Genomic DNA, 135,726 nt, shown 5'->3' on the forward strand with positions numbered 1-135,726 from the left:
TATCCCACCTGCACCTGATCTGTCCAGATTATGTGATCAGGAACTGGCAGTCACAAAAGTGTGGTGTGTGTTGTGCCATGTTTGCCACCAGGGAGCTTTTGGCAGGGAGGTTTCACTCCATGGCCTTGATGCTTACAAAAGGCTTAGTCTGAAAAAGAGGTCTTAAAACCACGATCCACCCCCAGGTGGACAGCTGCTCTGTCCACACAGCAGTTTGAGCTGTGACTGTGGACTGCCAAGTCATTTTGAAAGATGAAAGGGCTGGAATGGAGCTCGGCCTCCTCTGCCCTCAACTCTAGGATGTGTCTCTCCCTCTTCCCAAACACATCCTGGCCTCACCAGGCCATTTTTGTTCCAGAGAATTGCAAATCAACTGCCTCAAAGAGGAGAAAGCAGTGCCCTGACAGACCCAGGACCCTGACAGAGCTGCTCAATGGGCATCTACAAATGGTGTTGGCACAACATTGCAGAACAAGCCTGTTTTTTCCAAGATCAACCAGGTGTCAGTGCTTTACTATCAGAAACTGGATTTTTGTTTCCAGCACCGATAGTCTGGACCAGAACGATATGTTTTAAGAGCCAGTTGGACAAACATCTGACCAAAGGGGTACAAGCTGGCTGGCCCTGTTGCAGGATTAGATAACCTCCTGATAGCTGAATAACAGCACCTCTCTAACTTTCTGTGATTCTAATATGTGACCAAGTCAGAGTGCAGTTTCCAGTCACACAGATCATTGTGCTACCAGACTAGTAACAACACAAACTTTTTTTCCAACACTGAAATCTTGCTTATATGTCATGTGTAGCAGGAACTTGATATGGCACAAGCATGATTCATGCCATGTCCATGTAACAGCAAGCATGACTCTATAAGCACCTTTCTCCATGTCACCATAAAAGGCAAAATTACCTCTAGGGATGCAAATGCAGGGCATCAACTGGGCCCCAACTCTTCCATGAACCAAGCAAATCAGGGATCTTTTAAGCAACTGGGCCCACATTATGTGAAGATGTCAGCAAGACAGCCCCATCCTTTGGGATGACTGAAGCCAGAAACCAGGAAGAATCAGAACAGAACAGCACAGTCCCAGGCTAGCTAGGATAAATTACCCACCTTGTGGCATCCCCCCCAGCTCTGCTCTCCTTGGCTGTCCTGTGCCCAGTAACTTGCTGGCTGAGTAGCCATCCGTCTCCAGTGGGCCAGTGCCACACGTTTAAGTCAGAACATTATTCTCCAGTTCTAGGAAATTGGATTAAGGGTCAGAAAATACTCACTGTTATTTACCTTTGATTAAAACCAGCCCTCCTCCCTCCTGGGCCAGAGAGACCAATGTTGCTGCTATTTACTCTGCTGCCAAACCTGGAGTTCAATCCCTGCCCTGCGGCAGTCAATAAAAGTCAGCGCAGAGGTGGGGGTGTGCAGCAAGCAGGGCTGAGTGGGTGGGAGTGATTTTCCAGGCCACCATGTCCAGTTTGTTTCTTTTGCAGTTAGACTCTGGCTCAACAAGGACAGGGGTGCTCAAACTGCCCGCCTCTGTGGCTCATAGGGCTGAGGAATCCAGCCAGGGTGATACCAAGCAAGCCCTGTTTGCCCCCATGCTCATCTCTGGTTCTTTCCCCTCAACAAATCCCCACTTCCACACAGCTTCCTTTTTTGTTTATGTCCTTCTTTTTCTCTCTTCCTTCAGCCTCCCCTCCCTGCCACGACCTCCCTGCCTCCCCCTTCTGCCTCTTCCTCTCTTTTGCTCCCACTCCTTCCCACCCCCTTCCCCCCCATCCCTTTCTCATTCCTCTCATTCTCCTCCTTCCCTCTCCCCCCCTCTCCAAGCCGCTATTCCAGGACAATAGAGCAGATGGCAGGCTGTTTGTTTTATATGTCCCTTTGGAAAAATCAGCTCAGCTGTTGAATCTGCGACTTTTGCTAAAAACAGACACCGTCCAATACAGCTGAATGCCAGGGAGAAAGGAGAGGGTGTGGGGGGGCCCTGCTCTCCCTACCAGCTGCACTGAGACTCTGTCTGTCTGCACCCTACACCATGCCTTTGGAAAACAAGCCTGTCTGAGAGCCCAGAGAAGAGCTTCTCCCCTGCAGACAAAACACTGTGGCAAGCAGAGAGCTTGGCCAGTTTCTACAATCAGCTTCACTCCCGCCAAAGCTGATGGTGATGTGGGAAAGGTGGGGCAGTGTGGAAGGGGCAGACTCTTGCCAGCACTTTGATCCTGCTCACTGCCCCAGCCTGCTGCTTCTCCCAGTGTTCGTGGAAGCTGAGTTACGTGGGGCAGAAGATGTAGCACAGAGTAGAAGCTGATGCTCTTTGCCAGCCCCATATCTCCTCCTAGGCTACTGGGAGAGCCATGAGTGAGAAACCAGCAGCCAGCAACAAGTGTGTGGAGAGGGGAAGACAGTCCTTGCCTTTTTCCTTATGGCTTTCCCCCCCCCTTTTTTTTTTTAACCCCTAAGTGACAAGGTACTGGTCATCAGGCCACCATTCATTATTTGCCAGCACAGCCATGAAAAGAATGTAGATTTTTTCTCTGGTTCTTTCTTATTCAAACCACTTGCTTCATCCCTTACCTCTCCCTTCACATGTGCTTATATCAAACATCTTTCAGAACTTCATGGTATTTCTGGGTGGAAAGGAAACTGTTCCTGAACTCTGCCCCTCCCTGGTCCAAAAAGCATCTTCTTCTCCCTGCTTAGACATGACAATACTGTCTCATCGATCCTGTAAGCCCTCTGCTCCTTCCTCACCCTATCTCTGCTTGTAAGTAATTCAGAATAGGCACTCTGTCCAGCACAAAGTACAAGCTTGCCTTGGCTCAGAACCAGGGCTGCTGGATTCTCTGCCAGTGCAATTGCTGGATATTTCATGGCATATCCTCCATCTGATACAACGTGGCCAAAGGCACCAGCTGCAGATTCTCTCTGTGCCCCGCTTCTGGGGGTGGGATGGGGAAAGCAGGGTTTCAGAATAGCAGCATCTCTCCCCATCCAAATGCCCTGTTTCATCGCATTTCTTTTTCCTACAGTGCTAAAATCAACACTGTTTTGTTTTCAAGCAGTGGCAGAAGGGTCAGGGCCAGCAAATCCTGTTTAATTTGTTCGTAAAGTTCACTATGGATCAGATGCAGCTCCCAACAAAACCAAGAGAGGTTTAACTGAGGCACAGTCAGCTGTAAAATCGGAAGAGGCTCCTTAGCCTTGCAAAATCCTGGAAGGCAATTTAAACACAAGAGATAGGCAAGGAGCCTATTCTTGGGGTCTGTAGTTAATCACTTACAGTTCAAACAGGGAGAGAGATAAGTTCCCAGCTTTCTTGCAGTCCAAGCTGGATCAAACAGGAAGAGAAAAAAAATTCAAGCTGTCAAGGAACAGCCTTAAGAGGCAATGCCATCTGAGCATCAACAGCTCAGTTCAGCACTCCTTTAACCTCACAGGTATTAGGCAGAAAAGTCTACTTTCAGCTGAAAAATTCAGCTGGTGAGAACAAGCACAGTTACTTGAACATGTATGATGCTGCTCTTCTTCCTGGCCTTGCTTATGTCTATGGCAACACTTGCATCCTCTTCAGTGGAGCCACATGATGAGCACTACTTGGCAGAGGAGAAAGTTCCAGTTAGTCTGAGATTCCATCTTGGGCACCAACTGCTAGCAGGTTCCTCGAGGAAAAACATAAGGATAGTCCATGCGTCCCTGTGACCATGCACCTACTGAAAGGAGTAGTCACCCACCCTCCTTCAGCTTTGCATCCATCCCAGAAGTGTGTAGTGCCAGCTGTCAAGTTGGGTTTTTCAGAGATTGAAGACAAAAGAAATTTAACAAATTAATTGAAAGAGCTGCTGATCGCAGTCAGAACTGCCTGAAAAGCCTGCATTGTAAGCAAGGGCAGAAAAAGTAAATTAAGAAGCTAAATCTGTTGTAAGCAAGTGACTATAACACTGATGAAAAGCCACTGACTTATCTGGAGTGTTATTAAAAAAAGAAGTTCAGGGCCAACTGAACTGATCTCACCTCTTCCAAGGTGAACTCTGTCTCACAAGCTGGGATCCTCGGTGGCATTGGTGAGCTGCAGTTGCCCTGATAGCAAAAAAAATTCCAAAGCTGCAGGGCCAGCCAGGCAACACCCCTTTCCTGCTCTTGCTGGGCAGCCCCCAAACAGCACTTTCAATGCACTGCTAAAATTCCCATGCTCCTCCAAGGCCTCACTTGATGGTTTCTTTCCTTCCAATCTCCTTTCTTCCTGTTCCTATTTCTCATCCTTTAACTTCTGTCTGATAAACTGCTCATCTTTTGAAGGCTGCTTCCTTAGCAAGAAGCCTGGGGAGAGAGCTGAAGTCTGCAGTCTGGGTACAAGTTGGGCAAATTCCACAGTGGCTCAGGAATCTGTTTTTCTGCAGCAGCACAACTGTTAAGAAGAGTTGGCACCAGAGACAGAACCATTGTCTAGTGTTGCTATTCTTCTCTCTCCCCTTAAAGTCTTTAGCAACAACTGCAGTTTCCCACCTATTTCAACTAACTTCTCTTTCCCCCTAAAGAAAGGATAGTCATTAGCATTTTTTTGCACTGTCAAATAGGGCTTTTCTTATAAAAATTCTTCATGCTAAAGGGAAAGTGAAGAAAAGATACTGTTAACATGAAAGCCTTACTTAATATTTTACATTTCAAATACTGTAACTGCTTTTTTTTCCCCCTCCTTCTCCTTTTTCTGAATTTTCAGTATACAGTTTAAACATCATTAATAGTGTTGGTTGCTATGGTGTTGGGCAGGCAGAGGTGGCTGTACTTGAAACCTTGAACTATACTTAATGTTGTACAACAGCGGGGTTATGCCAACACCCTTGACTTTGACCCCATTTTTCCCAGTAAAATATAAAGACCATGTCTCCATTCCTTTTCATTCTTGGGAGAGGAGGGTTTTGGTTTTTTTTTCCCTGCAATGAGAAAAGGAAGTGTAAGCTAAAGAAAGGTAGAGATATTAAAAAAAAAAAATACAAATTTAATAGACCCAGCGGAACCTTTCCAAAATCTTCTTTACATCAAGAGAAAGAGAACAAAAAAAGACAGCCCCCTGAAAAATTTTACATGAGATTGTTTCTCATTTTCCCAAGCAGCTAAACATTTTAATAAACTAGGAAAATGAGACTGTAAAACCACAACATCTGACAGCAAGCCCCAGGGGCAGGAACCATTCCTGAAACTAATTTTAACTCATGTTTTAACGTTGATCAGATTTCATGTGGTGAATGTCCCATTAAGCTGTCTCTCTGTTCTTAGAGAAAACCTGGTTTCTTTTGTCGACTCAGAAGCTATTTTCTTTCCAGCGTATTGTCGTCATAGGCATAGCAGGACTTTTCTGTCATTCATTTCTCTACGGCCGAAGAGAAGCCCTGCCCCAGACATCTTCTCATCTGTTCTGTTTCCTTGTGAGACAAGATATTTTCCACAAAAGTGGCACTTAACTGCTCCAGCAACGAATCCCAGTCTTAAACAGGTCCCCATGCAGCCACTCAAGGATTCAACCCATTAAATATTTGATCTTCAGCCATGCAAAAAGCACCAGGTCAATTCAGACCAGCTGAAGCCAGGATCCAAAGCAAGCTTTCAGTTTCTCTGCTTTGCTTTTACCCCAGGAAGTGAAGCTGTTGTAGCAGTTTCCTCACATGAATCGCATTTTGCTTTGATTGTCACCGGGACATCTACAGAAAGGACCAGCTTTTTAACTCAAAAGTCTCTGTTAACAACACACGAAAATCTGAATGGGAAAACTGATATATCCAAGTAGTGTAGGTTTCTCTTGAAGACTCATTCCTTCTCACAAAACCGTATTTCATCTTCTGGTTGTGTTCAAACCCAATCACTAGTCCTGTAGGACAGGACTTCTTGGTGCTGCATCCCTCTTTCAATAGCTGTGTCTCTGTTTTGTGCCACATGGATTCTTGGCTGGCATAGCATTGTGAGCCAAGGGCTTTCCACAACTCAAGGAATTGTCACTGGCATCAGCTCACTCCTGTGCCTGCTCGGGAAGAACTTCTACTTCAAAGGCTTCTTGTGCAACAGAAGAAAGTAAGGCTGTTTGCTGCTACACAAGCTGACTAAATGCTAGTAAGAATGACCACATCGGAAAACAGCTCTACAGGCTCCTGCCTTCTGTTTCATCCGAAAATTAAAGTGCTTGTTCCTTTCTAGATCCCCCTTTGCAGAGGTGGAAGGTCTTTCTGACGCCTTTCCTTTAAACTTTGTGTGCACTGTGTAGGAGATGCTGGTGCTTGGGGGTGGAAGGAGGTGACAGAGTGGCCAGTTTTCAAAACAGCAAAGCCACAGTGACAGTTGCCTTTGGCTCTTCCAGCCCACCAGCAGTAGGCTTAGTCACATCAGCAACATCAAAGCTGAGCAGCTCTTTAGAGAAAGGGCATTTGTCCTTTCATCTGGAGATTACAGGATCTCTCACAGATCCTAGCAGTCTGTTTTGAAATGCTCTTTAAAGAAAAATACCTGTTTGTGGCACCACCTGCCATTTAAAAGAGCTTCTTTGCCTTCCAGCTTTCCCTGCAAAACCCTCCCCCAGCCACTTAAATGTGGGTACAAGGACCAAATGATGCCAAAGTTCATTCCCCAGCAAGGACCATTGCCCAGCTTTCACACCGGGCACTGAATTGAGAAAAGGACCCTTCACAAACATGCCAGAAAGCTTGTAACCTATTTGGATCCACTGTTGGACCAAAACAGTGGGTCCCCCTGTTGCGCTCAGCAGGGAGAGCAGGAAGGCAGAAAGCTGCTATTAGCATCTGGAGGAAAGACCTACAGAAATAAAAAACTCTTTGCCTCGCTGTTTCCATTCCTTCATGACTTGATTTTTTTAGTTGGAGACAGAAAAGATTATAAAGCTGTAACCTCTAATCCACTCCTGAGAGCTCCTTCTCTATCTCTTCCTTTCTCTTCTCTTTCAGCCAGTTCTAATCCTTTATGTCTCTTCTCACAGATGGGAGCTGGAGTCTAATCTCAGACGACAGGTTGGTAATTAGAGCAAGAGATTATCCTGACCCCACATCAAGAAGGTAAAAGGAGAGGAATAATGCAGCACCATGCAAGATCAAACCTTCAACATTCAATGTGGGAACCATCCCCATCTCGCTCAGTTTCCTCCTGGCTCCGTTACCCCATGCCCTCTCTTTTGTCCCAGCAGAGCAGGGGATTCCTGATTCTTTGTACTTCCTGCCCATCTCTCCTCTGTTGAGCAAGGACTATGCTTTTCCAGGATTCATTCAGCACAGAAATGGTCACATTTTCCATTTCTAGACTTTGACTATGCAGAGACTGAGCAGGTCTGTGGTTGCAACGTGTGGGCAGTAGGAAAAGCACAGATATGGAGGAAGAGGCCCTGCTCAGAGAGTCTGGAGCCACAATATGCTGCCACCCACCAGGAGCTGGGCCCTAGGTATACACACACAGACCCCTTCTAGTCCAGCAAGATGCAGCCAGGGCACAGAGCAGCAGCACCAAGTCCTCATCTCTACCCAGATGCCCAGCAGTCACTATCCAATCCTCTCACTGCTCGGAAGGCATACTGCTCCCATTCCTTGCACATATCACAGCACAGATGAGCACCTCCTTCATGTGTCCAGCCCATCTTATCCATCTTTGGATCAGACCTTGTCTCTTGTCCTGTGCCACCAGTATTGAGCGAGGACCAAGAAAGCCGTCACAGAGCCCCAAGACCACCACAGTGGAGGTGAAATTTGGAGCACCAAGCTTCTTCAGTGTCCCACTCCCTACAGGTGAACAGGTGTTCCCTGGATCTGCTGTAGCTGAGGCTCAGGCATCACCAGCCAACAGCCTGCAGGCACCAGGAAGTGTCTGGATAAAGGTGGCAATGGAGTGATCGAAACCTGCTGGGGAGAAAGCAAAGTAAGGTCACAGGACAGTTTTTACACCAGTATACAGCTAGAAGATGGAAGACCTCTTCCTCATGCCCCATTCCATATCAGGTACCCACCCTGCACCACAGAGCTCAGGACTGCTTGTTCACCCCAAGGTGTCTTTTCTCAGCAAAGCCTCCCTCTGATACCCAAATCCAGCTTTAACCCATGGAGCCCAGGCCCACAGCTCACCCTGATCTCGGGCAGGGAGATGGGCACTGCACCAGCCCCTGCTACATGGTTCTGTTGATGCTCTTTTCATCACCTAGCTGCTTCCCACCCCTGCTATCTCCAGCCGGGATCTTCCTGCTCATGCTCTGCAAATAACAACTTTAGGTTTGTTCACTCAAAGAGGAGAAGATAAATCAAAGAACAGTTTTGTTTGCAGTCAGCCTGAAGTGAACCTTTTTCTTTTTTCCCTTAAGTTTTCTCAGAAAGCATAAAATGAAAAAACAAGCAGAATTTCTTTTCCTGAGTTTAAAAGAACATTTCTTTTCCTGTCCCTGAAGTAAAAGGTTAGCTTGTTCAGCCTCAAAATGGGGGGAAAAAACAGCAATATTTTTGGCTTATGCATTGTCCAAATAAAATGTTTTGAATGCTTTGTTTATTCCCACTCACCCAAAAAGGTTTGCAAAGTTTATAAGCATTTCACAAGCTTAATGTGCCCCTCACCCAATAAGCCATGTGACTGTAAGGTTTCTGTCCCTCCTCTAGCCCTCCTGAATCCTGTTGGGCTGCCTCCCCCTCCCAGCCTGTTGTCTGAGGGCGCACACAGCAGCAACACCAGAGCACCCATGTCCCATACCTTGAGGGATCCTCCTGGGACGAGAAGGGGCCGCTGAGCTCAATGACATTGAGTTTGTTCTCAAACACACCATAGCTGAGAGTGACCTACAAAGTAGTGGTGAGAAAGGAGTAGAAAGAATGATATGAGTTCAGGAGCAAGAAATTTGCTGTGGATGACAAAAACTCCCATTCTAGTTCTTTCTCTGCTGGCTGATCCTCTGTCCTCCACATCTCTCCCTACTTCCTTCCCATGATGGTCCACCCTACCAGTCCTCTGCCCACGAGTCCTTTGCAAGGCAGACACAGCGCCATGTCAAAGGCCCTTTCCCAATCAATCATCATTTCTGCTTGTCCTTGTGCCACATTCTCCCAGGGATGCCCTCAATCCTCCCATCACTCCCCATACATGTGCTCTCCACCACTGATCCCAGGGCACTGTGACTGGCAACTGCGCTGCAGGCAACATCTGCTCCGTATTTCAAAGAAGCACTTGTCAGGAAAGCCTCCCTGGAAGAGCAGATGATTGATTCAATGCACATCATTGTCATCAGTGGAACAACATGCCTGTAAGCTCCCCTCCACTTCTCCTTCCTCACACACCTCCCTCTTGATTCCTTTCCCCTCCTCACCTGCTGCATGAGCTGAGAGGTGGGGATGAGCTGCAGGTTCTCCAGGTGGGAGTGGAAGAGGGTATTGGGAATCAGCTGCCCACCGACTTTGCACTCGATGATGTAACCCACAGTGCAGTCATCTGGCAGGCGGATGAGCTCGGAAGTGCTCAGGAAGTTCCTGCCACTGGAAGAGAATAGGGCTGCATGGATTAGAAAAAGGGTAGGGGCAGGTGTAGGCATCCACTTGGGCAGGAGATTACTGAAAACCAGAGTAAATCCTGTAACTAGGCAAGAAATCCCTGAGTTCCACCTGCAAATACTCAGTAATGGGCTCACTCTTTCACCATTTCCAGCCATGGTGTCCCTGATACATAATCCAGGTCCTTGGTAAGCTGATGCAGTGAGCTGACAGACTTCACTGAGTCACTTCTCCACGTGTTTGGTGAAGTACACTGAGGCCCTGGGGGGTCAGACAAGCCACCATAGGAGAAACAATGGGAGCACATGGCTAGGTCCAGGGGGAAGAAAAAACAGCAGGACATGCAGCTTGGATAAGCCATCTACTGTAATGTAACACCACAAACTTGGCCACCTTTTGATGACAGACTAAACCCAATTTTAAGACTTCTGGAATTGGGATTATTTACACAGTATGAAGTGCTATCTACTACAACAACAAATGCGTTTTAAGCATTTTAAAAACAGCAGTGGCAGATTTTATGCCAGGTTAAGCATTGTCTATCTGTGCCACTTTCGCTTTACACTAGATCACCTTCATCCTCTTGACTGGGTCTACCATAAAATACCTCTCATGTGTCTTGGCTAAAGCAGCCACCTGGTGTGGATCAGATCTGTCCTTCTGGGTATGCTCAGATCTGGTTAAGGCTGGCATAGCCAATGCCTACCAGTGTACGTGCCTGTGGTATAACCTAGGGCATCATGGAATACATCATCTTGTTCTAGGCTGGGATAACACAACGTTGGGATCTACCTCTGTTCTCCATGCATCAAGCCAAGGAAATGACAGTGAACACCTGAGAAGCCAAAGAGGGTTTGGGGTGAAGGAACAGAAAATTAGCTGAGGAGGGAGGTACAGAAATCTGGGAAGAGGCAGATGAAGGGAAGATGAGATAGACAGATGGGAAAAGAGTCAGACAAAGCTGAAAGGGATGGGAAGGAATGTGGGGAGTAAACAAGAGCCTTAAGAAGATGGGGAGAGAGGAGTGCATCATCCTGTGACAATGTTTACTGATGTGTCTGCTCTTGCCAGTCTTCAATCAGTTGGCAGACCCACCCAGTACATCCTTCCTCCAGTTTCACATCTTGCAGACATGTAGCACGTGGCACTCTGCACCTTTGCAGACACCACATGCACAAATCCACGTCTGACACTGCCAGGAATTAATGTGCAGCCATGCTGCTCATCCCCAAAGGCTCCCACACTCCCCAGCTCACCTGGCCCAGGGCACCATCTTCCTAGCCAGCTTGCGGCTGATGCAGAACCCAGCCCCTCCCGTGGCAAACCAGAAGTGCACGGATTTCTGGAGAGAAACACCAGAGAAAATCAATGGCAGAGGCTCAGACGATACCATACTCCCAGAGATGGAAATGCTGGACCCCTGGCTTTGATATCAAGACAAATACAGCTCTATTGTCACCCCAGCTCCCTGACCACTGCCCAGGACTTGCTAGCAGTACAGCATGGATTTTCACTTCCTCATAAACAGAAAAGTGAGCTGCTCCTGCTGGCAGCAACAAGAGGGTGCCTAAGGCAGGCTTATGTCCTGTCAGACACATACCCAAAGGCAGAGCAGCAATGTGGGACTCTGCCCCTTGGATGATCAAATTTAGTCAACACCTACAGTCATGTTCAGACAAGATGCCAAGTTTTCAGCTGTTGTCATTGCTCTTGGGACCTGTCTCTCCTTGCAATACCGTGCTGGTTTTGGCTGGGTAGAATTAATTTTTTTCACAGTGGCTGGTGTGGGACTGTGTTTTGGATTTGTGCTGAATACAGCATTGATGATATAGAGATGTTTTTGTTATTGTTAAGCAGGGTTTACACACAGCCAAGGCCTTTTTTACTTTACTACTGCCACATTGGTGGGGAAACTGGGGGTGCAAGGGAGGTTGTGAGGAGACACTGCCAGGACTGGTGACCCCAACTGACCAAAGGGATATTCCAGACTATATGACATCATGCTTAGTATATAAAGTGTGGGGAAAAGGAGGAAGGGGGGGGCACATTTGGAGCAACGGTATTTGTCTTCTCAAGTCACCATTACATGTGATGGGGCCCTGCTCTCCTGGAGGTGGCTAAACACCTGCCTGCCCATGGGAAGCAGTGATTTAATTCCTTGTTCAATTTGCTTGTGTTCATAGCTTTTGCTTTCCCTGTCTTTATCTCAACCCACCAGTTTTCTACCTTCTGCCCTTTCGATTCTCTCCCCACTCCCTCTGGTGGGAGAGTGAGTGAGCTGCTGGCTGGTGTTAAACCACAACAAATGTGAGCCAGAACACCAAAACAACCCGCTGCCCCCACACCACCACCACCACCACCACAGGCTGTACCGTCTGGTTGTTTGGCAGTGTTTCGGAGGCCCAGATGGGTCGGTTCAGGCTAGGTTTGCCCAGGTAAACATCCCATGTCTCCGCATAGGAGGACAAGAGCTTCAGGAGAGCCCGAGGGTTCAGGTAGTTGTCATCATCCAAGTGGCAAAACCAGCTGAGGCAGACAGGAAGACACAAGAAGTTTGCAGTAAGGAGGGCGCCTCTTGCTCTTGGGGGTCCCCCCACAGCAGCCCTGCCTCACCTCAGGCCACTGGCCAGGAAGGCATCGAACTCTGCAGCCATCTTGCAGGACAGGGCCTGGTGGCTGTGCTCAGCAGAGCAGTTGGTGAAGATCACATGGCCACCTGCCAGAGAAGGGAAAGCTCAGAGCCAGTCCACTTTGCACAGTCACAGGGAGGACATCTGAGCAGGAGGGAACGGGTTTGTTCACAGACAGTCTCCTCATGGCCCTCCAAAAGGCATCCAAGCCCATGGTGACATGGGTTCCACTCCTTCCCCTAACAGGAGATGAAATCTGGACAAAGCCAAGCAACTTGGCCAAGACTAGGATGTCTGCCATCCACACTTCCACCCTGCCCACTGCCAACCATGATGCAGAGGTTGAGGGGCTCTGTCATGTGCTGCTTCTACCCATGGATGCTTTAGAGCAGACAGCACCTTGCTCCAGTTGGTTGCATACCCTGGGGTAAGCCAACTACACCAAATCATCACCACCACAGGACAGGGCAAGGGGCGTTTCAATGGGCAGTGCTAGTGCAGAACAGCCAGTCCTCACACCAGACCCCCTCTCAGGGCCAGGGCAGTTCAGGGGCTGAAGGTGGAGTAGAAAGGTGGCGTCATAGGACAGGTCATTACCCATTCTCCTTTTCAAGGCACCATCTTCTTCATCAGTGAAGATGTAGGTCTGGGGAAAGAAAGAGAAGAGATTACTCTCAGAAATGGAGCTGGTGCTGTTCCTGGCTGCCCACTTCTTCTTTCCACAGCTGGACACGCTCAACGTGGTTACCCCACTCCATCCTCTGCTGCTGTACCCACTCCCAGGCAGCAGATGAACAGAAGGATGGCTGTGCTCCCCCTTCCTGCAGGGCACAACCATCAGCACTTGTGTGGCTTCATTTTCACCCCCATCCCACTGCCTTGGGAACAGGGAACCCATGACACTGAGTGAGGAGGTGTGGTAGTCCTGGATTAGATGTCAGTGGTAGAAAAATTAAAGCATTGTGATTAAATGATGCTTGGGTTAAAAGAACATCTGCTTGTGTGTGAAGTGTGCACTGCCCCCTGCCACTTTCTGCCCCCTCCTCCTCCTCTTCCTCCACTCCCAGGCTTCTCTAATCCCCCTTGCTGCCATTATGAGGCACATCTCCCCCTCTTCAGAGCCAGGCGAGGATCAGGGCTGGTGGAGAAAAGCTTTCCTCAGGCAGAAAATGAGCTTTCATGAAATGAAATAGGAGTCGTGAGCCGTAAACAGTCTCCCCACCAGCTGCCACAGGCTGGTTAAACACAGCACCTGCGCAGGCACAAAGGGAACAAGGCAGGCAGACAACAACTCCAGGAGCCAGCACTGCTCCCAAAAGCTCTGACAGGGGGACATGAGTCTCTACATCTCCCCACACCCAGCCAGCACTTGGGAAGTGTATCCCTATCTAGAGTACACAGCAGGAGAAATGTTGCGTACATGAAAACAAGGCAATGAAGGACCCTCAGAGATCACCTGGCTCAAGCAGAGACAGCAGGATGGTTCCATGATCTCAGATGGATGAGCTACAGCGCTTGGTGCATTACCCTCCAACAGCTGAGGAGCATGCACACATTCCTACCCTGCCCCACCAGTAAAGTCTCTTTATTAAAACCACTTTCAAGGGGGTCATTTGACAAGAGCCAATTAACTAAGTCTCAGGTAAAGAAACTGCTCTGGGTCAGAGGATCATATCACAGTCTTTAGACAAGGCAAGAATTGTCAGTAGCATGGGATTTCCCTTGCCAGTATGTCAGAGTTAGAAATTTCCACTATGGTGAATATTTTCATCTTAAGAAAAACAAAATCTGAAACCATTGAAACTTTCTGATTAAAAAAAAAAAAACAAAAAAAAACCCTGAGAAATATTGCTGCAGGAAATTACTTGCTTACAGATACAAAACCAACTAGATATCATGTCTAACAAATGTCACGTTTGATTGACTTAAAATACCAATCTGCATATTTTCCAAATTTTCTACTTGTAAAAATATTCTGAGGTTCCCAGTTTTCTCTTGATGCAAGATGGGATTCTTTTTTTTTTTTTTCCAGACATTCAATATGTTTCTGTGGAACTCAAGGATGAAAGTACACTGTCAACACATGCAACATTAGACTGTCCAAAATAACTGGAAAAAGGGAAATATGGGTGTGGGGACTAGGCAAGTCTGATTTTTCTGGCACTTTCAAACTCTGATCTCCATGGCACACCTGGCTGTGCTCAAGAAATGCAAAAGAAGACCACAATAGCACATGCAGCTGCCTCCATCCTCGTCTCTCCATCCCTCACACCCCTGAGGGTGGGAAACCTGGAACAGCAGTTGCTGCCAGAGATGAAGCACAGAAAGTATCCCTCCATTCTGGAATGGAGAAGATCTCTGTGTACGAAAGGATTTCTGCTGGACGGTGGTGCAAGCAGAGATACGGAGACACTGTGTCAAACAGCTTTTTCTGGCACCTCTTCATGAACATAAGAGCCCAGGCAATGGATAAACTCTAGACTTTGAGACCTCCTCACGCTGAATTGGACAAATATCCTGGAAATAAAAAATTAGGAAAAGGGAATAAAGATGTGGAACCTGACAATCCAGGGCCATGTTCATGGCCTACAGTCCCAGGGTATCCTTTCTGTGTGAAGAAACCCTCTCCAAAATGCAAATACATCAGCAGGATTACTGTTGTGTCCTGCACAGAGAACAGATTCCAAATCCATGGTGTGTTCACATCAATGAAAATCTGAAAACCAGTTCAGGATGGGCCATTCAAAGATTTTGTTTCAATTGGTTGGGTGTGTGGGCTTCTAAAAGGAGGGGAAGTGCTACATATAGTTCATGTTACCAAACCACACCAGAAAGCTGGACTTATCTCCATCAAAAGTACTGGGGCCAGGAGTGTAAGTCACTCCAAGATTCTGCCCAGCTAAACAATCATCAGAACCCACACTTCGATTTAGATTAAACTTTGGCTGAGGAAAAGGCCTTTCACTAAAATGACTTCCACAACAGTCTCCAGTGGGAAGTTTGCCATGGATCAGTTCTCAAGAGGAAGAGCGTGGTCCAGCAAAGAGTGCCCCTCTCGCACTTCCCCATCTCTCACCAGCTGCATGTCTTCAGATTAAACAGAGCATTTTCAGAGACAGTCTCCCTCTCTCTTATTCTCCACCCCAACAGAGTCCAACACAGAGGATTTTTAATTTGGCTCCCATACAGTCCGTCCTTCCCATCAAAACCACAGCTGTTCCTGCCTCCTGATACAGTCACCTAAGCCTGACCTGAGAGGTCTGTGTTGCTTCCTCCAGGAGGAAACCATGCAGGTATCCAGCTCTGAAGCCAGGCTTGGCATCAGCAACATAGCCAGCTGCTAAAATTTCCCTGCTGGCCACTGGTGGAGAAAGACTCACTGAATTGGTCTCCAGCTATGATTAAGGGCAAGTGAGAGAGTAAGATGCTGGATCAGCCCTAGGAGAAGGCAGCCTCTGCACATCAGGACTTCTGAGACCTGAATTTCTCTGGGACTGGCTCCTAAAGCCTATGTCTCTCCGAAAGGACTCAGTAATAGGAGGTCTGGTGCACTATTCCTGTCCCAACAACAATTAAATGTCCTTTGCAAATTGAAAGCTGTCTTTTTTTTTTTTTTTTGTTAAGTGAGGTTTTCCATATTGTCAAATTTTCAAAAGCTAACCCTTTCCTGTAAACTTAAAAAACCCTTTAAGCAGGATATTTAAAAAAGTTTTTGACTTTCACATACTTCTCTTTACCTCCCTTTCTGTCCCATTCCCCTTCCCTCAAAGTCATTTCATTTAAAAAAGCAGAAGAAAAACAACAAAAATTGTGGAAGGAGGAGGAAAATACCGAGTTTGCAACAAAAGCTGATAAGACTGAAAAAAAACTCTGTTTAAAAATGAGTGACACTCCCATTCTACCCTTTCCTACCTAATTTCTGCTCAGTCTGTGTAGCTTTCCAGAGGCTGGCAGCAGCATAGAAATTTCAAAACCTCTTCCAAGGTTTGGACATCACTTGTGTGCCAGAGGGGATCAGATGAATCTGGGGAGCTAGTATCTAATTCCTGTCATCAGCCGAATGGCCAGGCACTGATTTCTCAAACAAAGGAGGGATAGGTGAATTTCTCTTTAAAAACCCACTGGGAAGGCCCCACAAGCAATATCCTATATGCCAGTGCAGCCATGTGGTTGGGTTTGGTTTCTCCAAGGAGCTTCTGGCTGGAGCCACCCGGAGAGGAGAAGCACATCCGGAGGAGGAAGCAGGGCATCTCAGATGCTGAGAGGAACACACAGCCAGGAGAGGAAGTGTGCTCAAAATAGGACATGGCTTCCTGTGACAACCGCAGCAGACCAGACAGTTGCAGCACCATGAAGTGGAAAACCACCCTTACCCAGAAAACCCTGCATTGCTTCAGGCGCTTTCCTACCCAGTACCTCTGCTCCCGTCCCACTTCCCCCTTTGGGCCTGAATTTGCCTTATAGGAACCCATCACACAGAGGCAGAGGCAAAAAAAAAAAATCACCTTCAGGGCAGCCACGGGATTTCTTCTTTCTTGAGGAGCAGCTCTGCAAGGGAGGGAGAAAAGCACTGGAGCTCTGGGGAGTACTCCTGCCCACCAGTAAGCCACTCTGCACAGCACCACTAATATGGTGCCCCACATCAGTTTCTCTAGCAAGATGGAAACTCTCCAAACTGTTTTAACAAAGGATGGAAACATTTGGCTCCCAGTTAAAAAAAGGAAAAAAATTAAAAATCAAAAATACACCTGCATCACTTCAAGATCATGCACATAAAAGCATCTGCCCAAGAAAGGAAAGTATGTATTGTGCTGACATGTTGGGGGGTGAACAGCGCTAACTACAGGACTTCCTCCAGGAGCCTGCCTGCCTTGTTCCCTTGCCCACTGCACTGCACCTTTCCAGGGCAATAGGTGTCCAGGCACAGTGTAGACATCCTGACAAAGGGCCAGGGAAGCCTGTCAGCTCCAAACCCAACAAACTCATGGCACTAGGAGGTAGAAAGCCAGTATTTCATACAGACACAGGACGGTCTGTGCATCTTCACCAGCCTTTCCTATGATGCAGTTATCGGTGAAACGTTTTGCTGGGTATCATCTCCCTTTGAATGTGAAGTGAGAAATAGAGAAAATGAGGCAAAGTACTACAGTGTCCAGCTTCCCCTTCCTCTGGCTTTTATCCCTTTGCCCTGCCACCCCATCCCTGCCCCATTACTAACACCTTCTCTCCAGTCAGAATCCAGAAACTCACCTGTTGGCTGGCCTGGGATATCCACGTGTCCAGGAGCAGCTCCATCCTGCTCTGGTGAAACCTCTTGGTTGTCTTCACAGCTATGAAAATGTCCCCAAGTGTCAGGCTTCCCTCAGTCCTGTATGCCTCTGGAGAATGGAGTTTGAGGTCCTTCTGCCCCCTGCCACCAGCTCCCTCTGGACTCCCTTCGCTCTGTTGCTCTGGCTTCTCCAACACCCCCTCCCCGATCCCTGGGTACTGGGCTGCTTCCCGAGCCCCACGGTGCCGCATGGAGAGGAGAGCCACACTAACAAGGAAGACCGCGGCTCCAGAGACACCATGGATGAGCCGACGGCCCATCGCTCCCAAATCGATCCCGCCGCAGCCAGTATCCTATTGAACAAGGACGAACTCTGCCTGTACCTCCACGTGATGCTGTCTGCTCTTCTCGAAGCCTCGGAAGGGGCAGGATTAGTCAAGAGCAAGGTCTGAACAGGATGTGGTCAAGGAACAGGGTGGGCAAAGACCAGGAAGCCAGAGTCAGCAGAGCTGAAGGATCCCGGTAAAGCAGGGGGGATTTACACAGACTACGGAGGGCTCAATAACCCAGCGAGGCGGGGACACACGACTGGAAAATACTCCGAGGAGAAAGCACGTGGCTGGCACAGCTTGCCAGGAGGAAAGCGAGCATCCCTGCTCCCGACGGAGAGGCTGGGTGTTGAGGGGGCGGCAAAGGAGATCAGAGCCGTCAGTGGGAAGCCTGGACCGAAGCCATCAGTTGCCCAGACGACACCAGCCCACAGAGGCGAGCCAGCGGCTCCGGCAGCCGGCGGGCGCAGGGCGGCGGGGTCACGGTGCAGCGGGACTGCCTCCCCACCTGCTCCCGCCCCAGCTCTCGCTCCCTGCCAGCCCCGGGCCCGCCTCCGGGCACGGGGCGGGGCGCCGGCCCGGGGGAGGAAGGGGGGAGAAGGGGGGAGCCTGTGTCTGACAGTGGGTTTTCCTCACCAGGGTATCCCCGCTTTGGGACACCTTCAAGGTTACAAACGGCAGATCTGGGAGGACAAACCTGTTGCTTGACTGATTTCCCCGCTTCTCTGTGACAGTTCAGCCCGATCTCTGCAGCCCTGCTCATCCTAGTGCTCTAGAGAGAGGAGGGGACGGTGACTTTGATGTGGGCTATGGTGAAGTTACGGTGCAGGGTCCTGTGTGGTTCTTGGGAAGAACGATTTTTCCCCAGGAATTCCCTGAGCCCCAAACTTTTCCTATGGACACAGATCTGAATTTCTGCCCCTGCCTTTTGGCCCCAGCTTGCCTCCCAAAACAGGATCGTGGGTTCCCTGCTGTCCGTCCCACCATCACACCCCAGAGTCTCAAGCTGGGGTGTGACCCCTACTTCTGATAGCCATCTCCCAAAACCATGACTCTGCTCTGGAAGGTCCCTTTTCCCCTGCCTCCAGCCCTGCAACCCCACCCTCTGTCCCATCTCACGTCGCCACTAGGATGTCCGAAGACATTCTGCTGCCCAGATGGCTGCAGAATCAGTGACACTCACAGGAAGACGTACACCAGCAATCAAAAGTATGAGGAAGGGCCTACTGCCTTCCTTTCAGTTGTAGAATCACAGAATGATTGGGTTGGAAGGAACTTTAAAGATCATCCAGTTGCAAGCCCATTGCCATGGGCAGGGGCACCTTCCACTAGACCAGGTTGCTCAGAGCCCCATGGAACCTGGCCTTGAACACTTCTGGAGGAGCACGGGAGGCAGTGGAGGGGGGGAGAGAGGGTACAGTGTCACTGCTGAGTTTATAGCCCACCCAGGTCCTTGCCCCCTGCAGCAGGGCTGAGGTCAGCAACTTGTCCCTTGTGGCTTTCATGCTGTCCAAGATGTAGCTTCCCTTTCCCTGGGCAAGGAAAGGGGATGTCTTCTCTTTGGAAAAACCTCAGAGACCGGCAGGCACAGCAGCAAAGTGGCACCTCCAGCTCCTTCCTCACCCCCTTCCTTCACCACTGGTCTCCCCTGAGCCACCTTCACTTCCAGCCCTCTAGTTTCCAGCAAGGGATAGGGATATCAGAGACCCTCAAAAGGTGTGCAAGCCCCTCCCAAGGACAAAGACCACCATGGAAGGGAAATTTAGGGGTCAGCACCACAGATTGCTGCATGCTTTTGCTGGTTTAGTTAGATATGGGGTAGGTGACGATGCAGTCCCCTTCACACTACCTGTAGGCCACTTTACAGAGGAGCCAGAGGGACACAGAGAGACAACCAGCCCAGGAGGGAGGATGATATCCATACCCCCACCTCAGCTTCCCTGCGCAGCAAGCATGGGGACAGCAGGATGGTAGTGCTCTACATAAGCTGCCGAAATCAGAGCGCCTCCTCAGGGACCTACAAGCTGTGGGCATCCAATCTCAGCATACCAAAAAAATAAAAATAAAAAGTAATAAGTTGGGGCCCAGGAGAATTGGTGAGGGTGTGGAATGGCTCCATGTGGAAAAGGACACTCCGCCCCATGCACATGTCAGATCATGGGACCTTAGAAAGGAGGGGCAGAGCAGCCTGCAAAGGTCCCTCTGCTCCACACTCCGACTGTGTTTCCAGCCACAGACACTTCCCAGGCACACAGGGAAGACCTCCCTGCAGGGCTAAACCCATGTGCTCCATTTCTCCACATCTCAGACACACTTTCACCCTGCCCCTGTCCCTGGCTACAACTTTTTGCTTTTGTAAGGAAGAAACCACTGAATCCACTTTTCTACCCTCCGCCCCTGTATTTCTCTAAGTCTCAAAGACTCCTGCCTTCCCCTGAAGCAAGAACATCTCCAGAGCATCTCCCATATCCCTTTGGAGAGTCCCTGCAGGTTTTATTTTTAGATCCCTTTGAATACTGATGCTTTCTTACAGTGATTTAGGGCACGGGGGAGTCATTCACCTTCAGGCCTTACATTACTGCAGGGATGTGAACTTGGTGTGACTGGGATTGCTCACACGGCGGGCCAATGCTCCTGAACCAGAAATTAACCTCCATGAGTGCTCCAGCCACAGGCCAGCAGCCTCAGGCATCTGTAAAGGAAGCTTCTATAGCTCCAAGGCATCCTGCAGCACCTCCCAGCTCTGTCTTCAGAGATCATTTGGGAGGTTCAAGTGGAGCACAGACACGGCTCCTTAGTGATGGCCCCAGAAGACATTACAAATACAATTCAAAGCTACCTCATATAGAGCATGGTGCCAGGAAACTCTGCTGGGGCAGGGGCCCACTGTGGACAGGGCTGGTGACATCCCAGGGTGACACAGGTGCCACCTCGACAATCCCCTCCCTGGAGGGAGACATCTTGCTCTCGGTGACTCTTTACAGCAGTTTGCACAAAGCTGTTACAGCTTTGTACAGGTAATTGGTGCCCAGGGCTGCTAATTGCTTTGTGCCTGTTACCTAACCTGTGACTCATTCCTCCAAGCAGGCAGCCACTCGCCTAGGAGGTAAAAAGAAGGTGGGCTGGGGTGTGCAGGGAAGAGAGGGTCATTTATGTTTGCCCTGGAGCCCTCTGCCCCACTTCTCACCAATGTCCAGAAAAACTTAAGGCTGGATTTTGAAAGCCTCAGGGGAGAGAAGCTGGATAAAGAGTGAGCTTGGAAAAAGCCTGGGAGCAGGGGACACAGTGCTGCTGCTGCTTGGCTAGCTGGGCAGTGCCAGCCTGCCTCCCAGCAACCTCCCTTTGCCTTCCTTTCCCTGTGGCTGAGAGCACCGATGGCCCAGGGAAGTGCTGGGGAACATGATTCTTTGGGAAGGCACCAAGGGCTAATCTGGGAGCACAGGCTGACTACCCAAGGTGGAGGGGCCGCTTTTAACCTCCTTCAGCCTAGGCCATAGAGCTGGGGCTAGTTCCCAGTGCCAGCAGGGACACGAGGAAGTTTCAAGCCCTGAATCACAGTGCCTCACACATAGTGTTTTCTCTGAATACTCAAGAGCTGCTTTTCCCCAACAAAGATGCAAATTCAAATCTCCAAATCCATGACAGGGTGAATGGGAACTTGTTTTGGGACTTGTCTTCTCATCAGCTCAACAAGAATCCCACTTTGTTTGCCTGCAGGGCAAGCATCCTCCCCAGGGACTGGCTGTGCCGGGATGCTCAGGCTGCATCCCCTGGAGTGGATGCCACTTGGGAGCTTTCATCTGGAGCCCTGTGTATGCCAGTTTCCCCTTCCCTGAGAGAAGAGTTGCATGGCTCCAGGGCAGAGCGAGGACTTTGCTCTACATTTTAGTGACTGCAAGTTAAAATCTTCATTTTCTTTCCTCTCCCCTTCACTTTTGTCCTCATAAAAGACACAGGCAACTGGTTTAGAGCCTAAAATAACACCTCAAGGGACTCATGAAGATCAGCAAGTTAATCTTTGCTCAGAGCTTTACAAGTGCATGGCATCAGCAGAGCCAAACCACAGGGGCAAGGAGGACACAGAGAGGACCTGACTCTGCTGCTGGTTGCCCATCTTTTCCCACTGACCCCAGAATCAGCAGACTCTGCCTGACCTCATGCCCTATGAGCCCCAAGCCTCCCAGAGCCACAGACTTCATTTTCCTCTGGCATGCCTCAGGAAAGACTACCTACCACCACTCCTCCACAGCATGGCTATCCTGGCACCTCTTTCCTATGGCATCTGATAATGGTGGCTGCATAACAGGATTCAGAACCCCACAGCCTAAGTGAGCACTGCTGGGGCTGCCCAAAGCCTCCATCTTCCTCCTGCCAGAGTCTGAACCCACTCTTGGGTTCACCCATGTCAGGGTGAGAACCCCACCTTGCAGGGGCACTGTCCCCCTTTCTCCTATCAGCATGGCTGGGCCCAGTCTCCTTGTTGTCCTCCAGGAAAGTGAGGTAGCTGGCTTGTCACTCCACATTAACCAGGGCATGGAGGGATGCAAAGCTCTAGGTACCCCTGCCAGACACAATTCAAAACTCAAGTGAGTTTTTCCCTGACTTTCCTAAAGCACCCTGACCAACAGCAGTGCTGGGGAGAGGCAAGGGACTGAACACCAGGGGCCAAGTAGAAAAGGGAGGGGACCTAGTCTGTGGCACACTTAGCCTGTCCTCTCCCCACATTTCTTGCTGTCCGACAGCAGCAACAGCAGTGCTCCCTCCTTGCCTTGGAGGGCTGGGCAGTTGGGTCTCACCTAAAGGAGGAGAAAAATATCCCATCGTGCATCACCCATACCTTCCCAGTAACAACAAGCCCATAGCCTCCCACTCATTCCCATTATGAATGGTATTTAATTCTCCTTTACAGGCGGTTTGCCAATGAAAGGCTTCATTAATAATTTACAAGCAATGATAAGAACAGCTCCTATAAAATAAGGGTTTGTTGCAACCTTAGTGTCACTCCAGCTGCAGAGGGTCACAGGTGTATGAGCCATGCTCCCTGTGCCTTGAGACCAGAGGCGAGGTAGATGGGAAGAGAGGACCCAGGGCACACAGTGCCCCCAGGCATGGGAGATGGTGGTGATGGGCAAAGAGCTTGGAATGTGTGTGAGAAATGCTCCTATGCAGCCTGATCCCACACAGTTCCCCTACATTCCCTGTCTGTCAATCTGACCACGTACAAGGGCAGCCCAAGGTGACAGGGAACAGCCCACAGGGTTGGTTTCCACCACGATGGTGGAAGACATCTTTCCAATGAAATACCGAAAGCTCAGACGGGAGGCACTATATGTTACTTCCTGGCTCTTGGTGGCCCCTCAAGGGGATGAGAAAGGCTACCCTGGGAGGCCTTAGCTACCAGCACCCCCTCAGGGAGGAAGAACACACTACCTGGAGGGGCTTGGGAAGGCTGGGACCTCTGAGAGCAGCTCTTGGGGACAGTAGGTGACAGTAGCCACTCTGCTACCCGCCCCCACTCAGTCATCGCCCTCCTCAATCCACAGCGGGCGGGTTTGCTCCTGGAAGATGCATCCACGAACCACCTTGGGCAGCTCCTCGGAGTGGCTCCAGGCGTGGGGCTCCACTCGGGCCCAGGAGCACGGTAGGGTATGGAGAGCCTGCTCCACACCACGGCACACCTTCAGCACCTCCGAGTCCCGCTGGTCTGCCTTCCCCAGCAAGCTCCTACGGAAAACACAGGGGCAAACGTTACCCTTGGCATAGAGGGGTGGAGGCAGGAATGTGCTCGCACGTACAGAAAGCCAATTAATCCCCTCAGAGCACCAACCCCAGCAAACACATCCAGTGCTCTCGCCTGATCCTTGTTCTGTCTCTGAACAGAGACAAGGGCTTCTCTCTCCTCCCGTGATACCCTCCATTCATGCCACGCCGTCTTTCCTCACCTGAGTCCTCTAACGTTCTTCTCAGTGACCTCGACATGGATAACTATGGGGTATATTTCATGTTTAATTAGATCCCTCACACCCTCAATGCCCAGCTCTAGCAGGCAGTGTTTATTCTGGAAAGGAAATTGAATAGATTTACTGATTTAAATGGAGAAAAAATAACCCCAGCCCCTGACAGTTACATTAAATCAAATCCCATACTATGCAATATCATTGCTTTTCCAATACTAATTCCATTAAAAGTGAGATTTATGGACAGTGCCAATAGAAAAGGAGAGAATTAAAGAGCAGGGTCACCCACTCCATCACTGCCAATCCAACCCAAGAGCTCACTGGACCCCTCTCTCAGCCACAGCTCATCTTCACATTCCCCTTTGTTATTGCTGTCACCCACAGCCTCACATTTCTGCCCTGAGCAGAGCTGTTGCCACCTTGGTGAACATGAGGAATGTGAGAGCAGGGAGGTCACTTCTGAGTATGGCATGTCCCACTGCCTCCCCCACAAACCCCCATTTGCCATTTATTTTATCTGAGCTCATTGGAGATTCAGGCAAATGTCCATATCTGCTGCTCCACAACTCCACAGCACATCGACCTGAATCACTCTCCAAATTACACAGCCCCCAAGCAAGCAGCTCCTTCTCTATCACCACACCACTCTTCCTCTTCCCCCATTCAGCTGCCCCCTCCTCTCCTCCAGTCTGAATGAGGTGCCCCATCTTGGCCCTTTCTCCGCACACCAAAAGCCTCAGCACCTTCTCCATTGCCTCTCGGATCATGTGGATTCGACCACTCTCCCTCTGGTCCTGGGGGGCAGTTCTACACACAGGGTGCTCCTGAGTGTGGCTTGCACTGGGATCCCCTCCTGCCAGCTTCTCTGCAAACCAAGAGGAAATAGAGAGAGATGTCAGCCCTTTCTCCCTCTTGCACAGACTTTCCACCTCAGATCCCACACACTTGCTGCTGCACTGGTGCTTATCAAGTTCAGTGTTTATGGATTCTGGAGACCAAGTCTAATTACACAGCATCACACTTTGACATGGATCTCCTGCAGCTTTCTGGTAGGAAACAAGTGACATATCACAGCTGAAGACACCTTGTATGGCAAGAGCAGCACCTTGTGTTGTACCACAGCAGCTTAAGCTGGCTCACAGACATTATCCACACACTTCCCCACTGCCACGCTGTCACAACTCCTCCATACCAGAGTATGGCAGAAAAATATCTGGCCACTTTATCTTGCCAGAGAGGTTTTCTGCAGGGTTTGAATGCTACACAGGCTTATAGATGGCTCCTGTAAGTGAGCACCATGGCTGGGGAAGCAAGAGGAGTGGGGGTATGCTGGGAGAGTGGGAGAAAAATGAGGGAAGAGATGAATCTCCTTTTGCTGGTGGCAGTCTGCTCAGAGGCAGGACAGCAGACAGCAGCCAGTGCCAGCAAAGCAGCTGGAACAGAGAACTGGGGGCAGAGCTGGTTATACAGAGCTGCAGCATGGTCAAAGCAAGGACAACCAGATGCCCCTGGTAACTTCCAACAGAGGCTGACTCAACACACACACCCAGACCTGGCTTGGGAGCCACAGGGCCTGCATCCCAGTGTGGCTGAGGCAGGTGCCAGGCTTTACCTGCCCACCATGCTACTCTGGGCAGCTGCCCACACTGCCACAGAAATATGAGGAGGCATCATAAAAAGGCTTTTAGGAGCCGCTTGTTCCTAAGATGGAAATAAAGTAATATTTTTAGCAGAAGGCATGTTTGGAACTGGGTCCAGAGACATGTTCCAGTTATCCCAGGTTCCAGGCTGGCTGGGCATCCTCTGCCTGGTGGCACAGTACATCCCAGGTAGACCTGGATCCTGCAAAGCCATGTTTCCTTTGCAGGCAGCAGACTCTACTGGGAGATTGAAAGAAAATACAGGCAGCAAACAAAAGAGAAATGGCTTGAGGCTCATGGATTATTTTCCTTCCCTCACAGCAGGCAAAACTAGCAGGGAACAATGGAGTTTTTGCCCTCAGTGTAAATTCCCAATCACAGTAAAAGCTTGGAAGCAGGCCTCCGTGCATTGTGAGGGGGACCCTGCAGAGGGCTCAGCAGGACAGGATATATGGCCAAGTCACTCAGCTGAGAAGCCCGGCAGCCAAAATTTTCAGAGTCATCCCTCAGCAAGCCATAGATTTTTCACTACCTCCATCATTACCCCGCAAACAAATAAACCAACTCATTTTTCAGTACTGCAGTTGGCAAAGGGAGAACTCTAAACACTGGGAAAAGAGAGCACTGGAGAAGTGAGGAGGAAGGAGGAAAGAGGGAGTTGTCCTCTCTGAACATTCCCTATGGGAGAAATGCCCTTTCCCCAGCAGCCTCTTCAGCCATGTGTCAGCCTCACATGTATGGGCAGAAGGAAGAAGATAACAGCACTAAGGTTGGATCCTCCCATTCCTGGGCAGGAAGAGCTGGTATGAAGTCGACCTGCAGATCTCACATCAGCCAGGGCTTTCATCTCTGGGAAGAGCCACCCAGAGCAGCAAGGCAATGCTACACCACCATCTGCTGAAGGGAAAATAGAAGATCCCCATGCTTCAGGTGACCAGAAAGGAGGGCTGGGTTCCCTTTGGGCCAACGGGATAGGACACAGTTAAAAATAGCAGGGAATATCTTGCAGACACTCAGCCGAAAAAAGTGACCTGTCAACAAATATTACATGGGAAAACTGAGATTCCCACACTTACCCTCTGAAGAGAGATCTCATGGGCTTTCCAAGATTCCCATGAAACCATAACTCAATCTTCCAAGAAAAAAAAGAGCAGCTCTTCACTGAAATGAACTGAGCACCCACATATTGCTGCCTACCTGCTGGGCACACGTGGAAGTCCAGGCGAGAGGTGGGCAGGTCCAGCAGGTTCCTGATGAGCCGGGGTGCAATGCAGCTTGGGGACAGCACCACAGGACGGGGTGCCTTGACCACCACAGGGCGCACCAGGCTGTAAGGCTTCAGGTTCATGTCTGGGTCTGGAAGACAGCATTGAGGGAGAGAAAGCCAAAGGTGAGAACATAGGAGACCAGGCCAGCCTATAGACCATCCCATTGTTCTGTACCACCTCCTCATCCTGAATCATGGAGGCACCTACCAAACCAAACCATCTTATGTCCCAGGAGAGACCCTACCCTGGTGACAACACTCACTCATGGACAGATACCCTGGATGTAGACTCCCTGCCCATTTTCTGGGACTCCTTTGGGTTACACAGCAGTTTATTCTCCACAAAAAGTTGGATGACGAGGGTACAACTGGGTCTCCAAGGGTGACAGGGCAGGTACAGGGCTAACAGCTCACCTGAGCAGGGGTCCAGCCACAGCTGCTGGTGAGGCTGTTGTGGGCTCCCCTGTGGTTTGGATTTCACCAAGCGCAGTTGGCCCAAGGCCCGTTTCTTTAGCTAAGGAGAAAGTGAGGTCAGTTAGGCTGAGAGCACTCCCCTTTTCACACATATGCAGAACTGGCTGCAGAACATCCTCCGGCAAAAAGGATGGAGCACTCTTACAAAAAGCAAGGGATTGTGTCTGCCACCCATTAGGTTCAGTGTGGGAAGTGGGGAAGTGGTAGAAAAGCAGCCACAGAGCAGCAACACTGCCTGGCCTAAAAGCTTTGCTTGCTAAGCCATCGGCCACCTCTATACAAGTTGGTTCACCAAAAGAGGGGCGCAATTGTCTCTGAGGTGGCGCGATGGGCATAGGCACACACACACGGCCCTCATCACTGGCTTCTTTGGCTTACATTATTTCTGTGGCGTCTCTGTTGCCCAGGCATCTGGCTCTTCTTCTGGATCTTCAAAAGCTGATAAGCCCTAAAAAGACAGAGAGCTTGCACTCAAGGGACTCCAGAAGCCCCAGGGACCATAGCCTGCTGGGATCCTCTTCACCAATTCCACAGACCTGCTAAAGTATAGGCATATCAAAGCCCTCACTCAACCTCCCAGTCCCTCAAGGGCTCCCAAACACTACCACACTGGTTCCCGCACAAGACTTAGTCATCCTACACCATTGAGAGGCCAGTCTGCAGCCCCAGGACTGCTAGGGGATGGCCAGCACAGATAATTCGGGCAGGTACCCCCTGCCTCCCTCCTCACGCTGGTTACCTGCTGTAGTTGGGCACCGTGCCCTTGTCCAGGTCCCGCATGGTCAAGGGGTCAACGCGAGAGCAGTACCACTCCAGCCGGCCTTTGTGCATGGTGTCTGTGACGTGCAGGATCTCCCGACACTTCACGCACAGCGCATAAGGGTCAGATGGCTCCAGGAGGGACACGTTGGTGCGGACATAGAACGAGTCTCCAGAAAATTTCTTGCCTTCTTCCAGGGCTGCCCACAGAGGCTTGTATCCTGGAGCATAAAACACAGGTCACCACAGGTGGGGATGCAGTAGGTGACAGTCGCCAATAAGAAAGCCAAGTCCCCAGCACAGTTGTGATGCTCTGGATTGGGGCTGGTGTGCAGAGGAGGCAAACAGACAGAAGGTCTGTACCTCTGTCCCATAACTCAGAGGATGCACAAGTCACATCAGAGAGGGAAAGCTACTGGAGCTACAGCCAACCCCTGTGTCTGACATGGTGGCCTAGGACCAAACAGGAGAGGAGAAAGAATAACTGAGATTAATCTCCAGGTTTGAGTGGAGGGTCTAGAAAGGGAGGCAGAGAGTTCCGGTTCAAAGGTGACCCAGCTGCCAGCACCTTACCTTCTAGGTCAAGCTGAAAGATGAGACTAGACGGCTCATCCCAGTGCAGCAGGCTCAGGTAGGCAACCTCCCGTGTGCAGTTCTCTAGGGAAAGCACCTCTTCCTTCAGCGATGGCACCCTCAGCTAGCAAGGACCCAATGCTGTTAGACCTAAGGGCTGGAAAAGCATGCACCCCCCAGGCTCCCTCACCCATCAGGGTTACACAAAAGGTGTTACAGAGTGAAGCAGGTCTGGGAAAAACTGTACCTGAGGACAAGGCATACTCAGTCTGCCTCTGGCTCCCTCTTCTGCCTCTGAAATAACTGCTGCCAGCCATCACCCAGTCTGGATGGTGGGCTGCCATGAAAGGAAATGTGTGTGTGCATGAATGTGTGTGGGAGCAGGAGCACTGTCTTGTTTTCAGTTACAGGTGGAATATTAATTCAAGTAGTGCAGCTGTATTTCAAGTAGTGTCATTCTTGGCAAAACAAATGCCCTCCCCTCCTTCCAGGAGCTTTCTTCAGAGCAATTATTCTTTGTAACTCAGGAGGGTCACAAAGGCCTGAGAACTTGCTCCGGAATTGATTGGTTTGCACTGGGCATGTGCGGGATGCAAACTGCTCTGGAAAACTACAAGGTGACAGACAACTCGAGGGACACAAAGCCATCTTAATCGTGTGACTCCATTTTGTTTCTCCCTTCCCACAGCTCAAGGAAGAGTTTTAGAAGGTCTTGGCATTTTTACGTGCACAGGTACACTCAAGTGCCATGAGACCTGGGTGGGTGTTTGTGCTGTGTAAAGCTCTAGACAGGGAGCAGTCCTGGAAAATAAGAGAAATGGAGATGGACTTCAAGCTGGGTAGAGGTCATCTCGCACTGGGGATCACTCCACACTCCTTGCATTATCTCAGGTGCTTTGCAAACCCACAAAAGGAGCCCATTCCCAGACTCACCTCAATGAGCCGGCACCCTTCCCTGAGTCCTGTTTTTTCAACCCGTGAGCCTGGCTTGACCCACTGGACATAAATTCCTGTCCTGTTCCCTCCAAGGATGGAGATGTCTGCTCCAAGCCTCTTCTCCTGGGGTGAGGGGTTGCTGGGATGACCCACACTAGTGAGCTGTACCACCAGTGACCTGGCAAGGAGAAATGCCAAGTCTAGCAACTGAGGTTTACTGCCTTTTCTAAGAGCCAGTCCCCCATGCCTTGTGCCCAGCTACATGGTGTTCACTGCAGCACAAAGCTCGTGACTCACAGCATGCCCATCACCAGGGTACACAGCTTACAAAGCCCCACAGCCCCTTCTATCCCACCAGCCCCATCATCAAAGCCACGCTGGGCTCCCACATTCCTTCCCTACCCAGACAGATGCATGTCCATCCCAGAGCAACATCTCCACCCGTGCCATAACCAATAGGACAGTGCAAAAAATTGAAGTCCTGCTAGGAAGCAGGGATTACAGGATCTTCATTTCTCTCCTCTCCCAGTGAGAAAGGGTCTGCAACAGGAGGGGCAGAAAGGAAGGGTCTCCCAAACATGGCCCCTGGCACCACAAAATGCCCTGCCTCAAACACCACCACAGAGTGCCCAGCTCAGAGACCAGCAGTCACCTCCTGGTGACCTCCTTGCGGCTGGAGAGCGTGGACAAGCAGATCTCCGACTTCACCCTGGTGTAGGTGCTGCTGGAAGAAGAGGATAAGGCCCCCAGAAAGGTGCCAGGGAAACTGTAGCCTAGGAAAGAGCAAAAGGGAGAGGGAGCACTTTACCTGTACTAATGCTGCAGGGAGCTTGTGTTCTGGGGTGGGAAGGGTCTGCCATCCTCTCCTGACCATTTTCTAGCATCTGACTGGGAAACTGAGGCTACAGGGAGGCTTTGAATGGTCACTCTCAAGAAAAGGGTTTCCCATGTTTCCTGAGAACAAGAAAATCTCTATTCCTTTCATCAGCATTTTGGCCAGAAGGCAGAAGCAGCCAGGGCCACCTGGATGTGCCCAGAGATCAGCCACCAGCACCCACAACAGGACATGCCAGCATCAGGAGCTTCACTCCAGGAGACTTACAACCCATCACACAGGTAGTAGCAGATGAAGGGAATATCCAGTAACACCCCAGAGCAAAGGTAACTCTCTTCTCTTACCTACTCCCCTCAACAGCTCTCCATGAGTCAAACAGAGCTGATGCAAATAGCTACCTGCTCTGCAGAGGAAAAGCCAGCTTTTCCAGCTGCTGTGCCTGACAAGGCACAGGGGGATATGAGGGCCCATAGTACCATGCTACAGGTTCAGAGTCCTCGCAATTAGCTGTACAAACCAGAGGTGTGAGGGAGGGTCAGTTGTCCAACCCCTCTCCCCACAGCTCCCACTTCTTTTTACCTAAACCCATTGAGGAAAGCCTTGTACCTGTTGCATCTTCAATGCTGCTAAAGGAGCCACAGGATAAGCTACAAAGGAGATATAAAATGGATCTGTAAGGTAGCAGGTTTTCCAAAGCCTGTTTGTATCCCATTCTCAATCTTAGCTCCACAGAGTTCTCCACCACCTCCAAGCACCCCTGCAGCCACCACACAGCCAGCCAGCCTTTCCACTCAGTTCCTGTCCCAATCCTGCCAGCCAGCTCTCCCTGGACCCCACAAACTCCACAGAGGAGCCCCCAACAATCACCTTTTGTGGGGCATGCACCTCTCTTCCCACTGCCGACGGAGGATGGAGCCGATGCAGGGAGGGAAAGGGAAGGTGGAAAGGCGGTTGATATCCTTTTCACTGTCAGGAGTCGCATCCTTGGGCGGAGTGAGAGACATGCTTGCTAACATCGCCAACCAGCACCACTTCTCCCCTCCCTCAGGCCAGGGGAGCAAACAACTCCTTGGCTACCACAACCCTCTTTAGGATAATCCACATCCCTCCAAACTCCCAGGGGCACCTGTTTTCCCAAGTAGATAGCTCAGCTAGAGATCCATGACACTGCAGCCCATCTTTTTGCAAAGTACAAGCTACAGGAGCAGTAGCAGATGAAGAGACTACATTTAGCCGCCACACACAGAGGTGTGAGTAACCTGTGAGAATGCCCATTCAGGGTGCTCTGAGATGACAATTCAAGGAGTCAAAGGAAAGAACCTGACTCCCTTAAAAACAACACAGTGCTGCTACAAGATTCAAAAGGGTCTGGATTTCTCCTCCAGCATACGCAGATTAAACAGCATTTTAGGGAGGATAGCATATTACATGAGGCTGTTGGTTTCTAGGGTGTCATATGGGATGAAGCGTTTTCACACACTTTAGGGCAGCATTGGCCAGTTTGTTAGAGACTAAGAGCTTTGCATCTGAGATCTGCTCACACCTTATACACCACCCCGCGCCCAGTCTTCCACCGAGTCACAGCCCCACAATGAAGCCACTCCAATGCCTGTGCACCCTTCCTGATCAGTGTCTCCACTGGCCTCAACTGAGGGCCAGCCTCACATGGTCAAGCACTCACCATGCTCTGAATGGTTGGATCCCCTGGGAATGGGGTAACAGAAGTGCCCAGAGTATCCATGAGTCCATTCGTAGGGTTGTCTATGAGGCTCCAGGTGCTGCTGAGGTTGGAGCAGAGGGAGTAGGAAGAGCTGCACATCTGAGAGAGAAGGGACTCCATCATCCCATTTGCATCCCCCAGAAATCAGTCCTGACCCATTTGCCTTCCCTCTTTCCCCTTCCTTCTCGCCACCCTCACCTTGCTGAGGCTGCGGCCGCCTCGGCACCGCTGTAGCTGTGCCTGCAGTGTGCCATTCAGCCCTTCTGCCTGGCTCAGCTTGCTTAGCAGCTCATCCCGTTCCTCCTCCAGGGCCCGCACACGTCTGCGGTAATGGTCCTTCTCAATCAGGCTCTGAGAGTATTGCAGCTGCACCCCATCGCGGCTCTGGATGGCCTGCAAGGAGCCAAACTGAGAGCAAGAAAAGATACAGAACTGCATTGCTGATCCACACCTCCCACCCTCACATGGCTGGACAATGTCCACTGGGGAAGGAGAAGGTATCCAGAGCCCTGTGAGAAGCAATTTACCTGGTCCCTCTCTTTTTCGATCTCCTCCAGCTGCAGCAGCACTGTGTTCATACGATGCTTGTAGAGATCACAGTCCTTCTGAAGCGTCCGGTACTTCAGTTGCAGATCTTCCACCTCCTGGAGGTACTGGTAACAGCAAGCAACAAGCATTAGCTTTTCTGAAAGTGACTTCTTTACAGCCCCCTCCCTCCCCTCTCTTCCAGGCCCGGCTTGGTGCGCAGGGACAGAGGCAGTGATGAATGCTCTACCTTATCCCTCAGCTCTTCAGCCCACTGCAGCTCATTCTGCAGGGAGCTGAGTTTCTGACAGAGATCCTGCCGATCATCTTGGGCTTCCTTCCAGTCATGCTCCAGGATGTCCAGGAGGATCTGCTCAGAGCCTGGCACTGGGCCCTCACCAGGTTTCTAAAAGGCGAGAAGGTGCTGTCACTGCACCACAAGCACCAAGAGAGCAACAGACCAAGGGTAGTGACTGGCAGATTGGCACAACTGCCATCATCATCCTGCATCAATCTGCTGTGCACTCCAAAGTGACACTTGTGAGCATAATCAAGAATTACAGAGCTGGAAAAAAGCACCCATCACTACCCAGACGCAATGACAGCACCAGAGCCAAGCAATATCCTCAGGGCATGGGACAGGCCATGCCAAACCAATGGTTTCCCCATCTTTCCAGCAGCTATGTAAACTGCACTGGGGGTGGCCCAGGAAAGGAGGTGACCTGGAGCCTGCCCTGCCCTGGCAGGTACCTGCAACATGCCCTGCAGCTCCTGCAGCGATGCTGTGAGCCGCTGGTTCTCAGCCCACAGCTCAGACACGGTGTCAGGGTGGCCCTGCTCCTCTGCCTCTTGCTGGGGTAGTGCCGATGCCTGTTTCCGCAGCAGGCTGCACTCCTCCTCCAGGCTGGAGACTTTGCATTTCAGCTGGTCCACCTGCAACCCAGGGAAGAAGCAGTCTGACACACATGGCCCTGCACCTCTGCCTTATTAGGAGAGCGAAGCAGAGAAGGTGCTGAGAAGAAAACAGGTATGGAGGTGAGTAAGGCACAGGAGGCAACCACAGTAACCATGTGAAGGAGTATTCTACTGCTGGGACAAGGTTAGCAGCACAGCTGCACACAAAAGCTTCTCCCTCAGGGAAACAAGGAAGAAGCACTTGCATAAGCAGATTCAGGATCATCTCTTGGTGCAACAACTTTCTTGCTACCCTGGGGCATCCACAGTGCAGCTGGCCTTGACTGTGGGTGGACGTGGGACCTCTGGTGCACTGCCAGGGCCAGCAGCTGAGTATCTCCTAGATAGACTCCTAGACAGCTGGGAAACAAATTCATAGTAGAAAAATCCACTGGAGGCTATTTAGTGTAGGAGGCCACCTCAGACCTGTGAGGTGTTTGAGGTTCAAGCTACTGGAGGTTGCAGAGTACTACAGGGGCATCATAATTCCCTGGCCTGGTCTCAGACTCCTCCATGTCACAGGAGACAGTGGAGGTCAGAGACTTAAGAATAATAAAGGTCCTCCTAGACCTGTAATGACTTAAGATTGATCAGAGAACCAATTTCACAGGTAAGTAAGGCTTTGAGATGAAATGGAACAGGAGAAACCTATCAAAGCCACCGAGGAGCCCTGCCAAAATTGCCAAGGAGGGATTCGGGAATTGAATTACTTCTGTGAATCTGCCCAAAAAACCTACAATGACTTTTTGGGGACCAGACACTTCTGGACCCAAGAGTCAGGAGGGGAAGGCAAGTTGAGACACTGCTTTCAGGGGGATTTCTTCAGCCCAAAGTTACCTACAAGTGATTCACCTCCTGCTCCAAAGAGGCCCAGAGGAGCTGGCATTGGCAGGAATACCAGAAAAAAGGTAGGGGAAGATCCCGGCGCTGGCAGAACAGAATGAGGTATGAAGAGGAATCACAAGGCTGTGTGAGAAGTCCAGGCCCAGACTGGTAGGGGGAATGCCAGGAGGCAGCAGAGCACTTAAAAATATCAGCTATTAATAGGTTCAAGGTAGGGCTGTCCTTGCCCAGGCAGGAAATGGGTACATGTTTGCAGGAGGTGAGAGCTTGGCAGCTGGAGTGCAGTGTCACGAATTCCTTCAGCTATGCAGGGCATGAGTCTTACAAACGTCATGAGAGACATGAGGAGGTGGTGGGGAGTGGCAGGGGGAGTGGAGTCTGGGCCAAAAGGCTCCTAAGCTCAGCAAGGCGGGCTAGGCAGCTCCAGACAGTACACACGCACCCAGTGTGGGTGGCTGCACAGCCACCGGCCTCACTAGGGAGAGGAAAACACAAACCCTTGAAGGGGAAAAAGTAAATACACACAGCTTGACAGAGTGAGCTGCCTGCTGCCTGCCTGTGCTGCCCAGAGAACAGAGCAGGCAGCACAGGGCAGCAAGCACAGGCAGGAGCACACAGGACATCTTGCAGTGCCAGCAGTCAGGCTGAGCAACATGGGATGCCAGGGAAGCCATCCGCCCTGCTTCTGGCTCCTCTAGCTATGTACCTCCAACTATATCAGTTGGCAGGAGCTGGTGATGTATCTCCAGCTGCCCCCGAGCAGTGGTGAGCCTCCTGCACTGTGTCCATATCTCAGCCTCTCTGCAGGGCCCATTTCCATCAAGAGCAGAGCAGGATCCCCAACACGCGTCCTGTGTGCCATCAGCTTTCTTCATGCTTACAAGCCACCATGTGCAGATATCCATGTGCAACCTTCTGGGCCATCCGACCCACATCACATCCCGCTTCCCACCCTTGTGCTCCCCAGGATCCTACCAGCAGCTGCAGGTCCCTGCTCCGCAGCACGGCCACGTTCTTCTCCTCACAGAGCTGCGCATAGCGCATGGCCATCATGTAGTTCTCGTCCTTCAGCCTCAGCAGCTCCACACTGTTGGAGTCCCACTCCTCTCTCAGCCGCTGGCAACGCTCCTGCACCTTCAGGAGCTCCTTCAGCTGCTGCTCCAGACGGACCTGCTCTTGCTCCAATGCCTGGTTTTTCACCTGGAGCTGGTGTTCCTTCAGCAGGTGCTCTTTCCGTTGAGCCCTCACCTTCTTCACCTCCATCATCAGGAACTGAGTGAGCCCCTCAGGGCCTTCTTCATCTGGGGAGAGACAAAGGAGAACCTGTTCCTGGCCGCTGAAACAGAGGTAATCCCAAGAAATAGATTTGCCCAATGCTCTGTTTTCCACCAAGAGGTGACAAGTTCTCGTGAGGGTTTGCAGCCCTTGTTTTCCCCGGCTTACGGCACTACAGTCTATCACACCTGTATACTTGGCCCCCTCCCTGCCAGTTCCAGAGTACAGAACTGTCAGGATTCCTCACACACTGCCAGCATGAACCCTGTTTTTACAGAGGCATGTGAACTTGCACAAAATTTTCTGGCCCTTCCCATGCAAGCAGCAGCTGAAGGAAGAAGAGAGCACCTGCTCCTACCCAGGATCATAGAGCAGCGCTGGGCTGGTTCCCTCCCCGTGAGCCGTGTGTAGTGCTCTGGGTAGTAAAACTCCAAGGATTCCAGGAAGGCTTCATAACCTCGCTTTCCACGGCGCCGAAGGATATCCATCAGGTAACCTGGAAGAACAGATAAAGAGCTAGAATGAATTCCCTGCAAAACAGAGAGAACCCTGTGTGGCCCCACTTCATCATATGAAAATACCATCTCCATCAGTTCTACTTCCACCCACAAAAATAGGAATGGCTAGAGGAGAGAGAATGAGGTGATGGCACTGCCCTCTTCTGTGTGCATGCAGGGGGAGGCCCAGAGAGGATCAAGGGGACGCCCTGGGTACAGAGCACCTCAGAGAACAACAAAGCTGAGGGAGCAGTGCAGTGTGTGTAGCATCCACACTGTGTCAAAACCAGGTTAGCTCCCCCAAACCAGGCCCATCCAAGTGCAAGTTTGTGTCTTCTCCCACCTGTCTGGTTGCTCTTGCAAGGGAATCGGCATGAGTTCAGCACCTCCTCCTCATCCTGCTCATCTATGACGCGGCACTGGCGCAGGTACGGGGTGAGCTTGGCTGGGTTCAGGGAGCGGGTCAGCTGGTGCCGTGCACTCTCGATCTTCTCCCAGATGGTATCTTCTTCCTCCTCCTGCTCTGAGAGACTGCTGGCTTGGACAGGCACATTCTCCACAGCTAGAAGGATAAAAGGAAAGGATAAAATGATGAGGAATGATGGAGGAGCACAGCTGGAAGGCATGAGTAGGCACTGGAGAACATGAGTTGAGGTATGATCCTGCAAATGATCCATTAGTCTTGCAAATACATTACAAGACATTTCACATACAAATGGGTTCAGCAGGATCTTGAGTGTCCACCTAGAGCCTTAGATATGCAGAAGGCAAGTGGCACATAAGGGAGTTAGAAGCTATACAGTAGGAAGTCTAGAGAAGATATAATCCTTATCTCTCAAACATTCTTAAATCCTCCCAGTCATGACACACCTTCTCTTTTGCCCCATCCTTGAGAATGGTAAACTGTCAGGACCAAGAGTTTTCACAGCCTGGGACATGCTTTCTCACACCTGGGACAGGAAAGCATCCAGCAAATGAAACCCTGGCACTGTGCACCAAGCACTGGTGACGAAACAAGTTCTCAAGGGCACCATCCCACAGAGAAGCTTGGCTACAGGTACTGGAATCAGCAGGGAATCACGAGGATATCTTTTATCTATCTTTCACAGAGCTGTATGGAGCCCTGAAAATATGTAGCAACAAGGCAAGTACTATGCCAATCAAATAAAGCAAGAGAGAACTCCTCAAGTGAATGGGCCAAAACCTCTCAGAGCCACGGTGAACCTGCTCCATTAAGTCCTACAAGCTGTGATGGAGCAGGTATGCACAAGGTACCCTCTCTGCAGCTATGGATCAACTCAGTGTTACCTATTTTCACTAAAGAAATGAAGTCTGCTCCACAGGCCAGCACAAATCCTTTTAGCTGTCAAGGCAAAGCACAGCAAAGATCTCCGGAGACTTAGAAGCCGTTTCTCCTCCAACATGTGCACGGTTACCTGCTGCTCTGGTGCTGGCATTAAGTCCAGCTTTGGTAGTCCAGGCACACAAACATCCCCAGGGACAGGGCAGAGGTTCACATTCCAGGGGGAAGGAAACGTCCTAGCCTTTTTCCTTTTCTCTGGAAATTTGGGGGTGGAGTTCTGTTGGGTTTTTTTTCTTTCTTGTGGTGTAAATGATATCATGGTATTGCAGACAGACAGCACAACAAGGAGAGCTAAGAGAGCTGTGCAGAAGTTAATCCTCCAAATACAAACACAGGAGGCTTGGAGTCTGACAGATGGAAGATATCAGGAACAGAGAATTGTTGACACCACAGAAGATTCCCAAGTGTCTCATTTTCTGCACCAAAGAGTTTAGGAGCCTAAATACAAATATGGATTGCTTTAGGTTGAATAAAAATAGTGTTTCTTGCAGAAACTGAACTCTCATTTGAGACTCTTGCAACAAGTATGCTGGAGGAGGACGCAGCAGCAGGTCACAGAAGTTGAGCTGTTTCAAACACCACAGCAGATTTATCCCTTTAAGTGAAACTGTTTCTCCAAGAAACTCAAGCCGGCTGTGCAAGCCACGACCAGCTTCTGGGCAGGCAGGTTCGGCAGAGAGGGAAAGGGAGAGAGAGGGAGAGAAGGAGAGGGGAGGAGTGGGCAGAAGGTTCCAGAGCAGGTAGCCCCGCTCCCACCCGGAGCAGCCCCACTCCCGCAGCGGGCGGCGAGAGCACTTCCCTTTCGCCGGTCTGAAGGCGCTCTTCGAGAAATGCCGAGCCGGAGGCTGTTCCCGAGGGAAGTGGCCGGGGAAGAGGATAAGAAGCGCAGACATCCCCCACCACCACCGCCACTCCCGAGCCAGGGCGAAACTCACGTCCCGGGGCGATGCCGACGAGCAGCTGCCGCCTCCGCGGCAGAGGGGGCCCAGCGGGGCTCCGCCGCCCCCGGGACCCCGTTTGCGGACCGGGGCTCGCCCCTTACCTGCCATCGCCACTCCGGGGGCTGCTCCCCGCTCCGCTCCGAGCTGCCGCCTTGCCGCCCCAGCAGGTGTGTCTGAAGAGCCCTCCCCACCCCGCCGCAATTTCCCACCCTCTTTCCCTGCCTCCCTCCCTCTCTCTCTTTCCCTCCCCCGTCCAGCCGGCTGGAAAGAAGCCGGCAAGCCCCCGGGCTATGGAGAGCTTAGCTCTGCCCGCCTGCGGGGGTCGTGGGGCACTCACCGGCGGGGTGGGGGCGGATCCCCCTCGGCCACTCCCGGTTTCTCAGAGCCTTCGGCTGCTCCTCACCTGGGCGAGCCGGGAAAGGGTTTTTCTCTGCGTGTGTCTTGTCCTTCTAACTCGCCTCGGTCCTCAGCCCCGGGACAGAGCTACTCCCCGGAAGGATGTGCCTCGCCAGCCACTTCTCTTCCGAAGCGCACCCGACAGGGGGAAAGGGGGTGCCCGCCTTGTCCAGGACCTTGCCCGGGCAGGATGTGGGTCTCCTTGGCAAGGCACAGCCCCCTCGCGCTCTGTTGCAAAGAGATTCATAAGGAGTGGCTTCCTTTGGTTCCAGGGCTGCAGAAATTGTAGCCAGGCCACCCAAGTTGTAGGCCTGGTTCTGGATGGAAGGGGGATCCAAGCAAGGGGAAAGAAATTGAGAGTGCTGGAAAGATGCCTGATCCAGGCCAAGAAGACATCCCACAGGCTAGGTTTTGGCTACAGTCCTCAGGTGTGTCCGTGGGTGGAACTGGGTGTGGAGATACCCCAGGGCAGTGCGATGGAGATGTACTCCATGGCATGCTGGAGCTTGCAGCCTGGGCCTGACCCAGCCCTGAGTTGCCTAGGCCAGGAGTGGATGCTGGGAAGCCATGCTCTGGTCCAAGTGGCCACAGCAATCCCAGGAGTGGACCTGTGTGTCCACACAGCATCCCAAAAAGTTTGCACAGAGTAACCTCCATACCTGTCACATACTCAGTTGCCCAAATCTGTGCATACCACTGGACAAAGAGGACTCTAGGAGAGATGGAACTGGACACCAAAATCAAGCCTCCCCCCTCAAGGCTAAGATGTTTTTCATTTTCTCTGGCAACCCTATTTCACTCTCATTTCATCACTCTCAGCTGTGTCAGACCTCAATAGCCAGGCTATGCAGTGCAAGCTCTGTACAAGAAATTCCTAATGCATTATCAAGCTCATAAGAAATGGAGTTCGCAGATTCTCCCCAGCCTTGGAGTCAGCCCACAGGGTAGCCCAGAGTACTGCATTGCTCCTACCCCTTCCAACACACTCAGAAAAGGGAGGTGCCTTCAGCACCCCACCACTGCAGCTTCTAGACCCCATATCTGCATGGGAATCTTCCTCTCCTCATTCACATAAGGGAAGAAGCAGATGTATGAACTGGGCCACCCTTTCCTAAAGAATTTCTGCTGCACCCAAAGTGAACATCTTCATTTGTTTCTCCTCGAGGGCCAATGGCAGGGCTCCCGCACCAGTTTCAGTACGGTGATTTGCGGGACGGGAGGCTTTCATGAGACCCTTTCCCCATGCTGCTATGTTCTTTTCAAGATCAAGCACAACCACCACCTGGGAACTGAGAGTACATCTGTGTGACACACAGAGCACACAGCCTTTTTGTTGCAAAATACACACACATATTGAGCAAACGCCAGACACGTGCATGAATGTGGGGCTTTCAGCAAACTGCCCTAGGATGGCATCCATCTCAACAGGCACAGGTTGACACCCTGAGCACATGAATTTGTTGTTGACTCACCCTCCCTGGGGGGATCGCAATAGCCCCCTCCCCTCCCTTATAAGCCCAGCACTGCACAGCTGCCACACAGAAGGTGCATGGTGACCCAGGACCACCAACAGCAGGGCACAACTCTGTCTCCTGCCTTTACCTCGAGCCAGTGGCATCCAGCTGAGTGATGAAAAGCAAGTACAAGCAAGGCTGCCTGCTAGGAACCTGTTCTGACTCAAGCCATGTCAATTTTTGCCTGCTAGTTATTCTCTCGAAAACAACTCAGGTCTCCCTCTCTCCCTCTCTAGTGAAAAGATTTCCTGAGCCGGATATTATGTGGTGATAGAAGATAAGATCTTCACAATCCTGATAAAAGTCCCAAAGCAAGAGCTGGTTTCTCTCATTCACACAGAGACAACCTCAAGGCTGATGACAAAGAAATCCTCTTCCTCCACCCACCCTGACCCCACGGGCAGTGGCTGCACTGCTTTGTGACTCAGAGCACTCAGACATCAGACAGAGCAGGTCCCTCATCAAGAACAGCTAAAGAAATATCTTCACCCTAGATTGCCCACGGAAGAGTATCAGACATCCAAGTCCAGGGAAAAATAAATAATTCAATAATTGACTGGTACTGCAATAAGGGCAGATCCTTTGACTGACTGAGTGACTAATTTCCTTTTTTTTTTTTTTTACAAGCTCCATTACCTGTTCTTCGTGGAGAGTCTCTGAGCTTGGCAGGTACTTTACATGCAAGAAGACGACCCCTGTCTCTGGGCTGGGTAACTGATCCGAACAGTTCCTGAGAGGAAAAATACATTTCATGCTTGTTTTTTGGCGAGGGTGTGGAGGCACAGGGATGCAAAGCTCATGCTTTGGAGAGAAGCTGCAGTTGTATAAGACAACCCCAGTTTGCTGGAGATACACAGTCCCACCAGACTGCACATGCTTACAGCCAGGTATTACATTTCCAAACCAGCTTTACCACTAACACTTGCTTTTGTGCTGGCACACTTGAGTTCACACTAGGAATGACACTGGAGTGTTGGGGTGGGGTATTTTTTTGTTCTTGTACTGTTGGTTTGGTTTGTTGTTTTGGGTTTCTTTTCAAATCCTAACCGAAATAGTCGGACGGGTAAAACTTTCCAAGCCACACGGGCTCGCACAGGAAATCTATAACAAGCTGGCAAATGTAGAGCCACGTGTTATTTCCACTACCACAGGAGGGGCTTAGCACATATAGCCCACAGAGTGTGGCAGGCTGCTGGGTTTTCTGCAGAACCTTGACATGTGGGGTGAGAGATGGCACTAAGAGGTCAGAAGGATCCCTCCGAGGCAAGTGAGCCCGTACTGTGGAGAGCCGAGCTGGATATGCCTTAGCACTGCATTGTTTGCCCTCTGCCTGAAAATAGCTTTAGGAAAGTCTGAGGCGGGGCAGGAATTCAATAAATTCCTGATTGTGTGGCTAAAATACCATTGGTACAAAGCTCAAGCAGTGGTTACAGATGGTGAGCTGGGTGCTCTGTAAAGTCTTGCCCTGTGTTTTGGGAAGCACAGTAAATTTACAAAGCTGAAACTGCCTACCCACACAGAGTCCAGAATGTAAGCCAGTCAGAACACTTCAGCAATATACTTCTTGCTCTTTTTTTTTCTTTTTTTCTTGCTTCTTTCTTTCTTTTTTTTTCTTTCTTTTTTCTTTTTTCTTCCCCAATCAAAATAAGCTATTCTTCTTGCAGCCTGGTGATTTGCAGACTTACAGCTTCTATTGAAGTTTTAAGGGGAAGGTTTGCTAAGGTCTCCAGGGTGATCCCAAGTCAGGTTGAGGAAGTGAGTTTGAAATGACTCCCCTAATAATAAAAACTTCCACCCTGCAATAGCTGTCCCAACACGATATGGTGTCATGAAAAAACTCACTGCAATTTCTGTTCCTGTGTGGAAGAAAACAAATGCCAAAAACACGAAAGAACTTGTGAAACAGAATTATCAACTCCAACCTGATATAACTGGCTCATATGCTGCTTCACACCGGATTAGTTAACACACACAGGAAAAAAAACTTTTCTTAATGACACTCATCAAACTTAGTGTTTATATTAGCAGACTTCGCAAAGACTGTGACAACCTGCTCTTTTGCCTGACACTTTTAATAGCAGATGTAAGACCACTGCAGCACCCTGACAGTGGTTTATTCCCTTCACAGTAGTGGCTGCAGAAGGGAGGAGGAATGTGGAATGAGGTCCCCCCCTCAAAAAACAAACGGCCTTTATAGCAGGAAGGAAATGTGTGTATCCGTGTGGAGATAGCAAAACAAGCAAATATTTCCTTCAGCATTCCTCCCCCTCACCACAGGAACACACCCATCGCCTGGAGCTACAGGAGGCAAAAGCAAGTGGGAGCCTTTTGGTAAAGTTTTGGCAAGAAATCTGTGTTCTCATTAGGGCACCAGAAGTGTGCAGGGTCACACGGAAGACCTGAATTAGAGCAGAATGACAGGATTAGAGTCACTAAGATGAGCTTTCTTGCTCCAAGGCTGCCCAGCTGCCCCTGGCAAAGGCAGCCCCTGGGCTCAGCAGTTGCTTCATTCTTAAATATTATCCCAGTGGGATTAGTCCCAGCTTTTTTTCTCCTCTCTCTTCAGAATATAAGCCATCAAGAGTCCATCTCATTCGTCACTGTGAATCCAGTCTGGTTGGTCACCCTTTGGGACAGGACCATTAAAGTCTGCCCTCGGCTGCATAAGAAGGGTCTGAACAGTGACAGCACAGAGGTTACAGTGAGTACAGGGTGGCAATCTGCTCCCCCCAGATATGACCCACTCTGTCTAGAAACTGGGAGTGAATTCAGCTGTCCAACAAAGGATCCACCTTTATTTTTTACTGGTACATGTGTAAGCAGAATTTGTTTCTCAGGGAGAAGAACCACATGGTCTGAGGGTGTACCCACAAAGAGTGGGTAGCTGCTTCCAGAAGAAAACACTAAGAGGAGAGGTGGTGGGGAATGGAGCCAAGAGAAGGAACAAACCCAACGGCATTCCAACTGCAGCAAGCAGCAGCTCACCAAACCCAGCCCGTTTGCCTTAGTGTCTCCTTGTACACCAAGGCTGCAGCCACCAGAGGTCAATGTGACCACATGAACCTCACCCAGCTGCTGGCTGCTGCACCCCTTAGAAACTGGGACGTCAAATGCAAGTATGAAGTAGTGTTTTCCACCTCTTAGGCCTTAACTTTGGGACAGATTTGCATGTAAACCAACATTCAATGCAATAATCACAACCTCAGCATTTTCTTGGGGGGAAAAAAAAAAAAGAGCCTGGGAATGACCATGACTCCATTTAGCATCCTGCAAGCCCACCAAATTGAGACTCTTACTTGGCTGTGGAACCCACGAGTTCTCCTGACACCCTGAGCATGTCTCAATCCTACTGGTTTCAATATCACTCAGATATTCTCACCAATGCCAGCCTTGGTAGCAGGAAAGGGGTGGAAATGGGCAATCTGTCCTTCCCTGAGTCCCACTTCTGCTTTCTGGGATATAGGTCTGTCATAGTGAATGAGGTCTGCCTCAGATGCAGGCTGGCTGGATAAAACAAGTAGCTGACCTGCAGCTAGAGAAGGGGAAATGGGTTAAATGAGGCAGGGTCATCAGTCTGGAATAGACGTCAGAAAGGGATTATGAGACTGCAGAACAGAATTCGCTGCGTCTAAATAGCCAGCCATTCCTCTACATTCCCACACCTACCAGTTCTCCTCTCTGTCTCCCGTATGTCCTCCCCTAGAGCCCCTCAGACAGTCACCAAGAAGCCCCATCCATCCTGGCCTCCCTTCATCACCCATGTGGACACACACCTAGTCAGAGCAAACAAAACACTCCTATTCCACCTCTAGCAGAGCTCCAACCTTGTGGGATGGACAGGTTTCCCCAGACATCTTCTCCAAGAAGACTCGACTGCACTTCAGGATTATCAGTGACCCCCTCCACACTGGCCCTCTACAAAGCCAGCTGCCCAGACCAAGCGTGTTTCCACCATCTCCCAAGAACATTAGCTTAGGATGGGAGCAAAGAAGGTCCAAGAGGCAAACTCTGGCTTGTCTTTGCAGGGCAGATGAAGGCAAAGACACTGAGAGAGTGAGAAGAACCAGCTCAGATATCATCATAGAGATGAGCAAACTGTCTGTAAGCCATTTGAATTCAGAAGAACAACTTGTCACCAAGACATCAGCTGCTTAGCTGGGAGCTCTGCTCACCCCACTTCAGAAATACTCTGTATGCTTCAACAGGAGGAAATGAAGAAGCACAGGTGGAAAAGACCACTTCCATCTTCCCTTCCTCTTCTCTGAGATGATCCAAGTCCTGTATGGGTCCTCTCCTGAGCTGGTATATAAACACACCCCAGGGTGTTCAGCTGCCAAAGTCCCTGAGTCACTGTCAGGTGGAGACTGGCCAGATGTTGATGGAGGACAGGCAGGAGGGGTGATACCATCCCACCACACTCATACTAAACAGGTGACATATCAGGGAAAGGGACAGGTCAGGACTATATCGGAACCCTTTTTTTCTTGGCTGGAGAGCAAAGCAAACTTGTCCAGGACATGAACAGGAAAAGAGCTAGGAGGTAAGAGTACATGCTAGGAGGACAAAGTCTGTGTAGAGAGGGCAGAGAACAGCCAAGTGTAACAACATTGCTTGTAACACTGCTCCAAAGCCATAGGGTGTCACCACCCCACCAGCCAACCCCTTGGCGAAGGAGGTGGTTGGGCAAGGCCAAAATGCTTTGTGTCAGCCTGGCCTTAAACTGGAGCCCTTGCACAGGGAAAGATATGGGAAGCCAAGGGCTGTGCCTGTTCCTGCCCCACAGACCTGCTAGGATTCCTTGCTTCTGACTGTGGGGCCCTTCCCAAGACCATTCATGGAATGGCTTTAAAATGACATAGAGCAGGTTTAGATTAGATATAGGAAGAAATTCTTAACTGTCAGGGTGGTGAGGCACCGGAACAGTTTGCCCAGAGAAACAGTGGAAGCTCCATTCCTGGAGGTATTCAAGGCCAGGTTGGATGGGGCTCTCAGCAACCTGGTCTAGTGGAAGGTGTCCCTGCCCTTGGTAAGGGGATTGGAACTGGATGAACCTTAAAGTCCCTTCCAACCCAAACACTTCCATTATTCAGTGATTCTATGACCTAAACTGCACCCAGCTATTCTTATCCTACAGCTGCTGCACTGAGCCAGGCCTGGGCTTACTTGTGGGTCTGCAGAGGGGCTGTAACTCCCATGCTCCTGTTAATGCTGCCTAATGGTGTGTCCTCCAGGGCATCCACCAGAGGTTGCACAGAACACCCCTCAACCCATGCTCAGCACAAGCCAAGGACTACAAACCAAAGCTGAGATATGACAAATCCAGTACAGATGGGACCTAAGCCAGAGCAGTAAGGTACCAGAGGTGAAGAAAAGAGCATGGCATCTCGGGCCTCATTTCCTCCTCTGCATATCACCACTGATGCCTTGGGAAGGCTGACCTGGAGCAGAGACTAGGCAGCTAAGAGAATAAAGTAGATATTTATTAAAAGGCCTTTGAGGATACACCTCGGGCAGTACAAGAGCCTGGCCAGGGCTACACCCAAGATGGACTTAAAATGGTCACAAAATGGACGACTGGTCATGAAGTCTTACACTTTTATAAGTTTTGGTCCGTTTACATATTGCGGTTTAATTGTCCAATTACAGCTTCAGGTTATGAAGTCCCATCCTTCTTGTTTTCTTTCTTCAGTCCACCGTTGTTTATGCTTTTGGGCCTGAAAACTTGTAACCCTTGTACTTGGTCTTCGGCAGGAAAGGATTTGTTTTGTCTACCTACTCTGTGAAGAGAGCTTACTAACACTCAATATGAGGCTCAGAACTACACAGCTAGGCAGCACAGAATCTGAAAACCATGAAAGCTAAAACTTAAGGCATCACCACAGCCACACCAGATGCCCTGCAGGATGTGACCTAGGTAACATGGGAGGTCTCCAGCCCTTCTGGCAGCTGTATGGAATCTGTTCTGCGGCCATCATGGCTGAACAGGCACGCTCCCCTAAACACTCCTCCATGCCTGGCATTCCCAGTGCTCCCCATTCCTCTGCCCCAAAGCCAAAATACCCAGCTACCTCCTTGTCTTGCCCTGAGTGAGTCTTTGCCCTTTAGACCATCCCACAGAGACCAGCATCAGCCAGAGACAACCATGGGAGGAATCAAAGCCTGGCAATGTAGCAGGAGCTGTCCCTCACTTCCCAGGAAGCTAACAACAGTCTCTCTCTTAGAACAGAGCTTCACAAGGCCCAAAAATGCAATCCTAGCCCTCCCTGGAGCTGGATGCCCATTTATCCCCCCAAGAAATCACACCCTGCTACACAGATGCAATCCCTGGGCTAAGAGTCACAGACAGTCCCTTGCTGGAGCCCGCCCAAGAGCAATGAGCTTTCCAAGTCCTTTCCCTTTCTTGGGGGTCTGGTAGTCACATAAACAGGAAGAGCCTGGCCCTCTCCCTCCCCTTTCCAGGGCTCTGCCTCCCTCCCCTCCTCTGCGGCGGGCGCCGGCATGATGCAAGCCTCAGCGCTGGGCTGCTTGGCCCCCTCGGGAGGAGTTGCCGGCTGGCCCCTGACCTCCAGGCTCCGCATTTCCTGTGGCAGCTGAGGAGAGAGACGAGGCCCCTTCTTCCAGACGCTGGGGCTGCGCGTAAAGGGGCCTCTATGGACCAGCCTGCGGGGAAAAAGGAAAGGTCATGGCCGTCCTTTGCCTTCAGAAGCCCGACGTGGGAGGACGGAAAGATGCCAGCAGCCCTGGTGGAGGTGGGAGCGTTGCTGGGACAGAGGCGTCCAGCCTAAATGACAGGGCGAGGGCCATGCTCCTGCCCCAGCCCTGCAGCCAGCTCTCCCAACCCTTCTTTATCTCCTGACATTTCTTTTTAGAAGCTTTGTGGCCTTCTCTCCCAAAACCAAAGGCAGCCACACCAGGTCTGGGCTGCTGCCCAGGAGGGAGCAGAGCTGGTGCCTGCAGAAGATGGGTGCAGCTGCAGAGCCCAGTGCTATTAACCCTCAGCAAGCTAAACCCAGCTCCAGGAATAGGTGCCCATCCTAAAATTAAAAAAACTGGACTGTTGCCTAGAAGGGTGTTACCCCTTTCCCCCAGGTCCCTCTAGGGAGGACTAAGCTGAGACAGGCATCCCACACTCCTCCACGCATCTCCCAAGGGTCATGACAGGTAACAGAACTGAGATCTGCAGAGGGAACCAGGAAGGACAGAGCCTTGCTGAAGGCATTCAGTTTAAGAGGCATATCCCTGTCTGTGGGGTCCCCACCCACGCTTGGGCTCTGGGCAAGCCGTGCCTGCTAAAGGCCCAGGATGCTGGCCACATGTGATGCCTGCTCTTCACGACCTGGCAAGAGGTGCCGGATGCCTGGGGAGAGCAGGGAGGAGGGATGGCATCCCGGATGGAAACCTCTGGTATGCCTCTGCACTGATCTCCACTCTGCCCTGGAATGTGCCGGCCAGCAGCATGTGGGAAAGTGGAGGCAGCAGAGACCTTGGATGTGTCAGCTCCCCGGCTGAGTAAACAAGAGGAGCCCTGGCAAGCATTCAGCCCCAAGTATCCAAGACCTTGAAAAAGGGGGGCTGGAAACAGGGAGGTTCTTCTGTCCCCTTCTTGCTCAATCTTTGCAAAATATGTCCTAACCTCTCCCCTACCTCAGGTGCTAACACCACCTCCTCATATCCCTAGCAAGTCTGCAGAAGAAGTGTGGGGAGACACTCTCCCTGCAGAGTTTCCAGCACCATGCTGTTAGATCTAACATCCGGGAGAAACGCTGCCTCAAAAGGAGGGTCTGGAGAAGAAAGAGGTAGGATAAAAGCATTTATCACCCCCCACCATGTACATATATCCGTGCCCCTTGGCAGTCTCCCAGACAGCAGGGAGCACGGAGCTTGGAGGGAAATTCCAGCAATACTGGCACTGCCTCGGGGAGCACAGTGACAGCCGGGGCAGAGGCACAGCACAGCTCCCAGACAAATACCTTCCCAGCCCCACCTGGGGACATTCCCACTGGGGGGTGCAAGCTCCAGCCACACTCCAGGTTTCAGAGGCGCAAGAAAGGCTGACAGTGCATTCCTCAGTGCTGGTTGGAAATGTGTTCTCACTGCTCTTCAGGTTGGCAGCATTGCCTCCCTGGTCTCCTCCATAAAGTGGACCCACGGTGAGTCAGCCCGTCATCCCCTCTGCACCCCGGTACAGGAACCTGGGGAAGAGAGGTGGGCTGGGAAACGTCCCCCTGCATCCCACCAGGGGAGCCCATCATCTCCTGGGGGCTGAACTCCTGCAGCAATGGCGCTAGGAGGTTGTGCCTCCTGGCCACCATCCCGTGTCCCCTATCGCTCCTCGGCAGGCGCAGACTCCCGGAGAATGAGCCATTGTTCCCCAGCCCTGCAGCCTCTTCCTGTCCCTGTAGGGCTGTGAGACAAACAAAAGCAGAGCCAGACGCCATGGGGAGGAGGCTGGATCTGCTCCCCTCCTCCAGATCCCGCAGCAACCCCACAGGCAGGCAGACAGATGCCTGCCTTGGGGGAATGGGCAGGGACACCCCTATTTTTAGCTGCTTCTGCATCCCCACCCCCTTCCTTCCGTGAGCCAAAAATACATGGGCTGTATGGACAGGCAAAATCATTAGGATAAAAGAGTTGTCCAGGCCTTGTGTCCAACTACACCCCTGGCTTTCACCTCTTCCCTTTCACCAGAATGGGTTCCCCAAGCATTGTCTGCCACTCCCAATATGGATGACTTATCTCTTCATCCCCATTCCCTGTATCCCCATATCCTCTCTCTGAACACTGTACCCTTCCTTACCCCTGCATGCCACTCTCCCTTTGCTCTATGGATGCATCTCCCATTTCTTGATGGTCCCCTCTCCCATGTCACACCAGCCCTGATGACCTACTCACTTCCCTTGAAATCCCCCAGCTCCTCTTTTCTCCAAAATACCTTTCTGCACCTCCTCATGCAATTCATTTTTAAAAGGCTCTTTCCTCCCAAAGGCCCAGAGTTTCCCCACTCACCCCCATCCCCTTCTTACCCTCTGCACACCTCTTACTGTCACCATCTCCTCCTTTCTCCCCCCACCCCAACAGCCTCAATTCCAGCTCCCTCCATCCTGCATGGGCTTTAAACTCCTGTAGATGCTCCCCCTCCTTGTCCTGCCAAGGGAACATATTTGAGGTAGGGCAAAGAGACTCACAGATCCCCCTGCACACAGAGAGCTGCTTCTCCAAACACCAAATTTATATCTAAGCCCTCCCCCAGTCCCTCCTGCAGTGACTTTTACAAGGTCTATTAAAAAGAACTGGAGAATCAAATGTGGGGTTGTTCTGGGGAGATGTAGTCTACATACATAAATATATATATTTATATTTACATCTCCTTTCCCAGTGCATGGAATCACTGAAGTGTTTCCAGGCCACAGGCAGCTGTTCCTGGATTACTTCTGGTTTATGCAACATCCTCCCTCCCCCTCCCAGCTATGTCCCAAACCCCCCTTCCCTTTCCTCTGTGCCCCTGTAAAACTCAGAGGGAAAGCATAGGTCAGAGTTTGTCCTGGGGTCTGTCCCTCCATCCTCACACTCAAAACCACTCCACAACACCAACAGTAGCCCTACAGCACCTCACAATCCTGGCCAGCAGACAGGAATAGCATACCAGGAGGAAGCTGGGGAGTGTAGGGGGAGGAGGAAAGATGAAAATATTTGGGATAGGAGGAGATGGGCAGAGGGAGGGAGGCAGCCCACCAACAAGCCTGGGAACTCATATGTACCTCCTCCTGGACTTTGGCAAACCCCGAGGCTTTGAGTTCCCAGCCCTGCTCCCAGGGGAAAAGCACACACTCCCTGTTTTGCAAATCCCACAAGCAGGACGTGGTCAGTCCCATTCCTTCGGCTTCCCACTGCTCCAGGGGAGGGGAGGAGTTGGTGGGGGAAGTTAGAAGTGGTGTTTACAGGGTTATCCACCCTACTTCTAGCATGAGTGGGTCTAACCCAATGCTGCTGCCTGCCTGGTGGTGCTCACCACAATCCCCCCGCTTTCCTTCCCCCAGTGCAATGCAAGGATTCTGGGAACCAGACTGCTCCAGTCCCTTTCCCTGGTTATCTCAAAGGCAACAGGCACAGTGTGGGGGGCTCGCATCGCAGGCGCAAAAATGGGTTGAGCCTGGCCAATCACATGTCTGGGAGCTCAGCCAGAGGAGAAATTGCCCCAGTGGAGAAACTATAGGGCATGAGGGATCCAGTGCCTACAAAGTCAGAGCTGGCATCAGACCAGGGTTGCTCTTGATAAGATATTGGGTGCTTACACCTATCCCTTGCCCCAGGGTGCCACCTCCTGCCACCACTCTGGCTTGCTCACCCTAAAACCGGCTTTGCCTTCAGCTCATCCCCAGGGCAGCAAGACATGGACTGGAGGCAGTGCCGAGGGCCATGGGCTGGGAGCAGGGAGGAGGGACCCAACAGCACCAGGGTGAGGGAGAGCTGCATGAGGCCATCCCAGGTGGGGCAAGGGAGCTCTCTGCACCCCCATCCCCATCGTGGCAAAGTTCTGTCCCACACCCCACTGCTGGTACTAATCCCCATACCCATGTGGTATGTGCCCTCACGGCCTCAAGAGAAGAATGGAAACATCTGGAAGTCACCTGCAAACGAGCAGCACTTTCAGTTAATGAGGAAATATGAGCCAGAGACCCTGGGCAGTAACAGGATATCTGCTTTTTGTGCACTGAGCAAGGCACCCCCTTCCCACCAAGCCCCCTGCCTGCCCTCCTTCTTCAGGAAGTTTCCAGCACTGTTGTGCTCTTGGAGCTCCATCCCTGGAAATTTCCCAGGAAAGGAGGGCAGGTGGGAAGGCAACGAACTGAAATGACTGAGTTTATATTCAGGGGTGAGCACCCTATCACAAGCTGGGATGCCCTCATCACCTTCCCTTGGCTTCTCCCAGGCACTGGGGAAAGGGACTAGGAGGATTTTTCTTTACTGGAGGGGAGTCCTGTATCAGCCTCCTTCAGGCATTTGGTCTGTGAGCGGAAGGCACTGCAAAGTGAGATAGGATGAAGGACTGAGCACCAGGAAGTGTGGGGCAGAGACCTCAGCCCACCCACATCTGTCCATTCCTCTCTCCCTCCCCATCATACTGAGTCAGTCACCCATAAGACCTCAATCCCGTGTTGGAGGGATGAGTGCTGGGGAGATGAGGGGATGCAATTTGCACATCCATGTCTTTGATGTTGTGGTAGGCAAAGCAAATCCTCATCTAGGAAAGCTGCTGGGCCACTTTTCTGCTCCATGATAAGCCCAGTGGCTGGTGTCTGTAATGGTGAGACTGGTACTGCTGCCTGGGGCTTAAGGTTACAGATGGGATGAAAGGTTGGGGTGACTGAAGGTGAATGAGGTAGCTGGGCTGGGAGGGGTCCAGGCATAAGCTCCTGCTCAGGGCACCTGTGGGTGGTACAGTGACTCTGCAGCACTGTCCAGCCTCACAGTCACCTCTCAATTATCAGCCAAGGTGGATAAATAGGCTGAGAAGCAGGATTGTATGGATTGACTTTCCAAGCTGTTGTATATGAAAGAAGGGGGTGGAACCAAGCAGCCAGAGGCCAGGATGAGTACTGACACCCAGAGCTGGCAAACACCCTGACCCTGGAGGACCCCAAAGCACTTCAGTGCTAGACCTAGAAGTACGAAAGTCAGAGTTTGGCTAGCATGGCCACAAGTTCACAGGTTTGGGGAAGGATGCTGAAGAGAAGGCATTTCCAGATGCTTTCCTGGAAATGAAGCCCATCCTGGCTTCACAGAGATGCTTGGAGTAGGAGCAAGGAGAAGGAGGCAGTGGAGAGCCAGCTGCCCTGCAGGAAGCAGAACATGGCCTCTATCCCATCTGGAAAAGATTTGTTCTGCATTCCCCAATAGAGGTGGCTGCCGTTGCCCAGGCTCTGCTTCCTGACACAGCCTCTGCTGCAGGGCACAGGGATGGAGGTGAGTCCCTCCAGTAGGGTGGGGGGAAATGCCCTGGTAGGCCATGCAGAGGAAGGAGACCCAAAGAAAGGGTCTTTTCCTGCCTCTCCCACCACCCCCATTAGCTTCCACTGAGCAGGACCTAGGGGAAGGAATGCCTATCATAACTCTGACAAACCAGAAGGATGCATGGCATGATTTCTCCTCCTTTCCTTGCTGATGGCAGAGCTCATCTCCCATCAGAGCTAAGCTTCCATTTTCTTCCAAGACACAGATCCACTTAAAGTACCATCAACATGCACATACGGTCTTAATTCCTAATGGAGAAAACTCCCACTGAAGGCAGAAAGTCCAACTTCCATTTCACAGAAGAGAAGCCAGAGAACAGTGCCAAACCCTACTACTACTACTACTACTACTAAGTGAACCTCTAAACAATAAAGTGCTCCTGCCTGGGCAGGATAAGCCATCCAAGCCCAGTGAACGGCCAGGTTCCATTTTGACATCTCCTCTGCAGACATCTTGTCATCCCTTCAGCCAAGCCCTACTTAACCCAAACAAGTCTTGTCTTGCCTTCACCAGCAGAGACACCTCCCTTCTCCTCAACAGGGACCTGAATAGGTGCTAGTGCGTGGCCAAGTGGTCCCCAGCAGAGCCACCAGGCCAAGCCTGAAAGCCATGAGGGTCACCAATGGCACTGATGATGCTACACCCACCTGCAAGTTGCCCCTCATTGGCACTGATAGGGTCTTCTGCCCTGTGACCATCAAGGGATAACACACAATGCCAGAGGGATGTGGTGTCCCATGTGTGGGCAGAAACACTCCCTGGTGCCACCAAAGATCACTTCCTTGCATTTATCCACTGCCACTCCCTCACCCTGGTCTGACACGCTGTCACTGGTATGACACTTGTCCTGATGCCCTAACACTTGTCCTGACCCTGTAACAATCGCCAGCCTGGCCCACGTGGCCTTCAGGGAGGCTGTCATCCTGTAACGCCCAACCCAATGCTACCCACAGGTGCTGGCATGACCACCCACCCGCAGACCCCTGTCCTGACTGGCAGTGCTACACTGCTGAGAACTTCCTATCCAGTATGGGATCAGGGGGCCCTATGTGATACCCAAAGGGTGACACACACACACACAGGGTTCAAAACCCTTTCCTTTGCCCTGCAGCCAGGCTCCTCTAACCAGGTTAGACAGCAACCTGGCCTTCCCCCTTCCCCCAAACCCACTGAAGCAGGCACCCGGGAGCGGGAGGCAGCCAATGCCGGCAGACGGGAAATGGCACTGGGGAAGCGGGGAGGAGGAGGGGAGCGGCAGAGAAGTTCCTGAAGTTTTCTGTCCTGGATAGTTGGAATAAATCTCATTTTCTCTGGTCTCCTTGCCGAGTCGAGGATTGGCTCAGCAGTGCTGCAGCCCGCCCTCCTCCTTCCCACGTCCCCTCCCCGCCAGCTTTGCTCCCTCTCTCCCGTGGCATCAGGCCGTCAGCCCGGGAGAGCCAGCTTGGGGGGACAGCCGTGGGAAAAGGAGGGGGGCAATGCCTTCCCTTTCTCCCCCACTCCATTCCGGAACACAGCACCAGTAACCCTTGGAACAACTTACAGGGGCCTGCGGAGAGTGTCTCGCAACTTTTCGTCCAGAGGACGGGGAAAAAAATAATAACCCTGGTTCGAAAGAGGTAAATCCTGAAAGTTTTGATTCATCAGTTTGTAGAGCTGGGGGCAGGGGGGTGTTGGGACCAGAAGGAAAAGGGCGGAGAGGGTGCTAGGAGAGGGGAGAAGTGGGAGGGGTGGCAAGGCGATAGAGACTGGAAGGATGGTAAAAAAGAAAGGGAGCAGAAGGCAGGAATGCAACAGGAAACTGGGAGTGAGGCGAGGGGACACAGGACAGGGGGGAGAGACGGGAAGGAAAGGGATTGAGAAGAGGGTCTCACGGGTGGGGGAAGGCAGGAGGACGCTTGTCTCCCAGACCCTGCTCTAGACACCCCTCAAAGCCCCACAGGCTCTCGGCACCTCAGTTTTGGGGGTATGGAAGAAGAAAGGGAGCACTTTTTCACAAGCGGGCAGGGAAGGGATGTCTAGAAACTGCCCACTTCCATAGCTCCGGCCTCCCTCTATGTCTCAGCTTGTCTGCTTGGAAAAATATCCTTGTTATACAGAGATATCACTATGTATATAAATAGCAGCCAGCAGCACAGGAGTCAGATTTAGGCGTCTGCCTACTGCCCGGCACTGCTCCAGGAAAGCTGAAAAAGGCCAAACCCAGCCAGCTAAGCCTCTTTCCCCCTTCCCCAAAAGCCTGTCCTTGCTGGCTTTCCTCATCCCAAAGCAGTCACCCAATAGCGAAACTCTGCCTCCCTTCCTTCGGGGAAAGGGAGGTTTTTCATCACTCAGGAAGGCTGGGAAAGCCTTCCTGGCCACCCACAGCCATTTCCACTCGCTCTTCCTGCTGTTGAGACCACCCCAAATTTCTCACCCTCTTTTGCAGTATGTCCCCTTTGGGGGAGGGAAGAGGCTGCTTTCAGCAGCTCTATCCAACTAGACATCTGGATTATTTCCCCCCCCACCCCCCTTTCTGGTTTCCGCTCTTCCCAGCAAGCAGAACAGCTCTGGCCATTCCCAGTTAGTGGAAAACCAGTGGTAACCAGCTGAACTCGGGGGGAAGTGGGGGAGGCCAGGCTGGGAGGAGGAGGAGGAGGAGGTGCTGGTAGCAGGTCTTTGAAGGCAGGGGGCTTCCCAGAGGAGGCAAGAAGGGAGCCACAGAGAGTATGCCAGGGAAGGGGAGGTCGTGGTGGGCTGTGTGCTTGCTGTGCCAGAAACTGGCAAACACGGAGGGCTGCCAGATGGAAGCAGTGGCACCCGGACAGAGATGGCCAGGCAGAGGGGTTCCTTTGCCCAGTGGAGGAAAGGACAGCACACAGGGCACCCTTTGCCCGAAGAATCACGGGTTTCCCTGGCATGGAGGAGTCTGTTCGGGTGAAGGGGAGGGCTCAAAGGGGCAGGGAGCCACCAGGGGCAGAAGGAAAGAAGAGAAAGGGGGAGATTGGAAGGAGGAAAAGCCCAACAGGCCTGCCAGAAACCTGCCATCCAGGTAGGGTTGGGCACCAGCTGCTTCACTCCCTCCCTCACTCTCTCCCTCCCTCCTCTTTCCAGTGCTTGCTGCCTGCCAGCAGGCAGGGAGAGCCAGGGGCCAGGAGTTGCTGGCTTGCTTCCCTGTTGTGACCAAGAGACAAGGAAGGAGAAACACTTTCCTCCACCCCACTCCCTCACTCAATAGTTGTCCAGATAGGAAACAAGGGGATGCTCTCCTCCCACATCCCCCCTTTTCCTTGCCTCCCCACCCCATCCCAAGGTGTGATGTCTCCCACAGGGGTGTGCAGGGCAGCTGTGTTGTGTGGAGGACCTGGGGTGGGGTAGGAGGGTTGGTGCAGCACATGCTAAAGGGGACAGTCCCCACTTTGGGTTTCTCAGGGGCTCCAAAGTGCAGAAGAAAGGGAAAACTTGAGTGCTGTAGCTCACCTAATCCCCACTCCCAGGGTCACTCGCTTTCCTGGGAAATCCTGGGGACAGCTCAAAAATATGGTTGCATCTCTCTCCCTGTGGTCTCAAGACCCCAGCTGTGCTGCAGGGACCACCCTAGTAGTTTCCTTTGTACTCCAGGAGGGCCCTGACCTAGTGGCTATGGGTGGACTTCTACCAGAGAAAGGAAATAGCTCCCCAGTTGTCTCATCACCCCAAATCTGCCACATGCATGGTTTGTCCTGGCTGCAAGAAAGCACTGCATGGCCTCTGTGGTCAGGAGGAAGACATGAGCTGCATGAGCCAGGGAACTGGGGGCCAGCAGGAACCCAATCTGCCACCATTCCGTCCCTGCTGCCACCAGCCACTGCCACCCCAGGAGGCCACTGCAACCCTGGGGAGGCAGCCAATGGTGCTGGGTGCTGCTGGGGGAGGTTTGTTTTCCCTTCCTCAGTCATTAACCCCTGGCAGATAAGAAGGGCCCCGCGTGAGCAAACAAGGCCAGGGCAAAGCAAAAATGCCTCTAGCCAGCCAGGAAAGCAATTTCATGTCCAAGACTCCCCTTCACCAGAGCCTTTGCCATCCTGGCACTGACTGGCTGCTCCAAGGTGATGCACAGACGCGCAGGAGAGGCAGAGGACATGGCAGGGGAAGCCATGCAGCAATGGGGGTCCCACCACATGGAGATCAAGAGATGTGAGGCTCCTGCATCACCTCTTGGCAAGCTCTTTTCCACAGCCATCCCTGCTGGAGGGACTCAGCTCTGTCCTGACACCCCAGCCACAGAGCTGAGCCCAGGGAAGGATACATACCCAGCTGGCTACCAGGCCACTGGCACTCTGAGATGCCCCACAACTGAATCCTCTCCTTTCCCAAACCCACCCTCTCCCACTTGCTGTGCACACCAACGGGGGATCTGCCAATCTGAGAGTCCTTCCCACTGACTGGGGAGGTCATCACCCTGCCGTGCATTCAGCTGCTGCTTCCTGCCTGCCCCTCAGTGCCTCTGGGATCTGCTTGAGTGCAGAGACCCAACCCACCTTCTCCTCCAGCCTCAGGCAATCACCTCCCTTGCCGCACCTCAGTTTCCCCTGTCCGCGAACTGCCAGCTCCCTGCTTCTCCAGCATGTCTGCCCAGCACCCAGGGACCCAGCCAATGTAGGACAAACAAAGCAATATACAAATATCGCATTTTTGCTTCCCACCACTCCTCCCTGAGAAGCACATGGGCCCCAGGCCTCACCCTCTCCTTAAGGGTTCATTTGAATAGCAAAAAGGAGGGAGAGGTTTCTTGCCCCAGGAGCTGGGGCAGCCAAGCAGGGCACTGCCCTGGGAGGAGGTTCTGCCTCAGAGGGAAATCCTCAGCCGGTGTTGTGGTGTGGGTCTGGCAAAGCTGCTTTGCAGACAGGAAACTAAGGTATACTGAGGTAGGTCCGCAAGGTGAGGGAGACCACATGTTTTTAGAGGAAAGTCTTTTTCTTCCTCCCCAACAGAAGGCCAGGTAAGGCAGCAGCCAGTAGCAGCCTCACTGCTGCCTTATGTACTGCCTTTAACCTCCTCAGGCAGTTCTGTGGATACAGCCAATGGGATTGGGAAGATTCTGTCCAAGGGCTTCACTGTTCCTCTTGCCTTGTTTAGGTGGCCAGTGCTCTTGCCCTGCCAATCCACCCAAAGCTCTGTTCGTTGCTGCCCCATCCGTGACTGGCTGCTACTCACCCAGCGGCAGTAGAAGACGGTGGATTAAGTCCACGACCAGACACAGCTTCCAGTGACCTCCACAGAACGAGGACTGACCCAGACACCCCCTGGGGACATCTCTGTGTCACCACTGTCCTCACCACTAAGGACGTACCCTCTGAGGGTGATTTCATGAGCGCAACATAGTGCAGGGAAGCAGGAAACCTGCTGAAAGCCAAAGTGACGTGAACTGTTACCCCAAGAGTATTGGAGCAGAAGCAATGGGGAGGCTGGGGATGTGACAGACCACCCCAGTGCTGGAAGCCTCGTGAGGGCTGATTTTTGGAGTTTTCTCAAAGGCAGGGTGAAGGGTGCAACATGAGCCTGGGGAAGCTGCCAGTGCTCAGCTGGGTGTCAGGCTCCCATGGCAAGCGGCGGCTGAAGTCGGAGCTGACGCCGGACATGATCAGCCCTCCGCTGGGCGACTTCCGGCACACCATGCACGTGGGGCGCGGTGGGGACGTCTTTGGGGACACCTCTTTCCTTAGCAACCACGGTGGGGCTGACACAGCCAAACCCAACAACTTCTTCGCCCGGACGCTGCGGCATGTCCGCCGGACACCACTGAAGAGACGGGGCAGTGGGGGCCAGGCGGATGCCTCACCCACGCCCCCAGCCATCTCGCCCATCATCAAGAATGCCATCTCACTGCCGCAGCTCAATGAGGGGATGTATGATGGAGGCAGCGGTGGCCGGGGATTGACCAGCAAGTTCTCCTTCAAAAGTGCCTCCAACAGCTTCTCCAAAACACACCAGGCCTACGGTGAGTGAAGCGCGAGGCAGAGGCTGGTGCCCAGGTACTGAGCATCTTCTGGAGCCCTTCTCCATTGCTCCATGCCTCAGTTTCCTCCCCAGTGAGGGACTTAGGGTCTTAAGGAGAGATGGGATATTTAAGACTGCCCAGTCATGACAATTCGTCCAAGCAGATAAGCCTAACCTTGCTCTGAACCATGGTCCTTGCTCCTGCCCTTGGAGGGTCTCCTTCCAGGGTGTCCTTCAAAGCAGGGCAGGGATGGTTTCTCTGTTTCTCCCCCTCTTCTGTAGCCCCACACAGCTGGCAGCCTGTGTGGAGTAGCTGTAAGGGAGCGCCCCCCCATCTACCCTCAGCCCTACACCTTTCACTTAAGCAACCTCCCCGAGGAAGCCAAAAAGGTGCTGGGACAGTGGAGCAGTCCCCACGCCAAGGTTGTGAGGTCAAGCAGACCCACAGTATGGACTTCCCCACCTCCACACAGATGTTCTAACCCTGTCCCTAGCTGTGCCAACTTCTACGTCTCCATGTGCATCTCCTAAGGAATTCCATCCACCCTTCTCCATGATGTCCTCATCCCTCCCTGCAAGCCAGGGTGCCCTTTGGGGAAGGGTTGTGGGAAGGACAGGACAGGACATCTGTGTGGCTCCTCTCCAGCCTCACAGCATTGGGCTGTGTTCAGCTTCTCCCCAGGGAGGAAGGTCCAGAGCAGAAGGTCTCAGGGTGGGGGTTGGATCTGGGGTGCCTGCAGCTGCCAGAGGAGGTGGTCAGGCTCGGAGGAAAAGGCAGGCTGAGGCAATGCTGCCATCTCCTGGTCTCACCTGCCTGGCTTAGCCCCCACTGCCATTCTATCAAGCCCAGAGCCCACCTGGAGACCCTCTGCTGTAATTCTGGGCATTGGAGATGTCCACAAAGACACTCACCTGTCCTTTAGAGGCCATTGCCTCTAAAGTGACCTGAGCCACTTTGGCAGCAGTGTCCCATATCCACTGCAGAAGTAAATCAGGCTTCCTTCCTTGCTTCACCAGCCATACCTTCTGCCTTACAGGGCTGGAGTCTGGATTTTGTACCATCCCTCGTGTCCCTCGCTTGGAAAAGGCCCAAGAAAGCACCCATCCTGGGGAAGATGAGCTAGATCGCTCCGACTCTCTGCTGTCCTTCCGCCTAGACCTGGGGCCCTCCCTGATGAGCGAGCTCCTCCAGGTGATGAGCTTCTCTGAAACCAATGGGAGTGAGGTGGGGGAAGATGGCCCACACCTCCTGCATGAAGAGGGGACCAAGGACAGGGTCCCTCCAGCAGTGCATGTATCCCACGAAGAGGACAAGGCAGCATCCAGCTTCTGGGACTACTCCAGGCAGAGCAACATGTCAGGGGCCAGCTCACTGCCGGGTCAGTCAGTCCGTGCCAATGGAGAGGCACATGCCATTGAAGGTGCTGGAGCGAACTCTGTCTGGGCGTCAGGGCCAGCAGCAGTGCCCAGAGGATCCCCCTGGCAGGGCCACTGGAACGACTGCACCATTGAGGCTGGAGAATTTGACCGAGCAGCCCAGGTCCTGGCCCGCCATTACGGTGGAACCAGCACCCCGCGGAGCTCGGAGAAGGGCGAAGGTCCCCGGCAGGCCCGGACACAGACCCTGTGGGAGAGCCCCAGCAGCAGCTTGTGGGGGTCACAAGTGACAAGGGAGAGCCAGTCCCCCGAGGCCAGCTGGAACCAAGGGGAGGAGGAGGAGACCAAGCTCTCCAGCCTGCAGGAAAGCTACAGTGGTGCCCGAGGGGCCCGCAGCAATTCCTTTGAGTATGCCGATGAGGAGGAGGAAGAGGACGATGAAGTCAAGGTGTGAACGGCCATCCCTCCCATCACTGGCCCCACCAGAGACACTGGTGCTGGGGTCTTTGCCCTCCTCCCTGTGCCCCACCCGCTGGTGCCAGTGTCACCAGCAGACCCAGTAGGTGACCTCCTTGCCAAGTGGGGGCACTTGGCAGGCTGGGGAGGGCACGAGAAGAGCCCATGCCCTGGGGGGGGTCCCTGGGGCTGGGCCAGGCTGCTGCAGAGGCCAGTGGGCACCACAGAGCCAGGCATAGCACCCCTTCTCCAGCCTCACGGCCATTAGACATCAAAGGAACATTCCCATGTGCCAAAGGAACCCCGAGTCCTTCCTACCCCATCCCATTCTCCCCAGCACCCTCTCTCTCAAGCCTCAGCCTGGCTCCACTAGCATGTCTGGGGACATACTCTATCCTTCCACTGACCATCCTCTGCAATGGCATGCATGCCTCCCCAGAGGTATTCCCTCTGATAGCTCAGGCATGTAGGGTATGGGGTGTCCCCAGCTCCAGCTGGTGCAAGACCCTTCATTATAGCACATCTGTCGAGAGGGGAAGGTCAGCTGGAGTCCCAAGGGACAGGCAAGTGCCACAGAGCTGAGCTTTCTCTTTTCCCCTGCCCCCCAAAAAAGCTGTGTGCTCAGTGTTCAGGAAGTGGGAGCATGCACAGAAGTAATCAGAAATCTTTCCACTTGCCTCCTGCTGCTGGACATTACTTAGGACAGCTTCCTTCTTGACCCCCACTCATCTCAGCAGCTGAGAGGGGAGAAACTTCTTGGCTGACTGGTGGCAAAGGCAGGTTGTCAGGTCACCGAATTCTGCAGTTCAGCCCCTAAAAATCCCTTCTTTTTCCCCTGCCTCAGAACAAGGAGACTCCTCTGCAGCCACTCAGTTTGTGCCACCATCCTCATGGTGGTGGCACAGTTTTGTGTCTCCATCCTTGCCCCTTCCCCATTCCCCCCCCCCCCCCTTTGCAGCACACCCCTTTCCCAGGGTAGTGTGGACCACAGCTGATGTCCCTCGTGGAGCGGCCCTGGGTGACACAGCCGCCCTGGAATGAGCTGCCCCCCATGCTGGCCCGTGTGCAAACTGGCCCTCATAGAAGCGCCTTTGTGCCATGGTGTGGAGCCAACATGCTCGGGGGCTGAGGTCACCAGAGAGACCCTCACAGGACCCCCCTTGTTCTCTGGGACAGGAGGGGGTGTGCAGTGGGAGGAGATGCTGGGCCATGGCTGCAGGACTTTGCTCCCACGCAGCTTACCCGCCACCCAGCCGCTTTTGCCAGGAGGCTCTTTAGAGGAGCATAAAGAGCTCCAGGGTGTGCACATACTGCACATGGAAGTGCCACTTGCAGCCAGGCCACCAAGGTTAAGGGTGAGCCCGTGTTCCCTAGCCTCCCCAAGGGGCTGCCACCTCATGCCAGCCACCAGCAGCAAACCAGGGCAGGCACCAGCTTCAAGAAGTCCCCAGGTCTGTCCACTGGAGCCCAGCAGGATCAACCTTATTCTCCCTTGCACCTTCCAGGTTGGGGACCTAGGCTCTCACGGTGAGCTCCCCTCTGCCCTCTGCTTCCCAGACTGTAACACAAGACCAAAGACCCATATCTGTGGAATTACCCTTTCTGCCTCCCCTCTGTATCCCGTGCACTTATTTTTGTCCTATTAAAACAGTTTTGATACTAACTTCTCTCATGTGTCCCCTTGGCTGCTATGACCTTATTGTCTTCTTTGCTATGTCTGCTGGAGCCCCAGCCACCAATCCTTCCAGTAAGGAAGTGCAGAGTGGGGGAAAGGGTACTGCCACCTTGCCTTGGAACAGGCTCTCCGTAAGTTGGTCCTCTACTCTGCTCTCCTCCTACCCAGCCTGAAGTGTCCCAATGTTTGCTGTCACACATCAGCCTGACTTTAGCTGGCAAGATACTTTTCAATTAGAGCAGCAGCATGTAATAATCAGGACTATTTGCCTGTAGTCCTGGGCAAGGAGGTACTGAGCCACATAACTCAGCCAAAATCCCACTGCCTCTTCTACCTCATTTTTGCTGAGTAGGATCTGCTGTGGAAATGTCAGAGTAATGGCTAACCTGACTGGAATGTGCCAGCAGATAAGTGAGGTGAGGTAAAAGGGAAAGTTGGAGACAAATCCCTTATCTATGTCAGGAATGTTGGCTGGGGGCACTCCTGTGCTGTTGTCCCCATGCCACTTTTTAATTATGCCCTTTTGTAGCACCAAAGGCCACATCAAATACCACTTCATTCACATTTATGCCTTCCTTCCCCTTTCACCATCCCTCCTTCCCAAAAGTTCAGCTGCAGGAATAAATGGAGCATTGCGAAAAGATTACACAACCGTTTCCCAAGCAATCATACAGTGTCCTCATCCTGAACCCCACCTACAGCCTGCTTTGGCCTACCTACTGTCCCTTCAACCCCACGGCCTGTTCTGGCCTGGAAGGTACCCAGCATTATCTAGGTAATGGCTTCTTTCCTATTGGTGGGAGAACCTTGGGCTTTGTCAGTGGCTTGCACAGGGAGACAGAGCTCTCATAGAAACAAAGCAGCTGGAACAAGCAGTCTTCCACTGGCTTGGGTTTTTATTAGAGCTAGGAAGTGGTGCCCATCAGCTCAGCTTGAGGGAGATCACCTTTAAGCCTCCCATGATGCTTATGTAGTTGATCTTGTGGTAGCTGTGCCGGTTGGGGAAGTACACTTCGTGACCATCTGGCAGTCTCACACGGAATTTGTCTGACAGCATTTCAATGAAGAACTGGGAGAAAAAAGAGAAAGAAGGGCAGGAACTGGGGGCAAGGAGGGTCTTCAGAGGTCAGCATCTAGGCAAAAGGCGTGACTGTTACATAAGAGGGTCAGACCTGCTCACTACAACCTAAAACAAGGTGCTGATGGTTGAGGTGAGGGTGATTCAGGAAATGAGCATTTGATATCAAGGGTCTAAGCAGGAATACAGACTATGTTTGGGGACAGGATCTTTCCCAAGGCTGTTTCAGCTACTCATATTGTAAACTCAGAGCAGCTAAACCCAAGTATGTCTTTAGATGTCTTTATAGAGCATATGGAATGTGTACATCACTGTTCGTCTCTGAACAGGGCAGAATAAACCTGACACCCCAATGCCCTCAGCAGCTCACCAGGACTCAGAAAAAGGAGCTTTGCTGATAAACATGCACAAGTAAACAGGACAAGAATGCATCACTGGTCATTGCAAACTAGAGGCAATATTCCCCAAAGCCATCACCTCACTACCCCTTCCCCAAGAGCCAGTTCTGTCTGAGGAAACAAGCTTTCTCTCCACAGCTATAGGAACTGGGCTACTCCTACATGCAGCCGTGTTAACGATTTGGGACATCAGATAAGGTAAGGCAGCAACAAGGAAAGCATCCCTGGCAGGGAGAAAGGACAGATTGGCAGCATGGGTCCAGGAGTAATGAGGACAGAAGAGTTGACAGCAGCAAGATCCTGCTTCTTGGAGACTCCCTTTCATACATGCCCCTGGTACAGTCACCTGCTGGGCAGATGGAGGGGCCAGGAAGCACTTACAAAACATGAGACAGGCAGGACTCACATAAAATTCCCAGAAACAGCATTGCAGTTTTGAACAAGGAGGGAAAATGGCAATCAGGATCAAAAACCCAGAAGATGAGAGACCATTGTGAAGGAGCAGGAGGTATTGGGTAGGACTGGGAAAACTGCAGTATAGGAATCTGCTAACCAAGGGCTTCCTCTTCACACATTCCCCACATACCCCATACCCCCCCACACACACACCATACATACCTCATAACCCCATGCTGGCACAGACCCCTCACCTTGACAGTGCAGCCCCTGAAGAAAGGGAGGTGGTGGTCACGATGTTCCACCTGCCAGGAACCAGAACACTTGGAGTTACAGACGATGACAGACTCATTGAAGCGGGGATTGAAGTGAAATGCCAGATCTCTTGAACTGCAGCCAAGATTGATGCTGAAGCTGTAAACGAGCATGAGGAAAGTGATATGCATGGACAGGAGAGGGTCTTGAAAGACTGGAGATCCAACACACATCTCTGCACCCAGCTCCTCCATCAGTGTTGCAGGTGGCTCAACAATGTGCTCTTTTGTATCTGGCAACCTTGGAAAACCACCTTCCTCTACAGCCCACCTTCAACCCTGGCATGCCAGAGTGGTTTCTTTGTACTTACCCAACAGTATCAGCAGATATTTTCCCCTTCACCTTTAGGGTGTTCCCAGGCTTCATATCCAAGTTTAAGATTTCAATATTTCCCTAAGGCAGAGAAAAATAGTCTGTGTGGCTCCAGTTCCACTTGACTTGCCACTGCAACTGAGAGGGTGCTGCTTGGAGGCATCCCACCCAGGATATTCCTATCAGCTGGTGCTCCTCTCATGACCAAAACCCTCCATGCTGCAGGTCTTGCATGAACTCATGAGAAGTTTTCACTCTCTTTCAGTGAGAGAAGAGTGGGTTGAGTGAAGCCCACAAGAGAGAAGAGGCATCAGAGAGAGAGGAAGTGAAAACAGGCTTGTCCTCAGCAGAAGGAAAAGAAAGCAGAACAGCAGAGATACAGAGGGTTAAAGCAGAGAGGCACTGCCCAGGGTTTGGTGGAAAGCCAATGCTGCCCAAGAAATGCAAGTGGTGAGAGTGGCTATGACTTGCCAGTCTCACTCAGCTTCGCTGAGCTGAGGACCCTGGGTGACAAGAGGATAGGAGCAGCAGCCCTTATAGGCATCTTCCTCAGAAGGCAGAGTAACCAGGCAGGGAGACACCAGCAGTTTATCTCAGAAATGCTTTGCACATAGGACCTTACAACCTTAAACTTCCCTGTGGCTTTACATATTAATGTGACCCCTGTCTCTGCAAAGCTCCAACGGCTGCTATTAAGCCAGAAGACTTTGATCCAAGGTAAAAGTTTCCATATGTACACTTCTTACAAGGCATTCCAGGGAATAAAAGCAAGTCCCAGCCTCCTTGGTGGGCTCCCAGTGGAAGGACTATCACACACAGCCCTTAGGGATGCTACTATAGATGTGACAAAGGACAAACATCTTCTCAGCTGACCAAGGAGATGTGACCACCGTGTTCACTTCTTTCCTATGTGTAACAGCTCACCCAAAAGAACATCCCAGCTCCCTCCTTTTGTGGCAAGGGGCCACTCCAAAATCCATACCAGCACACCAAAAATGGTCTCCACCATCCTTCCCACAGTGCTCCGAGGAAGAGCTCAAAGAGGCTTGGAGGAGAGGACAACCAACACATCCCCTCTAGATGGCATGAGCTATGGAGTGACCTTTGCAGGAGTGACATACTGGCATCCAAGCTCCTTCCCTTCTTGTGACTCTAAATTCAGCTGTATAGATTGCAGTACCCATATGTGGGAGCTCTCTGCAACCTCCTATCCAAGCCCCATCTAGACCCAAGTCTTTTATCTTGAGGAGCCACACACCAGGCCACATCAGGTTCAATAGTCCCATCCTCCCTAACCCTTAGATATGGGAATGTTGTCCTCACAGGGGAGTATCACCCCTTCTTCCCAGGTAAGAGCTACAATGTAAGCCAGTAGACAGTGTCCCTGATTTGTAAGACTCCAGAAGTCGAGTGGAAAAGGGAGATGGAGGAGGAGGTCAAGGCTCAGGAGACCAGTAGTCCCTCAGTCCCCCTCCCAAGCCCTGTGGGGAGCATGTGAGTGCAGTCATCCTGCTGCTGCACAGACAGCTGGGAGACAGCTTCTACACTTCCCTAAAACATCCCGAAGAAAGGAGAAGTGCTGATAAGTACTCCTTCCCTGGAGGTGTTTCCCATGAGCAAGGGGTCATAAAGTCCAGCAGGCTTGGGAAATTTGTTTGTGATGGAGGATGCTGAAACTGTTGGTGAAACCTCCATGGGCTGAGCATAGAACCAGCAAGAACCAGTGCTGGGGACAGTGTTTTCTGGCACTGAGTCTCTTTCCCACCACACTGCTGTGTCCACAGCATACCTGTACACACCTTCACATCACACTGCACCTCTGCCATCCAGGGATAATACAGAGCCCAGAGTCCCCTTCTCAAATATTGGAGCAAAATTGAATGGCTGGCTAAATTGCACAGTAACTCACTTTTTATCTGGGGAGTAAGGATTTGCCGTCTGGAGGGTATCCTGGATATTCCAGTCTTAGTAAATATGCTTATAAGAAGGGAGTCTTCTACAGATTTAGGCAAAAGCAAACAAGCAGTAATTGCTTATTTTCATTAAGTATAAACATATTAAACCAAGGTATATCTTTCCAACATAATTTATAAATTCCTCTAAATCATCATCATCATCGTACCAAAATGTCCCCATCCTGTGTTTCAGGATCCTCACAATATACCACCCTATAGATATGCTGGACTGAATTAGAGGATGATTCATGTGGGATTTTATCAAGTAATTTACCTAGATTTTTCTGCATCTGTTTTTCTCATCTTTCAGCTGCAGACAGTAGTTTTTCTAATTGCTCATTTTTATTTAAAAGAATATCTACTAGTTTTTACAATTTCTCCCGTGTCTCTTTCTCAAAAGACAGTGCTGTTCTAAGAACCTCATTTTCTGACTTCAAAGTCAGAAATTTTACATCTGCAACCCTTTTCAGGTGGCAGGAAGCTTTTGATTTCCTTTTGAATGCAAGATAAACAACCTCCCAAAACAGCACAAATATCCCATTTTTCATTCAACCTGCAATCTAGTAATGTGATCAGCTTTTGCCTGTACATTATCACAATTAGTTTACACCCATTCCAACCCTGGAGGAGAGAGGCAACTACCAAAATTCTCCAGGAGAGAGTAAAACTTTAGTATTACACTGGTCACCCTTGGTAACAATTTTTCCTTTGGTCTCCCTCAGAGGGAGACAACCTGGGCACACAGGCAGGAGAAAGGTGTCACCCACAGAGGGACAGTAAAAGTAAGTAAAAGTTTGGTCAATCTCCATCAGAAGGTGAATTTCCCACCAGGAGGGAAGAACAGTAAAAATTCGGAACTATTGAATGGCACTTTGGGTCAGAGAACAGTGATGCCAATAAAAATGTTACGATTCACTGTTGAAGTCCTCTGCCCAAATTAAGGTGCAAAGGAGACTAAATGCTAGTTTAACAATGCTGATTTTTTTTTACAAAATTAGTCTTATATGGAAAAAAGAAAGGGAGAGAGAAAGAGATAGGGGGAGAAGAGAGATAGGGCAAGTAGAAGATAGTCACCTCCATGGATCTAGCAGCCTCCTGTTGGTACTTCTGTGCCTTGGGCTTCTTGATGGTAGGGTTTCACCCAGTTCACTTTATTTCCTGAATAATTCTTATGCAGTCCCTTATTTGGGTAAAAAGTTGAGGTGGAAGTGACTTTCAGTTCCTCGTTAGCACGGGAGGCAAGAGTAGGCATGGTTCTGCCATTGCACATACTCAGATTTTAATTTGATGGTCACCAAGGGTCTGTTCTGAGGGTTTTGCGAGACAAGCACCTCAAAACCCAAGTGTCCTATTTGTGACCCCACTTCTTGCACTTGCACAGTAGTTCACTTCTTATCTAACACACCACAGTTGAACTTTGACCTGAACTGCAAAGCCAAAACCAAAACTTTGCTTCCTTCGTGGCTTGTGCATAGGCACTCATGACCTTTTTTCTGCAACAAATTCACTACCAAGCCCTTGTTTAAGGCATATACTGCAAATTAATAACCCTTTCCTTACAGCTGCCTGAGGGGGAGAGCACATGTGTCTCCTACTGTGTCCAATTCTGGGCCCCCCAGTACAAGAGAGACATGGAGTTCCTGGAGCTGGTCCAGCAGAGGGCTATGGGGATGATGAAGGGACTGGAGAATCTCTCTTACGAGGAAAGGCTGAAGAATTTGGGCCTGTTCAGCTTTGAGAAGAGACAACTGAGAGGGGACCACACCAATGTCTATCAGTATCTGAAGGGAATGTGTCAGAAGGATGGAGCCAGGCTCTTCTCAGTGGTGCCAAGCAATAGGACAAGAGGCAACAGGCAGAAACTGATACACAGGAAGTTCCACCTGAATGTGAGGAAGTGCAGGTGACTGCACAGTGGAACAGGCTGCCCAGAGAGAGGTTGTGGAGTCTGCCTCACTGGAGATATTCCAGAACCATCAGTATACAACTCTGTGCAATATGCTCTGGGACGATCCTGCTAGAGCAGGGAGGTTGGGCCATGAGACCCTTTGTGGGACCTTCCAACCTGACCCATTCTGTGATTCTGTCTGAGGGATGAGTAAAACTACCCATGCAGAGAGTTGAGTGCAGAGTTACAAGTACTATGGATGTGAGAATATGCAGAGAAGGAGATGAGCCGGAAAGAGGCATGAGCTGCTCAGAGAGGGGCCATGAGATTTTACCAAGATAACATTTATCCCCTCCTACAATGCTCAGCAGGGGCGTTCACCCCCCTTTTATTTGCCACTGGGAACAATACTGGGAAGCCAGGCAGCAACTCTGCCAGGACTGGCGACTTCCTTCGTCTGCAGAACTGAGCCCCCTTTGGTCAGACACCAGCCCTGTGCAGATGGTCTCCCTCATGAAGGGGTATGAGCTCCCCACATCAGAAGAGGATGAGACTTTAGGGACCCCAGAAGACTCAAAATTCTCCACTGCAGTTGGAGAATTTTGGAGGTGGCAATTGGGATGATGAAAGGAGGGTGATGGGGGTAGGTTGATACTTCCCTGCTGACACTGCAAAGAAGAAAGCCTGGGGAAACGATAGCATGGGAATGTAAATCCCAAAGAAAGAGGAAATCCGGCTAAAGAGCATCTGCAAAAGAGGTGGAGGATCCGTGCAGTAAGGAAAACATAAACAATAGCTGTGGAAGCTGGCAGCCACTGGTGCAAAGGATCCAGGAACCCTTCACTCCCCAGAGAGATGATCCTATAATAGGATAACTGATTGGAAGTACTCCTCCAAGGCCTCCAAGATTTTCATCCAGTCCAGAGGGCAGTTGGTTTGTACTGGTATGGGACACCCATGTTCACATCACTGTGACCAGAGGAGCATTTGGTGCATTCCCAGAGGGACAGCAAAGACCCAACAAATAGTCACTTGATGTGAAGGTGGGGGCCACATGTGGCCCAAAGGGCAGGGTGAGCTTCCAACAGGGAGCAGGCAGGTCTGAAATTCTGCATGGAGAAAACAAAATAACTGCTAACATATTTTAAGGAGGGAAGAGCCTAACGCAAGCATGTTGGCTTTCAGCCAGAAGGATGGAATGGCAGGTCCTCTGCAGAGTGCTTTCAGCCCATAAAATGCAGCAACTCTATTTGCAGAGATCCCACGTGGTAAATTTTGGGGTCAACAATCTTTCCCAGCCTTCCTGCTAGTCCCGAGGTGATCTCAGGCCACCAGGAGCACTAATGGGATCTCAGGACCCTTGGGGTGCCTCCAGAGAGCAGCACCTGATGTACCATAGCCTAGAGCTGCCACCTCTACAACAGGGTACCCACACAGCTGTTGAGAACAGACTGAATGCCACCCTCCCAGCAGGCTGCCAAGATCTTCCGCAGCATCAGCAGCATCGTTGCTGGCAGCAGCATTTATTTTGTTTTCTTATTTGGGCAGGAGATAAGCCAGCTAGGTGTGAAGCCCTGAGGAAAACCACAGACTTCCCCACTTCCCAGACAAGGTAGACTCAGTGGTTAGAGGATTCTCTGGGCCTTCTGTGGCAGAGACAGCCCCCAGAATCCACACCAGCATGCCAAAATCATCCCCACCATCTCTCTCAACAGTATTCTGAGGAAGGCCTGCAAAGGGGCTCAGAGAAGAGGGTAGCCAACACATTGTCTCTAGACAATGTGAGCTAAGAACAGTCCCCTGCAGGACTGACACAGGTCACCACCAGAGATAAAGCTCAATCCAGAAGGCTTGAGGAAGATAGAGGAAGGCAAGGCAGCCATTCTAGGTGCTTGGATGCAAGTGCCACTGTCCCTAAATCAACCTAAGCTCTGCAAGAAGGGGGGAGAGATCCCTTTAGCATCCCCATGGAAGGCTTGGTGCTAACTAGGCACCAAAGAAGTGGCACTGAAAAATGATACTGCAGCACAGATAAGGTGCATGTCCCATAGTGCACTCCAGGCACCCAGGGAGCCTATGCCTTGGACCAGGCATCAGTGTCTGCTCAAGGCAAAGGGAGCTGGAGAGACCAACCATGCATTCTTTCTTGGAGTAGCAGCTGCTTACTCTGCTATTATTTCCTACTGCTTCATATAATTTGTACTCCACAGCAAGCTATTGTCCCTTTCCACTGGCTATTTATTTCCTTGAATAGCCTCTGGGGAAAGATTTCAGTGCGGGAGTAAAGAAAAAAGAAAAACTCCACACAATAAATCTCAAGCAGTGACCTGATTTAAACTGTGTTCTCTGACCTCATCTGGGCCCTGGTTGCGGTTCCTCATGGCAGTTGTGATTAAGCCCTGTTTCTGCTTTTATTTCCTCCTTTCATTAAGCCTAGAGGGGAATGACCCCTGCCTTAGAGGGCTGTGGGGTGGATTTTCAGAGGCCAGGGCTCAGGATATGACTGAGAAGATGCTTCCACCACCTCCTAATGGAGATGCTCAGTTCTCCACCTGCCATTACAGAATTGCCTGAACAGGACTGGCTTCATCTTTAGTCAAGAGGTGTTGGTTGGCCTCTCAGCAGAGAGTGCTGCAACCTACACGCAACAGATCCCTGAGCTCTGAAAGCCAGCCAGCTTCCTAACAGAGGAGAACCGAAAGAACAAAGTGTACCTACCTCAGCTAAACACTGAGGTAAGCAAGAAACTGGGTAAGCAGGTCTGTGGATCTGAAGGGTGTGAACAGGAGAGAATTGTCCAGGAGATGCAGGAGAAGCCAAAGCAAGGATGAGCACAAGGAAAACATGTCCAGGAGCACTAAGCTCCTGCCTAAGATGTTACCCAGAGTGGGATGGCTCCTCTAGAGAAAGCGCTGGTCTCCACATTCAGATAAAGTAAAATGGGAAGGAACAAAGGACAAGAGGTTAATCTCCTGTCACCCCTCCTGCCTCAGCTCCCTCACAGTGCACCATCCAGAGCACCTGTGGAAAGTACAGAATGATCTAAACCAGAGGGTAAGACATTAGAGGCCATCATCATCCAGCAGGCTCTCCACAAACATCACCCCACTTCAGCTGTAGGGTGCAATTTCTCTTCTTTAGGATGCAGGGGAAAAGGAGGAGGAAGGACTAAGATAGCTGAAGAACTAAAATGTGAAGGAAAACCCACACCTTTCTTCAGGGTTAGGGGCAGCAGTGAGAGAGGGAATCTGCATCAAGCAGTGGAGCAGATCAAGAGCACAGAGAACAAGTACAGCCTCAGACTCCACCTCTCTCCCTCCTCTATCAGAAGGGCAGTGGTGCCACAGTGACTGGCATCTCCCATCTCCATGGGGGAGCTCAAATGTGCTCTGATGTATGGTTTCCAAGTTATGTCCTTGTACCTTTTCAGGGGATATCTCTCTGAGGCAGCTCTGAAATACGTGGAAACATTTTTGTGTGGTCTGAGTTGTGCACAGGGAAGGGGAGAAAGGTGGTTCATTTGCAAGGAAGTTGGTTCGTAAGGGGTCATTTTTATCAACCCAAGCAGCCATGAGTCATGTCTTGGGTCCCCAGCCTGGATGAGGGGCAGGAGAATGAACATAACTGGCAGAGGGTAAAGAGGAGAGGTCATATGACTGATGACATGCCACCCAGTTCCATTTCCAGACTTAATTTCTCTAATTCTTTCATTCATAGGTGCATGCCAGGAATGCAGGTTGTGGGAAAGGTTTTCAAAACCATGGCTGGAGATAAAAAATTCACTTGTGTTGAAAGCTTCCCTACTGGAAAAGAGAAGATGACTGGAAAGCTCACAGCTTCCCTCTCGCTGGGACTTTTGGGATGGATTCACCCAGCTTTACCTGCATCTTCTAAATGAGATATTATTAGTTTAATGGGAAAAGGATGTTCCAAAGAGCCCTGCACAAAGGATCAGCTTCATGAGGTCTTATGGTCCACTTGCATCTTCCACCAAAAGATTAACATCTACAACAGTTTTATCTTACCATTGAGCAAGGAAGATGGCAGCTTCCTCACATGAGGAAACTGAGGCACAGACACCCAAGTTCACATGCAAAATCAGCTCCTCCTCTTTGGATTCTCATCTTAAAGTTTCCATGGCCACAAAATCAAATCACTTTGCAAACTTGCGCAAAATGCTAAAAGGAAGCTGTGCTCCCCTAGCCGATACATCTGGAGTATCAAAACTGCTGATCTCTCATCACACCATCTACTATCAGCAGGAGGTACTGAGGCATTCAATGCCTCTGGAAAAAATCAGCCCTTGGGTGGGTCCAATTAAGTCTGAAAACCAGAGGCATCCAAAGAACAGAAGCCTTCCTGCAGTGGAAGCCATGGGACTTCCAAGATGCCCCAAGCCCAACTTCGCTGACTTCAAGGGGACTATTTCCCACCACAGAGACAGCACGAAACCAGCTGGCTGGGAATAGAATAAGCAAAAAAGAAATGCAGCATTGCACCATTATACAAAAGATCCTTGGGGACCTCTGTTCACAGAGCAGCCATCCTGGATTCAACCCCACAGCACAGCAAGGGCAAGAAGTGAGAGTGACTGCCAAGTCTCCATGCTGCACAGGGACAACAAGGCTGTAGGACTCGCTTTCAGTGTGTTTCTCATGGCTTCCAGTGCTGAGCCCAGGCAGGTTGGACAACTCTGAGGACTTGCAGGAATCTTTCAGACAAGCATGATCCATCTCAGTCACATGCATGCACAAGGCACAATGCCAAGTGTGGCTCATCCACTGGAAAAAAAAAAATGCTAAGGGAGAAATAGCAAGTTTTGAAAAGCCACAAGAATTAACAGCTCACAGGCTGGAAAGAAGGGGAGGAAAAAAAAAAAGTCTTTTCTCCCATGCTCACGTCACTAAAGCCAAGTATCCTTCATCTCCACTGGGAAGCAGCAAGCCACCTTACCACACATCAGCTTTGAGAGCATCTGAAGGGGCAACCCACCCTGGAACTAAGGTCATGGCTGAGGTCCGCAGAGGAATGGGTTGTCAAGTCAAAACTATCTGTTGCTGCAAAATCAGCTTGAACAAACTCCCTTTGATGGCACTGCAAAATGAAACAGTAAAAACCAAACCAGATGAACATGGGAAAGAAAAGCTGCCAAAAAAAAGGGAGTCCAAATCCCCAAATGACTGACTCAGTGCAGGAAATAGGCATCTAAAGAGGGAACTGCAGGCATCCGAAGGAGATCTAAGAAAAGATCAGACCCACACAAATGACTCTCCATATTCCCCTTCTTCCACTTTACTGAGGGAAGGGCACCAGAAATACCTGAACCCATGGACCTTCAGAGTGAGACACAGGGAAAGAGCTGAGCCACAGCACTGCCCAAAGATATTTCATCTCCACAAGATACTCCAGAGAGCAGGGCAGTGACTGCTTTGCACTGATGCAACACCTAGTCTCTCTTTCCAGCTGGGCACTAAGGGACACCCTGCCTCATACAGGCATCCTGTCCCTTCTCTGGACTGCACCCATGAGCCTCTTCTCTTGTTTCTGACCCATGTAGCCAGTAGTACATAAGCTCTCACTTGAGCACAATGGATGTTTATTTCACATTCCCAGCAATCATGCCAAGCTCTTTGTTCTCTCTGGCTCTCTTTCCCTTCCTTCCAGTTTGTGCCTTTTCCTGCTGTCCTTTTTTTCCTCACCATTGGCAACACACAGGGTCCAGAACCTGGCTGTGTCTCTTTAGTTGCCCCCAAGTTTCTTTGTGCTGCTCCCCTCCTGGAGACCCCCCAGCAGCAAAACAAACACCAGGCTTTAACTGCAGTCAGATTCCTGGATGGAGGGATGCTTGCTCCTGAGAGGAAAAAAAGAATATTCGAAACTAAATGCCTTCAGTGCGACTCACCCCAGACTAATCTTATCATGTCACACAGGCTGAATAGCCTCAAACCCGTTGCCAACAAACAGACTCAAACAGACTTCTCAAGCTAGGACATCTGATAAGCACCATGTGAGGACAACAGGTGGCTGCAACTGCCAGGCAAGTTCCCATCTGCAGGAAGATAGCTTATCTCTTCTGTCAAGATGGGACACACATCCACGTCTGCTAGTCTGCTGCACGACAGCAGGGAAAAGCTAGTGGAGACCTGCTTTCTGGTCCTGAACATGCACGTAGCACTGCTTACAACATCGTCCCTGAGGAACATCTCTATTATTCACTCGGCCTCATTAGGAAAGGGGTGGGAATCTTTCCTGAACAGCTCTGTCAGAGACACAATTTCCCTGAGATCCAGCTCAGGATGAGCTGAAGAGTGCCTTGCACTAGCTCTGGACACCAACAGGAGAAGCACAGCAGTCAGAGGGAAGAAATCTCATAGCCCACTCTTGGACCATGCTGTGACACTACAGCCTTTAACTCTATCAAATCCCAGCAAACACCCTCCTCCTGAAACTCAGCTGGAGCACCCCTGCTGGGAACCAACCTACTCTAGATGCAAAGCTGCTCTGTTCAAGGATGAGCAGCCTCTGTGGGAAGAGGAATAGCCTCTGCTAGGACCATCTCCCCCCCTCCAAGATGAAGGGGCTTGGGCTAAAGTGCAAAAGCGCAACATGGTTGCAGAAAGATCCAGAACCTGGACACTGCCTTTGAAAAGCCTGCAGAGCTGAGGGGAAGAGTGAGCTGCTTGAACACAACCCCTCCAAGTGGAGACAAGGCAGAGGCTGGTCAAACGCACCTGCTCCTTCTTCTGGCTGGGGGACACGTCTGTCAGCAGCACATTAAATGAGGGACACATGAGCTCTGCTCCTGTGCTGCTCGTTGACTGAGTTCCCAAATCTGATGTAGCTTGGGGTCCAGGGGACATAGGACACAGGTGTGTGTGCATGGGAAGTTCTTGCAGAAGTATGGGCTCCTTGGGCTCTTTGTTCTGCCAGCCTCTGGCAGGAGAGCCAGAGGGGCAAATTCAACATGTTTGTGTGCCCAGGCCTGTCTGATCCCTGCATCCAGGAGCAGGCCCCCACACTGACCTCTTTTGCTTGGGCAACATTTTCTCCTAGTATCTTACTCCACATGACAGAAGGTCAAATGCAGCCAATGATGCATAGCATGGAGTATTGGACGCTGAGTCACAACCCACAGTTCAGCCATACCCAGTAGACAGAGCATTTCCCAGTTTCAGTCTGGCACACACACTCCCATCCCACACACTCACCCACGACCTGTTGCATGACATTCCCCAATCTTTGACAAGGGAAATGCTGGAAAATTAGGGGATAAATATACAGGCTGCAGGTGACTGCACTTCAAAAACCTGCCTTCTGAAAGACCTGGTCTAACAGGGTGTAGCCCCTAAAGCCAAGGAGTAGAACACAGCTCCCATCTGTGGGGTTAGAATCATGGCAACAAGGCTCTGTTGGGAACAGCCCCCAGCCCACCTGCTCCCCCAGCCATAACTGGGCGCTGTGACACTGCTCAAAACCAAGGCAGGGGAGTTGCTAACAACTGCATGGCATGAGCCATCATCCTGAGGCAATGCTCAGGCCCAGCCCTGCTCCTGTTGCACTTACTAAGACAGATGAAGCCAGAGGGAGTAGAAAGGAGCCTATGAAAAGCCAGATCCACCCTTTGGAAATCTGCATATGCAGACTCAGCGTCTCCCTCCCCTTCACTTGGGTCACAGTTTTCTTTATAACCCTAGCTCCACGTCCACCGTGCCCCAGCACTGGGATCGCTCTGCCCTGCTGCTCTTCACCATCACCAGCAGCAGGGCAGAAGCTGGCTGTAGTGCCAAGTGGCAGAGACTGAACAGCCAGGCTTGGAGGGAGGAAGGAAGGCCCGACTACCTCCTCCTGCTGTTTCACAGCCCGGACTTAAGCCAAAAGTTTCCTAGGGAACCTGAGGCAGCTGCAGTCAAAACAGGACTGCTGGCAATGGGGGATTTTCAAGCCTGGGCCAAAACCCATCTATTCAAGCTCATCATGCCACACTTGAGCCAGCTGCACAGCTGAGTACACGTGCATTTGGCACAGGGGCACTCAGCAGTGGGAATGCCTCCTCTCTGAGCCGCGTTGGAACAGAGAGGCTGCACGACTGCATCTCTGAGCTCCCCAGGCAGCCACTCCATTAAACATCCCCAGCAAATGCTTCACTAAGCCACACTTCGTTGTCGCTGCAATGCAGGGATGTGTTCATCATCCAGGCTTGGGGATTTGCTGCAGCTGGGCTCCCCAGTTTGCTTCAGGACGCCTAGCTTCATGTTGCCGATTTCTGCTCAGATCACACTTGGGTGCCCATGAAAAATGCCTTTGCAATAGGGTTTTTCTCCTTCTCCCTCCTGCTGTTCTTAAGAGCCAAACTGTATCTCAGCAAAATCCAGGCTCTTGAATTTTTTTCCCTCCAATACTTGTTCTCTCTAATCATGCCCCTTCCATCTGCTAGCTGCAACACTGAAAGCAAGGGGTAAAGCAAGAATGGGTGACTCTGTTCACGTTTTCCAGTGCCTCTGCCGACTCCTGAGCACCAAGTGCACCGTATTGGTCGTGGATCTGTTCCAGTCTGGAGCTGATCTCATCAGTAATGCTGTGAACAACTCCATCGAGGCTCCCTCTTGCGGGCTTAGGGCCCTCAGTGCTCACTTCAGCCCCAAAAATTCAAGCAGTGCTCTCTAACCTGACAGGTCTTCCTCTCCCTGTTCAGCTTCCAGCTACAAAACCTACCAGCCCCCAAGCCACAGCTACAATGGCTTCCATCCCATCAGTTTTATTTCATCTTTGCCTGCCGCAGATACAGTTCCTAAGCAGCAAGAGCATTCCCATATTCTCAGAACACATCCCAAATGCCCCAGACTTTGTTGGAAAGAAACTATCAGCATCAGCAAATGCTGATTTGAGCCTTCCCCAAGGTGTGAGGAGACCTTTTTACTCCCCACACTGTCCAGACGGGCACTGCTGCCTGCTCAGTGAAGGGATCAAGACACCCCTTAAGCTGGGAAGCAAGGCTTGAACCCAAGGAAACAGGGAGCTGCACAGCTGACCTCTAACTCTGGTATTTGCTTCTGACTTGTCTCACTGAGCCAGTTGCTCTAATGACAGAATCAATGCAGTAAAGAAAATTGGTATACAGAGAGGTCAAGGCAATTCCCCAAAGGAAGAAAATGAAATTATACCCCCATGCTAACAACCAGAGAAACTGAGGCAGTGAGCATAGCTGAATATTTCCCTGAGTCATGCTTCAAGACATGCTTAATTGCAGAGATCTAGCCAGCAGGTTTTCTGATCCCTTATCCAGCATCCTGTTTCCTCATTCTGCTCCTGTAGCTGTAGAAAGGATGCCTTTGATCACCGGGGACAGGTCTTCCTACAGCTGAAAGGGAAACTGCTGAAAGAAATGGAAGGGAGCAATCTTGGTGGATGATTGCATACAAGAAAGTGCTGCGTATGAAAGGGAAGGAGACATTTCCTATTAGATTAAAGGAGGTCAAACCTGCTCTCCCTCTAGAGAAGTATGCAACTCTATACTTACCTCTCTAATTGCAACCCTCTGCTGGGAAAGGTGCTTAAAAGTATTGCAAAAGGAAGGAGATTAGCCAAGGTCAGGGAATGGCAGAGCTGCAAATCCAGAGGATTGCTCAAAGAGGTGCATGGTCCCAGGTGACGTCAGGAGAGGCCCTGCCAGCTTGTTCCAAGTAGCAGAGTGAAAACTGAGCCAACCCCCCAGGAACTGGCTGCTGGAGTGAGACAGAGCAGAAAAACAAACAAACAAAAAAACAACAAAACAAAAACAAAAACCCACAAAAACACCAAAAAAACAAACAAACAAAAAAACCACCACCAAAACAAAACAAACCAAAAAAGACGACAGTACCAAGCTCCAGGAAAGTGAAAGATGTCTGGCAGAACACCTTGCCAAAGAAAGCGAAATGTGATGGGGTTAGGGAAGCTCACGTCCCGGGCCACAGCTGAACACCCAGGAGGAAGTCCTCACAAGCACATCTGAAAAATCTGAAAAACATTGCAGGGTTCACATAAACACACACGGCAGAGAAACCAAACAAACATTGGGACAGAGAGGGGGTGGCAGCGTGGTTCTGGCCGGCAAAAGACGACCTCGTGGGTGCAAAACCCCTCTCCTAGGCGGATCGTCCACTCCTGTGAGGCCTTCCTTCCCCATGGAGAGGGACTTGGCCTGTTTGGGATTCACCTCCAGCGCACAAGCAGCAGGAGTGTTCACTGACCGAGCTGCTCAGGCAGGCGCTCCTCTGACTGCTGGTGCCCTCTGCGGGCGGCTGCTGCAGGGCCTGACAACTACGGACTGCGCCCCTGTGCCAAACCTGGAACCCGCACCCCTGTGCCAAACCTGGGACCCGCATCCCTCTGCCAAACACAGGGCCATACTCTGACCCCAGCAGCTGTGCTCATCCAGGCCTCTGGCTTGCACACCATCACTTTCCTCCACAACTGGCTACGAGCTAATTATAGCTCCAGTACTTTCCCTGTGGAGCGGTGTTAATTACAACTTGGAGAGCCTCACTCCGTCCAAACCTAACTTAAAATTCCAAAAATAAATCGAGGGGAGAAAGTTTGTTCCTCACACATCATCTAGACACTCTTACAGGGAGCAAAGATTCGGATTCCGACCTCTTTTTCCATTGGCTGCACTTTGGGTCCTTGTTATATGGAAAGCAGATGTAACAAAGGGGAAAGAGACTCCTAAATCTGTGAGAAATAAAAGCAAGGTCGCCGCTGACAGGACTGTTATGCACGAGTTCACTCGCCATTGTTTGCAACCAGCCGAAAAGAGGTGCAGCCTTCCATTCATCCTGGACTTGCTAACCACTGGGTGTTGCCAAAGAACGGAAAACAAACAAGATTAAGACTCAGACAGACCGAAACCTGAGCAAAAGGGGGTTGTGTAAAACACCAGCCTGCAAAACGTCTCATTCAGAGGCATCGCTGTGGGGGGATGGAGCGATACGTGCCTTCTATGCAGATAGTACATAACCTGGAGGGCTCCTAGAGATGACTTCAGGATTCTCAGAAAAATCAAAGGAATAGTGACAGGCAGGGCTGACTCATAAGATTAAAATAACCTGTGTAAAACGTGCCTGAACACAGCAAAGGGAAGGATGTTGCAATTTTCTATGAAAGGCACTCAAAAGGGCTTTGTGATGCAAGGCAGTAACAGTCAAAAAAAGAACCACATTCAGGCGCCAAAAAGTGCTTTTTGATGACCAAAAAGCCCTCACCAAAACAATGGCTATCCATCAGGAGAAGCCATTAGGTGTGACAACAGGGCAATTCGTCAGCCGTGGGATTAGCACAGTAAATGAGTAATCCAGCAGGGGAGCGCGGGGCTCAGACGCCTGTCTCCACATCCGAGCCCGGAACACTGAACGGGCTACATTGTGCTCTTATCGCCGAGGCTCTGGCCAGTCCCAGCCCCAAACCCCAATGCTGACGCCCTCAGCGGGCACCCCTCACACGGGCGCTCCCCAAAACTCCCCGAGGTCGCCGGGATCCGAGGAGCAGGAAAGCAAGCTGCAAAAGCAGCGCGTCGGGGGGAAGCCGTCCTGCTCCTGCCAGGACCCCTGGAGCAGAGAGAAAACAGACGGTATTAGGTGTCACAGTTGCGCTGCTCTAGATCCCCAGAGCCACACGGAAAGCGGGGACAAACGGAGTTTGTTTTCCTGGAATGCTCCAGCGACTTCTAGAGCATCAGCAACCTCCCACCGCACACGCTGCTCGGCCAGGCAGGAGGGCCAGGCCAGGCGCTGCCAGAAGATCAGATGCTATTTACAGTACAGTGCAGGGCACCGCACTTGCTGCCATTTATATTTATATTTATTACTGGCCAGCACCCGACCCCGGCTCGACTCCTCGGCCCAGCGGGCGCGCACTGCGCATGCGCCACACCCGGCGGGCCCGTGTCCTTTTAAAGGACACGCCGCTCGCCGCCCGCCGGAAGTGCCCGTTCTCCATACCGGAAGTGGCTTCACCTGCCAATAACACCGGTTTTTCCGGGAGAGGCTGTCTCACCCGGTTTCCGCGCGGCTGCCGCTTTCCGGCGCTGTGCCCCGCCCCGCGCTTGCTTGCCCTCTGTGTCCTTCTCCGGGAGGGCCTTCCGCTTCCTTCCGCTTCCTTCCGTATTCCCTCGCCTTTCCTTGCCCCTGCGCGGTGAGCTGGTGGCGGAGCGGGAGTGCGGGTCAGCAGGGGGCGCGCTGGCGGCGGAGCGGCGCTCCGCACGGCTGACTTCCGGCTCTTTGTGTCCAGAGGGGTCGGGACTCTTCATGGCGCGGCCGCGCCGGGCCCGGCGGGAGGGCGGCGGCGGAGCGGCGCTGTCCCAGTGAGGAGCCGCGAGCCGCCGACATGGAGCCCGAGACGCTGGAAGCGCGCATCAGTGAGTGCGGTTGTGACCACCGCTCCCCTCCCAGTGGGGCGGGAAGGGCGCGGGCGTGGCGGGGGGCGCAAGGGTGTGAGGGAGAGGGGCTGGGGGTCGCACGTGGTCGCCGTGCGCACCTGGGGGCTGAGGGTGAGACCCCAGGGCCGAGACAGAGATGGGGGTGCGGTGGGTCAGCAGGGAGGAGGGGGCGAGAGTTTGTGCACGGAGCTGCTATGGGAAGGGGCGAGTGGATGGATACGAGTGTGTTTCTCCTCCCACGCCATCCCCTGCTGCTGCACCCGCTGGAGTTGGGAGGGAGGGAGTGGGATCAATGATGTCCCTTCACAGGGTGGAAACCTGTTGGGTTTGTTTTTTTTTTCGTACCGTCCCCTCCACCTGCCTGCAGACAAAGCGACAAACCCCTTGAACAAGGACCTGGACTGGGATGGTATCAATGCGTTCTGTGAGCAGCTCAATAAGGAGCTGGAGGGGTAAGTGCTTTGTCCTTTTCACAGGCTTCTCCAGGTTACAGGCCTGGTTCTGATTTCCCACCCAGCAAAATCCAGTGGGATTGCCCCAAGAGCTGAATAGGCATGAAGGCCCTCAGTGTGGGGGTAGGTGGGCGGTCCTGGTCCTCTAAGGGAAGGTTCCCTCTGCATTTTGAGGTGTGTCAGTGCCATATCAGCATCTTCAGCTTGCAACATGCTTTTCAGCTCTGGATTCCCAGACAGAAATGCAGGTACCAGGCTTTTTGTCAATAACCAGCAAGCTTTTCTTTTCCCCTCACTCCTTCCAGTCCTCCACTTGCCACCCGACTTCTTGCCCACAAGATCCAGTCTCCACAGGAATGGGAAGCTATCCAGGCCCTCACGGTAAGGGCATCTGCAGGCTGGTAGAATTAGATGGAGGGGCAGGGCATGGAGATGCTCCATCTTGACTGGAAAAGCACGGGAAGCTTTGAATTCCCTCTGAGAAAGCGCTGGAGCACATGGGCCCTTGGGTGGGAGAGGGACTGAAGGTGGTTCCACAAGTCAGGAGAGGTTCCTTGGAAAGGTTTTGTTCCTAGAAAGATCATAGCCTGTTGAAGTTGTATAGGATGCTTTTTGGCTTTTGTTGTGGTGGCCTTGGCAGTGCTGTGTTAATGGTTGGACTGTACGATCTTGATGGTATTTTCCAACCTAAAGGATTTGGTGATTCTGAATCATGTTGTGGATTCACACTTTGAAACCCTGGTGTTTATGACCTCTCTAAGGGTTATCCCTTTGGATGGGCTGTTAAGCCATTTCTGCAAAGGCTGGCCCCAAAGACAAGAATCTTGCTTCCCTGTGGGAGGGGACTACCTGGGAGGGAACAGGGAATGTCCCTTTGTGCTGCTGTGACAGTAGCCACAGGCTCTGTACCTGGTGAGGGGGAAGCAGTAAGGAGCTGGCTCCTGATCCTGCTGCTGACCCCATGCTGGGGCTCACCTGGCCCCTCTCCCCAGGTGTTGGAGTCCTGCATGAAGAGCTGTGGCAAACACTTCCACGATGAGGTGGGCAAGTTCCGCTTCCTCAATGAGCTCATCAAGGTGGTGTCCCCTAAGGTGGGTCTCGCAGCATCGTGCTGGAAGGGACTGATGCCTGGTGACAGGAGGGCTTTGGGAAAAAGTGGTGCCTGAGCAAATGGGTCAGACACCCACTGGGATGTGGGCAAAACAGAACTGTTAGTAGGAGATCTGGTCCTTGCTTCCTGGTGCATTTTCTGGTGGGAAGTGAGTTTTCAGCCCTCTGTTCAGGCTGATTCCTGTTGTAGGAAGCTGAAGGCCAGCAGGACATGGTGCAGCCAGCACTTGTGAGACTACTGAGCTCATGTGCGTGCCTAGAGTCACCTTCCCTGCATCCGTGTTGGGCTCTGTCTGTGCTGCATGTACTCAGGAACCTCCCCCAGCTTTGACAGGACATGTCTCTCTGGGGTGTCCCAACCTAATTGAGATACTCTTGGAGGGCAAGCCCAGGCTTGGTCAGTGGTGTTCTGGTGAGTCCATCTGAAGGACCAAGTCATTACTAGCTCCTCTGCTGACGCTGCTGTTCCTGCAGTCGAACAAGCTGTGCGGGTTCTCCTGTTCAGTCAAGGCAGTGAACACCAGCAAGTGTAGAGTTAAAGGAGCAGAGGCTAAATATGACTAAGGAAAATCTTTGTCTACCAGTCACAGCTTGTGATCTGTGATGATAAATAGCCCCAGACAGTGACAGCAGCATCCTTAAGTCGTCTTGCTTGGCACCCTAGAGTATGTCCTCTGCCTTAAGCCACTTGTCTCTGGTGGCACATGGCACTGTTTCTACCACCAGTACTCCCATCAGACCCATGTGAGAAGGCTGAAAGATGATTGCATGGCTCCTGCTTGGGTGCTGGTCATCTGGGGCTCACCTTGCTCGGGGTCCTGCCTCAGAGACCATTACCCACCTGCCTCTCCCAGCCCTGCTGTCCCCTCATTCCTAAGGGTCTGCCTTGCTGAACAGCTTCTTTTTGTAGGACCCTTCCCTTCACAAGGTGACAGGAGACCTGCCTGAGCCTTCCCACCTCTCCCTGTGTGTTGCTGAGGAGCTGCTGCTGCAGCATTTCTCGTTTTTCTGTGATGGAAACCAGGCACAGCATAGGATGTGTTGCAAGGCCCTCATGAGCTTTCCTGCTTGCTTCCTCTTTCCTCCTTGTGGCATTGGGAACGGTCTCACTTCTCCGGGGAGGGCAAGGAGAGGAACAGGCCAGACTTGGAACGGCTCAGATCGGCTTTCAAGCCACCTCTTTTCCTCTAGTATCTTGGCAGCCGGACATCAGAAAAAGTGAAGTCAAAGATCCTGGAGCTGATGTACAGCTGGACATTAGGGCTGCCTCATGAGGTGAAGATATCAGAAGCCTACCAGATGCTGAAGAAGCAAGGTGAGAGGCAGTCGCCTGGAAGGGGCAAGTGGCCAGATGATTTTGCCCTCCTTCATTTTTTGTCTGGGCAAAATCTGAAACAAGCTCTCCCTTTCCTCTGCCTAGATCCAGGGCATCCATCAGTCTGACTCAGCACCAGGGTCAGGAGAAGGAGCAGGTGCCTTGAAGCTCCTGGCTGAGCAGAGGGAGTTGCTGAGTTGGAGGGCACATCTGCTTGCTCATGGGAGATGGGGCACTGGATAGGTCTGGGGCTGAAGGGCTGCAAGTGTTTTGGCAGCAAATGGTGGAATTTTCTAAGAGGGGATATTTATGGGGAATGGAAACACGGTCCAGGATCTCAGGTAACAGGATAACCCACACACCCTTAGTCTCAATTGGATTCAGTGGGCCATTAGGGAAAAAAGACCTGGGTGCCAGTGCCATCCCTGAGTGGGTGAGTCCTCCTGATCTCCTTCGGTTTCTACTGCAGGGATTGTGAAGTGTGACCCAAAACTTCCCGATGATGCTCCTTTTCCACCACCTCCTCCTCGACCCAAGAACATCATCTTTGACGATGAAGAAAAATCCAAGGTGAGGGCTCTGTGCAAGGAGAGGGACAGTAGGCATCATCTTGCTGCTTTAGTACCTTATGTCCCCCTGATGTAGAAGAGTTAAGGTCCCTGCTTCACTTGGCAGTCCTTCAGAAAATGCATCACAGGAATGCTGAGGGCCTGTTCTAAAATCATGACAAAGGAAACATCCAGAGAAGTGGGGCATGTGGGTCTGTTTGACCTTTGGAGCACTTAGCTGCAGGATGGTGCAAAGGGTGAGGCACTGACCTGGGTCCAGGCAGGTTCGGGGAGGTTTGCTGCTGTGAGCTCTCTAGACTCCAGGGAGTTTAAATCCCAGCCCCAGATGCTGCTGCTGTTATCTCTTCCCCACCCCCAGGACTGCAATCTACTTATTGCCCAACCACTTAAACCACCTGGACCCATCCTGTGTTGTCTTTCCATCAGAATTGTGTCACCATTCAGGCAAACCTCTGCATTATCAATGCTGATACATTTAAGCAAGTACTGGGCTCCTCTGGGTCTAGTTCTGCAGCAAGAGTGTGATGCCAGTTTGCTACAGGGGATATAGTTTGCCTCCATGGGTCAGTGTTTGCAAATTAGGATTTGTAGGTGGGCAGTGGGACTGTTCACTGACTGTGGAGAGGGTGAGAAAGTGGGAGTCCTCTCTCTTCACTAGCAAAGAGGCGTGTGAAGATAGCTAAGTAAGAGTCCATTACAATGCCATGCATAAACCAAGTTTTCTTCCTGTCTCAGTGCTGCTGCACTCCGGACTCTCCACGGTGGGTAATGAGCAGGCTGGAGCAGGGTTTGAATGCAGGGGATTTTCAGGGAAAGACCTAGCTTGCATAACCAGGACTACAACAGGAAAAGAAAGGCCAGTTATACTTCTCTCCGTGGTCTCTTGATAGGCCACAAGCTCCTGTGGCTGTGCTTTCTAAACGGTTAGAATTGTCCATTGCCTCTTCCGGATACTGGTTTGGGATGGGGGGAACTATTTGCTCTAGTGTTGCAAGAGTGACTCTGGCTGCCATCCCTCCGCTTGTACTCAGAAGTACCTTCTCTTTCGCAGACACTGGCTCGCCTCCTGAAAAGTTCCCATCCTGAGGATCTCCGGGCTGCCAACAAGCTCATCAAGGAGATGGTTCAGGAGGTGTGATGGGGGAAGAAGGGAGCTGGGGAGTCATGGTCTGGGTGGTGATGGTTGGCACCAAGGGAGCACTGGCTTTGTGACCTCATGCAAACATACGGAGCTTCTGCCCAAAATTTGGCTGCAGCAGCTGTGAAAGAGTCTGTGCGAGTTCTACTATTCCCTGGCTACTTGGAGGAATGGCTCTGGGTGCATTTTGTGGCCCAAGCCCTGCTGCAGCACTACAGCAATTCCATCCCTGTCTGGCATGTTCCTGCCCAGAGATGACCTGGGGTTTTCCACTGGAGTGGGAGCTGTTTTCAGGGCAGTGTTGCTGGGCTTTAGTCCAGGCTGGTTGGCTGGCCCAGCCTTCCTCCTCTCCTAGTTAGGACATCCTTCCCCATGTGCTTTCCATCCAGGACCAAAAGCGCATGGAGAAGATCTCCAAGAGGGTGAATGCCATTGAGGAGGTGAACAACAACGTGAAGCTGCTGACAGAGATGGTGACAAACTACAGCAAGGGGGAGACAACAGAAAGCAATGAGGACCTAATGAAGGTGAGGAAAGGCAATCCCAGAATCCTCCTTGGGCTTAGCAGAAAGGGGTGACCCTTATCCCCTCATCCTCCTGCCTATTTTGCACACCCAGCTGAGCATCCTGCTGCTCAGTGTGCTCACCTCATCGCTGTTTCTCCGCTCCCCCAGGAGCTGTATCAGCGCTGTGAGCGCATGAGGCCCATGCTTTTCCGGCTCGCTAGTGACACAGAAGACAATGATGAAGCTCTAGGTAAACATATCTGGCCCTTCTCATTCCTGCTGAGACTGCCCTGGGGTGTCAGTGTACCTTGGTGCAGCCTGCAGCAACAATGGTGAAAATGCTCTCTGCAGCGGTTTTGTTTGCAGCAACTTGGGCCTTGCTTTGAAAAAACAGACAGAGTTGGGGTATAAAAGTTACTCTCTCCACTATTTTCACACTTATTTTCAGCGGAGATTCTGCAAGCCAATGACAATCTGACCCAAGTGATCAATCTCTACAAGCAGCTTGTACGGGGAGAAGAGATCAATGGGGAGCTGGTGGCCAGTCCCCTTCGAGGTGAGGAGACTTGAAAAATGGGGACAGAAAGGTCAAGCAGAGGGACCCTGTTGCTGGTTTCCTGCAGAGTAAGAGAAGACTGAGAGAAGTGGAAAGGGGAAGCCTGCAGGAGCTTAGAGTGGGGCTGGTGAGATAAGGAAATGGCTTGTGGATGTGACTGGTGCATGAAGAAAGGGAACTGGAAGGGAGAGCAGGGGGCTGTGATGAAGGATGGGAACTACCCTCACCACACTGCATGAGGACTGGATAACATTTTCAGATTCTTTTCTTTTTGCAGGCAGCAGCTCAGCGCTTCTAGATCTGTCTGGCCTGGAGCTTCCAGCAACATGCCCTTCCTACCCAGCCTTGCCCACCCTATCAGGTGGCTCAACAGTCCCCGTGCCTGACCAAACTGGGTCTGTCTCCTTGCTGGATGATGAACTCATGTCTTTAGGTGAGAAATCCAGAGCAAGAGCTCTTTGTTCTTTGACTCTGGGTAGTTCTCCTTTGGCAGGAACATGAATAAGAGAGAGCTCTGGTAGAAGTGAATAATGAAAGATAAAAAGGTGTCCTTCATTTAGTGTGAGAGAGAGGAGAGAAAGACCCTGCTGTGATTCTGAACTTCAGTCCCATGGTGTTTTCCTGGCTAGTCAGAGAGAGCCTGTAAGGATGTGCCCACTGATTTGCTCTGGGTAAACTGACCTGACAGGTGAATCAAGAGTGATGCAATGGCCATCCCCAGATGGGATCACAAGAGTGGGTCACCCCCAGCTCCTCATCTTTTCTGCTTGCTGTTGAAGTCATGAGCTGACAACAGATGCACGGGACTTCCAGAACTGTTCACATGAAATCATGTGAGGTGCCAATCCTAGAAGGCTCTAGAGGCCTGCTTTGCACAACAAAGTGTCTGTTTCCCAAGACAAGTGCTTTTGAGAACAACAGCATCAAGTAGACAACACGGTCAGTCAGATTGGTCAGCTCAGTAGTAGTCATTTTTCTGCCAGTTGCAGTGAGAACTAAACTATAAGTGAAGTTATCTGGACAGAAAAAAGCCACTAGCAGCCTCCTGGCTCTCCCCCATGCAAGGATGGGGGCCAGAGATGAAGACCAGATTGATGGTTCTGCCCTGCTGCTTCTGTGTCTCACTCAGGCCACATTTAATGCTCTTACTGATTTGGTAGGTAAGCTTTATGTTTGTTTTTACTTCTGGCAGGCCTGAATGACCCAGCACCACATCCTGTCCAGGCTGGTGACAGCAGTGGCTGGAACAGCTTCCAGGTAATGCGCTGGGAGCTAGGGCAGAGGGTGGTTAAAAGCAACAATATAGGTAGGGAAATGTGCCACATCTGATGGTTGGTGCTGATTTGCAACCCTCCTTTGGGGTTCTCTTGTGTGCTCTTTTCAGTCATCAGACAGCAATGAGCTGAGCATCACCCCTATCATGGCAACACCACCAGTCAAAGCAGATGCTGGTGCATCCTCCCCCAAACCATCTCCTAGCAGCATTGGCCTGGATGACCTGGACCTCCTGGGCAAGACACTGCTGCAGCAGTCTTTGCCTCCAGAATCTCAACAAGTGCGATGGTAAGCACCTGGTGGTGCAGTCTCACATCTCTCCCAATAGTTTCCATTTCTGGGGCACTGGACAGAATTTCAGTGCCCTGTTCCACTCCTTGCTCTCTCTTCCACTGCAGGGAGAAGCAGCAACCACCCCCTCGGCTCACCCTGAGGGATCTGCAGAACAGGAGCAGCTCTGGCACCACAGCCCACAATCCCAGTGCTCCGCCTGTGCTCCAGAGTATTTCCACTAACCCCACACTGCCTCTGACCTCAGAGCTGCCTGCCCCTGCTACAGTTGCAAAAGCTGCCACTACACTAGCAGGAAGTACTGCAATCCCACCACAGCCTCCTGCTACTACGCTGCCCCAGGAGATCTCGCTGGCCAACATCACTGTGCCTCTGGAGTCAATCAAACCCAGTGAGCTTGGGAAAAAGAGGGGGGCAGGCATGGGGGGATTAAACCCTGCACACATGGAAGGGAAGAATGTGAAGAAACTCCTTGCTTGTTGGATTTTGTGGAGGCTGAAGAAGAATGATGTCTATCACTTGTGTGGAGTTAAGGTGATAGGGAAAGATGCTGTCAGACCAGTTCCCTCCTGGCTGATGGCTGCCTGTCCCTGCCTTTCCCACAGGCAGCATCCTCCCTGTGACAGTGTATGATCAGCGTGGCTTCCGTGTCCTCTTCCACTTTGCTAAGGATGCCCTGCCCGAGAGGCCTGATGTGCTTGTGGTGGTGATTTCTATGCTTAGCACGGCCCCGCAGCCCATCCGCAACATTGTCTTTCAGTCTGCCGTCCCCAAGGTAAGACCACTGCTGGGGCTGAGGTCCCCAGAGTGGGCCAAAGCATGATTCTACTTCTGCAAGAAAAACAGGGTGGGTGGAGAGAGCAAATGGGTGTGGGAGCAAATTCTGTTACCTTCAGATTAGTACAATGTTTTTTCTCTGACTAGACAGCAGAAGCTTCCCAAGTACAGGAGCAGGGCTTCTGGCTGCCAAGTCACTCTCAGGAATGTGGTCACTCTCTTCTCTCACTCTCTCCCTAGATAATGAAGGTGAAGCTACAGCCTCCCTCAGGCACGGAGCTGCCAGCATTTAATCCCATCGTCCACCCCAGTGCCATCACCCAAGTCCTGCTGCTCGCTAACCCACAGAAGGTATAACAGCATTGTCCCTTGGGCATGAACAGAGGCTGGTCTTGGTGCCTAGGCAAAGCCTCACTACCCTATCCCTGCTTCCTTTACTCAGCAGCATCTAAGATGTGAATGGTTTGTGCTTCATGCCTTTCTTCCCATTCTTCTGACTGCTTATCCTTTTTCTCCCATCTCCAGGAGAAGGTCAGGCTACGGTACAAACTGACGTTCACCATGGGAGAGCAAACCTACAATGAAATTGGGGATGTGGACCAGTTTCCCCCACCAGAATCCTGGGGAAACCTCTAGGGCCACATATTGCAGGCACTACACTGCAGATTCCTTAGGAAGCCAGCCCTGTGGGGCTGGAGCAGCCAGAGGAAATGAGAGGGTGGGTGGGGGCTGGTGCTCACGCTCTATTCTCCAGATGGCCGGGCAAGGGCCAGAGGGAGCGTGCCTCGAGGAGGAGAGCAGAGATGCCAGGAGATGTTCATCTCACAAGACTAGAAGTGGAGTGGAAAGCTTCATGTATGTGAAGTTGCCTTCCCTGCTCTTCTGAAGATGACACTCCCTCCCCAGTCTGTCCAGCTTCTCTTCTAACCCTGCTTTCCTGCTTTAGGTGCATAGGGAAACAAGGACAGGGAGCTTTAACACCTCAGCTCAGAGCAAGGCCTAGCAAAGGAAGATCCTTTTCCTTGTCTTCCCCCTCCACATTTCTCAGCCCTTCAGCTACTTTGTGCTCTATGGTGCTCTCTCTTGTCCCCCTTGCCATCTCCTTGGAGCTTGGCCCCAGTGATTCCATCTGGTGGGATCACACTGGAGCTGATGAGCAACAAGGCTGGGCAAAGCCTAGGTATCTCTCCAGCACCAGAGAGCAGACAGCTGTCCTTGCTTTGGGGCAGGGGTGGTCAGGAGGAGTGATCATCACATATCTCTGTCCTAGCTGCTTACAGAGCTGTTGGTGAGAGGTGGGGCCTCAGGCTGGGAAGGGCTTGCTTTGGGCCTTCCCAGCACCTTCAGCTGGCATTCTGAACCCCTACAGCTGGGAAGCTTACACCATTCCCACAGACTTTAACTATCATAGCAAGGTTTGGGAATGGTGGCCAGAGGGGCACACTGTGGCAGTTGAGTCTCCCTGCAGCCTCCTGCCAGATGGGGAGAGGAAGCAGCAGTTAAGACTTCCTTTCCCCAGCTGGGCTGGAGATCTTCATGGGATGGCGGGTTTTCTCAGCTCTTCAGTGTCCTCTTGCAGAGGGGTGAGTGATGGGCTGGGAGTTGGGGGGAGATGGGAGCCCAACTTATCACCACAAAGCTCTGCACTGGAGCATGGGGGGGGGGGGGGGGGGGAGGGGTTCAGCTGTGCCTTGTGCACCTTTGCTGCAGCTGAGGGCGGGCCTGGCTCTCTGTGCCAGGAAGGGTGCTCGCCCCAGCCGCCTGATCACTGTGACACAAGAGCTGGGATCTGCAGGCACAGAGGAGACTAAGGGTAGCACACCCCAAGCAATCCCCAACGCCATGAGACTTTGAACCATGGGAGCTGCTTCCCATCTGTAAGCTGATTTGGAGAGGGCCTGTTCATAAAAAGCAGAGGCAAGCTGTGGTCTGCATCAGCTTGCCAGAGGTAGAAGGAAGTGTGTGAGAGATGGAGACGAGCAGGGTGCCTCACACTCCTGGCTTAGGGCAGCGAAGGTGATGTGTCTCAGACCTGGGCACCACGGGCAGTAAAAGAGAGGGGGAAGCAAGGTCTTTATGCTGGGATTCAGCTGTGTCTTACTTCCCTTTCCCATCTCTTCAGGGTTTTGTATGGGTTTTTTCTTTGCAGATCTTGTTTGGTTCTTGAATAGACTTGTGTATATATTTTCAGTGCAAAATTCTGTAAATGGAAGAAAACAAACATTTAAAATGAGACGCCCGGCGCGAAGAATCTGCTGTATTTATGGGAAATAAAGAGTTCTTTCCTGATACTGCTCCTCTGTCTTTTGACCCAAGGAACACATTTTTTCCGCTTACTTTCCTGGACACCTGAGAAGCTTCTCTGTACCCAGCTGAAATCCTGCCCCTTCAGTCCTGTAGTTTGTCTCATTCACTCAGGCCCTTGCCACAATGATTTCCCTGCTCCATGAGCAGGGAGTGGGGACTGTGGAATTCCCCCTGCAGTTCTCAATTCCTTTTTTGAGAGCAGTCACTTCCAGGCTGTGAACTGGGTGCTGCCCACTTCCCTCATGCCCCATGGAGAGGCAGTGGGAAGCAGGGCTTCAGCTTGCTCCCGTGCCCCACATGACTGCAGCTTCACCACTGCTGGTAGCAGCACTTGGGAGTAGCTCCGTGAGGCAGTTTTACTTCAGAGGTACAAAGGGGATCTCCTCTGGCAAGCAGCAGCCCAGGGCTGCAAGCAACTCTGATACTGGTATAAGGAATGGCCTAGCCACCACTTGATGTAGCCAGTGAGGATCTGGGCTTTGCTGCTTCTTTGCAAGAGGGGTTTGAAGCAACTGCCTGTTAAGAGCACCCCCAGGGTTCAATGGTGGGGGATCAGATATGCTCTGCCACAGGTTTAGAACAGCCTGGTGTTTTGGGCAGGGAGAGAATGGTGCTCTGCCACCCCCATAACCACTTGAAAACAGCTGCCAGCACTGCTTTGCTATACAGTAACTGGAGACTTGACCCTTGCCAAGAAGGACAGCCTAGCAGCCCTCAAAGTTTTGCTCATCTGGCTTCAGGGCACTGATGGAATGGCCCTTCTGCCTTGTTTTCCTTTGATGCTTGTCTCTTCTGCCCACAGGCTGACCGCTTCTCATTTTGGCTCGGTTTGCTGCTTCCTTTGCCAGCCATGTAACCCAGCCAACAGCAACCTCTGCTCTCTCTTAGTGCAGGTGGAAAGTCCTATCTGTAAGTAGCCAGAAATAAGGTGAGATTTGCATCTCATAGAGTCAGGACCAAAAGTCGTGGTGGTGTGAAGTGGATGTTTTCCGACACACACGCGCACACAGACACAAAAAAAAAAAAAAAAAAAAAAAAAAAAAAAAAGCTCTGGTGCAGCTCTGCAGAGACCAGGCAACAGCCGAGCCTGAGAACCGGGAGTTTGCGGTCCCCGTGCAACTGCGGGTGCTGCTGCCCCTGCTCGGAGGAACTCTGCTAGCGGGGGTGGGGAGGGACCTCTACGAAGCACAAGGCAACAGGCGTTGGCTGCAGCTTCGTGGTGGTTCCGGAGAGCCCCAGCGACGGCAGGGGGGGGGAAGCAGGGTGAGGGGTGCGGGGTGGGGACGGTGCAGGGGTGGCTTTGCTGCTTGTGCTTTGCTGCCTTTGTCACAAGAGGGTATGTCGCAAGGGAAGGGGTTGGAGCTGCACCCGTGAGCACGGAAAGGTGCCTGAGGAGTGTTGGCAGAGTTGGGTGACCAGGTAGGGCAGGGTGTACATCAGGGGCTCTGTATGAACTGCACAGCCAGCTGGCACCAGCACGGGCTGCTCCACGACACAGCTGGTGGTGGGCACGGGAGGGAAGGGGAACCACCCCAGCTGAGACAGAGAGCAAGAAAAAGCATGGGCCCTTCGCTCGGCAGCGGCATGTGCTTGTCCTGCCTTGTTATGTGTATGCTGTAATAAAATTTCCCTTTTAAGGCTGGGCTGAAGTTATTTTTACTTGTGGGGTGGTGACAGGAACACAGAACGGAGCAGGAGCTCTCTCTGAACTGTTCTTACCTGATCTGCGGCAGAGGGGCGGACAGAGGAGGAAGGAAGCTCAGAAAAGGAAAGGGAGCGAGAGAAGGGAGCTCAAGGGAGGGGAAAAGAAAGCAGGCAGGGCATCCCCAGGGAGGGACTAGGGAGGGGACCAACTGGGGAAACTGAAAAAGAGGGAACGAGGGAAGGAGGAAGAGGAGTAAGGCCGGAGAGGTCCTCCGGGAAAAGCAAAGTGGCTCCGGGGAGAAGAGGGGCTACAGGCATCCAATGCCAAGTATTACCGAGGGGAGCTGAGCCGGTACAGCCAAGCAGAGCAGCTTTTGTGGTCTCCTGACTCTCAAGATGATGAAAAGACAGTTCAATCGAATGCGCCAGCAGCTGTCCCATCCCAACACCACAATTAGGTAAGGACTTACTTCTCCACTACCTGTACCGGAGGGAGCGGGATGTGGATTCTGGAGGGCTTGTGCTGGGGCTGGACTGACCTCCCAGTGCTGGTGGCCTGGGAAAAGGGGAAAGGGGGAGAAAAACTTTAGGGGTTAAATCATCTTCAGCATAAGCTTAGGGGCTTTGGGAAGGCTGCATTGGTGCTGCTCAGCAGTAAATGATCCTCAAGCCCAGCTACCTCTCCCAGGGCCCACAGGTATTGCATTCACCAGGAAACAGGGCTTTCCCAAGTTTGGCTTCGCCAGGATGTGGGGCAGTGGGGCAATGGGGAGGGACCTTTCAGCCACATGCCCCTGGCTGTGCAATGACCAGGAGGGTGATCAGGCTGGGACCTGCCCTCCCTGCTGAGTCTGGGGTGCCCCACAGGAACCAAATGCTCTGCATAGCTCTAGCCAGTGTAAGCAGCCCAGAATGCCCTTTGAGGAGAGGACCAGGGGTCCTTGGATGGACCCATGGAGAACATACAGCTTCACACAAAACCCTCTGTTCCTGTCCTACCTCTGTCCTTTCCTTCTTTTTCTCTTTGGCTTTCCAAAGCTCTCCCCTTGCAAAACCAAGGATTGAAATAACAGGGCTGGGCCCTCCTTGCCCAGCTCCCTCACTCCCTTTCCTACTGCCACCTCTGCAAGTTCCCAGCACTGGGTGGCTAAGTGGGACCAAGAGCGTCCCCTGAACCACTGAGGTCCTTCAGCCAGCCCAGCAAATGAACCACAGGGAAGCAACTCCTACATACTGGTGGCCTCTTGCTCTCCTTGCATTCCCTGGAAGGGAGCACGATGACTCTTCCTTCAAGATTTCTCATCTCCATGACAGATGCACCTCCCTTTTGCTTAATCCCAGGCAGGCAAGTTTCAAGCAGCTTGTGAAGTCCAAGAGCAAACTCTTCACCTGCTGCAGAGCCTCTCCTCTGTGGACCATGACCTCACGTGATCTTGCTTGCCTTCAACCAAACCACCCACATTTCCTGTAGTTCCACATCCTCATCCCACATTGGCTTTGGCAGGCAGTGAAAAGAGAGAAACATGAACTGGGGAAAAAGTAGCAGCAGATGGAAATCAAATGGGGTTCCTGGGACATTGCAATGATAGCAGGCTGTGAAGCAAGACTTCCTCTATGGGAGGCATCGGGGAGGTTTTAGGGTCATGGTCGTGGTGGGTTTTGAATTTGGTTTTGAGCAGAACCACAGAAAGCTGGGTTTGTGTAGGCCTTTCTGGAGGGGCTGGTATTGGTCTTGGACCCGTGTTTGACCACAAGGATACCCTTGCTCCTGAACCAGTGGCCCCACAGCTACTTACTGCCCTGGCCTGCAAAGACATGTGCCAGACTGCAACATCACTGCCCTGGATTCATCTTCAGGGGAGAGATGGGCAGTCAGGGGCAGTAAACATCCTGCTCCTGTTGTGGCCCCACTAAGCACTCTGACTCCAAAAACACAGGTCACATCTGGACTTTTTGACTGAGGTGCACTCATCTGGAAACCCTGTCTGACGGGGTGTCCACCAGTCAGCAAAGTTGGTTACCTTGCCCTGCTCCTGCTGTTCTTGTCCTCCCAGGCTCATCCTACCCATAGCCTTGTACCTGATGGTCCAGGCTACAGCCTGTGTCTCCTGCTCCCAGGGGCTCAAAGAGAGGCGGGTAGGATGCATAAGGACCTGCCTTCCCAAGGAAGCTGAGTGGAGGTCATCCCCATTTGCTGATGATTCCTTCTCCTTCCTCTGCAGAGCCCAAGAAGGAACTGAGCTCCTGTCAGAAGATTTGCAGCAGGTGAGGCATGGGCTGGGCTGGCAGGCGTGTGTCTGCTTGTGCCTGGGTGTGGGAACCTGCCCCCGCTCCTGCCTGCCATTCGTCTTGCCAGCACGTCCAAGTCACGGGCCTGGGATCTGCCAGCATGCCAGAGGGTGATTTCAGGACCATGGGATTGGCAGGCTCCTCCTACCAGTAAGGGCTTTCCCAGCTGCCACAAAGGGATGAATCCCGACCAGGAGTTGTGCACCCTTTTCACTGGACCAGACATTCTGGGCTGTGGCAGTTTGCTGGGCAGGTGTCATGGTTTGACACTGGCCAAACGCCAGGCAAAGTTGCTCACTCACCCTCCCCTGCCACAGCTGGGCAGAGGAGAGAAAAAAATAATGACGACTTCATGAGCTGAGATAGGGACCAGGAAAAATACTCCAAGGGCAAAACAGGCTCAACTTAGAGGTACAAAGTAAATTTATTACTAACAAAATCAGAGGGGGTAATGAGAAGTAAAAGAAGGCCTTAAAAACACATTTTCTTCCCCCAACCCTTCCCTCCTTCCCACCAACAATGTAGGGGACAGGGCATGGGGGTTTTGGTCAGTTCATCACCCAAGATCTTCTTCCGCTGCTCAGGGAGAGGAGTCCTTCCACTGCTCTGCTGCACCACAGGGTCCCTCCCACGCAAGACAGTTCTCTATGAACTTCTCCAGCATGGCTCCAAATCTCATGAGCAGCAGTCCTCCCAAAACTGCTGCAACGTGAGTCCCTCCCACAGGCAACAGTCCTTCCAAAACTGCTGCAGCATGGGTGACTTTTCCACGGGGTGCAGTCCTCCAAGGTCAGGCTGGTCTGGCCTGGAAGCAAGGGCCCCCTCTCTCCATCGAGTCTCCCACTGAGTCACAGCCTCCTCCAGGCATCCACCCACTCCAACATGGGCACCTCCCTCACAGGCTGTGGGTGGATCTCTGCAACCCCCGTGGATCCCCAGGGGCTGCAGGGGAACAGCTGCCTCACCATGGTCTCACCACGGCCTGCAGAGGAATCTCAGCTCTGGTGCCTGGAACACCTCCTCCCCCTCCTCCTCCACTGACCTTGGTGTCTCCATGTTGTTTCCCTCACATGTTCTCACCTCCTTCTCTTGTCTGTCTAGAAAACAACTGTGTCCTCACTTTGTTTTTTCTTCTTAAATATGTTTTCACTGAGGCATTACCTCTACCTCTAACTGGCCCAGGCTTGGCCAGCAGCATGTCCATCTTCAGAGCCATCAGGGATTGGCTCTGCCAGACATGGTGGAAGCTTCTGGCAGCTTCTCACAGAAGCCACCTCTGTGGCCCCCCCTGCTACCAAAACCCAGCCCATGCAAAACCAACACAGCAGGCCATTGTCACCCAGAGCTGGGTAGCGGGGAAATGGCCTCGAGGTGCTCAAGGTTGACAAAATGGGTTCCCCGGTCCCACTTTTCTGCCCCCAGATTGAGCAGAGGATTGAGCCGGCCAAGCGAGCAGCTCACAGTGTGTCCAAGAGGCTCCAAGCCTGCCTGCAGGGACAATGTGGCTCCGAGATGGACAAGCGAGTGGTGAGAAAAATCTTCACATCGCAGCCTGTGCTCGCCCCAGCTCTGTTCCTTGCCAACAGTGGGGATGCCAGGTCCCTGCTTTGCCAGCTTTGCTGAAGAGTGGCCCAAAGCTATGCCAAGCCCAGGTCCCAGCATGTGCCTGGGATAAGCAGAGCAGGGTAACCCTCTCAACCATCACTAATTGGGGACACTCCTGAAAGAGAGACAGTGTCTTTGCGTTGAATAACCCTCCAAAGCCCTTGTTGTCCATGTTCCTTCCCAAATCCCCGTGAACTCTGGCACCCATGGTGTCCTGTGGTGAGGAGCACCACAGTGTGGCCGGGCACAGTGGTGTCACCACTTCTCTCCCAAATCCTTGGCTCTGTGCAGAAGAAGCTGCCCTTGATGGCTTTGTCCATGGCGATGGCTGAGAGCTTCAAGGAACTGGACACAGAGTCCAGCCTTGGGTAAGTACTGGTGGGAGAAAGTGCCAGGGTGACCCCCAAAAGATGCTGGTAGTGACACTGTCATGGCTCACGGGCTGCTATGGCTCAAACCATGTCCCCAGAGCAAAGACTGGTGTTGCACTGGGAGAAGGGACAGCCAGCACCTTCAGCCTCCCATTGCAGAGTAGGGCCAGGGGCTGGCTCAGGGTCCCATGTGGGTACAGGTACAGTGGGGATGTTGGGTCAGAGAGGAGCATGGCGCCAGCCCACAGTCATTTAATCTCTGTCCCACACAGGAAAGTCCTGGAGATGGGTTGCTGCATACAGAGCTCACTGGCCAAAATCGTGGCTGAGTTTGAGATTGCCCTGGAGCACTACGTCCTGCAGCCGCTCAACAAGCTCAGTGAGGTAGTCCTGACTGCCGTACTGGCTCCAGTCTCCAATCTCACCACTCCTTCTTGTGTCCCCAGGCTTCCCCCAATCACTCTGACCCTCTCTCCCCCAGGAGGAGCTCCCCACCATCCTGAAGCACAAGAAGACCCTCCAGAAGCTGATTTCTGACTGGAACACAATCAAGAGCCGGTATAGGGCACACTGCAGCCCTGGGGGGCCAGGGGATACAGAGCACAGCCCCCAGACAGGTTGGGGGAGAAGGATAATTGCCCTGGGGAGTCAATTTCCAATAGCTCTTCAGGAGCACCCAGCTAGCTCCTTTCTGTAGGTGCATCTTGTTCTGGGCTCAGATGCTGATTCCATAGCACCAGAGAGAAGGGCAGCTCTGCTGCTAAAGGCAGAAAAGAGCCCCAGTGATGCTTGGTACACTGAGATCACCTTGTTCCAGCTCTTGCCAGTGGTAGCCCTTGCCATACCAGATTTCTCTGGAAGTCTGCACATCTGTTTTACCCAGCATTCCTGGCACTGAGACCATAATTGTGCCTCTTCTTCCCCACCCCAAAGGCTGAACCAAGCTGCCAAGAGTTCCAGTAACAGCACTGGAGCTGGTGCTGGCCCAGGGGCATCTTCTGCTGCCAACAAACTGGAGATCTTGAAGGAAGAAGAGGAGGAGGTGAAGAGGAAGGTGGAGCAGTGCAAGGTGAGATGGTTACTTGCTCTCCCTTATGGATCAGCTCCAGGCTGTAGACCTGCTCCCCTCCACCAGTCTTGTCCAAGGTGACCCCATGCTGAGATGGATTGCAGCCGGCCAGCACGTCCTGCCCTCTGAAAACAAATGAGCCCGTCAAGCAGAAATAGGGAGACTGGCCCAAGCCCAGGGAAGAAAAAGACTAAAGGAATTCAAAGCTCAAGCTGCTGCAGAGAGGAGGCTCCAGGGACTAAATCAGGGAGCATATGGGGTCCCCTCAGGCTGGGAACCAGCTGAGCTAGGATCTGTCATGGGTGGCACGGAAGTTTTACATCAACTTTCTCCACTTCTGCCCTATTTCTCCGAAAAGCCCAGCACCTCATCTGGCAGAGGTCATGAGCTCACTGGAGCTGAAGGTGCAGAGACCTCTTGACCCTGAGTCGCTTGTGCCAGGACCTTGATCATGGGGCAGGTTGCTGCCACTACCCAAACATAACTAATGGAAGCAAGGAGAAAGCCCCACTGCACCCAGAGACCCTGTCTAGACCACTCACAGACCAGATGAAAGGTCTTCATGAAGGTGTCTCCTCTTCCTTGGGTGCAGGGAGGGGATGGAAGATTGCTCTTCTTTGTGCCTCCCTTCCCAGGATGAGTACATGGCTGACCTCTACCACTTCTCCACCAAAGAGGACATCTACGCCAGCTACTTCATCAAAGTAAGTCCTCTGTCTCACTTCTCCCCAGTGTGTGAACATCGACTGCAACATGTCTGAGCCCAGCCTTGCCCCCATACACACCAAGTGCCCCCAAGCAGGGCAGGGGACAGACCAAGGCATCAGCAGATGCCTATACCTGGCCTTGCTCCAGGCACTGCAGTTTAATGCCACCACCAAGTGCAAACAAGCAGCTTGTCCAGATGATACCCCTCTTCAATTGGCCCTCTACCCCTTACTAAAGACACAGTCCCATGGACCCCTGGTGGGCTCCCCTTGCAGCTCCCTCTTTGCCCTGTCTTTGTGTGGGTGCAATGTCCTGGGAATGGGTACCTCTCCAAGAGGGGCTGGTGCCAACTGAATGCTGTTTGCCTGTCCCCTGTCTGGCAGCTATTGGAAATCCAAGCCCAGTACCACCGGCAGTCACTGGAATCTCTGGACTCAGCTCTAGCAGAGCTGAGGGAAAGCCACAGACCAACAGGTACCCTCTGGCTCTCCATGCAGCCTGGCAAGGGCTGCAGCTGAGCCCAGGGGATACAAACGTGGCCAGCAAAGCTGGAAAAGGCTCATTTTCCCTCCCAACATCTGCTGCAGCCTACCATATTGAGCTGGTAGGCTGTGGACTGCAGCTTGACGTGGACTGCAGCTTGACATGGACTGGGGATGCTGCCTGTCCTTCCTCTGCCTCTGCCTCTAGCCAGCCAAGTTTGGCTTAGAGCAGGATGTTGCCATGGCCAAATACTGGATGGTCCCAGTGTCCACCATCCCACTTGACATTTTACTTCCTCTTCCAGAGCCTTCCTTCACAACAGACACCCCGGTGACAGGGTACTATGGTGTGTCCCTAGAGACACACCTCAAGAGCTTGGGCCGGGAGATTGCACTTCCCATTGAAGCCTGTGTCATGATGCTGTTGGCTTCTGGCATGAAGGAGGAGGTAGTGTTTCCTCATCGCCTTTCTTCCCACTAGATGCACTCCTCCCAAACTCAAAATGCATCCCTTTTCTCTTCATCCCATCCTCAGGGACTCTTCCGGCTTGCAGCGGGCGCCTCAGTGCTAAGGAAGCTGAAGAGCAGCTTGGCCAGCGGCTCCAATGCCCTGGAGGAGTTTTATTCAGACCCCCATGCTGTGGCTGGTGAGTGCCAGCAAGGCAGGGTGGGGGGACACAGTTGGGCAGTCCCTACCACCCCTCAGCAGCCATCAGCTCCACTGCTCCCCCTCTCCTCCCAGGTGCACTGAAATCCTACCTGCGGGAGCTGCCCCAGCCTTTGATGACCTTTGAACTCTATGACGAATGGGTCAAAGTGGCCAGGTGGGTCCAGGCACGGGGGTGGAAATCCCAGGCAGGTCTCAAAAAGCCCCCAGTCAACCCCCTCCATCCTTGCTGGCACTTGGAGCAGGGGTGCTCTGTCTCATTTGGGGAGATACGAACACAGTGCCTCTGTGGATGCCTGCCTCCACAGCCCGGTAGAACAGGACATCTCCATCTCCAGGGTTATGGCCTGCACTGAGCAGCCAACACTGGCCTTCCTCCTTGTTCAGTGTGTCCCTCTCTGCCACAGGGAACTGGTTGAGCTCTGCTCCTCCTTCTCTCTTACAGCTTAAAGGACATTGATAGCCGCGTACAAAGCCTGCGAGACACCTGCAGCCGCCTGCCCCAGGACAGCTACAACAATCTGAGGTGTTTTGTCAGAACAGGGCTTCTTCAGCCCCAAGCAATCACGAGGTAGCCATTCCCTCCTCAAGTCCGTACTTACTAAACCCTTGCCCTCCTTTCACCCCACAGGTATCTGATCAAGTTTTTAGCCAAGCTGGCTGAACACCAGGAGGTGAATAAAATGACCCCCAGCAACATTGCCATTGTGCTGGGCCCAAACCTGCTGTGGTCACAGCAGAGCACAGGGTAAGATCTGGTTAGAAGGGGTGGGAAGCAGCTCCCTAGCCCCAGCTGGGATGACCAGAAGGCAAAGGCCATGGCAAAGGCTGATCCAGCAGCCTTCAGGCTGGTCTAAAGCACTTATACCTCTTCCATCCTCAAGTCCTGTCCCTTGTTCCCATGGTCCCCAGGCTGCATGGCCCCTCACAAAGCACATGTCCACTCTGCTAAGTAGTAGAGGAACACACTAAGACCCACTTAAGAGAACGGGCTGAAGCACTTGTGACATGGGTGGCTTTCAACACCACTGGCCTCCAACACCAAACCAGGGTTCCCAGGACAGGGAAAAAGGCCCATCACCCACACTGCCATGGCCCTTGTCTGGGCTGCCTTCCCTTTAGACCCTGACCCCTGTGGAATAAATACAAAATTTGGGGTTAATGCCCCCAAACCCTTTCTCTGATGCCTCCCCCACCCCTGTCTCTCAGAGACCCCATGCAACTGGACTTGGCCTCGGTCTCCTCCATCCAGGCTGTTGTGGAAGCCCTCATCCAGAACGTGGACACTCTCTTTCCCGGAGGTAGGGCCAGGGCATCACTTGGTGGGCCACAGCAGAGCGTGACAGGGAGAGGAAGGGAAAGGAACATTTCTCCATCTCCAGGAGGAGAGAAGTGGGAGGCTGCTCAGGCTCCCTGCTGTGGGGTCATTGCTCTGGGTGGCTTCCTCACAGGATCTCCTCCTTTCTCTTCACCCAGAGCTAGATTTCAATGTTTCAGGCATGTTCATGCCGCCCACAAACACTGGAATTTGCAAGGCTGCCCCTGTGGAAGAGCCAACTCCTACAACTCCTCCAGCCAGTACCCTTTTGGATGGAGAGGCGTAAGTCTGATGGGAGCTAGAGGCTCTGGCTGTCCCAGCTGTCCCCATGTCCTCCCTCCCTCCTGCCCCACTTCAGGGCTGTACCCTCACAAGTGGCTGCAAGGTGCCTTGCAGCCAGGATCATCACGCCCGAACAAAGCCTGACTTGCCCCATTCTCTGCACAGCACCTCCAGGGACCCTGAGGCCAGGTCCCAGCAGGCATCCCCAGCACTGCCCAGGCCATCTCCTGAAGCTGCAGGGCCACCAGCTCCGATGACGACTGACAACACCACCCGCAAAGGTTAGGGTGTCCCAGATGCTTGGGAAATTACATTCCCCAATGCCACCTCCTGTGGCTTAGTCATCATCCTGCTATTCTCCACACAAGTGGGCACTGGGGATGTCCTTGTCACCAAATGAGGGGAAAGGCCTCTGGCCAGGGCAGCATGGCCAGGATATAGCCAAGATGGGGCTGTGGGATGGACACAATATGTCCTCCAGTGTTGAGTTGAACACCTCCGGTAAAGAGGTGTCAAAGCTCATGGCCCTTTGTGAAGGGAAGAGGGAAAAGCCCCCAGAAAAACTGCTGTGTGCTTATGTCTTCAGGACAGAAGCTGGGCAAGGGGCAATTTGTCTGACCACCTGTCTGCAGCTCCCTCTGCCCCTTGGAGAGATCCTAGTAGAGAGGACCCCAGCTCACCTCATCTCTTTTTTCAGGCAAACGCCCAGCTCCAGCCCGACCCACAATGCCACCACCTCCTGTGACGCAGCCCCGGAGCATGGCTCCTGCCCAGGCAGCCAGCCCCAAAGCCCTGCCACGACGGACAGCGCCCAGTCGAGTCCCCTCCATCCCACCACCGCCCCCTCCGCAGCCAGCACCCCGCCACAGCCGAGATGCCCCACCATCCCCCAAGCCTTCCACTGGTGAGGCTGACAGAGTGGCTGCCATGGACTGTGTGCTGGGAACCACAGAGGAGGGACAGCCACTGCCTGCAGGAGGAAGCCCCCTGGTCACATCAGCCCCAGAAGGACACCCCAGAGAAAACTGAACAGGGTGAGGGGCATGGGGAAATCACAGGTCGAGGAGATGGAATCTGGCACTTCCCTGGGACGCAGCAGATGCTGTGGAATGCCAGGGTGGCCTGAGGGACTGCACCTCTTGGTCCTCCACCTTGTTCCCTTGGCTCACACCACCTGGCATGCTTTGCCTGCCTTCTCTCGCTCTCCTGTCTCGATCTCTATCTCCCCACACTACCATGTCCATGCCAGAGCCCAGCCACCAGTGAGGGCCCAGATCCCTGCCCACATCTCCCACTGCAGGCCCAGACACTGCCTGCAGCTTTCGGGCCAGCACAGACAGCTTGGCCCCATGGGGGCCATTTGCAGATGCTCAGCCATGATGCCAGCCCCATTTTCCCTTAAAATGCATTGCCCCAGGAACACACAGATGGATATACATAAATACAGATACATATATAGATAGACAGATAGATAGATATAGATATATTTGGAGTGCATGTTCTATAAGGAGTGGCTGAGGGAGCTGGGGTTGTTTGGCCTGTAGAAAAGGAGGCTCAGGAGTGACCGGATCGCTCCCTACAACCCTCTGAAAGGTGGCCATAGCCAGTGGAGATCTCCTCTTCTCCCAGGCAACACGAAGACATGGGTCACAAGCTGCACCAGGGGAGGCTTAGGTAGGACAGCAGGAGGAATTTTTTCACAGAAAGTGATTAGACATTGGAATGCTGCTCAGGGAGGTGGTGGAGTCAGTCCCTGGAGGTGTTTAAGGAAACATGTGGCACTTACTGCCATGGTCTAGTTGACATGGTGGTACCATGTCGGTCTTAGGCTGGACTCGATGATGTAAGAAGGTTTTTCCAGCCTAACCGGTTCTGTGATATTTTGCCAATATTTGAAAAGCTGGTGTCAGAGTCGCAGGCTGGCATGAGCGGGGCACACTTGGCAGTCTGAAATGCCGCCGGGTGCAGCCCAGGGGCGGCAGCAGGGCGGAAAGGAGGCGGGAGCGCGGCCAAAGCCCACGGCCGGCGAAGACGCGGGGCCGGGCCGTAATGGCGACCACGCTGCCACAGCCCCGCCGGCCGGCAGGGGGCACTCCGCGGCTGCGCGGGCACGGCGGGGGGCGCTGGCCGGGCACGGCGGTTCCAGCCAATGGGCAGCGCGTCCGGGCCTGTCCCCGCCCCCTCCGCGCCGCCGTGACTTTGGGGGCCGGCCCTCGGCCCGGCCCTGCCCCTGGGAGCGCTAGGGTCTCCCATTGGTGGCGGCGGGTAGGTGGGACGCGGTGATAGGTTGCGAGGCGGGGCGGGGCGCGTCGGGGGGCGGTGATTGGCTGCGCAGTGGGGCGGGGCGGGCTGCGGCGGCGGCAGCAACAGCAGCAGCAGCATGGCGAGCTGCCGGCGGCTGAGCGGCGCAGGGCTGCGGGAGGTGCTGGGCCCGGCGCAGGGGCTGCTCTTCGACTGCGACGGCGTCCTGTGGGCGGGCGAGCGCGCCGTGCCCGGCGCCCCCGAGCTGCTGGAGCGGCTGCGGCGCAGCGGCAAGGCCGCCCTTTTCGTCAGCAATAACAGCCGCCGCTCGGTGGCCGAGCTGGAGCGGCGCTTCAGCCGTCTCGGATTCCGCGGCGTGCGCGCCGAGCACGTCTTCAGCTCCGCGCTCTGCTCCGCACTCTTCCTCCGCCAGCGCCTTCTCGGCGGCGGCGGGAACGGGAGCGGGGCCGGCCGCGTCTTCGTGCTGGGCGGCGAGGGGCTGCGCGGCGAGGTGCGTGACGCCGGCCTGCGCCTGGCGGGCGAGGGCGAGCCGGCACCCGGCGAGCCGGTGCGCGCCGTCCTGGTGGGCTACGACGACCAATTCACCTTCGCCAAGCTGGCGCAGGCCTGCGGCTACCTGCGCGATCCGCAGTGCCTGCTGGTGGCCACCGACCCCGACCCCTGGCACCCGCTCAGCGACGGCCAGCGCACCCCCGGTGAGCCCGCGCCCCGTCCTGCGCCGCCCCGGGGGGAAGGGGCTGGTGGCGGGGGTGGCCTCGGGTGGGCTTCGCTGTCCCAGTGCGGGCGAGGCGGTTCCCTGAGCGGCAGGACAAGCAGGGATGCCCTGGCACGTCCCTGCCAGCTCCCGAAGCAGTGCTGCCAGCGCCCCGCTTGCCTATCCTGTGGCGGGACCCGCGGTGCTGAGCTTCCCGCAGCTACTTCTGTTCCTCCTCCTTCCCTCCCTGCAGGGACTGGCAGCCTCACAGCCGCAGTGGAAACGGCTTCGGGCCGCAAGGCGCTGGTGGTGGGGAAGCCCAACACATACATGTTTGATTGCATCGTGGAGCGTTTCGGTGTCGACCCATCCCGCACCCTCATGGTGGGAGACCGTCTGGAGACAGACATCCTCTTCGGCAAGAACTGCGGCCTTGCCACCATTCTCACCCTGACAGGCGTTTCCCGCCTGGAAGAGGCGCAGGCCTACATGGCCAGCGACAACGCTGCTGCCAAGGATCTGGTGCCCAATTACTATGTGGACAGTATTGCAGACTTGATACCAGGCCTGGATGAGTAACAGTTTGTACATGTGAGGGTGGAGGGGTCAGGTTCCCCATCCCAGATCTCCATCTGTTCCCATTTCTCTCTCACTGCCCTATTCCCTCAATTCCTCGTTTCTTCACGTGCCAACATCCTTCTTGGGGGCAAAATGGGAAGGGGATTGGCAGGAGGGGACAGGTTTCAAGTTGTCTCCTTTCTGCTGAGAGCTATCCATGATGGACAGATTCCTTGTCTCCCTCATTGCCAGCATCTTTGGGAGAGAGCTGGAGGCCTCAAAGCTGCTGGAGGGAGGGGGGCGGGGCGTGAAATCAATGTCTGTGTGGCCTCTCCCCCTGCAGGGGTTTGGGACTGGTTGTTTTAGTGTTTTTCCCTTGGATAACCAGTGGCAGCCTTTTACTGTTGTTCTTTGAGTTGTAGCTCTTGACTTCTGAGCTGCATCCCTGCAGTTCTGTGGTAACTCCCTCCTTGCCAGGGAGGCATTGTCACCCACCTGGTGTCTGTCAGTGCCAGGGCATGTGGAAGGAGTGTGCCAGAGCTCTGGAATCATGAATGAGAGCATCTCTGCCTCCCACAAGCAAAAGAGATCATTGCCTCATCTCTTCTCTCCCCTATTCCTTACAGATGTTTCCCCCACTAGCCCCCTGCCCCGACCCAGTTAATTACTGTGCCAGTGTCTATCTGGAGGACAGAAGAGACTGTTTGAGGGTATTTTCCTGTGCCAAACAGACAAGCTGTGACTGCGCACAGTGGGTCTGCAGTTGTACCTTGTTTTCAAGCACCCTTTCTGAAGGAGCTTGTGAAAGACAGAGGGCTCCTAGACCATGACAACACAGCACGAGTGAACTGTATGGCTCCCTGGTTGCCCCTTCTCAGTTGGATTTTGTCATAGTACAGTGAGAGAAAAGTACTGATGGGGGTCTGTGCTCCAGCTGCTGGTGTGCAGGTGAGATAGTGATGGTGTTGTCACTGCTGTGAATGTGTCACAGTCCTCAAAATCATTCCTTGCTGCTTTGTCTTTCTACATTTTTTTTAATTTCTTGATCTAATTTATCAAACTTATTTATTGTTCAAATATTGTATTATTTGTATAAATTATGCTGACTGGTTGCACCAAGGGGACAGAAGGCAGTGCCTTTGGGCATCCCTTACTGTCCAAGTCCCATGTTGATGTTCTTATACTCACTGTGTCTCTGTATATAATAAAGTGTGAGCATAGGCTGGAAATTACCTCTTTTTCTTTCACTCATGGTCCCATCAAGATGAAACTGCCCTCGGTATCTTTGAGCCTTCACAGGTGAGGACATGGCAGGACCTTTCCTCAGTCAAAGAGGTGCTGCTGGGTAGACAAGACAGGTGTATAGGCTGGTGGATAGTGTCTTTGAGCTGCCCTTGGCTGGATCACTGGTGCCTCAGAACCGGAGTGGAGGTGGCCGGTGGGGCTGTGGCATAGGCTGTGGGGTCAACTGGAACACTGAGCCATGCAAACCTTGTCAGCTGCTTTTGTGTTTCACAGCATGGGGGATTCATTGCTGGGGAATGGTGACCTCTTGTGGTGCACCTAAAGGCTGCCCTTAGGGGTAGGGGTGAGATACCATCTCTGTTATGTGCATAGAGCTTGCAGGGGGCTGAGAACTGCCCAGGCAAGGTTTTGCTGTAACCCTTCTTGACTATGCTTTGCTTTAAGTGACAGAGAGGTGTCTGTCATCATATCCCTGCGGTTACCTTAACCAGACTATAGCTTGCTGTGTCCTGAGTTTGTCTGTAGTCCCAGCCCAGAGGGAGAAATCGGATTGGGTAAGAAAAGTTGGAAGTGACTCAAATGTACTTTGCCTTCATTTGTCATACAGGAGCCAATCCTCCCCTTTTTCTGTCAGACCCCTGTAACTGCTGTTGATGGCAGCCAAGCATCACATCTCCTTCTTGAGAGATCAGCATTTAAAGTTCAATAATTATGCTCTGTGTAAGGTAGTGTGGTGTCAGCTCATGGGAGAATCAGATGCAACTTACAGTCCCTAGGATAGTTTCAGGTGCTGAATGCCTCCTCATTCTTTGTTTTTTCTGTCCAGAACAACCTAGGAAACAGCCTTCCAAAATAAAAGAAGATCCAAAGAGCTTTCTGAAGATTGCCTGTCATCTTAATCAGTCCCCTTTGTATATGCCCATTTCTCTCTTTTGTCTGTCCCATGTCCAATTAGGCCACCAGAGGACTGGTAGTCCCTTAATGAGTACTTGACCAACACTTGCATCATTAAGTAGAGGAAGATTGAGACCTGGTGTGTCTGCTAACTTGGGTTACCAATCTAGAGATACCCAGACCCTGCTTTTTTTTTTATTAGACCTCTCAGTTCTTGTATCAGTCTGAAATTTGAAGCACTGTTGTGACTCTGGGGCCACGGCTGGAAATGCTCAGTACAGCTGCAAATTTCCCAGGCTGATTTTGTTATATGTGGGTGTACAGAAGAGACTGTGCACTGTGAGAACATCCTCAGGACATGCCCCCTTTTTTTCTAGTGTGCTTTGGGTGTGAATGCTTGTCTGCTCTATTCTTTCCAGTTCTAGACAGCAGATGGGATGCTGGAGGCTGTAGTCTCCCAGGCTAGCACACGGGAAATGAAACAGAAAATTCAGTAGCTGGTCAGAGTGTTCCAGCCTGTGTTTGGGCCCTCCCCAAAGATACTTTGGAGATTGTCCTTTGGATTCCAAATGGTGAGCCTGCAGAGTAGGCTTTTTCATGTGACTGTTGCTGAAAATAGAGCTCAGCAGAGGTGATGGCTGATCCCTATCTCTTGTGACCATGTAGCTTCTTTTCATCTGGTCTGTCTCTCCATGAGGGCTTTGCTATGAAGCAGAGGTGGGCTTGGAGCAGAAGGGTTTATCTGTCGTTTCCTTGGTTCATCATGTTGGTGAGGACATTAGGCAGGGGTGACTTCTGTCCTGTAAACATCAATGCAGATGCTTCTGTTCTGAACAGGGATGGAGCAGCACTGTAGGGGTCCATCAGGTCTGCCAGCCTTTGGTTTTGTGTGGCTTCCCCCTGCTACTGTCGTTCCTGCATGTAATGAATGTGTGTGTGAGCAGATCTTGTTAGGATACTAGACTGAGAGCACCCCTGGGGGTGATGAGCTCCCTATCCAAACCTGTCAGACACCCATTCAGCTGCTCACAACAGGGGGTCTGTGATCCTCATGGGCTTCAGGCTTTGGTTCCCTCTGGGATAGGTCTAGTAGGGCTGCAGATAACATCTGCTGTTGAAACTGAAAAAAAGCAATGGTTCTTCTTGTCTAACAAAGCTTTTTTTCTTGGGTTGAGTGTTTAGGGAAGGAGTGCAGTTGCCCGGGAGGACAGGGCTATGAAGTGTAGAGCTGTGGCAGCACACAGGAGGGTGGAACAGATGGGAAGCCCCACTTGGTGTAGTGTAGGAAAAGGTATTTGTTTTCTCATCCTCAGAAAACTGCATTGCCCTTTCCTGCCGTGCAACAGAGACAACACCCAGACAGGTGGCAGTCATTCCATTACACCAGAAAACTCCTATCCTTCATTTGTAAGTGCAGTTACTGTGGCAACTGCTGACTGGATGATGTCAGCTGCAACCTGCTGAGCATTGCCTACTCTGGGCAAGGCTTCAGTCCCTTAGTCATCTTCATGCCCCTTCTCTGTACTCTCTCCAGTATGTCTCTGACTCTCTTGTACTAGGGAGCCCAGAACTGCACCCAGCACTCGACCCCAGATACCTTTTCTGTCACACTGCTTTCCAGCTGGGTGGTCCCCAATATTTACTGGTCCCTGGGGTTATTGTTTCCCAGGTGAAAGACTTTGCACTTCTCCTCATTGAAATTTTTGGGGTTCCTGCCAGCCCATTTTCCCAGCCTATCGAGGTCATGCTGGATGGGACCACAACCCTCTGGTGTGTCAGCTGCTCCTCCCACTTTTGTGTCACCAGCAAACTTGCTGAGGGTACACTCTACTGATGCCTCATTTTACAGTTCATTAATGAGGATGCTAAACAGAATACCCAGCACAGACCCCTGGGGGACACTCCTAATCACAAGCCTCCAGCTAGACTTTATGCCACTGATCAGCATTCCTTGGGCCTAGCTGTTCACAGAGTTTCCCGTCCACTGTTACTTCAGCCAGCCCATACTTCCATTATCTGCTCTAGGGAAATTTTGTGGGAGGCAATGCCAAAGGCCTTACTGAAGTCAGGGTATATGTCCACTGCTTTCCTCTCATCAACCAAGCCAGCCATTTCATCACAGAAGATTGTCAATGTCGCCAAGTGACTGACACTTCAGGAAGACAACAAATGGGCCCAAAGGTATTAATCAGTGAGTAGATGCCTTTAACATGAGGAACTAGAGATCTTCCTGGCTGGGAAGTTGGTAATGTTCAGCCACATGACATGGTAATAGAAGTGGGATAATTTGACAGGTGTTGAGACTGAGAGGACAGAGGAGGTTTTCTTGCATGGGAAAGTGCCTCCAGAGCCAAGAAAGGATCATGATCCTAGGAACTCACTCAATACTTGCCCAACCTGATGTGAGAATCCTCCTCTGCCAAGGCAGGCAGCTCTGGTGCCACCCTGTCCTGCAGCAGCTGAAGCAGGGAGGAGGAGGAGAAGGTGAGGAGCAGCAGCCTGTTACAGCCTGCCCAAGTGAGCCAACCAGCATTTACTCTTCCTCCAGCAGCAGTGTGTAGAAGTCCCTCCTCTGCAGCATATCTTCCCTCTCCTCACTCTTTACTCAAGGTATTGTCCCCTCCCCACCATAATGTGGGTTTTCAGGTTCCCCTTTGCCATCTCTCTATCATTATCCCTTTTTTTTTTCTTTCCTTACTGCTGCCTCATTTGCTCTATTGGACTCTGACCCCAGAAAACTCACCAGGCAGCCCAGGTGAATTACGTGGCTATGCACATCTAGGAACTGCTGCTGTTGTTGGACTCTGCCCAGGGAATTGTGTGTGGATAATATATTGGAAGTGCCCCTGGTAGACAAGCTGTTTTGGTGTTCCTTATACTCTCTGGGAGATGTTGAACTTGCTGAGGGCAATTAAAAACTGTTAAGGCCTCTACCAGCTTTCAGAGTTACACTGGTCTTTGTAGCTTCAGTACACCACTGCAGCAAAGCACTGTCAGCTCTGTAAACCTTCAGCATGGAGACAAGGGAGATATGATGCCAGAAACATTCCCAGATCACAGGGCAGCTGCCTGTGATGATCCAGGTTGTTCTGCCCTGTGATTTAGCCTGCCGGATGTGCAGCTCCAGCAACTAGCAGTTTCCAGTCTGTATAGGATATTGCTGAGCACTGGAATGCTCTCTTCACACGTTGTGCATGAGAGAAACCTGTCCTTTAAATGGACATGGTTGTCCATCAGGTCACTCAAAAGTCCTGTGCCAGCCTTTCTTCCCTTGATGAACCTCTAGCCTGGCTTCCACAGAAGCTGGATAGAAAGTGGGTAAAATTTACTTGGGTAAAATTTATGGCCGGAATTGCTTCCCTACTTGACTTGTTTCAAGCGAGATGAAATAACTCAGATCCATATTTCTGTTTCCTCCGGGTATGCTTCACTGTCATACTACAGTTCCTGACTTGGTGTCCTTCTCTGGCCTAGTGTTTGAAGACTTTTGATTCAGTTGAGTCTGGGCAGAGCCAGAGAGTGGCACAAAGCAGTGCCAGTCCCTATTTGTGCACTTGCCAGGGTTGGGGGTAGCTGTGTGAAGAATGGCAATATTCTGCTCTTCAGCACTCAGGTACAACTAGAGGACCATGTGCCTGCCACAGTCTTGGTTACCTGGAAACTGACACAGCTCATGAGACAGGGTGGCCATACTTCTCCAGTGGAGAGTGTTGGCTGTGTTTAGGTTGTTTCATGATGCTCACTGCCTTGCAATTCGTCACAGTCTCATTAGCTGCCTTCCCACCACAATTTCAAGGCTGAAAGGACCTATGTCATTGAGCAATCCCACACTGTGTTTGACTCCTGTTTGGCCATAAGCAACTCTGAATTCCCTTGAGCCAATGTTGCTGGAAATCTGCCTGTTGGTTTAGCTGGTTTTTGAGCTGCTTTCTTGTCAGTTATGTGTTGGGGAAGCCTGGTATTAAGGATTCTCAGAAGAGCTTCTTACAGAAGTAGTCTTCCTTTTGGTCATTTGTCACTTGCTGATGACCCAGCAGCAGTAGAACAGTCCTTCTAGAGGAGCATATCTGATCCTCAGGTCAACCCAGGGATTGGGTGGCTGGTCATTGCAAGTAGCACACGGTCCTGGTTGGCACACCCTTTAAGTCGCGGGTTCTGAGGCAGACCCCATAGTACTGTTTGCTGATGCAATTCAAATCTCTGTCATTACTCCTTTGGGTGTGTTATAAGTTTTCCAGGACAGCATGTCCAGCAATAGAACACAAACAGCATCAGGACAACCTGTCTGATTCCTGTAGTGACTTAGAAAGCAATACATCTACCTGGAAAAGGAGTCCATGAATTACTCTGGGACTTCTTCTCGCAGCAAGCCTCCAAGCTTAGAACATGGAGGCATCCTGTCTAATACCCATAATTCCTTCTCTTTTCCTGGCAATGGTCTGAATGGAGAACAGTAAGACACCTGCAAATGATCATCCTTATATACTCCTTGTCTCTTGAACTTGGATGCTATGCCAGGTGCAATAAGTAAATCAGACAACCCTGGTAAGGCATCAGTCTAGGGATCTCACCCTCCCATCCCCTGGACTATTGTTCTTTAGGCTGAAAATAAATCTAGAAGTAGGAGGCTCCTGTTTTGTGTTCCCATTATGCTGGCTGGAGTTAATTGACACCAGATTTTTCTTCCATTTCGTAATATTCACATGAAATACTCTCTTTCCTTTTACCTTTCTGTTATCACTACCAGAGACTCCACTGCCTGACTGTTCCTTGTGTAACAGTGTGAGTTGTGCATCCCCACCACCATCCAACCCACCAAGACCAGCTGTTACCCTGTCCTTTAGCACACAGCTGGGTGATACCTAGAGGCCTCGGGGCTGGGCATGGTAAGAGAAAAAAAAATACAACTGATTAGAAAGAAGTGCAGCTGAAATTGCTTTCCAGCAAGATCTCACTTTTGCTGTTGCCTGAGCCTACTGTCTTTCTGTCTGTCTCAGTAGGAGGAAAAAGGATTGGGAGGTTCCACATCAGAGTTTCTCCACAGATCTGTAAACCCAACACAACCTGGTGATGCAAAAACTGCAGTTATTTTCACATCAGTCTGATGCTCAGCAACAGGAATGCTTTCATGACAAGAGAGGAGGCTTGCCAGGCAGGGGTGAACACATGAAGGTTGGAGAGCAGAATGGGATGGTGTGGGGTGTCATCCCAGCCAATACGAGTGAGGTCACAGAAATATGGGTTGAAAAATGGCAGCTGGTTGGGGAAAGAGTGTGAAATCCTGTACCTTTGCACATTCAAGTCTTGCATTCCTCAGAGTTGTTCAACAAGACCCCTTCCCAAGAGCTGAAAAGCCAGATTTATACCCACAGACAATTTTGGCTGTACTTCGGGTGTCAGCTTCTTTTACTAAACATTGTTGACACTGCAGGGCCCTAACTACTGCTGGCTCCCTGGGTGCAGGCAGCCACCCTGCAGCTGCAGCTCCCTGCTCCAGAGCTGTTTCTCATCACAGCTCGTTCTTACTTCAGCCCACAGCTCCAGTCGGCAGTAGCTTGGTCACGCAAGCGTCTCTGCTCAGGAGGGCTTGGTTGCTGGGAAGCACAAGGCTGTGTCCTGGAGAGCAAATGGCATACAATGTGGCCAACAGCCCTGCAGTCTGCATCCAAGTCACAGGTCTCTTGTGCATGCTTAATCAGCTCCTTCTGTGCCGGGCATTTTCTGTCATACTTCCAGGGGACCATGCCCTCCACCAGTGCTCTATAGTTTAATTGCGATAGAAGTATGCTTTCCAGCTTGCACATTATCCTTTCTTCAAAAGCTGACTTATGCAATACTCTTCATCCACTCCTGATGAACACCAGATACCCTGTTTGCTGCTTTACTCGTTGCTCCATCAGCTGCATCACTACAAGAGTCTCATCTTCTATTTTTCAGAACCATGGCACATTGGCTTTGCCTTTCCAAGTCAAAGTGGAAAAGGATGTGATCTGTTTACTGCTATCAACCCCTTAGCAGCAGTTTCAGGTACTTAAATCTCCATGAAAGGAGCAGGATGGGAAAAACATCCACAGCCATCTGTAATCCCAGCTGAGGGGTACAGCAATCCCAAATGCATGTGCAGTGCCCATTTCTAGACTCCCATGGAGGGCAGTTATTGATCCAGTGGGTGAGCAGCCAGATTGCACAGAACAGTGCCCCTTCTCCTCTGCAGCTACACAGGGCTGGCCACACAGGGGGAAGGACAGCATCTGGAACTGTGGTTGGAGGATGCTTCGAAGCTGCAGGAATGCAAACTTGATGATGTAATGGCAGCCTTCACCTTCATCCCAGCTCATTAACTGGTACTCGGCAAGTTTGCCCTTGCAGGGTGATGTTTCAGCAGGGGGAGGCCACAGACACTCAGCCAGAGCAGGGCAGCTGCCACACCACTGATGTTGCCACCACAGCATGCCCAGCTATCCCAGCCCTGGGAGAGCCAGGGCTGTGGTCACTAGTCCCACACTGCACAGCTAGCAGTGAAGCTGGGCTTGGCACCCTGGTGCAATGCAGAGAGGGAGCTCATTGCGCTTCCTCAGGCAGAGCAGAAACCTGTCAGCTGGGCAAAGGCTTGGTGGGGAGCTGGGGCCTGTCAGTGTCTGTCCTGGTTGCAGACAGAGGAGGACAGGGACTTGGTCCACCTGCAGCCAGGGTGGTGTTGAGATGCCAGTTTCACTCTGAAAGGTAAAACCATCAGTCTCCCAAGTGAGCTAAGATGCAGCCATGTTCTAGGCACAGCCTAACCTTCCTGCAGTGGGAAGGCAAGTTTTATGAAGGGGAAATGGCAACTTGAAGACGAGATGGTCAGCATCCAGAGTCAGTCTTTGAAAGTGCTCCCCAGGCAGCAGCAGCACACCAGCTTTGGTCATTCATGCTCTTCACTCACGTTGCATGCTTTCAAGAGGTTCAGCCCAGCATCTCTGAGGCTGACCTGACAAAACCTCAGCAACCCTGTGATCCCCAAGAATGGGTATGTATGTGTAGGGGTTGGGTTTTCTCTGTCAGGCCTCCTCTGAGCAGAGCCAGGGATAAGGAGGAGATGGGAATGCAGCAGCAGCAGAGGTCCTGCATGAACCCCATCTCCTCCCCAGCCCATGAGACACATCACAAGGATGCTGAATGGTTCAGTTTACACAGAGCTTGTAGCAAGGCTTAGCAGAGAGTGTTTTCACCAGAGAGATTTCCATAAGGTTCCAGGTGCGGCCTGTGGTTTCTCTGCTGTGTGTGGGGTCTATGCAGGGCTGGTGAAAGGAAAAGAGTGGATAGTGATGAAGCAATGGTGAGCTTGAAGGAAGGCCAACTGAGACACCCTGAGAAACTAAGCAAGTAATAAAATCCCAGAGAAAAACAGCACTCGGCACCTAGCCGGGCCCTCTCCTGGAGCTGCCAAGAAGACATCCTTGGCTCAGAGGTAAGCAGTCATAAAAGGCAGGGAGAGACTTCCCAGGGAGGGAAGGTTTTACCTGTCGAGCAAGTTCATGGATACCCTTGCCCACCAGCAGGGAGTGTTGAGCATGGCAGGCAGTCATCCCGCCACAGCACTGCAGAAGGAGGAGGAGGAGGAGAGGTGGAAATGGAGCCCTGTTTCCTCTGTGGCACCCAATCAAAGAGACTGGCTGGGTCATTCTGAGGGGGAGCCAGGCCCCAGGGAAGGTGGGGTGGGAGCCTGAGCCAAGTGGTTGTGTTGCCAGCTAGGGAAGACTGAGTGCCTTGGCTGATTTTGACAGGCTGCTTGTATTTTTGACCACCCTCCTCAGACCCAAACCTTCATGGCTGGGGAAGCATTTCTGTCTTCTTGTAGGGCTGTCCCTCAGCAGCCCAGCCCCACCAGACCTGATGGGTCCTCCCAGCCACTGCTTTCCCTCCACCCTCTCATCCCTGCTAGTGGGCACAGGTCCTCATGGACTTGCTCAGCAGGTAAAACATCCCCTGCCCACAAAGCTGAGCTTGCACCCCCAGGGCAGATGAGTAAAGCACCACGTGTGGCAAGGCCCTCGTCTGTTCTCCGCTGTTTCTCCTTCCCTTTCCCCCAAATAAACAGAACACCACAAAGAGAGACAAATGCCTTTGTTTTCCAGAGAAGCCCTGTCAGAATGGCATGTCGAGCTGCATCTTGTTAGGGGCTAGATAAGTCCCCAAGAGCTACGGGGATCTCTGTCACACAGCACAAGTCCTTGCTGACAGTACTATTGTTAAGAAGGGGTGCATTTTGTGAGGGATGGGGCTTTTGCCCCCTGCTTGTTTCTCTCCAAGAAAGTCACGGCTCATGCCTGTTTGCCCAGGGAGGCTTCCCTCCCTGACAGCTCCTATCCTGAACAGACAGCAGCTTGGCATTCACCAAGATGAATGGGGCTGGCCTCCGTTTCTGGACCTCTCCATCTGCCCCTGGGCTGGCAGGCACTTCACGGGGTGCCAAAACTGAGCTCTAAAGAAGTTGCCTTCTTTTGGGGCTGCTCAGCACCAAGTTCACAGTGCTACAACCCAACATTTGCACCCAGCAGTGGCCCTTGGATTGGTCCTGCCAGGAGTACTCTCTCTCTGCACCCAGCAGTGGCCCTTGGATTGGTCCTGCCAGGAGTAATCTTTCTCTACCCCCAGCAGAGCCAGTGAAACAAGTCCAAGATGCTCACCCTGCCTTGGTATGGGAGACGCTTTGCCCAGAGCTTGGCTTAGGGCAAGGTCCTGTCTCAATTGGGGCAAGGTTACACAACAGCAGACCCTGTAGGGACAGAGCTTTCCCTGTAAGGTTACCTCCTTTTCAGGGGCTTGACCTGAGGACTACTCTCATCTCCCATCTTCCCTTTGAATAGGAGGAGGTGGATCGTATTACAAATTGAACCTGCCTGGCTAAATATAACCAGTGCAGAGACCAGGAGAACCTCCCTGGTTTTCCCATTTGCTTTGGTGAGAATGGAAATAATGAATCCCAGCTGTTGCCTGCTTCTGGAGCAAATGCCTGAGGGCCTGGAAGCCAGTACCTTTCAGATGTCCATGGTTTTTGAAGATAATCCACCCTGTACAAGGAAACTTTTAGATGGTGCAGCTGCCCCTGGCTTCATGGTGTATCTGGTGAACCTGCTGTGGGCAGGCCCCTCAGACTAGCTGCCTGTGGGGAAGGCAGAGTATATCCAAAAATACCTGGCTGGCTGATGGACCCTCCCTTACCTTCTATGCTGGGTGAGAAGAGCAGGCTTCATGCTCATGTGAGCAGCACTTGCCACCAAAGCACTGGAGTGTGGATGCTGCAAGTGAATATCCATCTCTCTCTCCCAGGTTCCCGCTGTGAGAAGGTGAATCAGAAGCTGATATTACATCTCATCAACCCCTTGCTCAATCTGTGATCCTACTCTCTACCAAAACATCTCTCAGCACCAGCCCACGGGCTAAATATGCTTCATAAAATCCTCAAAACTGTCCCACAGAAAAGCCCCCCACCTAAGCACATGGCCAGGCAGTTGGTTGGCATGTCAAGATTTACTCCTCCAGCAAAAGTCAGGAATTTGTGAGTGCTTGGCCTCCATGTCCATCACAAGAGCAAGGCTACAATCCTGTAGAACAAAGCCACGTTGTTCATTTTGGCACTAAGTGCATCAATGTGCTTCCCACCCTTCTCACAAGTCACCCAGTTCTACTGGGACACAAGCTGGACCTTGGCTTTCTTCTGGAAAAAATGACACAATCTTAGTTTGGCAAAGGCTGAGGAACACAAGGAGCTTCTGCCCAGGAACACAGGGCAGAAGAGAAGGTATGTCTGTGCTACCAGTGCTGGGGATGTGTGAGCTCGTGCTCCTGACAAAATGACCTGCATTACCACCCCACCAGCTGCTGCTGTGAACCTGCCCCAGCTCAGGATCTGTAGGAGGGAACCAAGGAGATCCCCAGCGTGGATCTTATCTTTTGCATGAGATGTGGACAGTTGACACCTGGACTGGACTGAGCACCAAAGGTCAGTTCTTCCCAGGTGCCACAGGCTGGCAAAGCCCAGCTTGGGTGTTGGTGGGCTGCTTCAGCACCTGCTCTCTGCCCAGGGTGCAAAGAAAGCTGGAGAAGCCAGAGGTGAGGGAGAGCAGACCCTTGTGTGGGACATGATGATGGGTGGATGTCCTTGGTGGAAGGCGTAGAGATGGCGCTGCAGAGGGCTTCTTTGGAAGGATCCACTTGCAAAAACTCCCAAAAGAGCAACACAGCCTCACCACAGCAGTGATGTGTGTGTGCCCACCAATCTCAAGGGTGTCTGGGTCCCCTTGTAAGGGAGTGGGAACCAGCAGCATGGCGGGAGATGACACATCCCAGTTCTTTCCACAGCCTCCAAACTGTGATAGCATCAGAAAGTGCTCTGCACTTTCTTCCCCCAAATAGTGTAAGCCTCAGGGAAATGAGAGTGCCGAGCCCTGCTGAAACACCCTCCCATTTCAGCAGCTGATCCTGGCAGATAACAGACAGCTTACCAGGGTAGTTGCTCCAGCTGGCTCTCGGGTGGCAGACAGCAGCTCCCTAACAGAGCTCACTGCCACCTAAAAGTTTGGGGCACAAAGTGAAGGATGGCAGAAGTTACTGAAACCCCAAGAATGTTTTGGGGGACTCAGGGTCCTCAGTCAAGCCGTGGAGGACAGTCCCAGGCTGCACCAGCTCTGTCTCTGCCGGAAGGATGCATCCATGTTGGGGAATGATGAGCTGTGCCACCCACAGGACTCCCAGGGAGAGCAGCTACATGCCTGCCCAATGCAATTGTTTTCTCCAGCCCTTGCTGTCTGGTGGGGCCCCATTCCCCTTTGGAAAGGCCAAGTTGGTCTTTTGCCTGCCTTGGCTTCTGCTCAGCTGTGCTAATGCCTTGTGGTCCCATGTGCTTTGGAGGCTCTCCAAGCACGAGATGTGCTCCTAATACTGGCTCATGGTCTGGCTGCAGATGGATCCATTTGCCAAAGTAGATGCAATGCCCCAAGCAGGGTTTGTCTCAGGGAATAAAACCTGATGTGCTCACGCTCCCTGCCAGTCTCACCTCCTGAGCACCTCTGCTGCTGTTTCTGACATGTGTGGAGGCTAACATCACAGCCCACACCCTAGGTACCACTTCCCATACACACAAAAAAATACCAAATGGGTGTTTTCAGGCTTCTTGTCATTCCTGGCAGCAAAGCCTGTTCATGGCAACCCTTTTCTTTGGGATTATCATTCCACACTGGTTTTCACACACATTGCTCGCTGAAAAATGGCATGCAGCTGAGTTTCGGTCTCAAGGGTGTTGGAGGAGGACGTGCCTGTGTTCCATGAACATATTTCTCCTGAGCACTGTTTGTTGGAAGACCTGAAACCAGGATCTGGGTTGCTGCAACATGTTCAAACATAGCATCCACTTACAATTTGCATATTAAGTACCACAAACAAACTTCTGCCTGGCACATCTCAAAAGTCACTTTAACAAAAGACAAAAAAAGAGACAGCGAATATGCCTCAGCAGGTTTTTTCTAGGCTTGAAACAGGCTCAATAAATGTCAGGTTTCTAAGGCACCTCAAGGACACCAATTTGGGTATTGCAGCACTGCAGACCTGGTGGCCACAGTCAGGCAATAGCCGGCAGCTCTCCTGCTCTGGCATACCTGTGACAAAACATCTGGCCCTCATGCATGGAGCTACATTTCCTTTCCCTTGAACTTCCAGCACTAATGAGCAACACAGAAATAATCTTTGGCGTCATATTTTAGCACAATTATACCTTTCAATCCTGCAGTGGTGGTGTGGGGCTTAGGTTGCAGGCCCTCTGGAAGTCATTAGTCAATACCCAGACAAGCAGTGGCAATGTGTTCTCCTCTATAGTCAGCATTTGCTGAGCTTGCACCTCTGCTTTCAAAATTTGTCATTTCTCATAGGTTCTTCTTAGGTTTGAAGCCTTGCCTTTGGTGCCTGCACAACCTGAACAACACATGCTGCACCCCAACTCATTTTCACTTCTATCTTTACCTTTCCTTCTATTTCTTTGACTTGATTTATTTGAAGAAAACTGGAAATTCGTGCCACCAGTCAGAAGTTGATTTTCCACTTTTTTTTTTTTTTTTTTTTTTTTTTAATAAGAAGAATATTATCAGCTTCAAAGTCAGAGTTGTATGAGGTCCCTAATTGTACTTTATCTACAGCAGAACTTAAGGCTTGCTCCATTCACTGTCCAGCTCTGCCCAGTTTGCTGTTCCCCTCTGGCTCAGCAGCAATTGCCAGGCTTTGCTTAACCTGCCTTTGAAGCTCCTGGAAATACTCTACATGCAGCAACCCCCTGGTCCAGGCTATGTCATTGGGAGCAACCTCTCTGTGTCAAAACCAAGAACGTGCCTTCCTAAAGCGCTCCTTGACTCGCCTTTGTTGTGCTGCCCTGGGCCAAGTGCCCTTAAACTGAAGAGCAGATGGCCTGGAGCCTTCCCAACCAGTCACTGCCTGGCTGAGATTAATGATCTGCTAATGGTCCTACTCCAGCCTCACAGTCAGGATCCTTCATGTCCAAGGTAACCAATGGCTTTTTTGCTGTGCTGTCAGTATTTCCAGCATGGTGAGGTGAGGAGTCCTGCTGCCTGTCACCCCAGCAGACAGAGGAGTCAACCCTCATCAGTGGATGTCTCCTCACTGATCTCACATGCCAGAAGAGCACTTGAACAGTGCCAACCACCTCCCTGGGCTGACACAGGCTAATCCATGTTGCCTGTGGCCATGACCCAGCACCAAGCTCCCTCCCTGCCTTCCTGTCCATCCCACAGACACAGGGATACCACCCCACTGGCAGACCAGGAGCACTCCCTTTCGCACCAAGCGCTGCAAGGACCCCAGACTTTGCACCCCAAAAGCAAGATGGAGCCCAGTGTGAGCAGACAGAGGTGCAGGGGAGAAGGTGGGGATCATGGATTTGGGAACCTTTCAGGATGCACTTAGAGCAGTGTCTAACACATCCCAGCATCATTAGTGCAAGGAGTCATACCTGCTTCCCCAAGCTGTAACATCAGGCTCACCTGGATAAATCACTTGTCCAGATACCCTTTGATAACATTTGCAGGATTATCTTCACTACTTGGGAACATATTTCCATACTGATTTAATGAAGGCAGAGATTCTGGAGTCAGCAGGAGTTGGAGCCTCACAGATGGCTCCTAATCCAGGAAATTGGATGTGGTTGGAAATGTTTCAGCAGTCAAAGCTTGGGAGATCCTGCTGTGGCTCATTCCTGATGTGAGGCTCTGTGTCCACAAGATAATAAATCTGAGTTTAGCACACCTAATTCTTAGTTTAAAATACCACAGGCCACATAACATGAAGTGGCTGAACAGGTACAAAGGCTCTCTCTCAATGGAAAGATGCTGCAAATCACTGCAAGAGTAACTGCAGCCAAAACAGGCTTTTGCCAGCTGAAGAGCACTGTGTACAAGTGGGATTTGGACACATAGTCCACAGGTTTTTCAGCCAGGGTCTTTCCCATTCCTTCTAGATCATCAATCAGGATGCCCTATCTATTGCTGCACCCTCACTTGAAGATCTGGAGCAGATCTTCCCTCCTTTGCTTCAGACACTTGCCTGACTGGGTTTCTCTGCAGCTGCCAAACCACCTTATTTAGAGCCACCCCTCAGCTCAGTCCAGTGTTCCAACTCAACCCCACAGCTTGCATTAGCTGGACTCCAGCCCTCAAACTGAGGACCAGTTCAGATATGCTGAGGCATACCAGTGCCTATCAGTTAGACCAGAAGGCATGCTCTATATCAAAGCTACTTGAAATTATGAAACCCTCTTTTAGCAATCATGTTTTCCTCTTCAACCTAAGATGTATTACATCTTGGAGGCTGGGAGGTGTGAGGATGTCCATGAGGGAGGCTGTGATGTCAAGAAAATGTGCCATCTCAGCATAGAGAGATCAGTCTGGACTCTTTGAGTGTCAAGGAGAGTGTAGGAAAAAGGCTGAGGTCCTGCAAGAAGAGCTACAATGAGCACCATGAGCAGCCCTAGGGACAGACAGGGATGTCTGGGCCCTTGTATGGGAATGTTGGGTCACAGTCAGCACTGGCGGCTGGGTCCAGGGCTCAAAGGCATTAAAAGCTGGAGAACTGTCTGGCAGCGCTCACAAGGGCAATTCACACTTTCCAAGGACAAGTGAGCAGACTGTGCAAGGAAAGGCTAGAGAGAGGTTAGCAAGTTTCTCCCAGGAGGCACGTGACTGAAGCACAGGCCACACTGGAGGTGCCCACAATCAGGACCTGAGTGGGGTGCCTACATCTACCATAGTACATGCTTGGTGGGGTGTTTGCTGTGACGCCTGGGCTTGGACACCTGTGTTGTCTGTGAATTTGGTCTGTCTCTGTCATGGCAGCTGGCTCTTCTACATGCCCTTGTCCTGGCCCCATCCTGTCCAGGACACAACCCCAGTTTGCAGAAAGCAGGTGCAGATGCAAACACCACCTGCCTCCCCCTCACAGCCAGAGGTGAGACACTGCTACAGTCATATCCCACAGTCATTACTCCTCTCTCCACACTCATGGCTCCCTCTGGACAAGAGTTTGGCATGGACAAGAGCGCTGTTTGAAGCAACAGCATCATATCTACTCACTCTCTTTGGACTGAGCAAAGAAGACCAAGTTACAATGCAGATCAGTGACTCTCCCTCTAATACAAAGCTGGGATTTCAAATGTTATGCAGGAGAGCTCTCCTGGTGAGGAGAAGCAGGATTGGTGGAGGAAAAGAGCCCTGTCACAGTGTAGAGTTACCACACAAGCCCATGACAGCGAAGTCTGTTGTGATCTGTCTTCATCTTCCTCATCTGCATCCTTTGCAGATCGAATGGGCTGCTAAACTGCTGGCACATCCCCTGACTGGCCCACTGCACACTGATAAGGAAGGAGGTGACAGGCGGTGAAGATTGCCAGTTCTAGGCAGCCTGACTCTGCCCTTCTCAACCCACAGTGGCTCTTCCTACACCACACTGCTCCTGAAAATCACAGGCAAGCATGTCTGTGTCTCCAGTGTGGTGGAGTAGGTGTCAGTACACCTGGGGACACCATCCCTGCCTGGTGACACCAGGGTGAGCAGGGACCTTTCCTCCCCTCAGTTCAGCCATCCCTTGTGAAAGGTGCTGATGCTGGAGCTTTAGAGTTTGTCATCTCATCACAATGTCTCCAATCCAGAGGAAGGAAGACAGATGTGACATTGTCCTGATGGAGGTGGCCCATGGCCTACAGGCAATAGAACACCCCATGGCCCCCTTGCTTGTGGTATTAGCCAGCTATGCTAATGCCATTTAATTCAAGGTTTCATGAAAGCCAGTGGAGACACCTGGACTTCTATCAGACAAATACAGGCTGCTGGAGGTAAACTTAAGCTGATAACCTGAATTTCCTTGATGTGAATAGCCCTTTCAGCAAGTTCTCTGGAATGTTAGCCCCTCCGTCATTATCATCTCTTAGCCATTAGCTGGTTTCTTATCTCCCCAGCAGCATTTGGAGGAAGGTCCCTGGACAGACATAACTCAAGCACCTGGTGGCTCCTAAGGCTTGGTCATGGTGCCCAGATGCCAGAAATGCTGCAGAAAACACAGAACCTACCCCACAGCTTTTAAATGACCCCTTCCGCCTCAGTCTCCAAGAGAGCAAATATTTACACATTTCCCTCCCCCATCCAACAGTCCCTACCAGTCCAGCCCCCTAGACCATGGCTCCAGCAGCAGCTCGAGTACTTGAAGAGGTGCCTGGGTTTAGTCGCACAAAATCTTGGATTTGAAAGGAATTGATTTAATAACACACACATCCCAAGTAGAGGGAAGCTGACTCTATTTACTTTTTCTTCTCCTTGTATGGAACACTTCTCGTCATGCACCACATGATCCCTTGGTCAGGCTCAAGAGCAAAACCCTGAGGCAAGTGACCAGGAGAAAGGGGGAGCAGGCATGTCAGAGCAGAAAAGACCACTTTGGCCTTTATTCTAGCCCTCTTGTGTCATGGAGTAATTGGCAACCTGGCTGAAGTCTGGAGCCTGTTTCTGTCCTCCCCAGCAGGCAGGCAAGAGGGTCTCCCTGCTATCTCTGCTGGCATTGATGGCATCAACTGGAAATACTCAGTAGTGCCATCCTCAGGAGTCATAGGGGGTAATGGGGCTAGGGACTCTCATGTCCTCAGCCGAGGGGGAACTGATGGACCTCACAGTCATGGAAGAAAAAATTGTTTCAGAGAGTTTCAGTTCTGGGCCTCTTAAGGAAATCACAGAGCGTCTTGTGATTTAGAGACAAATATGCAAGACAAGGAGAGCTCTAAGCCACAGGCTTGGCACACTGCCTGATTTTTTCCCTCCTCTTTCAGTGTAATTACAGTTGAGCCATGTAATAATTGGGTAACTTTTTCCAAAGGAATCCTTTCACCCAGTGAATCATACTTGCCACAAAGAGAACACAGAGGCAGATAAAAGACATATAGATCCTATGGCTTATGGTGATAGAAGCATTTTCCCCCCATTCCCTTCTTCCTCAGGCCCCTAGATGTGCTCAGGGTAGAAGCAAGAGCCAGGCACAGCACTTTCCCAGATAATTTCTTCCCAACTTTCCAAGGCAGCTTCCTCCTGGCTTACTCTGCCCTGCAGCCAAGATGAACTGTACAGTTTTGAGGATTCCTATGGGTTCTGTAGAAAAAGGACTCTTTTGCCTTCTTTGGTTCCCATACCTACAAAAGTGGGTGGTAAAGGCTGGGCCAGCAGCTGGGCAGTCTCTGGGGACAGAAAAGATTCATAGTGCAGTTGGGTGACCCTGGGTGCAGCTTCAATCCTCTGTTACTGGGGCTTCACCTAGACCACAAAGAGTTTCTGAGGCATTATGTGTGCTCAGCGACATTTCTTCTTCTCCTGATTTAACTAGAATTGAAGAGCTCTGCCCTCACCACAGACCCTTCCTGCCAAGTTTCGAGCCATATGACCATTTTCCACATGGGATAAAAGCCTTGGATAATAAAACATTCATTGTAAAACTATTTTCCATTAGATTCATGACCACACAGAGCTGCATCTCCTCCTGGAGGGGCCCGCAGCCCGCTTCGAAGGGCTGCAATCAGCATCCTGTAGAAGAGGCTGGGTGAGTGTGGGAGGAGACACCTCTGTCTAATAGACCCTCCCTCCTCCCAAAACCAACCCCGGCCGCCCTTCCCCATTGGTGCATAGGGTGGAGAAGGGCTGGGACAGCTCAGCTCTCCATCTATTTAAGGGCAAGGGAGGGGCTCCAGGAGCTACTTGCTCGGGACCCTTGCATCTCAGTGGAGAGGAGCGTTACCCTGCAGCACCATGTCTTGCGTGAGTAGAGAAAGGGATGGGCCTCCTTTGCTGGAGGTGGGACTGTGGTGACTGTGTTGGCTGGGTGTGAGGGTGCTTGTGCTAGCTTGCACATCAGCTTCAGTGTCAGAGGGTCTGTTAGAGCTGGGTGCCTGCTACTGGTGAGGGATGATCCCTGCTGCATCCACTACAGAAGGCTGGCTGCTGTTTTGTGTTCTGGCAGCTGTGGTTCTTTTTTCCTGTAGGATCCCTTTGGGGCAGTATGTGTGGGGATCCTTGCTGGGTTGAGTCCTAAGCTGAGTAACCTGTTTTACTGGAGCTCTGCTCTGGAGAGGCTGCTGCAGTAACATTTATTGCTGTCAGAACATCTTCTCTGGGCAGCCTTGCTGCTTGCTTTCTGGCTGAAGTTTTCGTGAGTCATTGAATTGCTATTCTTCTCTTTCTTGGAAGGAATGTGCCTTACAGAACTGTTCTGTGAATGTCAAGGACTATATTCAAATACCTTAAGAGGTTAGAGAGGTTATCTTAAGAGCAGATATCAAGAGTATGGGGCCAGACTCTTTACAGAGTTGCCCAGCAACAGAGGAGGGGGCAAGAGGCACAAACTGAAACACAGGGAGCTGAGTATGAGGAAAAACTTCCTTACTGTGAGGGTGACAGAGTACTAGAACAGGCTGCCCAGAGAGGTTGTGGAGTCCGCTGCTCAGTCGATATTCAAAAGCCACCTGGACACGACACTCTGCAACCTGCTATATGTGAACCTGCTTTAGCAGGGGGGTTGGATTTGATCTCCATGATCCCTTCCACCCCTAACTATTCTGTGACTGCTAGGGAGATGCTTGTGTTAGAAGAGAGATTGAACTTCTTTGATTAATTTGCCTTTCATTAGGCAGAGGGTGATTAGGCAGAGATGGTCCCAAGAACAAGCTTATTTTTTAAGATGGGATAGGAAAAGATTTTCAGTGTTCTTGAGGTCTTGGCTCTGCTGTGATGAAAAGTGAGTACATGTGGGTTTGCCAGGATACTTTGGTACTCCTAGAGAAAAGGTGGGGGGCAGATGTCTCTGTAGAGCAGAAGAATGTTCTTGCAAATACTGAGACTACATTACAAAAAAAAAAAAGCTCAGGCTTTTGGGAGATGGGAAGCAAGGTATCTGAGTCCTTGGACCTGGGCAAGGCTTGCAGTTCAAACATGAACCAGGAGAAGGGAGCAGAATCTCCATCCCTGCCAGACTTGTGTGGGATGACATGAGACCCGCAAGGCACATGGGTGTGTTTGGGATGGGGTGGGTGTGATTGGAGTGTGCAGGTACTTACACTTCACTGCTGTGAAATACAGATATGTTGATGAGAGCAGCAGGAGAAAGATTAGGAAATCGAGCTCCAATCAAATGTACCATCTGATTGGGGTAACTTCTCTGGGGTGTCCTTGCTGTAATGCCCTAGGTCAAGGGAGCTTCCCTGTTTCTCCATGGATACAAAGCAAAGCATGTCTTGAAAGGCAGCAGGGAAAGCTGCCAAGTCAGAACAAGTGAGCCAGTAGGTACTGATCTAACATCTCTGCTTCCATGTACCCCAGGGACCAGTGTGCACCAACTTGGGTCTTAAGCCTGGCCAGCGCCTCACTGTCAAGGGGAAAATTGCACCAAATGCCAAGAGGTGAGTTGTGCTGTGCTGCCCAGGCACAGCCAAGGCACTGCACTGAGGGGTCTGCAAAAGGTGGTGGCAAAAGGACTCTGTCCCTTGGGTAGAAGAGGAGGAGGGGTTAACACCAGCAGTGCTTCCAGTGAGTCATCACCTAATGCATATTGCAGACACAGTACTGCCAGGGGGCTAAGCCAAAGCAGATGTGAAGTTCCAGCTGCACACGCTGGCAGTGACCACATCCTCTCTAGCGCAGGGTAAAGGAAATGGAAGCTGTGTCTGTACCGAGATTTGGTTTGAGACCCTCTGCTCTACCACATCCTCTCCCCTGCACAAAGATGGCCAGGAGTAGGGACATTTATGGTGCCCCAGTGGATTTGCCTCTCACATGGTGGTGGGAAAAGAAGGAAGAAAGGTGGTGAGCAGGCAGGTGGGCTTAAGTGGAAATGTACCCCTAAATGTGCAGGGATAGGGGTGCTGGATTTCCCAGCGAAGACTCTGCAGCAGCCCCCAGCCCTTGTGCAGGTCTGTGGCTGCCGGGGCCCCTTTGCAGGTAAGATGGAGCCTGTAGTTGCTGTTGCAGAACTAGAGGTGTTCCAGGAAACATGTCCCAGCTCTTCCCACTGCCTTTGAAGTTTGATACTGTCTGAGTGAAGCCTCCCAGGCTTTCTCTTGCCAAACAATATGCCTTCTCATCTGGATAAGAGGCCTGAAGGCAAGGTGGACACTAGGCTAGGAAACTTCCTCCCACTGCTGTTGCAGATACTTTGGGATAGCTATTGACATGGTTATTATTTCATCTGCCTGCAGGATGGGGAGAAGGTCGTGGCTGTCAGACAGGATGCAGCACTAGCTAACTGTTCAGGACTGAAAGGAAATCTATGGAAAGCAACTGACTTGTTGGGAGTTGGTTTGGGTGTATAACAACTCTGTTTAGGGCACTGTCTACTGAACCATTACTACTCTTGTTAAAAGCTTTGAGGAAATCAAGAGGTGTCTCTCCCCAGGATGGCACTCTGGAGCCTATCACCCTAGAAAAGTGCCCCTTACTGCTACAACACCATCTTTTTAGGGAAGCTGTATAATACAGCAAAGGGTTTCTCTTAGGCTACCCTCAGCTGGGCTTGAAGAAACAGACCCAGGGATGCTCATGGTAATGAGAAACATGCTACCATAGTGTGTATATATATATATATATATATATATATATATATATTTTTTTTTTTTAAGCTGTATTGATGTCTGCTTTTATTTTTTTTTTTTTCTCTGCAGCTTTGTGATGAATCTGGGCAAGGATGCTACCCTCCTTGGACTTCACTTCAATCCCCGTTTTGATGCTCATGGTGATGTGAACACCATTGTGTGCAACTCAAAGAAGGTGGAAGAATGGGGTGCAGAGCACAGGGAGACTATCTTTCCTTTCCAGAAAGGGGGCACAGCAGAGGTGAGGCACGAATATATTTATATATATATATTCTCTGTACTCGCTCTGGTGAAGGGAGGGTGTTTGGCACAGTACACCCAGCTGCAAACGCTGTCCCAGGGCTGTCTATACAGGAGGTGGCTGGCTTCTCCTGCTTGGCCAGTGCCCCTACTCAGAGCACTGATGGAGGGTGGGGATCAAATGTGCAAGCTCCATCTAGCTCAAAGATGTTACTGTTGAACAGAACAGGGAATGGGCGTCTCTTGGGAGACCAGAATAATATTCCTGCTGTTAATAAACAGGTTATTCTACTGAGCTTGTTCACCCTGTGAAGCAGAGGGTGGCACAGCAGTGCTGCAGAGGGGAGAGGCTTGAGGAAACCTTCTAACTTTTCCATTTGCCTTGCAGATCACTTTTGGTGTCAACCAAAATGATGTAACAGTCCACCTGCCAGGCCACCAGTTCACGTTCCCTAACCGGCTTAACCTCTCTGTCTTTGACTACTTTGATACACAGGGGGACTTCACACTCCAGTCCCTCAGCTGGGAATAACTTCTTCTGACGCCTCCATCTCAAAGATACAGAAAAAGCAATCAATAAATAAGAGTTTTGGTGTACTAAGTCTCAAAATCTAATCTGTTTAGTACCGTGAGTCCTCATGGGTTGGGCACCTTGCTGGGAGTGGGTGGATAGGGGTAGCCAGCTTTGCTTGAGTACCATAAGTGGATGCAATTGTCCCAGCCTTGGTCCTTGAAAGTCATGGATGAAGGTTAAAAGCCTGGGAAGACAGAAGGTTAGAAGTCCAAGGAGAATTGCAGGAGGAGATATTGGGCTAATTGTCACTGGGGGAAGAGTAAAAGCATCCCTTAAGGGAGGTCACCAGCTGTTGGGGTCTAGACCGACACCTTGCACTGCCTGAATAAATTAACTCTGTCCCTATCTAAACTAAGCACCCATGGTTGACATCAGATGGTATTGAGTAGCTGTGCTAGGTGAGCCTAGTGAGGAGAAAGTCCTCAACTGTGCTAGTTTTGGCTGCAGCCTCCTGTAGAGGCTGGTTCTACTCCTATATCTGCTTGGGACCTCTCACTGCTGTATGGAGACAGTAGAAAAGCTGCCTTGCTGGGTGTGGCAGAGCATGTAGAGGGTTCCTCATCCAAATCCTTTCTTCCACTAACTGCAGGAGCACAAAGTGTTGTGCTTTGGCACACGAGGGCAGTAACGTGGAGGTGTCTGGTTTTATTTTGCCCCTTGTGCTTTGCCTGTTCCTTCCAGAGCTGCGGGAGGCAGCAATGTCCAGCTGGAGTGCGGGATGCTAAGGATGTGTGCAGTATGATTTTGTTCCCATTTTACTTGGCCCAAATGAACCTGAGTACTTCTCAGTCTAAGCTGAGACTAGACTCTGAGGAGTCTGAGGCAGTCAGGCATGTTTGATGTTACTGCATAGCTGCCTCAGGGACTCTCTCAGTCTAATATTGCCTTGGCACTGCTGTTGAGCATGCTGTGCCCAGTGGGTATAGGAAAGGTGGGATCTGCCCTACCCACAGTGCACAGCAGTTACCAGGTTGGTCTGGGATTAAAGGCTTGGCCACAAGCAACACAAAGCACTAACAATTTGAGGTACTACAGGATTCCCTGCAGGCCAGGCTGGGCTAATACCTCACATTAAGCAGTTGCAGAGCAGCTGGAGAACAGGGACTTTCCCCTACAGTAGCCTACCTGCCGTTCTTATTTTCTAATTCAAGAGGCTCTTCCAGGTCCTGTGTCCTACGTACCTCTGCAGAGAGAGGCTGGGCTGCTAGGAATTGTGGGTCTGAGGAGGAGGAGAGATGAGAGCTTAGCTGAAATGTAGGAACATTTGGGGTGTACAAGCAACTTGAGGCTCTGCAGCTGGATTTCTCTTGAAGTCCTGTGTTCCTAAAGCCCAGCTGCTTTGGATGATCACATCACACTCTCTTTAGAGCTACATCTGTAATTGTAAACATGATACCTAGCATTGCCACCCTGTGCATAGGCATGGCAGGGGGACAGCATAGCTTGGGGACTCTTCCCATGGGGTGATAAGGATGAAACTATCCTTTCTGGAGAAGAGAGGTTCAGCAGTATGGGAATGAGCCATGCTAGGCTACATGGTCTCAAGGCAAGAGACCTGGCTCAGTTTACACAGTGATGTTGACACAGTCTGGCAGAGTGGGGTACATTTGGTGGGCCAGAGAACTGGGTATTTTCCTCAACAACAGCAGGGCCGTGGTGCTGGTGAAGGTACCATGAACTGTCATGATGCACACAGAGGAGAGCTCTCTCCTTGCAGCTTCCTCTGCTGGGCTGATCTTGAAAGCTGAGCAAATGTACTGGACTCCCTGGGCTGTACTATAGGGGAATCTCGCAATGCCTCTTAATTGCACTTGGCAATCTTTCTTAAGATTCTTCGAAGATTTTTTTTGTGACGGTTTCTTTTAGAAAGCTCAGAGGTAGCTTTACCACAGGAGTATGAAGTTTAGTGAGGTCTCCTGCTAGTGTGGCTGTTTTTTGAAGTGACTCACTGTTCTTGTGAAATCTATGACTCACTGTTGTCCTGACTTTGTTATGGCTTGGCCCGTTGCTAGCAAGGAGATGAGGGGGGGCAAAGGTTCCCCAGATGTATAATTTAGACACATTGAAGCTGACTGCTCCCTTCCACCCACTCCCCAGCCTTGTGCAAGGTAGAGGCTGGTGTGTGAGGGCTGAAGGCTCTGAGGATGGAGTCAGTATCCCTGAGACAAGCACTCTCCCTGCCCAGCTGAGCAGGATGAACAGCCATGCAAAGGGGAACAACACCAATGGAAGACACTGCATGCTGGCGTGGAAGGCGACACACTTTTATTTCTCAACATGACCCCAGCCAAAGGTCAGATATTCCCAGCCTGCTCACCCCTCGCTTTCCCTCACAGACCCCAACAACTCCCTTAAAGCCAAGGGGATGCTGTGGCTTCCCACAGCCTGCTGAGAGGGTGCTGCAGGCACCACGCCCATCCCAGCGTGGCCACAGCGCCGGCGGTAGCCACTGGCAAGCAGGGTGTAGAGGAAGGGGTTGACACAGCTGTTGCCATAGGCCAGGCAGGTGACACCAAAGTTAAGGTAGGCCTGGGCAGTGGGGCCAGTGCCCAGCCCCTCTCCCTGGTACAGCCCGGCCAGCTGCCAGGCCCAGAAGGGGAGGAAGCAGGCCCAATAGGCCACCACGATGGCAGAGATCCTGAAGAGGAGGTGCCGTGCAGGGGCCCGGCCGGCCACCGGCTGCCCTAGGCCCCAGGCCGAGGACTGGTACGCCCGGGCCAGGCGGGTGTAGACGATGCCCAGCACCGCCCCAGGTGCCAGGACACTGGTGGTGAACAGCACCGTCAGGTAGAGCCGGAAAGCTGATGGCGTCCAGGTGGGGATGCAGATGCGCTTGTGGAGGCGGTCCCCCTCCCGCAGCTGAGTCATCATCATCATGGGTGCTGTGAGCAGGAGCGAGAGGAGCCAGAGGATGGCACTGGCCAGTTTTCGGTAGGTGTTGCTGGCCCGCCTGGCCCGCAGAGGCTTGGCCACCGCCCAGTACCTCTCCAAGCTCATGGCGGTCAGGAGGAAGATGCTCGCATGCATGGTGAGGAGGTCCAGGCTGAGCAAAAGCCTGCAACCCACATCCCCAAAGAACCAGTCGTGGGCGAAGTAGGTGCAAACCACAAAGGGGATGGTGGAGATGTAGAGGAGGTCAGCCAGGGCCAGGTTGATCATGTAGACTCCCAAGGAGCCTGCTGAGCAGCCTGCCACCCTGCCAGAGGCCACTGCCACTGTGTAGATGTTCCCCACCATCCCAGTGAGGCACATGACCAGCAGCACTGCACCCAGCCGCCCTGTGACCAGGCTGTCCCCTCCCAGGACACTGCTGTCATCACCCCCACCACTGCTTTCCACCAAGAAACTTCCACCCTCGGGATCATCTCTAAGACTTGGGCTGATGAGAGAAGGGTTGTAAGACATCTTTGGGTAAGTTGGGCAAGAGCAAATCAAGTTCTCAGAGAGCTGTTCCCTCCTCCTGCCTTCCACCCTTGCTGTACAGGACACATCTATCCTTAACAGCAAAGCAGTCAAGGGAAGAATGGGGAGAGTTCATCAGACATAGACAGAGTGCTCCAGAGAAGTCTATTCCTCACCTCCAGCTGCCCAGTCCATTCTGCTGATGTTGTCCATCACAGGCTCTGTCCAGTTGTTTTCTTTAACCATGAAAGAGCCAAGAAAGGGACACTGCCTTTTCCTTCAATACCAATATGTGCAAAATAACCTCTGCCAGCCAGGAGAAAATGTCGCTTTTCTTTACTAGCTCGTCCTCTGCTGCTTCTCCAGAGTTTGCTGGGCCCGCAGAAACAGTGGATGAACAAGTAGATTTCTGCTCCCAAGTCTGTGTCAGTTCAGCTCAGACTTTGGAGAGGTGGGCCCTACCCCGCTTAACCAACTCCCTGAGAGCTGCCTTGACCACTGCATGGAGGAATGTGCCTGACTCACGGCTTCACACACTGGTGTGAATAGAGTTCCCAATTTATACTGCACTTTTAGCCAACAGCTGAGCCCCACTGGCTCCCTCCTCTTTCTGGCAGACATGCTTTATTCCCCCATACCTTCCTTCACCTTTATCCTACTCCATCTTCCTTCTTGTTCTTGTTTCCCTTTCTTTTTCCCATTTCTCCTTGTACAGTTGTCCTCATTTGAGACAGGAGACAACTGAAAGACAAGACTCCATAATATGGCAAGGAGGGTGGAAATCATCATGCTGTGGCTTTAGAAGGGAAACAAGGGCCAGCCCTGGAATTGCAATAGCCAGGGAGCAGCCACACAGCTCCCCCCAGCCAACCCAGGCTGAAAGAACCTGTCCCCTGCTCCCTCCCAAGGGCGTCAGGGCCCTTTGAGGTTTGGGTGTTGTGGATGTATTCCCCAGTTTGCAAACAGGCCCACCAGATGGTAGGACATCTCACATTTTCTGTCCTGACCCTTTTCCACCTGTGCCCTCAAGTCAGCAGCAAGCTCCTAAGGACTCAAACGACTGGCTATTTTAGACTCGGTCTTTTCTTCCTCTCCACAAAGACCATCCTCCTCCTCTAAGCTTCCTCCCCCCACCACGCCCCGCTCGAAGCCCCGGGAGCCTTAGGGCAGGGAGCAGAAGCCCATTACGTAGGCACCACCGCCTTCTAGCGAGACATCACCACATGACAACCATGCCGATGCTACCCTGCCCTTTCCTCACTCACGTCTCAGCCTCGTTGTCTCAAGGAAGACACGGTGGGACAGGATATGTGGAGCAGAGACAGATGTGCCATACTACATATTCTTTGGTGTTAGTTCAGGGTTTCAGGCCACTCCAGCCACTCTCTTTTGCATCATCAGCTTCATTGTGGCTGAGTCAAATGCCTCTGCTCATGTCCAGCAGTGGTAATTCAGCAGCAAACAGGAGGAGGAGGAGGCATCCCATCAGTAATCCCCTCACCGCGCATTGCACAGACCCTTGGTTTTCAGGAAAATCATGCTCCAAACTGGGAGAGATCAGCAAAATGCAGTGAAAAAATACTTTTAGGTGGATATTTCCATTGCACCATGGTAGCAGGGTGAGTGATACTTGTTCTCATCCAGGAAGTTGATGCTCCCAACAGATTGTGGTGGTCTTGGCACAGAGTGGGGTCCCCAGAGAAGCAGGGGGGCACTGTGAGTCTGCCCATTTGGCTCTGATGGGCATAATCACAGTCCACATGCTCCAGGAAATACAATGAACGGCTGTGGCTTTTTGTTTGATTGTCTGTGCTTTTTTCCAAGAAACAACCTCATACCTCAGCAGTTAACAGGTCAGCTAGTTTAGGAAGTTAAAATAAATTACAATGGGATTTTTTATTTATTTCTTTAGGAGCTAATTAAAATGCTGGTTGTCTCACTAATTCCAGTTAGCTCCCCTTAACAAATGAAATACCTTCTCTCACACTGCCTGTGTAAAACCGCAAACACATCAGATACTGCAGTCACCAGCAGAACTCAGCTACTCCTTCCAGCATATGAAACACATCCCTCCCAAGAGAGTTTTAAGAGATGTGCTTTAAGACATGAATCAAGGGTTGATTTAGTGTTTTAGGCTAACTCTTACTAATAGAACATGAACATACAGACTTCCCATTATACTACTGCATACAATGATATGTATGTGTGATATACAAGATAAACATTTGCAACGTGCAGGTCGGAATGAAAGTGTCAGGCCTTTGGCATACAGAGAATGAGGGAGCAGAGATCCATGTATTACTGTACTCAGACATCAACCCTAGGCTCTAGTAGAGACAGCAGTCTCTGAACTCCATACACCTAACTCCTCTCTGCAAGACCCAACCTCCCTCCATTGGTTTAATAGAGAGACTCAAGTTTAGCAGCTGATCTTCAGTGGCACAAATATTATCCCTCACAGTGTCTTCCCTAGGGCAGTATTCCATCTCCATCACTTTTTGTTACGTGTGTGCACACACATTATCCACATACCCAAATGTATGTCCACATTATTTTTGAGATGATCTCTTAACCTTCTCTGAAGCACTTGTTGGAAGGTCTACACACAAATGTTGCCGGAAGAAGCTTTCAAGCCCATTCATGGCAGAAGGAAAAAGGCCTCACATCTGGCTGTTAGGTTACATCTTTTATGTGACCTTTCTCAATCACCGCACTAACTGATCAAATATTTAGATGTTTCACATCTCTGTCACCAGCAGGTATATTTCTTGTAAAGGAACAGATTCTTTTAGTCCAGCAGCCCCTGTAACCTGCTGGGGTGCCTGGCTCCAGCCAGGCAGCTGTTTTCTTGCGTCAGGTGGGTGGCTGTCTGCAGTTTCATGCAGGAGTGGTGCTAGGTCCCATGCCCAACATAGTAAGTGCCAAAGTTTTCAAGGCCTGACTGACAGGCAAAACCTGTCAGCATCCAGTCAGATCACAGCAATTTAAGAGGGACAGGTTGTACTGAGAATTCAGACACACAAAATCTTGCACTTGAAAAGAAACAGCTTAACTGGGCCCTCAAGAAAACGTGGATATTCTGTGGGGGCAAAAGTGCTTCAAAAGGTGCTCCAAGAGCACTGTGTTTCTCTGATGTCAGTCTCCTCTCCTGTCCTACCCAATAGGACCAGGTAGAGTTGAATCATAGCGAGATTCCTGCATGGCTTCTTAGGATTTAAATTTGAAGTAGGCTTCAACTGTAGTGAAGAAAAAAGGTGGTGCATTAGGGCAATACCCTGAACGGGAGTGGCAGGTGGGGAAAGAAACAGCACCCAGGCACTTACTTGCATATTCCTGTGGTGTCATGGCCTGGTTGATGACACTAGTGAAGGCTCTCATCCAGTCCAGCTGGTCAGTCTCTGTCTCACAGGTGAAGAGGTAATCCCGGTCAGGGGTGACAATGGTGATACCGTAGTGCCAAGAGAAGTTGCCCTGTGTCCCTGAAGGCAATCCCTTCTGGACACTATATCCATTCTCTCCACTGCCCACAAATACCTCACCCTTAGCAAATGCGTCCTGCACATCAGGAGGGAAAGACAGTGATTTATGGAATCCCAGAAGAACAAGAGAATCATTACAGTGCACCTGAGGACAGGAGGAGAGTGTATGAGGACCAGGGATTTAGCAGCAAAAGGTTTTGGAGGTGGTCAGGGGATTCAGAGGAGCAATGAGTCTGTACTCAAAGGTAGTAGCGCAAAGGAAAACATAACACATGAATCTCAAGAGGTCTGAGAGAGGAACTTCTGCTTTCATCTCTCTGTGTCACCCTCTCATCACCACCTCTACACTGCTGCCCTCCCTGTTCCCATTGTTTACAGGCAGTGAAACAAACACAGAAAGCATGTGATGAACTAAAAGGGATAGAAAGAGGAAGACCTGGAGTCCATTCATAGGAGCTGGGAAACCTGCAAGTCACCCTTACTGCAGTGCACAGACTCTGTTTGCACTTTGACCCCGCCCTCAGCACCGCTGCCTGCAGCTGCCCGGCAGTCACATCTCCCTCTCACCAAAGGATCCTTGAAGTACATGAGTCTGCGGTGATCCAGAGTGAACCAGCGCTTCTTAAAAGCCTCTCTCTGCTGTGAAGGGAAGGGGTGACACGTATGAGGCGACAGTGCCCTCTGCTGCAAGCAGTGCGAATGGATAACCCAAACTCATCCCAACCACCTGAAGCAAGCCCCTGCCTTAACAGCAACCTCCTCCTCGCCCTTTCTGAGCTGAGAGTGGGGGTCAGTATCGGGTTATTCAGTCCCAGCTGCTGTCCCCAACTCCTGAACTTTGATGAAGGACCCCAGAGTTGAGAAAGGAGAAATCTGGACACTAAATACCTGTAAGGTCACTCACACACAGACACATGCAGAGATTGTCGCTCTGGGAGAAAGCAGGGACTCTGGCTTCATCTACTTTCACATGTGTCCTTCCCCTTCCTTTTATTCTCCCCTCCCTTGGTGCATGCACACTGTTCCCACGGGTGTCTAAAGAGTCAGGGGGGA

The 135,726-nt window shown here is 51.7% G+C and overlaps 10 protein-coding genes across 24 annotated transcripts in view; 5 read left to right on the top strand and 5 right to left on the bottom strand.

Moving 5' to 3' along the window:
• Positions 1-4,976: 4,976 nt before the first annotated feature.
• MFNG (MFNG O-fucosylpeptide 3-beta-N-acetylglucosaminyltransferase) lies at positions 4,977-18,104 on the bottom strand. 3 transcript variants are annotated; one of them, XR_010720884.1, is made up of 9 exons: positions 17,394-18,104; positions 12,741-12,789; positions 12,127-12,229; positions 11,886-12,039; positions 10,770-10,855; positions 9,333-9,498; positions 8,723-8,808; positions 8,110-8,234; positions 7,854-7,887 (listed from the first exon to the last, which is right to left on the bottom strand). XR_010720884.1 is itself a non-coding variant. In XM_066184069.1 (8 exons), exons 1-8 carry the CDS (start codon positions 17,730-17,732, stop codon positions 7,821-7,823), a joined length of 1,050 nt encoding a protein of 349 aa, XP_066040166.1. In that variant the 5' UTR covers positions 17,733-18,104; the 3' UTR covers positions 4,977-7,820. The 3 variants fall into 3 exon arrangements, 2 of the variants coding, with proteins under 2 accessions (XP_066040166.1, XP_066040165.1); XM_066184069.1 differs by lacking the exon at positions 8,110-8,234 and having other exon boundaries at positions 4,977-7,887; XM_066184068.1 differs by lacking the exon at positions 8,110-8,234 and having other exon boundaries at positions 4,977-7,890.
• An 888-nt stretch (positions 18,105-18,992) lies between these two features.
• Positions 18,993-38,476, bottom strand: CARD10 (caspase recruitment domain family member 10). 4 transcript variants are annotated; one of them, XR_010720883.1, is made up of 21 exons: positions 36,340-36,622; positions 35,858-35,995; positions 35,200-35,525; positions 33,178-33,360; positions 32,678-32,833; positions 32,430-32,555; positions 32,101-32,295; positions 31,864-32,001; positions 31,050-31,165; positions 30,789-30,829; positions 30,000-30,120; positions 29,345-29,525; positions 28,412-28,535; positions 27,819-28,059; positions 27,458-27,527; positions 27,020-27,119; positions 26,536-26,694; positions 24,442-24,563; positions 23,684-23,799; positions 23,172-23,465; positions 18,993-22,537 (listed from the first exon to the last, which is right to left on the bottom strand). XR_010720883.1 is itself a non-coding variant. In XM_066184065.1 (20 exons), exons 1-20 carry the CDS (start codon positions 36,620-36,622, stop codon positions 23,258-23,260), a joined length of 3,144 nt encoding a protein of 1,047 aa, XP_066040162.1. In that variant the 3' UTR covers positions 22,553-23,257. The 4 variants fall into 4 exon arrangements, 3 of the variants coding, with proteins under 3 accessions (XP_066040162.1, XP_066040163.1, XP_066040164.1); XM_066184065.1 differs by lacking the exon at positions 18,993-22,537 and having other exon boundaries at positions 22,553-23,465; XM_066184066.1 differs by lacking the exons at positions 18,993-22,537; positions 23,172-23,465; positions 23,684-23,799 and adding an exon at positions 38,402-38,476 and having other exon boundaries at positions 23,806-24,563; positions 32,101-32,310; positions 36,340-36,558.
• A 15,084-nt stretch (positions 38,477-53,560) lies between these two features.
• On the top strand, positions 53,561-62,283 carry CDC42EP1 (CDC42 effector protein 1). The gene is made up of 3 exons (XM_066184072.1): positions 53,561-53,838; positions 57,317-58,178; positions 59,215-62,283. The coding sequence occupies exons 2-3, from the start codon at positions 57,734-57,736 to the stop codon at positions 60,006-60,008; spliced, it is 1,239 nt and encodes a 412-aa protein (XP_066040169.1). The 5' UTR covers positions 53,561-53,838; positions 57,317-57,733; the 3' UTR covers positions 60,009-62,283.
• A 280-nt stretch (positions 62,284-62,563) lies between these two features.
• On the bottom strand, positions 62,564-80,089 carry LGALS2 (galectin 2). Of its 3 annotated transcripts, none has more exons than XM_066184074.1 (4): positions 80,018-80,089; positions 64,183-64,265; positions 63,812-63,971; positions 62,564-62,754 (listed from the first exon to the last, which is right to left on the bottom strand). In XM_066184074.1, exons 2-4 carry the CDS (start codon positions 64,236-64,238, stop codon positions 62,608-62,610), a joined length of 363 nt encoding a protein of 120 aa, XP_066040171.1. In that variant the 5' UTR covers positions 64,239-64,265; positions 80,018-80,089; the 3' UTR covers positions 62,564-62,607. The 3 variants fall into 3 exon arrangements, with proteins under 3 accessions (XP_066040171.1, XP_066040170.1, XP_066040172.1); XM_066184073.1 differs by lacking the exon at positions 80,018-80,089 and adding an exon at positions 67,214-67,314; XM_066184075.1 differs by lacking the exon at positions 80,018-80,089 and adding an exon at positions 67,214-67,314 and having other exon boundaries at positions 63,780-63,971.
• Positions 80,090-80,291: 202 nt separating this feature from the next.
• GGA1 (golgi associated, gamma adaptin ear containing, ARF binding protein 1) lies at positions 80,292-90,074 on the top strand. The gene is made up of 17 exons (XM_066184071.1): positions 80,292-80,418; positions 80,807-80,891; positions 81,197-81,272; positions 81,884-81,982; positions 83,193-83,316; positions 83,786-83,886; positions 84,937-85,017; positions 85,413-85,550; positions 85,698-85,779; positions 85,978-86,085; positions 86,363-86,518; positions 87,278-87,342; positions 87,470-87,648; positions 87,759-88,042; positions 88,257-88,426; positions 88,669-88,779; positions 88,954-90,074. The coding sequence occupies exons 1-17, from the start codon at positions 80,388-80,390 to the stop codon at positions 89,062-89,064; spliced, it is 2,001 nt and encodes a 666-aa protein (XP_066040168.1). The 5' UTR covers positions 80,292-80,387; the 3' UTR covers positions 89,065-90,074.
• Positions 90,075-92,067: 1,993 nt separating this feature from the next.
• Positions 92,068-103,098, top strand: SH3BP1 (SH3 domain binding protein 1). 2 transcript variants are annotated; one of them, XM_066184076.1, is made up of 18 exons: positions 92,068-92,837; positions 94,602-94,644; positions 96,091-96,195; positions 96,565-96,641; positions 96,917-97,028; positions 97,126-97,202; positions 97,578-97,713; positions 98,349-98,417; positions 98,805-98,895; positions 99,209-99,351; positions 99,439-99,550; positions 99,646-99,727; positions 100,016-100,096; positions 100,202-100,318; positions 100,780-100,871; positions 101,047-101,170; positions 101,336-101,451; positions 101,868-103,098. In XM_066184076.1, the coding sequence occupies exons 1-18, from the start codon at positions 92,776-92,778 to the stop codon at positions 102,197-102,199; spliced, it is 1,971 nt and encodes a 656-aa protein (XP_066040173.1). In that variant the 5' UTR covers positions 92,068-92,775; the 3' UTR covers positions 102,200-103,098. The 2 variants fall into 2 exon arrangements, with proteins under 2 accessions (XP_066040173.1, XP_066040174.1); XM_066184077.1 differs by lacking the exons at positions 98,805-98,895; positions 99,209-99,351.
• A 452-nt stretch (positions 103,099-103,550) lies between these two features.
• PDXP (pyridoxal phosphatase) lies at positions 103,551-105,913 on the top strand. The gene is made up of 2 exons (XM_066184657.1): positions 103,551-104,127; positions 104,380-105,913. Exons 1-2 carry the CDS (start codon positions 103,551-103,553, stop codon positions 104,703-104,705), a joined length of 903 nt encoding a protein of 300 aa, XP_066040754.1. The 3' UTR covers positions 104,706-105,913.
• Positions 105,914-124,049: 18,136 nt separating this feature from the next.
• Positions 124,050-127,815, top strand: LGALS1 (galectin 1). The gene is made up of 4 exons (XM_066184078.1): positions 124,050-124,153; positions 125,711-125,790; positions 127,048-127,219; positions 127,607-127,815. Exons 1-4 carry the CDS (start codon positions 124,145-124,147, stop codon positions 127,748-127,750), a joined length of 405 nt encoding a protein of 134 aa, XP_066040175.1. The 5' UTR covers positions 124,050-124,144; the 3' UTR covers positions 127,751-127,815.
• Positions 127,816-130,058: 2,243 nt separating this feature from the next.
• LOC136289863 (urotensin-2 receptor-like) lies at positions 130,059-131,212 on the bottom strand. Its single transcript, XM_066184086.1, has one exon. The coding sequence runs from the start codon at positions 131,195-131,197 to the stop codon at positions 130,106-130,108; it is 1,092 nt and encodes a 363-aa protein (XP_066040183.1). The 5' UTR covers positions 131,198-131,212; the 3' UTR covers positions 130,059-130,105.
• Positions 131,213-134,344: 3,132 nt separating this feature from the next.
• Positions 134,345-135,726, bottom strand: part of LOC136289862 (arf-GAP with dual PH domain-containing protein 1-like) — a 7,073-nt gene continuing 5,691 nt past the window's right edge. For 3 of the 7 annotated variants that reach the window (XM_066184084.1, XM_066184080.1, XM_066184085.1), the window contains 3 exons: positions 135,241-135,312; positions 134,518-134,749; positions 134,345-134,430 (listed from right to left, as the gene is read on the bottom strand). In XM_066184084.1, coding sequence (XP_066040181.1) covers positions 134,402-134,430; positions 134,518-134,749; positions 135,241-135,312 — 333 coding nt within the window. In that variant the 3' untranslated portion in view covers positions 134,345-134,401. Of the gene's footprint in view, positions 134,431-134,517; positions 134,750-135,240; positions 135,313-135,578; positions 135,709-135,726 lie in introns of those variants that run through there. The other 4 variants (XM_066184082.1, XR_010720885.1, XM_066184081.1 and 1 more) reach the window with 4 other exon arrangements.

Source organism: Chamaea fasciata, unplaced genomic scaffold (genome assembly GCF_029207755.1).
Source record: "Chamaea fasciata isolate MVZ Bird 193981 ecotype frontalis unplaced genomic scaffold, bChaFas1.0.hap1 SCAF_5, whole genome shotgun sequence".
In the NCBI taxonomy this organism is placed as follows: Eukaryota; Metazoa; Chordata; class Aves; order Passeriformes; family Sylviidae; genus Chamaea; species Chamaea fasciata.

Bases quoted from the DNA above. Each gene is read 5' to 3' on its own strand.
- MFNG (XM_066184068.1), bottom strand. From the start codon at position 17,732: ATGGGCCGTCGGCTCATCCATGGTGTCTCTGGAGCCGCGGTCTTCCTT. The intron at 9,499-10,769 runs GTGAGCTGGGGA...ATTCTCTTCCAG, and splicing joins AAGATGGTGCCCTGGGCCAG to TGGCAGGAACTTCCTGAGCA. The intron at 8,809-9,332 runs GTGAGGAGGGGA...ACTACTTTGTAG, and splicing joins CCTCTCAGCTCATGCAGCAG to GTCACTCTCAGCTATGGTGT.
- CARD10 (XM_066184065.1), bottom strand. From the start codon at position 36,622: ATGCCTTCCAGCTGTGCTCCTCCATCATTCCTCATCATTTTATCCTTT. The intron at 35,996-36,339 runs GTGGGAGAAGAC...CTGTTCTTCCAG, and splicing joins TTGCAAGAGCAACCAGACAG to GTTACCTGATGGATATCCTT. The intron at 29,526-29,999 runs GTGACTGCTGGT...TCTCCTTGCCAG, and splicing joins CGCAAGGAGGTCACCAGGAG to GTCACTGGTGGTACAGCTCA.
- CDC42EP1 (XM_066184072.1), top strand. From the start codon at position 57,734: ATGAGCCTGGGGAAGCTGCCAGTGCTCAGCTGGGTGTCAGGCTCCCAT. The intron at 58,179-59,214 runs GTGAGTGAAGCG...TCTGCCTTACAG, and splicing joins CAAAACACACCAGGCCTACG to GGCTGGAGTCTGGATTTTGT.
- LGALS2 (XM_066184073.1), bottom strand. The intron at 63,972-64,182 runs GTAAGTACAAAG...GCTCGTTTACAG, and splicing joins ATATCTGCTGATACTGTTGG to CTTCAGCATCAATCTTGGCT. The intron at 62,755-63,811 runs GTGAGGGGTCTG...TTTTTCTCCCAG, and splicing joins TCAGGGGCTGCACTGTCAAG to TTCTTCATTGAAATGCTGTC.
- GGA1 (XM_066184071.1), top strand. From the start codon at position 80,388: ATGGAGCCCGAGACGCTGGAAGCGCGCATCA. The intron at 86,519-87,277 runs GTGAGAAATCCA...TACTTCTGGCAG, and splicing joins TGATGAACTCATGTCTTTAG to GCCTGAATGACCCAGCACCA. The intron at 88,043-88,256 runs GTGAGCTTGGGA...CCTTTCCCACAG, and splicing joins TCTGGAGTCAATCAAACCCA to GCAGCATCCTCCCTGTGACA.
- SH3BP1 (XM_066184076.1), top strand. From the start codon at position 92,776: ATGATGAAAAGACAGTTCAATCGAATGCGCCAGCAGCTGTCCCATCCC. The intron at 96,196-96,564 runs GTGAGAAAAATC...GGCTCTGTGCAG, and splicing joins CCGAGATGGACAAGCGAGTG to AAGAAGCTGCCCTTGATGGC. The intron at 97,203-97,577 runs GTATAGGGCACA...CCCACCCCAAAG, and splicing joins TGGAACACAATCAAGAGCCG to GCTGAACCAAGCTGCCAAGA.
- PDXP (XM_066184657.1), top strand. From the start codon at position 103,551: ATGGCGAGCTGCCGGCGGCTGAGCGGCGCAGGGCTGCGGGAGGTGCTG. The intron at 104,128-104,379 runs GTGAGCCCGCGC...CCCTCCCTGCAG, and splicing joins CGACGGCCAGCGCACCCCCG to GGACTGGCAGCCTCACAGCC.
- LGALS1 (XM_066184078.1), top strand. The intron at 125,791-127,047 runs GTGAGTTGTGCT...TTTTCTCTGCAG, and splicing joins ATTGCACCAAATGCCAAGAG to CTTTGTGATGAATCTGGGCA. The intron at 127,220-127,606 runs GTGAGGCACGAA...TTTGCCTTGCAG, and splicing joins AGAAAGGGGGCACAGCAGAG to ATCACTTTTGGTGTCAACCA.
- LOC136289863 (XM_066184086.1), bottom strand. From the start codon at position 131,197: ATGTCTTACAACCCTTCTCTCATCAGCCCAAGTCTTAGAGATGATCCC.